At 35.1% G+C, this 144,179-nt stretch overlaps 8 protein-coding genes across 15 annotated transcripts in view; 6 read left to right on the forward strand and 2 right to left on the reverse strand.

The window, feature by feature from the left end:
- Window positions 1–3,455, forward strand: part of LOC125659204 (TLC domain-containing protein 2-like) — a 19,860-nt gene extending 16,405 nt beyond the window's left edge. The window contains exon 5 of the mRNA XM_048890809.2: window positions 1–3,455. This exon is cut by the window's left edge and continues 1,083 nt beyond it. The gene's annotated coding sequence lies outside the window, so the exon portion shown is untranslated.
- A 15,043-nt stretch (window positions 3,456–18,498) lies between these two features.
- LOC125659198 (14-3-3 protein epsilon-like) lies at window positions 18,499–28,244 on the forward strand. Of its 2 annotated transcripts, none has more exons than XM_048890800.2 (5): window positions 18,499–18,825; window positions 21,686–21,885; window positions 23,749–23,855; window positions 25,320–25,663; window positions 26,770–28,244. In XM_048890800.2, exons 1-5 carry the CDS (start codon window positions 18,762–18,764, stop codon window positions 26,823–26,825), a joined length of 771 nt encoding a protein of 256 aa, XP_048746757.1. In that variant the 5' UTR covers window positions 18,499–18,761; the 3' UTR covers window positions 26,826–28,244. The 2 variants fall into 2 exon arrangements, with proteins under 2 accessions (XP_048746757.1, XP_048746760.1); XM_048890803.2 differs by having other exon boundaries at window positions 18,611–18,825; window positions 25,320–25,657.
- Window positions 28,245–30,147: 1,903 nt separating this feature from the next.
- On the reverse strand, window positions 30,148–63,777 carry LOC125659152 (probable RNA-binding protein 19). Of its 2 annotated transcripts, XM_048890742.2 has the most exons (27): window positions 63,626–63,777; window positions 61,986–62,168; window positions 60,130–60,255; window positions 59,987–60,052; window positions 59,248–59,446; window positions 58,722–58,768; window positions 58,462–58,584; window positions 56,825–56,887; window positions 56,530–56,608; window positions 55,992–56,063; window positions 53,442–53,551; window positions 53,171–53,212; window positions 52,306–52,381; window positions 51,332–51,462; window positions 50,434–50,494; window positions 50,111–50,165; window positions 48,702–48,798; window positions 48,471–48,581; window positions 47,489–47,689; window positions 44,964–45,074; window positions 44,591–44,710; window positions 42,122–42,188; window positions 39,709–39,847; window positions 37,719–37,835; window positions 36,428–36,533; window positions 33,324–33,447; window positions 30,148–30,267 (listed from the first exon to the last, which is right to left on the reverse strand). In XM_048890742.2, exons 1-27 carry the CDS (start codon window positions 63,659–63,661, stop codon window positions 30,197–30,199), a joined length of 2,733 nt encoding a protein of 910 aa, XP_048746699.1. In that variant the 5' UTR covers window positions 63,662–63,777; the 3' UTR covers window positions 30,148–30,196. The 2 variants fall into 2 exon arrangements, with proteins under 2 accessions (XP_048746699.1, XP_056002350.1); XM_056146375.1 differs by lacking the exons at window positions 30,148–30,267; window positions 33,324–33,447; window positions 36,428–36,533 and adding an exon at window positions 36,630–36,754.
- LOC125659214 (transmembrane protein 47-like) lies at window positions 63,775–72,409 on the forward strand. Its single transcript, XM_048890819.2, has 4 exons — window positions 63,775–63,905; window positions 64,510–64,666; window positions 65,747–65,896; window positions 68,094–72,409. The coding sequence occupies exons 1-4, from the start codon at window positions 63,870–63,872 to the stop codon at window positions 68,309–68,311; spliced, it is 561 nt and encodes a 186-aa protein (XP_048746776.1). The 5' UTR covers window positions 63,775–63,869; the 3' UTR covers window positions 68,312–72,409.
- Window positions 72,410–86,183: 13,774 nt separating this feature from the next.
- On the forward strand, window positions 86,184–100,342 carry LOC125659179 (uncharacterized). 3 transcript variants are annotated; one of them, XM_056146409.1, is made up of 4 exons: window positions 86,184–86,326; window positions 87,023–87,116; window positions 87,197–94,890; window positions 99,842–100,342. In XM_056146409.1, exons 3-4 carry the CDS (start codon window positions 93,418–93,420, stop codon window positions 99,860–99,862), a joined length of 1,494 nt encoding a protein of 497 aa, XP_056002384.1. In that variant the 5' UTR covers window positions 86,184–86,326; window positions 87,023–87,116; window positions 87,197–93,417; the 3' UTR covers window positions 99,863–100,342. The 3 variants fall into 3 exon arrangements, with proteins under 3 accessions (XP_056002384.1, XP_056002393.1, XP_056002377.1); XM_056146418.1 differs by lacking the exon at window positions 87,023–87,116 and having other exon boundaries at window positions 86,185–86,326; XM_056146402.1 differs by having other exon boundaries at window positions 86,197–86,326; window positions 87,023–94,890.
- Window positions 100,343–101,827: 1,485 nt separating this feature from the next.
- LOC125659161 (uncharacterized) lies at window positions 101,828–109,334 on the forward strand. 4 transcript variants are annotated; one of them, XR_008797678.1, is made up of 3 exons: window positions 101,828–103,900; window positions 103,994–107,183; window positions 107,781–109,334. XR_008797678.1 is itself a non-coding variant. In XM_056146432.1 (3 exons), exons 2-3 carry the CDS (start codon window positions 107,093–107,095, stop codon window positions 109,154–109,156), a joined length of 1,467 nt encoding a protein of 488 aa, XP_056002407.1. In that variant the 5' UTR covers window positions 101,852–103,900; window positions 103,994–107,092; the 3' UTR covers window positions 109,157–109,334. The 4 variants fall into 4 exon arrangements, 3 of the variants coding, with proteins under 3 accessions (XP_056002407.1, XP_048746709.2, XP_056002404.1); XM_056146432.1 differs by having other exon boundaries at window positions 101,852–103,900; XM_048890752.2 differs by having other exon boundaries at window positions 101,852–103,900; window positions 103,994–107,161.
- Window positions 109,335–115,740: 6,406 nt separating this feature from the next.
- LOC125659193 (3 beta-hydroxysteroid dehydrogenase/Delta 5-->4-isomerase type 2-like) lies at window positions 115,741–126,847 on the forward strand. The gene is made up of 5 exons (XM_048890785.2): window positions 115,741–115,814; window positions 118,751–118,933; window positions 119,144–119,308; window positions 121,714–121,929; window positions 123,201–126,847. Exons 2-5 carry the CDS (start codon window positions 118,804–118,806, stop codon window positions 123,755–123,757), a joined length of 1,068 nt encoding a protein of 355 aa, XP_048746742.1. The 5' UTR covers window positions 115,741–115,814; window positions 118,751–118,803; the 3' UTR covers window positions 123,758–126,847.
- Window positions 126,848–129,500: 2,653 nt separating this feature from the next.
- On the reverse strand, window positions 129,501–140,220 carry LOC125659223 (microsomal glutathione S-transferase 3). The gene is made up of 6 exons (XM_048890832.2): window positions 140,041–140,220; window positions 138,799–138,937; window positions 138,412–138,476; window positions 137,539–137,596; window positions 132,687–132,759; window positions 129,501–130,139 (listed from the first exon to the last, which is right to left on the reverse strand). Exons 2-6 carry the CDS (start codon window positions 138,934–138,936, stop codon window positions 130,033–130,035), a joined length of 441 nt encoding a protein of 146 aa, XP_048746789.1. The 5' UTR covers window position 138,937; window positions 140,041–140,220; the 3' UTR covers window positions 129,501–130,032.
- Window positions 140,221–144,179: the final 3,959 nt, after the last annotated feature.

Genomic DNA, 144,179 nt, shown 5'->3' on the forward strand with positions numbered 1-144,179 from the left:
TGTTATTTTTCCTTAAACAAATGATGGTTTTCAATGAAATATCTAGACTAAAAGTTTAAACATAGAAGTGGACTAATTTATGGTAAATATTGCTGTACATCAAAATGTTATTCATTGACAAGTTGTTAATTAAATATATCATTCCAGTATCCATGGTAACAGTCCAGTCTTTGTCCGTATTTTGCATTCCGTCTTCAAGTGATATGATTGCTACTTACTATGTCCGTAAATCAAAGTGTAAAATATCGGGATTCGATGCCAAGGCATGATAAGGATTGTTACCAGCCTCCAAAATTGAACATTTGGAAGATTTATCCAAATTTTTAAGATTTGTATTCCTCTCTATAGCCAGATTTTTCACTAAAATTAGAGCTATTATTCCAGATTTTGATATTAAATGTTTATATCACAAATGATTGTCAGGGCAAAATGATGATTTAAAATGGCACTCACTTGTAGGACAAATTCGCCTTCAAAAAGCATTCAGTGTCTGTATTGCCATCGGCAAGTGTTGTCTGTGAATTGTTCGTCTGATTCCTTCCAATCACCTGTCTGAACTCCATCCAGTCACCTTAAAACCTTAAAAAGGTGGGTCATATGAAACTGGAACATTTTTTTTAATTTTATATAATTATGTTCACAAATGTGGTAAACTATCATAAAATGTGCATCTACCATTTTGAATAAATATGTCCCATCCCATATTCTGTGAGAATGTAAGATGAACCTTGTTTATTTTCCATGATTTAAATGTATTGAAAACTCAGTATATGAACAAATAGCAAAACAAAAACCAAAAAAAAACACCCGGAAAGGATATCTTGGATTCTATTCTCAATTATTTTCCATAATTTAAGTTATTTTAGATACACAGTCTGGACAAAAAAATTTTGCTGTATGAATTTATTATTTGTATGATAGTTTCTCAAGGCCTAGGCAGTGGCGGATTTAGAGGGGGGCGCAGCCGGTGCACGCCCCCCCCCCCCCCCCCCCTAAAATTTTCAAATTTAAGGTAAATCGCGGCATCTTGTTTCGGAAAATGTACTAAACGATAAAAGAAGCAATAATTTCTTCCACGCCCGGAGAAATAAATGACAAAATCTTTTGATTTCTTGAATTACTTTATTGGGAGAACTTAATTTTTTCAAAAAACCCCTTAAAATTTGGGTCATTTTATTAATTTCACCTTATTAAAATGATAGAAAATAGTACAAATGACTAAATAGGAGAAACATTTCAAGCCCCATAAAATCTGTAAAATCCAGGAGTTTCCGGGGGCTTCTCCCCCTGAACCCCCTGGACCCACTGCCTCATAAAGTGGCGCCCCCCGTAACCGCAATTCCTGGATCCGCCCCTGCTAGGTGACCTTGGTTTTAATTGCCATATATTATTAATTTTATATTTAGTTATGTGTGTATTGAATACACAGATTGAACAAAATTTTCTGTTTTGTGAATATGTTTATAGGTTATATTAATTTCTCAGGGGCTGATAACACAAGAATCTTTCCAAAAATGTTGTCTGAAAAACTTGAACAATGCAAATGATTTTTTGGAAATTCGCGATTCGTATGTATACAAGAGAATACAATTAGTTTCACACTTTTCTGTGTGGGGAGATGCTGTAGAGTGATTTATATTATTCAGGAAAATTGTAATGAGAGACTTTGGACTTGAATGTCTTGTGTATCAGATTAGTCGGCTGTTAAAACACTATATGTACAATCATTTATTGCCTAAACTTTTCTTGGTTCATTTGTTCCTCTACATGTTTGTATTTTTGTATATATGTATTGATTATACTGTTGTGAGTTTCATAGAAAAGCCTTTTTTCTAATGAACAGATTGCCTTAATTACATCAAACACAATCAGTCTCACCAAAAGCTGCAAAAGAAGATTTTTATTTTGCTATTGCAACACTTTTTAGAATCGTGTGATTTGCCAAGTCCCATAACCTTTGTTATTATGATATACCTAGGTGCTATTTGTTTCAGCTGTAATTGTAAACACAGCGGTGCTTAAATGGATTAGGTTTTGTAATATGTTTATGGAAGATTTTTTTATGTTGATTTTCAAGTATTGAAGAGGATGAACATAGGGGAAAGAACAGAAAATAGTATTTTCTGTATCTGCTCAAAAAGTACCAAATCCTAATGAAACTAGTATTGGTTCTACTTCCTGTATTGATCTTTACTGAAATGAGTGCATGTGCATTTTGGCTTACAACTTACACAACTATCACAAGCCTAACAGGAGAAGCAGATGGGATATCTGGGTGTGTACATACGATTTATCTGTTAGACGACGGTAATGTCAACTCATGATTGTACCCATTGTGCATCATTTCTGAGGGCACTAAACAAGGAATTATTGATACATATGCGGTACAATTTCCATGTGTAGTTTGTATGTGTAGTTATATGTCTGTGTTATTTGTAATCTCAACTACTATTACTAGAATTGTACCGTAATATGCAATACTGATAACTCTTCCTTGTTTCATCAAACAATCCAATGCTTACAATTGTACATCATTCTCCGACAAATCTCCAGAACAAGTTTCTCTTCAAATATGGGAATACTAAGCTGTCTGGGGCTTGATTATCTATGATTTCGCTATTATAAGTAAACTAGTTTTATGGATTTTCTCATCAAAGCATGAGATGTCCACCCAGAAGGTATATACATTGGCTATTTGTTTTTAAATCAAGCATGGACTATTTTCAAAGCATTTTAATTCATTATTGATACTCAAAGATTACAAAAATTAGTAATATTATACAGTATATATGTAATTAGAACTTAATTCTATGAAAGGGGCATTAGCTGTCAACTAGGACGCAAGAACTTTTTCTTTTTAATTCTGAACCGTACGTGATTCAAATGTCGGAATGCGTCAAAAAGGAAGAAAAATAAATCTGTTAGTGCAAAAAAGACCTCCAATCAAATTTTGTGGAAAATGATGCAAAATTTCTCCATAATGGATTATTTACTTCTGTCCAATAATGCTTCTGCCATTGTTTCCACCTAAACAAAAGGAATTCTTATGTTCAAATAACAACAAGTATCAATTTTAATATGTCAGGGGTGATTGTTATATACTGTACAGCAGTTTTAGTCACCTTGGTAACAAATGCTTCTTCAGATATATTTAAACGACGTATCATTTTCTTTTTCTTGGTAATAATTAAAAATGTATATCACAGTTTTGGGTCTTGTACATTATTTTATGTGATAGAATGAAGATGTGAATATTTAGCTAATTGCAATTATAAATTATTTTTTTGGCGTTGTTATGCTAGTGTTAAACAAGCAAACACTCCCCCAATTTCTAGCGCTATACACGTACATGTATATAAGATTTATTTTGTAATGTATGTAATGATTTTAAATTGTAATTGTTTCATATGTACTATTTTATTTGTTGTATTTTATTAAAATGGTTTATAATACAATGAACTAGTATATTTGCATCTTGACCTACTGTGTCACTCAGGTGACCAATAGCTTTCCTTGCCTGTCTGTTTTGTCTCTTTGACTGATGGGCATTTTTGATGTTTTCTAAGAGGCTGTGAAGACATTTAGCTAATTTTCATTAAATTTTCTGTGAAGCATCTTAAATTGACATCTTCACTAGCCAAGGGTGATGATATACAGTACGTGTTTCTCTTTCACAAGAATCACAATCTATTATCCTTAGCTAGCGAAGATGCTTTTTGGGGTAAGGAAACAGAAATTGAGAATGTCGTGGTTCTTGCCCTTTTGGGGCCTTACAGGTAGGGCCAGAATCTCTTAAAAATAATACAATCTTTTAAATTCTTTGTCCTGGTCAGAATTTGGCACAAGATTTAGGTGCATAGTTATAGGGAACATGAAAGTATGTACTAACATTGGGAAATTCATGCCTTAGGTGTCTAGTTCATGCCCCAGGGTCTGTAGTTTATGCCTAAATGCAGGGTTCTATGGATCATACAGTGAAAATACATTAAAAGCGGGAAGTACTGCAACTGCAGACCTCATTTTCCAATGGTTTATATAGATTTAATAATTGATTTTCCTAAAAGATTTAGGAGAGAGTTCCATACTTCAGCATCATTGTACCTTAAAGATTTCGGACCATATGATTTAGTTCTTGCCTTTGGTAAAACTAATGTTCTTTTGTATCTAATTTCAATTGTTTGATTAAAACAGAATTTCACAAATGTATAGGACAATTTTATGTAGTATTTTGAGACATATATTTGCCATCTTTATGATCTTTCTCAAACAAATCTTTCTCAAACAACTATATTTTGGAATGTGCCCATATTTGTCTTGTAAATTTCATTCATCTACTCATAATTAAGTACCTATTTAGCAATAGTGTTAAACAGCCAGAGCATTTCTTTATGGAGTTTAAGATGGGTGCAAGTGGGTGGATAAGAAAGATAAAAACATTGATGCCACTGGATTGCAACATTTTGGTAACATCTGGCTTTCTGTGGCACACCCCCCCCCCCCCTAACATTGGCATCAAAGTCTTTGACCGGGTGACCTTTGACCAACTTTTAGAAAATTCAAATACATGCCATATTTTTTTAAACCGTAAGACACTGCTTTCATATTTAGCATGTGTATTTCTTGTGAGACCCTTCCAATGGTACCTAATTTGAAATCTTGTGACTTTGTAATTGACCTTTGACCTACTTTGAAAATTATTCACAAGATGGAACAAAAACTAGATGTCCCCCGAATCTTCGATTCCGGGGGCATAATAAAATCGCTCTCAAGAGTTAGAATTCGCCAATTAGTTTTTTAAGTATGTATGCTTGCCATAGGTTGTAAATGAAACACCCGAGTATTTAATTATTTGAAATATTAGAATGTGAAAATGAGAACACAGTCAAAATTGTCAAATTTGACCATTTTTAGCTGCAGAACTGTAGCTCTCCAAAAAAAAATTATGTTGACAGTCCGGTCTGTCAACATAACCCAATGTTTATTAAAGGAGTTATGGCTCTTGGACTTGGTTTTTTCTATTCAAAATACTGTCTTCGCAACTCCTCCTAAACCCTTTGGGGAATTTTAATGAAACTTGGTACAAAGAAAGATCACAATGTGGAGATGTGCTTATTAAAAGGAAAATGCTGCACCACTATTTTTGAAGGAGTTAAGGCCTTGGGCTTGAACTTATTTTATGCATGTACATGTACCTTGTCTTCGCAACTCCTCTTAAACTTTTTGGGTGATTTCAATGAAACTTACTACAAAGGAAGATCACAATGTGTAGATGTACATATTACAAGGGGAATGCTGTCCCACTATTTTTGAAGGAGTTACAACCCTTGGACTTAGATTTGTTTAATGCAAAATACATTGTTATTGCAAACCCGACGAAATCATTTTATGGATAATCCTTTCTTACATAATATATGCGGGCGTATCATGTACCGGTTTAGTGGTGCCCTATTTTCAGAAATGTTTAGTGGGTAATACAGCTGTATATTCTATTTTATTACCGATTTTTTTCTTTTCGGAAATGTTTCGTTAAACAATAAAATTGTCAATTATCAGCTTATCATAAGAAAAAATATGATAGAAAATATGTTCATAGTATGTAATTTAATGAATAGGCATTTTCCTCCATGTTCACCCATCTTCTTTTAGTTTATTGGGTGTATCTTGGATTTCCTGGAATTCCCTACTAAGTTCAGATCGCCTTATTTGGGTAGAAATCGGCTAGTTCTCTGCTTGTAATTTTTCACTCCTGTAATAATTAAAATCACTGCAATTTTGCAGCATTCTCATTCGCTGAATACGCAATCTTCTTGTACATTGCTAGTAAATTATCTGGTATGCTGCACAGTGTCAATATTTCCCATTGGCTCTCACGATGCATCGAGTAAAATGCTTTCTCGGAGTATGGAAAAAGGGAGGTATTAGTCTTCCACTCTGCACTTTATTCAAAGTTATTTCTAAATGTTTGTTCAGTTACAAGTATATCTCTGCATTTCATGAATCCTTCTTATTCTTCTATTCCCGTGGGGATCCGGGTTAGAATAGGTCCTCAGTACCCCTTGCTTGTCGTAAGAGGCTACTAAATGGGGCGGTCCTTCGGGTGAGACCGCAAAAACCGAGGTCCCGTGTCACAGCAGGTGTGGCACGACAAAGATCCCTCCCTGCTCAAAGGCCGTAAGCGCCGAGCACAGGCCTAAATTTTGCAGCTCCTTTCCGGCAATGGTGACGTCTCCATATGAGCGAAACATTCTCGAGAAGGACGTTAAACAATATAAAATCAATCAATCCTATCAAAATTCTTTCTACTCCTAATTTCTATATTCTTTCAATCAATTTCAGGACTCTATTTGGAAACTGTTATCATGAATTGTAGTATCCTCTTTCTCCGTACTTTTATATCCCAGTATTCTCAAACAGTATCTATCCCAGACATGGAAGCAACAACAAAAATGAATTCTCACTATATCCCCGTCTCGTGATGATTTCCCTGTCCCCAGACAGTCTCGGATATCATTTCCATGTTTTGTTTGTGTGTTGTTTTATCTTTTTTCATGTTTTGTTTATTTGTTGTTTTATCTTTTTTCATGTTTTGTTTGTGTGTTGTTTTATCTTTTTTCAGGTTTTGTTTATATGTTGTTTTATCTTTTTTCAGGTTTTGTTTCTTTGGTTGTTGTTTCAGTTTTTCGGGTTTTCTTTGTTTGCCGATTGTTTCACCTTTTCATGTTTTGTTTCTTTGGTTGTTGTTTCAGTTTTTCGGGTTTTCTTTGATTGCTGATTGTTTCACCTTTTCAGGTTATGGTTGGTTGTTGTTTCACTTTTTTCATGCTTTGTTGTTTTTCCCGTTCCAGTTCAGTAACAGATATTTGTAAGTTCGTTCAGTAGTAAACCCATATTTACCCCATACTAAGTGTTTGATAGCGTTGCACCCTTTAACTTACTTATAGTTTGATTTTAATACCGCGACAGGGAACATCAGCATTCAACTCCGACAGTCTATACAAAAGCGGGAGAAACATAAGATTAATGCATGAAAGGTGAAGATAACAAACAGTGATCAATATCATAACTCATAATATATGAGTTATGCATATAATTGTTTCTCTGTCAGATTTACAATTGGTTTCATTACCTCAGGATCACTAGAAAAGCCAATTAGATAATTAAGGCGTTTTCAATTATGACAAAATTACAAATTTTCATGAATGTATTCAGCCAAATACAATTTTCATATATAGTTTGATGTAAGCTAGTTCAGTATATTTGCAATGTTGAAATATAAAAGATTGACTGTAGGTTGTATTTACTTGTAAGTGTAAGTCTGCAAATTTGGAGTGTATACTAGTATGCAATGTTTTCGATTTGCTTCACCAGAAACAACTACCAGAACAAAATGAAACACATCACTACTAAAATATTAATCCCATCCACCCGGATATAGCAGTCTGGTTAATGTAGTTCCGTGATTAGCCAAACCTACGACACATACAACACAATCTGATTAAGGTGACTCCTTGATTAGCCAAACGTACAATACATACACCATAATTAAGATAAATGGCATGTCAACTGACTTTTTCACATGTAATGTTGGGGTAAGACAGGGCGAAAATTTATCCCCATTTCTGTTTGCTTTGTATATTAACGATCTTGAATATTTTTTACAAGAGAAAGGCATTATTGGCCTACAAAGTGTTACTAATTCAATTGAAGAAGAACTTATGTTGTACTTGAAACTTTTAATTCTGCTATATGCAGATGATACAGTTATAATGGCTGAATATGCTGATGATTTACAATGTGCGTTGAATGAATTTTTTATATACTGTACTCAGTGGAAATTGAATGTTAATGTCGATAAAACAAAAATTTTGATATTCTCAAAGGGTCCATTGATGAAAAGGCAATTTTACTATAATGGGGGTGTTATAGAGAATGTAAAAGAATTCAAATATCTCGGTATTATATTTTCTAGATCAGGGTCTTTTTGTAGAGCTAAGAAACATTTATGTGAACAAGCCCAGAAAGCTATGTATGGAATTATAAGGAAAATTAGATTGTTTGATTTACCAATTAGTTGTCAATTTGACCTGTTTGACAAAGTAGTTTTACCAGTTTTAATTTATGGATGTGAAATATGGGGGTATGAAAATTTACAAGTTGTAGAGCACATTCACTTAAAATTTCTGAAACACATTTTTCAGCTGAAAAGCTCTACGCCCTCATTTATGGTATATGGCGAAACAGGTCGTTTCCCAATCTATATTAATGTGTATAGCAGAATGATTTCATACTGGGCTACATTATTGCAAGATTGTGACTTTAAAATTGTTAATGTACTTTATAAATTTTTGCATACACAATATCTTAACGGTACTGTTAAGAACCCCTGGTTTGAATGTATTCATCGAATTTTAAACATGTGTGGTCTTTCAAATATATGGAATCAACAAAAGAACATAAATGGAAAATGGATAACAAATACTGTCAAACAAAGACTTAAGGATCAATTCATTCAATCATGGTCGAGCGATATGTTCAATTCATCTAAAGGTAAAATATACAGAACTTTTAAAATTGACTTTGGACCAGAAAAATATTTAGAAAAATTGTCAAAAAAATCAGAACTATTTTTCTTAAATTTCGCACCACAAATCACCGCCTCCCTATAGAGACTGGTAGATGGATTGGTATTCCATATAATGAAAGATTTTGTGTTTTGTGTAACGAATCGAAAATTGCAGACGAATTCCATTATATATTAGAATGCAATGCTTTGTCAAATATTAGAAAAGAATACCTACACAGTAGGTATTACACAAGACCTAATGTTATTAAATTTCATGAAATTATGTCAACCAGTAAGGTTAAAACACTTAAAAAACTCTGTATGTTTATCTCAAAAATCTATGAGTTAGTCTGTCCTCCTTAATATATTTTGTAAATACTTTTTCAATACATGTATATTGTATATTTGTACATATTCTGACCTTATTCTTACTCAAATGTATGTTTACTTAATGCACCTCATGTACCATGTATAATGTGGTTTGAGTGAATAAAATGAACTTGAACTTGATCAAGGTTGTTCGGTGATGGGCCAAACCTATAATACAATATGATTAAGGTGGTTCCGTGATTAGCCAAACCTACAATACATACAACACAATCTGATTAAGGTGGTTCCGTGATTAGCCAAACCTGCAACACAATATGATTAAGGTGGTTCCGTGATGGGCCAAACGTACAATACATACAACAAAATCTGACTAAGGTGGTTCCGTGATGGGCCAAACCTACACTACATACAACACAATCTGGTTAAGGTAGTTCCGTGATGGGCCAAACCAACAAAATATACAACACGATCTGGTTAAGGTTAATCGATCCTCGTGTGATGTCATAGGTTTTTGCAAAATCTTTATCAAATTAAACTTTGCGCATGGTAGAAATATATCTTTCAGAGGAATTTTATTCACTGCATAAAATAAAAAATTTGGTAAACTATTGATAATGAAAAAGTGTATATTTTCTAGAGATAATGAATTCTTTATAATTAAAAAAATGTTGTCAAGGGCAATAACTCCTATGCTGGTATTTCTTCTACTGCATGTCTATTATGCCTGATTTCCCTAATATTCACAATTAATTTATACATATTTATGAATTAACAGGGTTTTTTTAACTGTTGACATTTAAAATTTGTCATTTCAACAAGTTTTTATCTATTCTAATTACTAGTATTCTGTACAACGAAAATGTGTGATTTTCTGATGTCAACATATGCTTCCGTTTTTTTTTAATGTCTGACATCTTTAAAAATGTGGCAAGATACACATTTTCTTTGTTTATTGATTAAATTTAACTATAATGAATGGAAAGTAATACAGTTTTTGCACTTTTAACCATTATTTTTGATAAGTCACATGAGGATCGATCGACCAATCTGGTTAAATAAGAATTTACGTGGTCAGTGTTGTTGAATTGCCAATTGTTATCATGAATGCTTCAACAACAGACTGACAGTCATTCAAATTTTTACATAGATACTCCAAAAACAAGGGAAACGACGTACGAAAAGAATTCAGCGGCTTGCAAACAGGCAGACGATGGGGATGAAGTTGTGGGAAGGTCTGGTGTTTTCACGAGGGTTAAAATGAAAAGCTGAAAGGTCACTTCAAAAAGAGGGCGAGCAACATTCCATTTTGCAAGTTCAAATGACTAGTAAACATGTATTCGACACACATGACGTTTATACATGCATCAGGAAAGTGTGAATTTTGTAGATAAAGTTTGGAATTAAATTTAGAAAGTGTGTCATTGTGGCACCAACACGCATCTGTAATCAGGCACGTCGCATCGTTTCTTCAAAGTGTGTTTGTGTGGGTGGGGTGGGGTGGTGGAGCCGGAGAAGTCTAAAGCATAAAAAACTAAAGAAAAAAAAGGAAAAAAAAGATGATCTTTTGTCCAAACTTCAAAATCTAAAATCAGGGGGGGGGGGGGGGGGGGGGGGGGGGGGACGGCGCCATTCTTCCTTGGCTACATTTATCAATTCAAGTTTACATTCTTACCATTCAGTATTACTACAAAACGTTAGAGGGACCACTCACCTTTCTTTGCATGTGAAAATTACTCGCTTTGCATGTGAAAACAAAAATGAATGTTGTCAAATAAAGGAGATAGCCTCTCCCCCCTCCCCCTCATGCGTCTATGGTTGTTCATGATGCCTGTATTCATGCAATAAACTCATTCAGACTTGCTACAGGTGCTGCAACTGACCATTATTTTCAGGACAAATCATGTTTTCAGTATGCTAATTCGGAGTAATTCCTACTAAGTATATAGATATATTCTACAGAGATAAAACTTGCCATCTTCCATTCAGTAAGTTGTGAATTACCCGTGATTTTCAGATGAGTGACATTTCTTGGGCCTAATACAAGTCCACAAAATTCATATAGGTACTTAAGGATAGCCCCTTTCGGTTATTCGGTTATTCTCACCAGCAGTAATAGTCGGTTTATTTCTGACTATCTAAAAAATATGTTCATTTTTGAAAATACATGGGTGGGGGGTGGGGGTAGGGGTGGGGATGAACTGCGGCGCTTCTCGCCAGCATTCTATTCATGAAAGCACTAGCGCACTACATGACGTATGCTGGTGTAAAGCGGCATAGCTTCACACCTCATGTGTTCTTAAATCTGAAATTTATTTCTTGTATCTACAGTTTACTTTCATTTCTGTCGGAATACCGTATAGTGGGTTTTTTCTGTGGTTGAAAATTTTTCGCGAATGGAAAATTAAATCCGCAAAAATTACAATAGCAAAATATATCTACATGCTAATAGATACATGTACATATAGGTATAATTCAAGCGCAGGAATTGGAAACGCATCTCTAGTTTGCTTTGCTACCATTTACGAATAAAATCACAAAAATTTCAATATGACCATTTGTAATATTGTATTTGCACCCAGCCGTTAATTAAAACATTACAATGTGACATGTCGTATTGATGATTAATGAAGACAAACCAGTAATTGTCAAATTGAGTGAATATTTATAGTTTATTATTCATATTTTGGTATAATACTGATATTGTCCATTTACTCATGTATACACTTGATTTTCATATATCTGTAGTTAATGTTGTAAACTTTCTTTTTTAAAATTTCCTTCTTTATAAGCTGTCTTGCTGTTATGCCCTCTGGGTCCAAAATTGGAATGAACTTATCTATCGGATATGCTGAGTGGGCGGATCATTGAATTTTTAAAATTAGATCACTAACTAGGCCAACAGACAAGGCACAAACATACGAAGTATGCAGAGAAATGAAATAAATGTCATATTAATCGGTGGATGTACATGAACAAGTATATTACACAGAGCTAGATAATATAGAAGCGTAAACTGGAAATGCAGGGAGATATATATATATATATATATATATATATATATAATTCCAATGTTATTTATTACAAGTGTTTTGATTGGACAAAAATAAAGCTGAACAAGAGTTTATACATCAATAAATCCGAAAACGCGATGTATTCATACACGCCTGAAAACAAATAACATAGTACGGGGAAACTATTCAAATTTTTGCAATTGTTAATGAAGTGAATGAATTGGAATTATAAGAATCAAACATTCTTTTTGAAGAATTTATCGATGTGTAAACTCCGGTCATTTTACTCACAAACTTAACATTAAAGTGCTTCGCACTTTTATTCAGTTTGTGAGTAAAATGTCCGGAGTTTACACATCGATAAATTCTTCAAAAAGAATGTTTAATCCTATATATATATATATATATATATATATATATATATATATATATATATATATATATTATGAAATGAAAAACTTTCCAAAAATGTTAAAAATATGTATTAAACTTTGCATTTGTGAATAACCACAGACAAAATTATCTTTTCAATTCAAGTTTCTGAATCGTGGTATATTTGCTGTGGGTTTTTTTTTAAAGTTATATCAACAGAAAACACATTACATGACCCATATTAGATACCCAGATATCCAATATCACTGTGTAGTATAGAATGGTTGTAACTCGACGTCACTAACCCTGAAAAGGTTCAAGTAAGTGATGCAACAACTGGTTATAGGATCCATCAGTTGTATCATCAATGAAAAATGCATATCAAGTTACAGTAATAGTAACAGTGAAAATGAGTTATACCTAAGTAAATCTAGGCTTTCAATCTTATACCCCCACACAAATATTTCGTACCTGATACCCTCATATGTACACGTGGTCTTATAGGGAAAGGGAAGCGACCTCTCATGATCAATAAATTCAAAATGAATGTTGACCTAAACATTTCCAAATCACTATTTCTCTTTAGGCAAACACACAATAACTATAATTTATACTAAGCAAACGCATAATCAATATGATTCATAAACAAACGCACAATCAATACAATTCATAATTAACAAACCTATAATCAATACAATTCATACTAAACAAACATATAATCAATGTAATGCATACTAAACAAACCTATAATCAATACAATTCATACTAAACAAACGCACAATCAATACAATTCATACTAAACAAACATATAATCAATGTAATTCATACTAAACAAACGCACAATAAATATAATTCATACTAAACAAACGCATAATCAACATAATTCATACTAAACAAACATATAATCAATGTAATTCATATCAAACAAACGCACAATCAATACAATTCATACTAAACAAACCTATAATCAACATAATTCATACTAAACAAACATATAATCAATACAATTCATACTAAACAAACGCACAATCAATATAATTCATACTAAACAAACGCACAATCAATATAATTCATACTAAACAAACGCACAATCAATATAATTCAAACTAAACAAACGCACAATCAATATAATTCATACTAAACAAACGCACAATCAATACAATTCATACTAAACAAACGCACAATCAATATAATTCATACTAAACAAACGCACAATCAATATAATTCATACTAAACAAACGCACAATCAATACAATTCATACTAAACAAACGCACAATCAATATAATTCATACTAAACAAACGCACAATCAATATAATTCATACTAAACAAACGCACAATCAATACAATTCATACTAAACAAACGCACAATCAATATAATTCATACTAAACAAACGCACAATCAATATACAGTGTATTTCATACTAAACAAACGCACAATCAATATAATTCATACTAAACAAACGCACAATCAATATAATTCGTACTAAACAAATGCATAATCAATATACAGTGTAATTCATACTAAACAAACGCACAATCAATATAATTCATACTAAACAAACGCACAATCAATGTAATTCATACTAAACAAACGCACAATCAATATAATTCAATTCATAGTACACGGAGACAGAAACTGTTCATGTGACAAGCAAGAAATTCAGAAATTGACAATAATTTGTCTTTGTTTGCAAAATGTATTCATACATAATTAAGGAATGCTCTTTTCTGAGAAACTTTTTAGACAAGTCGAATCAAACATAAATGACAAAATGAACTTTTTAAAAAAAAAAAACACCTCTTTTTCCCCCCAGCGTTTTCTTTCGATTTAAAAAGTTGAATATAGTATAGAATTTAAGAATAGTCCTCGTTATCATACGAACTTGTAAATGTAAGAACTTCTTTTCATTCTTACTGCATACGTATTGCATTTAATTAAAACAGAATACAGAGAACACATTTTTCAGATTATGCAGTCGAGCAGATCTTTCCATATTGTAAGAGAAAAATACGTGTTTAATTTGCGTTGAACAGAATTAGTGTTCAAAGATTTATTTTATTTTGTACATTCAATCATAATACATGTAGATATTTACCCGTCAATTGTGTGTGAACAATTCTAATTAATGATTGCTTGAGGACATCGAGGGTGTTCATTGTGTACAGAAGAGAGCCGCGTGTTAACCTGACTAGAATGGATGTTTTTGTTACATGTCTGTGCATCATACACTAAACCTTCTTAATTTGTAATTTAAAAAGTCCAGAATGAAACTTACAAATCATTGATATGATAAAAGAGGACCACGCAAGAAATTTACGCTGTCTGGGAGAGCGAGGGGGTAGGGAAGCGAGGGGGAAGGGTCACAGGTGCTTGGGTTCAGGACCCCCCCCCCCCTTTCCGAATAACCTACATGAGTTGGTTTAATTATTTTGTTGTTGAAAATCTCTCTAATGCATGTCAACAAAAATACCCTCACTGGTTATTATAACAGAGCTTACACTCTTACATGTATTCAGGTCTACTACAAACCAGAACATTAGTAAAACCAATATATATGGATCATGCTCACCGAACTGCTTGACTCGCACATGATCAATAAATGTTAAAACATTGAAACGAGAGGGGATTTTTTCATATAAAGCTAGGTATATCTTTTGAGTGACCTTGACCGTTACAAATGACCTTGAGTGACCTTTTTCCGAAAGTCATTCGCACAATGATTAACTGTTGAAATATTGTTTGAAATGGTTTTTTTTTTCATATGTAAGGTATATGGTCTGAGTGACCTTGACCTTTACTAAATGATCTTGAGCGCACCTTTGTCTAGAAGTCATTGCCTATTACTAATATGTGTGATATATAATCCATACCTGTTCAAAAACTGCTAAAATAGGAACTTTAATATGTTCTGAGTGTTCTTATATGACTTTGAGAGACCTTGGTCCAACATTCATTGTCTCAACGGATATTTTTTTTTAATAACGGTCAATTTCTGATGAAAGGTTTAAGAAATATGAGCTCGGACGGGCGGACAGACATCACAGCGACTATATGCTCCCCCGAAAATTTTCGGGGAGCATAAAAATGGGAAGGGGGACAATCATAAAATATAACGTACTTTCCATGTGAATAGCTAGTTAACGCTGCATGTAATAATAAGGAAAATGAATGCTGTCAAAAAAGTAGCCCCCACCCCCGCTCTCTCTCTACCCGGGTGTAGTTAAAAACACGGAACGGAAAACGGAATGGAACGGAAAATTTTATATGCATGTAATAGTATTTATATATATGAAGAAGTCAGCATTTTGTAAAATCAAAAGGTTTATGAACAAGGGAAGCAGAAATTACAAAATAGAACGGGAAGCCATGCTCAGAATCCACTGTTTCATATTCTTCATACAAACACAAACCTATGAAAGGTGAAGATAACGAACATTAATCAATCTCATAACTCCTATATAGCAATACAAAATAGAGAGTTGGGTAAACACGGACCCCTGGATATACCAGAGGTGCCTAAAAGGAGTAAGCATCCTCTGTCTACCGGTCACACCCGCTGTGAGCTCTATATCATCTTAATCATGTAAACGGAGTTATCCGTAGTCAAAATCAGTGTGCCAAGAACGGCCTAACAATCGGTATGAAACACGTCAGACAGTATTTGACCCAATGATAGGTTGTACTGGCAAACTAGATCGTTATAACGACCATAGAATTTGCGAAATGCTGACTTTGAACGAGACTGTTGAAACTCTTGTAACATCAAATGAATTTAATTTCAAAATCATTATAAATTAATTTTCTGACACACACTCTCTCTCCCACCGATTGTGACAGTGTGTTGTAAAAAAACCTGAAATATAGCAAATATACCGAGAAAGACTTGAATCATGATTTAACCTTTCAAATTTTATCCCTTTTTGGCTGTCATCATAAGAAAGGAATTTAGAACCAAACCAATGAATAAGAGGTTTTCACACACACAACCACCTTTTAAGAATATCAGATAATTTTCTCAACAACTTTCCCCAAACATAGCCTTTTTAAATCGACCTTGTGATTAATCGAACATTTTATTTTTATGATAATTCAACATGAATTTGAGTTTAGTTCTACTCCTGGAATGATATACAATTACATACGTATCACGTCAAATTTTAAAGCGAACGAGTCCGTTGTGTATAGGTTTGCCTCATTTGGGATCGATTTATGTAAAGTAAAAGTTCGTACATGTACTGGTATCCTGTGGATATATGTTGAACCGGAAGAGATACAGCCGGGGGTTGAAATCAGAATCAATGTATATACTAAGATAAAGTTTATGACTCGAGCAAGAGGAATTATAACAGATTTATTTCATATATGTGAAAAAGCTAATTAAAAGGTTAACAGAGAATGTATGTTTGAATTAAAAGGTCATCTCATTATTAAACCTAATAATAACATGCATGCAATGCAGTACTTAGATTAGAAATCAACTGTTAGAAGTTTTTGCCTATTTACACGTGAAAATGTAATATATTGGAGCGCTGCGGTCACTCAGTCGGTAAAGCACAAGTTAAAGAATTATCGTTGTTTTATACAATGTACATACCACACTCCCTATATTATGTACCATAACGTCCAAGATTAAATTAAACGCGCGTTAAAGACGTTTTGGAGAGAGAGAGAGAGAGAGAGAGAGAGAGAGAGAGAGAGAGAGAGAGAGAGAGAGAGAGAGAGAGAGAGAGAGAGAGAGCATTGGCGGATATAAGGGGGCGCAGCCCGTGTGCCCCCCTAAAATGTTTAAATTTTAGGTAAATCGTGGTATCTTGTTTAGAAAAATGTACTAAATGATAAAATCATTAATTTTTCCCACTCCTGGTGAAATGAATGACAAAATCTTTTGATTTCTTGAATTACTTTATTGGAAGCATAGTTCAAGCCATATAAGATATGTAAAATCCAGTTTCGCCCCTGGGCCCCCACCAGGGCTTCACCCTGGACCCACTGGGAGCCTCAAGACGGCCCCCATGCAGACCCCTTGCCTCATAAAGTGGCGCCCCCGTAAGCACAATTCCTGGATCCGCCCCTGGAGAGACTGAGAGAGAGAGAGAGAGAGAGAGAGAGAGAGAGAGAGAGAGAGAGAGAGAGAGGGTCAAGGCCATGTGTTATGTCCATTTTCACCCTCTGTTCGAAATTACAAGATTTTTGTAAAATGCGTCATATGAAAACTTTTATACAAAATAATTTAAGATAAAATTGTTTTGAAAATACTACTTGTAAACAAATTCTTAAAATTTTGATTTTAATCAAAATAAAGCAGATTTGCCCCATATTTTATTTTATGTTAGCTATATGTATAATTCTTATTCTTAAATTTCCGTTCCGTTCCGCGTTTTAGCAACACCCAATCTACCTGCCCCCTTTTCCGTTTTGAATTGCCTATATATCAAATCTTTTGATTTGGTAGTGATAGCTCTATACTACATGCTCTTTCAATAAATTATATTTTTCGATGAAGGCGCTGTCAACCATTCAATTTACTTTTATACCCCCCAAAAAACCAAGGTGCGGGTATTACTGCCTAGCATCTAGATATATTACTACACAGGGGCGGATCCAGGAATTGTGGTTACGGGGGCGCCACTTTATGAGGCAGTGGGTTCAGGGGGAGAAGCCCCCGGAATTTACAGATTTTATGGGGCTTGAAATATTTCTCCTATTAAGTCATTTGTACTATTTTCTATCATTTTAATAAGGTGAAATTAATGAAACGACCCAAATTTTAAGGGGGTTTTGGAAAAAATTAAGTTCTCCCAATAAAGTAATTCAAGAAATCAAAAGGATTTTGTCATTTATTTCTTCGGGAGTGGAAGAAATTATTGCTTCTTTTATTGTTTAGTACATTTTCCGAAACAAGATGCCGCGATTTACCTTAAATTTGAAAATTTGCCCCCCCCCCCCCTTCTCTAAATCCGCCACTGCTACATTACTCGATAATAGTTCTAAATAACGAAAAGGGGCCTCTCAGTTTTATTATCATGGGCATGGAGTTGGTGTATTCGAGCCTCTAAGGTTGAGATATTATCAAAAATTGAAGATCCGCCACCATGAACTGTTCAATCGCTACCGAACTATTATAATCTAGTTACATTTCATTAAAAAGGGCGTGGGAAACCGTATTTCGACGAGGAAAAAAGATTCACACGAATCCACAGGTCATTATTATTTCATATTCCCCATATTCTCCAATAAAGAACCTTGATTGCTTCAAATCTCTGCAGACTCGCTTGGTTTTAGTAAGTTCTGGAATAAAAGTAGTGCATTTACATGAATATACAACTTCATGAATGAACATGTCTGCGGTCTGGCGCATGAATATATTGACCTCCGTAATTTTACGTACTACTTTCTTTGGCGCTTTCGGCCATCTTGGAAATATTTTGCGAATAACTCGGTGAAAATCCGTGCCAATCGAAGGTTATTAACAATCATCCAGAATGGCTGACCGGGAAGATAACGTCTATAGAGCCAAGTTAGCTGAACAGGCTGAAAGATATGATGGTAAATTTTGTTAAACATTGTGTATTTCTTTCCTTCCCCTCCCAGATCCCACGTTAATATTGGAATGCGAGTATAGTGACATTTGCATACCGTAATGTGTATAGTAAATGCATTCGTTGTTAGATCTATGTTGTAGTGATGTGGTACGTTCAAACATCAGAGAATTGTGTAGATATTGCTTGGATTTCGTGAATGATTTATGTAATATCTTAAATCGTTAAGAGTTGTGCAGGTGTTATGCGGAACTGTGTCCATGGATATTGAATGTTGGTCGCCATCTTGAATGAGTCAGTTCCATAAAAGGATGGTCTCTATCGTTCAAATACAACTGCATTTGCAAAGATGTATATTTTAAAAAGTGTACATATTCGAAATTGTTCTCTCTCCTTCACGTAAAATGAAATTTTGACACTTGTTCTTGCTGTAAACACAAGCAATCATGATTCATAATCACGAGCTATTTGGATGATTAACAGGAAGTCTTTTGCAGGGTTATCCTGAATATTCTAGATTCCTTAAAAAAATTCTTTGATTTAGCATATGTATAACGTGTACCCTAAACATTTTAGTTTTCACGATCAGCAGAAGCAAAACGGGACATGTCAGAATCTTCAATGCAGACCCTGTAGGATTGTAATAAACCTGAGTTGTATATTTTGCAAAACAAGTCTTTTTGCAAGGGAGTGGAATTTTTCTTTATATAAAGCCAAAATCTTGGTGATAAGGTTTGAGAATGCAAGGTTCAGTCTTACCATTGCAATTAAATATTCTGGACATTATGTACCTGCCACTAGGTTGCTGTGTTTCACTCTTAGTTTTACTGATATTTTTCTGGACTTTTTTAAATTTATCATTTTGGGAGTGAATTATGAGCAACATGCTCGCTTCTCTTCTCGATGATATAGCTTTTGATCCTTTTCATAGGCAGTGGTTGCATGTGACCAAGAGAGTATGGTCTTAAATGTCCGCTTCACACCAATATATCTGAAAACCAGAGTAAAGGTCCCTGTTGAAAATAATTTAGCTTTCATAGGTTATCCTTGTATTTATCATTTAGACTAAACATAGATTTTGTTTACCGAGAGAATCTTCAGATTTGATTATTTATTTTACCCCATTTGAGAATTTTCTGCAAGATACATGTCTTAAGCTTAGTATATGTAAAATGTCACCGATTTTCACGCATGCATGGAGCTGATGGACATAACAGTAAGAGTTCTTAATTGTGCCAATGCCAACAAAAGATGCTGGACCTCTTTAAAGTCTATATTCAAAAGACTTGTAAAATTATCATTTCTAATGGTAGGCCTTTATGAAGGAACAGTTACTATCTTAAGACAATGTTATTTGTGGTCCTGGGAACAGGAATCAAACCTGAGCAAAGTTTGTGCCCTATTTTTTTTTTTTTTTTATTTAGCTTGCCACCAGTACATTAAAGTGTAAGAAATCTGCGCTGTTTTTATGGAATTCAAGTATTCTTGTACAATATGTCGAAAATCAAATGCTATTATTCTCAGTCATTCAGGCTTTTAATTCAATAATGAAACAACTTTCAAGTGATTTGTTTGTGCATAGAAGTGCAAAATGTTGACAGCCACCTGATTTCACTTTAGAAGTTTCACAAAATTCGAAATACTGGTTAGTTCTGAAGGAGTGTTTTTCTATCATGTTTTACCTTTACAATTGGGTCATGATTTTTTAGCTATTGTAGAAGAGAGATTTTGTTGTATGACCCCAACATTATGATAAATAAAAGAACTAACAAACTCTAGAAACACTATTTCATGAAAATTTGTCGCTTAAATAAAGACATATGAAAATGTAGAAAATATCTAATGTCAAGTGTTCGAAAGAAAGATTCATAGTAGTAACAAATGTATTGAGAAATTGTGTTACACATTAAATTAACAATGGAGGTTTATGATTAATTAAAATGGTATCCCAATTTGAAAAAAAAAAATCACTGATTTTTCGTAATTGTAAAGGCTTAGACTTCTAGTGAAAAAAAGGAGAAAAGCCACTGACCATGACAGATCAAACATCTTGGAGCTGTGTTTTGACCAGTCCTCATTGAAGGACCTTGTCTTTCAGTCATGCCTATTTTGATGATGCAGCATGAATTTTATTGGCCAAAATGATGTGGAAAATAATTGTCTGGTAAATTACTGTTATGCAAGGCCAGATTTGTTTAAGACTGTCAGCCCTAGGTTTTTTTAATCATGTTGATTACCAAAATTACAATTGGTCCATGAGAAATGGCAAATTTTTTGTTTTGTTTTGACGGGCACAGTAATGCATGCAATACATTTCGAGCTCTGCAAGGCTACTCTGTATTAATGATAATTGTGTTGGGAGTTCCTTTTTAGGAATATATATATCCTGTAGATGTATTACATTTTACATGGATGATATTTAAGAGATGTTCAGTTTTTGCTTGTTTAACATAGATTTAATACAATACACTGTCAAATTTAATATGCCAAGTGCTTACAGTAGTTTAATTGACACGCTCTTAGTCCTCTAAACATGCTGATCCACCTTGAGGGCCGAGTGGTTAGAGCATTGCGTTCAAAATCACACGGCCTCATCCCTTGTTTGATATATTTGGAAACAATTGTGAATTGAAATCTCAACACGACCAGTATCTGAGTAGTGCCTACCAACAAATTTCACCAGTGTTTTGTGGCCTCAGGCTATTGTTTTTGGTGCACTGTGATGTTCAGTTTATGATTAGTAGTATTGCAATCTACATAATGGCGGAATACTGAAGATACGAACATGAAAAATATGAACAGATAATATTCCCAGGATTTTGGAATTCAGACAAAATAATAATATGAAATTGTTTTTTATTTTAAAGAAATGGTTGACGCCATGAAGAAGGTGGCCATATCAGGTATGGAGCTTTCTGTAGAAGAGAGGAACCTCCTGTCTGTAGCATTTAAGAATGTCATCGGGGCGAGGCGAGCATCTTGGAGAATTATGACAAGCATTGAACAAAAGACCGAGTCAAAGGATGACTCGAATAAACAGAGCCAGGTCAAGAACTACAGAAGTCAGGTACTTGTTGGAGAGTCGTGTACATGAAATTTAAAAGGATTTAAAGTTCTAAACAATGTTTTAAAACAATCTTGAATGTACCAAGTCATCAGGTATACAATCTGTTGTGTAGAGGACAGTATTTTACTTTACCATATGAACTTTTGTTAGTCAAGGCTCAAGTGAGCTTTTCTGATGAAGTTATCTGTTGCCATTGCTAACTGTTTACATTTTCAATTTCTTCTCCAGAACCACTTTGCCCATTTTAACTAAACTTGACACAGACTATCCATAGCTTAAGGGAGAACATTTTTGTTGTGTAAATGAAGGACCATGTTCCTTTCCAAGGTCAAATGACCAGGATATGGGTAGTTGTTTATAACTTCTCAAGAACCAATATAATTGTGGTTTAAAGTTAATAAAGAAATTAGGTCAGCAAAGAGTACTCCAAATAATTGAAAACCATGGGTTGTGTTGTCGGGTTCCGGTTCCATTTTTCCGTATTTCGGTTTGGGTCTGGTTGTAACATGGTTGTCAGGTTAAATAAATCTCAGACTCTGGTAGCGAGTAGCATACGATTCTGGTATGAATCTAGTTATAAAACTCTGGTAGCGAGTGAATTTCAAGTAAATAAGACAAGACAGTATCAGTTTTGATCAAATATTACAATTTCAGTAGCATAGAAGTTATTTATAATGAAAACAATGTGCTATTTTAAGACAAGATGGGGAATTCTGTAGCCCAAAACGGAAATGGCTAAAACGAAAGTGAAAATGAAACTAAAGACGATTTATAAACAAGTCACGATGGATTGGCACATCTTCTTGGGATTGGGGGTAATTTATATGGGGATAGATTACCGACAGCTAAAACACGTCTGTCATCTTCGTCCAAATAATGGCGGTCTTTGTAGATTGGAGTACAGTAAAGGCTAAAGAATTCCATCTCGGCTTATTACATTATAGTAATTGTATACATAAAATATACACAAATCAACAGAGCAATTCCTGAAACAGGACAATATGAATTATTGAAGCTCTAGAAGATGTCTTCCTTTCTATATGGCTCATGAATATTAAATATATCTACAAAGTGAATGGTCACGTGTGTATATACAAATATGGAAAGATGGAACCAAATAAACATGACTTTTGTGAATGAATTATGAATAGATGAAATGGATCTCAAATCATTCACATGTAATTATCGAGTGGCGCAAGTATTAAACACCACACAACTAGTCATGATATATCATACATATATAAAGTCCAACCCCCACCCACGCTATTTGCCTTTACTTACCCAAATTCGGTTTTTATGATAGAATCGTTATAAGAAGTTTGTTTAAACAAAATAGCATCAAAATCCAAAATGTGGCTGTATTTCAATCATTATGGACAAAACATCAACATCGTCAATGACAAAACATTGAAGGCATGGAATTAAGGGAATAGGAACTTGCTAGTATTTTAAATGTTCATAATAAAGTAAAACCTGCTACTGCAGGGTTGTATGCATACCCTTGGGAGAAAAAATATGTCAGTCCAAAAGAAACTCGGGGTCACATTTCCTCGAAAACAGAAGCATCTCTTTTGTTTTTTACTAGAATGTTACAATTAAACATTTTGTTACAATTAATTTACCTTGCTTGCATCCCTATTATACATCATCGGATACTAATGTCTGTATTTCATGGCTCTGGAGTGGGAGTTGGTCCACAATTGGGTCTTGTGATGTGAGCAGGGCAACAAATGAGCATTGTGGCCCATGGGCCTCTTGATGAAAAATACCTTATCAAAGACGGGCATAAATATTTGTATTTGTATGTATATTAACCTCTGAAAGTTTCTGTTTTGGTAATATGATCTTCCTGTTTTGATTTAGATTGAAAATGAATTGAAAGATATCTGCAAAGATGTTTTGGATATCCTCGATAATAATCTAATATCATCTGCAACCACTGGGGAATCAAAAGTATTCTACTTTAAAATGTGAGTTGTTTTTTTTGTATAGAACTGGTTTGCATGTTAAGGGGATTGGCAAGTCAACTTGATTTACGATATCATTTCCTGAAGTCCATACAGATTATCAACTATGTAACATTTAGTTATGTATATTTTTCTGATGAAGGCACTGAAGTAAAACATTCTTTTCATTCAGAGTTGCTCTTCTTGACAAACACCTGTTACTACTTCATTGACCATGTTATTCATGATTGACATTTTGAAATGGATTCTTCACAAATCTGATCAGCAAGGGAAAATTCATTTGATCACTATTGATTTGTAAAGCAATAGCCTAAAGGAGCAGTGAATAACAGTCACAGGAAATCTGAACAATTATTATAAGCGAAAAAGCCCTGTGGTCTTAACTTTCTTTTTCATCCAGGATATCTTGCCTTGCCAATACCCTCAAGTAATATGTATAACACAGTTTGTTATGTAATTTGTGATCTTGTAACAGAACTTTGAAAAATTGACAGTGCTTACTAATTCTCTTCATACATGGATCTTTTGACTGAATATTAGGGAATTGTATACCCCCATCATAATTCATTATGTATTGAACTATTGTGTCACGATTCAATATTTTTAATACCATACATTTTATAGAAGAACAAATAATAATGTTGAAGAAAAGATTTAATTCAGAAGATTCACAGTTACAATATTTCCAAACTGCCAAACAACAAGATACTAGTAAGCTCTGGAGTGTAAACTGTTCATTATTGTTTGCGATAGACTTGGGGCTGACATTACAACAGTCTGAACGTCTTTGGTCACTACTTTTGTCCCTCATCATTAACAAGTCCAGGTAAAACCCACCGGTGTATTTAATCGGACCTGCTTAAAAAAACCCACATATTGAACCATAAATTAGACAATAAATTGAGCATTGTATTGAAGGTTTATATTGAACAGTATCAATATTTTGGTGACTCATTTCAGTCCTTCAGTATACTATGATTTCAATACATACGTGGATGAAAGTATATAGATGCTAGCATTTCAGATAACTTTTTGATCTGAAATCAGAAAGAATGTTTGATATCAATTAAAATTTTACTGCCTACTTCACATCTTCTGGACATGAACACTCTCCCACAAAGGCTGTCAATAGATGTATGATATCTATCATTTAACAATTTTGTGTTTAAGTTTAATTGAAAATAAATAAGTTGTGGACTTTTTGACCTGTAATTTTATGTATTTTTACATTTTAAATATTTTTTTGTTGTAACAAAATGAAGGTGATATTTTTGATGTATTTCTTCCCATTGTTGAAAAAAAATCTATTCCTCTCCTTTTCTCATTTTACCACTGACGGACAGATTTCCACTCTCGTTTCTCTGGTTTCCTTAGGATTACTTCACATCCCATCTACCTATTATCCGCATCCCATCCATACAACACGTCCATAATTTTACAATGTTTTTTTTTCCAAAAATTTTTTAGGAAAGGAGATTACCACCGATATCTTGCTGAATTCGCAACTGGCCAAGACAGGAAAGAAGCTGCAGAAGCTAGTTTAGTTGCTTACAAGGCTGCCAGTGATATAGCAATGGCAGATCTCCCACCCACGCACCCAATTCGACTAGGATTAGCTCTGAACTTTTCTGTGTTCTATTATGAGATCCTAAACTCGCCGGACAGAGCTTGTAGATTGGCCAAGGCTGCTTTCGATGATGCCATTGCTGAACTGGATAGCTTAAGTGAAGAGAGCTATAAAGATTCTACATTGATAATGCAGTTATTAAGAGATAATTTAACTCTATGGACCTCCGATATGCAAGGTGAAGGTAAGACCCACATCATCACCATTATCTTGACCTAGATCACTGACATCGATCATCATACCCACCTTGAACGAAGTTTAGTGTTTTATAATGGAATTGCGTTCGTCTGTACGTTTATAGACATAATTTGTCCATAGTGTATATATTAATGAACTTGGGTACCTTTATTTTGATGGAGATTTTTTAACATTCAAGGAAGTTGTAGATAATATACAATTATGGACTGTTTAGCAGGGAGACATCACAAATTATCAGGTCTGAGTAGGGTTATCACCCGAGGGTGATAACCCTATTCAGACCTGATAATTTGTGATGTCTCCCTGCTAAACAGTCCATAATAGTTTTATTATCCTGAAGAATCTGAACGTTTAAAAAACTATCACACATTTATTGACTTCTACCATGTATCTTTTTTTTTTTTATTTATTTAAAACGTCAACAGATTCGTAAAAACTTTCTCTGCTGAAAATTCTGATAACTTTTCGATAGTTTTCGAGGGGTGAAATCAATGTTACTCTCAACTACATACATTATTTTGTTTTACATTCAATGTCATACATTTATTAGATATATATATGTTAACGAAAGCAAAACATTGAGGTTTGAGACTGTTAAACGAGAGAAAGCTTTCAATTGTGATGTCACAGTAGAATGACGCAAAAACATAATGTGAAACGTAAACATTTCGTAACATATTTCAAGACAAAAACGTAAACATCAAGTGAAATGCAAAATTGCATTAGAATGGAAATATATTTCTACTCAATTGTTATTTGTGACCGTTAATGTTGACGCTGAAGTTTATGATTTACGATCCTGCATATTTTCAATTATTTTTTGATAGAGCTTTCTCGCTTGTGCCATTAGAAATTATCTTCTAGAGGGAGACAATACAGTTGTCACCCTGCGCGTAAGGGAGACATCACGAATTGTCTCCCTCCACGTGATCAGCCCTCGACCAATGAAATTGACTGTATTATTCTAAAGGATAATAATCTCTATTGTCTTAAAAAAAATTTGAAAGCAACTGTATTGTCTTTAGTTTCAACAAATGATAGTAGTTTTTTTGTTTATAATAAATACAATGGTTTTATTTTTTGTCCAAACAGATAGTGAACAAAGAAGTGGTGAGCAATTGCAAGATGTAGAGCAGGAGGAGTCATAATTGGATGTAGTAGTAGCAGTGTTTACAATACAGAACATAGTCTACATGGCCATTGGACACATTTATGTGCTGAGCTGTGAGGACATTGAATCATTCATCACTGATCATGTTCCATTCATGTATTGGACAGACGTCAATTAAAGGAGAAAAAAAAAAACACTTGCATGTTGTTAGGGAATTTACAATATTGTGATATATGATCAGTTACTTCTCGACTTTCTTTCTCTCTATAACCCTGAACTTTGATCCAGAAGTCGAAAGGCTTAACCATCATATCCTTTTTGCTTTAGGAGAAAATTTCTCGGCCACTAACACCTATAGTACGGTCTACACTGTGTTTACTTGATTTGACTGTTACTCAATGTCTGTTCATTTTTATGTAATCTGAGAGGAGCATGATTATTATGTAATGTAACTGTTGATGAAAAATCTTTTGTTGTTTTTTTAATATTTTTTTTTTTGTGTTTGCATGGTAGAAGATGCAAAGATTGGTTTATATTGGTACACAGTAGGGAATTGCAAATCTTATATAATTATACTTAATAAAGGTTTATCAAAAAATTTGAGTGTAATCAAAGATCAGATTTCACACATTACCCGTTATTTAAGAAGTCTTGACATGCACAACATGAATAAATGAGAAGTGTTTCAAAGATGGGCAATCATGATGAAAACCAATATTGTAACAAAAATTTATATCTATGTGATTGGTTGTAACTGAGAAGCATTCAAATGTTCCAGACTTAAACCCTTTATTAAACATTTGAGGAACAGTGGGTAGGCTTGGGGATATTGGAAATTGAAATCTGTCGCTTGGACTTATATTTATTATTATTAAATGTTGCTAACTTTTGATGATCCTTATTAATATTGTTATAGTTTAGAACACTAGTGCACATATATTTTTTTTTTTGTATGAAGAGCTGATTGTAGTAATATTTTATTATTTAAGAATGGAATTGACTTTGTCAGTATTAGTTGTGTTTCATTGTGTAAAAGGCATATTGGATCCCGAAGAATGTGCTTAATTTCTATATTTCTATTGTGAATTTTATACAATTCCAAATTGGTGGTTATTGACTTTGGCAATATAGGATGTTGGGACAGCTGGGAATTCCAAGAAGGGCCTTCCCACGATTGAAGACATTGTCATTGACTATGACATCACCAATTCTGGAACAATAAATCCATCATCTTTAGTATATGAATCTGTGCTCTAGTATATTGTCGATTTCGGCCTTTGCTGTTTTAAAATGTCTTGTCTGGTGTTGTGACATTAAAATCTCACAAGTTTGAAGAAGTCTTAATCACAATAAAAGTGGATAGATTGAAACCTAGTTTATTCTAGATGTTGCCCTACATATAATATACCATTGTAAAGTGTCTTGCTTTTAACAGTAAAACAAGCTGATACAATGAGATGGTTTCGGGCTTTTATTATCAAGCATGTTTGAGCAAGATGAGAAGTTTGCTGTGTAAACAAGAAAGTTTTGAGATCACTTCCACAATTTTTTCATTTTCCATGTATTCAGTTCTTGACCAGATGATCGCTATCGCCCGTCGTGTAAAGCTGAGGTCAAATGTTCCAGAAATTAAGCACAATTGTCATTTTGATTACAAGACATTTCTCCGAGAATTTTTTTCTGGAGTTGTATCCCATTGTTGGCCATGCTTTGGGTCAATATGACTAGTATAATAAGCTTCTATTAAAGATCAGTGATGAATTGCACATGTAAATTCCGGTGGTTGATGTGGGAAATCCAGGTGATGGATATTTATTCACAAAAAGATTGACTAACTGAAGCTTGTGTTATTTATAATAACAGAAGTCTACAAGTTTTAGGTCATTAAAAAAGATAGGTCATCTTTATAGTTTTTAGCTCACTTGAGCTGAAAGCTCCAGTGAGGTTTTCTGATCACCCATTGTCCGTCTGTCTACTCTTCACATTTTCCGACTTATTTTCTGGATCCACTGGGCCAATTTCAATCAATCTTCGCAAAAAGCATCCTTGGGTGCAAGGCTTTCAAGTTAGTTCCAATGAAGGGCCATGTCCCTTTCAAAGGGGAGATAACTGCAAATCTGAAGAACCACTGGGCTAGAAGAGCTGAAGTTTGCATGAAAACTTCCTTGCATAGTGCAGATTCAAGTTTATTTAAACCATGACCCGTGGGGATATAGGTTGGGACCACAATAGGGGATCAAAGTTTTACATGTAAATTATAAGGAAACTTCTCGAGGACCACGGGGCCAGGAAAGTACAAATTTACATGAAAACTTCCTGACATAGTGCAGATTTACAGTTGTTTAAATTCATGGCCCCCGTGGGTATAATGGGGCAACAATTGGGAATCGAAGGAGCAAGAACTTCCGAAAGTTTTCGTCATCCAACATCGATTACACTTTAGTGGAAAAAAACAAGTGGCTGTTATTAAAACCACGTATTACATTTTGATAAACATTTTATAGTTTTATTGTATCCTTTCATTTGTGAATAAAAGGTAGAAAGGTAAAAGGCGTTATTTATACTCGTATGTTACTTGTTAATCGATTTGTTTCGACATAATTTTTAGTTTTAGAGGGATAGGAGGATCTTGTTGAAAACTTGATTTAGTACTTTTTGTCAGACATTGTTCTCACCCCTAATCTCGTTTTGAACGAGTTGCGTGCAGTAGCTGGTTGAATTGCTCTTCATCGACCTCATTTTCCACAGAATTCCAATTTGTAGTGGAAGTACGTCTAGGTTCAGTAAATTCTTTACATAATTAGCAGGGTGTCGAGCCATTTTTGGTCTAAAAAATAGAAGACTACGAATTTTTTTTGCAGTTTATAGGGCAAATATAGGGATTTTTACAGCAGATTTATAGGAATTAATAGGGTTTTAATTAAATTCTTTAAGTTCATTGTTTCTGCATAAAAATCTAGCAAGCATAGAATCGAATAGGAGAAGAAATAATTAAAGACAAAATCCTTTTAGATGTGGACTGTTTTCCATTCAGTAGACAGTTCTTGTACAATCATCATAGCTATTCTTTTCACAACAATCTAATTTAAAAATATCAAATCTAGCATCAGCTCCTGGGTTTTGGGGTTTTCTTTTTTTATCATTTTTGAAAAATAGGACTCATTTTTTTTAATTCTTTTTTTTATATAGGGCTTTATACGGATATTAATAATTTATAGGGAAACTATAGGAACCTTCCAAGTTTATAGGAATAAATAGGGACTTGACACCCTGAATTTATTAGTTGATACAACGGCAACTCTGCAATTGGCCTCAACAATTCCTTTGAATTGCTACATCATGGAGAAGATAACAAAAACTATTTTTAAAGCATTTAATCATGAAATGTACAAGGAACAGTAACTTCCACTACAAGTCGAGACTGGTAGATTGAAGGTTGTCTAAAATGGCTGATTTCTTCAGTTTCTTGGATGGGGTGTCTACAAAGAGAGAATACATTCTTTCAGCAACGATGCAACAGATAGGAGTTTGGTATTTGTTGATTGTTACATAGGCTATTGACTGTGCCATAGTTGATGAAAGTACATGAGGAAGTTCCTAACAAAACAACACATCCTTGTTTCCATTCTCCATATCCAACAAAACCAGGATGTTCTAATCCCACTCACCATTGCATTATCTCCATCAAAGAAAATTATTTCGCCAGAATTTTTAAAATTGCATAGGGCATTTACAATTTTTACTGAACAGCTAGCATTAGCATAGACCAGTGATAGAGTTTCTAAAACTGGCGACTGTCTCGTCCAAAAAGATGTCAACAAAGGATAGTAATAACACCACAAGAAAGACATTGGTGTTTATACTTGCCTAAACAACAGCGATTATATACATAACAAAGATGTAAATAGAAGAATTCTCTGCATAGATTTAGAAAAAGTGTATGTCTTTAGCTCACAAGCTGAAAACTAGTGAGCTTTTCTGACAACATTTTGTCTAGTGACCTTGATTTAAGGTCATGACACACCATCTTGTGATAATAAATAAAAGCATTCATTATACCACGTATCGGCCTCTTAATATTGCTCCATTATAGAGTTATAATCAGGACAAGTATTTTCAAATTTAAGGTAGCTTATTACACCAAAATTTCATTTAATGGTGAAATACTTCACAAGAGGTATACGTGTTTTAACGAGCCATTTAATAAATTTTTTAGTGTAATGAGCAACCTTAAAGCCAGATCCTTTAACCAAGGATAGTGCCATGAAAAAATTATTAAATTATATTGTGATGCTTTTACATCAGTTTGGTTAAAATCAGACCTGCAGTTCTTAAGAAGATATTTCACATTTCCTTAATCATCTCCTGTTAATCAGAACTGTTGCTTTATTTTGTGTCATGTGAAAGCCTTTAGTCCAATGAAACTATGGATCTAAGATTTTTCAAGATATTGGCCCATATTCCAAAAAGTTTACACACACTGCATGCCATCTGATAAGCTCATTATGACTTCAACTCGATGAGAAGATTTCAATATTTTAAAATCTGAAATAATTCAAAAGAGAATTTATCTAAATGTTGATGATATTCCCTTGTAAACTTTAAAAAACCCTACTATGGCCCCAGGAGTAATGCAGTCAAACTTCGTTATCTCAAACTCAGGACCAAGAAAAAACTTATATCTGAGGATTCGGGATATCTAGGGTAAAATACATGAAGAATTAAGTGGTTGTGACTTCCAAATCACTTTGATATATCTATTCAAGATAACGAAGTTCAACTGTAGTTATACCCCCCGCAACAAGTTGTGGGGGGGGGATACTGGAATCGGGTTGTCCATCTGTAGACGCAATGGTTTCTGGGTTCTAAAGCATTATCCTTTCCACCTACCGTCACCATATCATACATATGGACTACCCATGGGATGAAGATGTTCCCTATCGATTTTAAGGTCAAAGGTCAAGCACACTGGACATTGAAGTAGCAATATGGTTTCCGGGCTCTAAAGCGTTATCCTTTCCACCTACCGTCACCATATCATACATATGGACTACCCATGGGATGAAGATGTTCCCTATCGATTTTGGGGGTCAAAGGTCAAGCACACTGGACATTGAAGTAGCAATATGGTTTCCGGGCTCTAAAGCGTTATCCTTTCCACCTACAGTCACCATATCATACATATGGACTACCCATGGGATGAAGATGTTCCCTATCGATTTTGGGAGTCAAAAGGTCAAAGGTCAAGCACACTGGACATTGAAGTAGCAATATGGTTTCCCGGCTCTAAAGCGTTATCCTTTCCACCTACAGTCACCATATCATACATATGGACTACCCATGAAGTAGCAATATGGTTTCCATTTAAATTCTTTAACGGCTTTTTTCATCGCATGGAACACCCTTTGGGAGATTGGGGTAAGCAGGGGGTATTCTTAGTGAGCATTGCTCACAGTACCTCTTGTTTGAACAAAATTGAATCTTCAATACTGGTACATATATATGAAAACTTTCATGCATGCATTATTGCTTCTGAAGTGCTGGTGAGAAGGCTTTATAACATCTCCCTTAGGTTTCACTATTTCTTGATTATCTTCCCTTGGAAACAGCTTGACTAACATGAATCCCCTTTACCAAAGGATACTTTGTGGCAAGATTGAATGGAATTGGCCTAATATTAAATTGAAAAAAAATCAATCTGACAAAATATCTTGAGAGAGAGAGGGGAGTTAATGGTAGAGCCCTGACATCTGAAGGTCAGGAATAACTCCTGTCAAGGTCAGGAAGAAGACATTTCTTACAATTGGCCATTGTGTTATGGCAACTTTTACATTCTTTGACAAAGCCCCTGACACATAAATAGAAGATGACGTCCATTGTTTTGCATAACATTTTGAAGTTTTTGGGCATATGTTTATTCCAATCAAATTATTGAAACTTAATTTTGGTCAGGATATTCATTGAAAGAGAAAATGTGTCTGTAATATGAGCCCTAAATTTTCTTCTAGTTTAACTTAATACTTGTTCACTTGAATGAGAAATTCGCAATGAATGTTTTTCATGATTGTGTGTACAATTTACCACAACATGATAGCATAAAGGTGCATAATAGGTAATTCAGACACACTGGTTAAGTCAGTTTTTTGGTAGAGGAGGAAAATTCACCAAGAAAAAAAAATTCATATAAATAATACACTTGTTAAATGAAATTTTGAAAAGTATAAAAAAAAAAATTGCTACATATTTCTGACACCAAAATTACCCTATATAAAGTAACCACCACAGTGACTCCCTAGGATCCACCACACAAAAATTAAAAAATCCCCATAATCAAGTTTATTTTGAGTCGAGAGCAGATTGCTGCTATCTATTTAGCAGATTAAAGGATCTAATTTTAATTAAATAAGCCAGTTAACTAGATGCACCATAGGCCATGTACCAGCAAATAAAGGACGGCTTAGCAATTATTGAAAAACTTGAGACAGTCAATTATTAGATGCCACTCGCTGGTAATAGCATAAAAAAGATGACTAACCATCATGGAAATGTTTAGCAGTTTTCTTGCGTAGGTGATCCAAATCTTCGATGCTCTCGGCCCACTCCAACACAAGTCGTCTTCCGTATAAATGTGTGCTGTGACAAAGGGCTTCAAAAGCTCTCTGTGAAGAAGAAAAAACCTCCAATCATTTACTGAATATAGGGCAAAGAATTAAAACAGGATATTGATTTACTTTACAACAATCTAGGGAATGAAGGCCAGTTTAATGGATTTTTTAATGAACATGGGAATCTCGGGATTATGCCTTGGAGCAGAATGAAGATTGCTGATAATAAGAGTTCATTTTTACAGACACTGGGCATGTCCCTCACTCCTTACAAAATAACATTCCATCTCTAAGTTTTAAAATTCCTGGGTCTGTTAAAGTTTTATGAAGAATTTTCAATCTCTATGACCATGAACTTTTTTAAAACAATATCTTTAGCAACTTTTTTAATCCTTATCTCCAACTCAATGGGACCAAGATAAAACTTCGAGATATTGAGGTTTTAAAATAAAAAATACATATTAAAAAAAGTAATTGAGGACTTTCATCTCATTTCGACATATCCATGGTATTCGAAATTCAAGATAGCGAAGTTCAACAGTATATGTAATAATACTGACTTTATCCTGCATTATAAAGTAAATGCACTGATAACAATTTTACTGAACTTGAACTTAACAACTTGACTGTGGATCAGACAAATCTGCTGATTATAAAATAATAAACAATAATTTTTTTTATCATTAGTCATCTACAGTCTTATAAATCATCATTGTTGACATGAGCCATCTACAATCTTGTCACCACATATATACAGCCTAGACAGAATTTTACTGCCAGCCTCTCATGACCTTGACCTTTACTATCTAACCTTGATGAGAATAAAGACAAGACACAAGCCTGACTAAATCAACCTCTTGTAAATACATGTATGCTAACATAAAATGGAGAGTATAAACAGCTGGTGGTGACCGACACACACACAGTATCATCAACCACTCCACATACCCCACCCCCACCCCCAACCCCTCAAGAAATGTGCTAGGCTGGATGTTGGGTGGAATAGTAGAATTGTTAGACCTTGGAGTTTAAGCACCTGATTAGTAATGCAAGGGTCCTGGTTTGATTCTCGTTCCATTCAAAGATTTTGTTTATTACAAAAGGTTATTAAAAACACGATTATATACCAAGAGAAGCATGATCAAGACATACTTGAGCACTGGGAAGTGAAAGCTTGGAATTCTCTGGCAAGCATTTCTTTGAAATTTGTGCAATGGCTAGACAAATCTAGAGTGAAATACCCATTAATGAGGAGTCAGTGGAACAGATCAATAAAAATTTTCAGACCTTATTGAGTTATGTAATAAGAAGTGGAAGTTTGTCCTTGGATGGCAGAAGATCATTACAATTATGCAACAAACTTGTCAACCATGATTGATTTTTCCATTCCCTGCATGGTCTGAAAACTAAAAGCTTAAAAAGCTATGGTACATATCCACATATAATACCACAATCCATCATCAGATGATGGCTTTATCTTTTCTTTACTGTGGAGTTATAATAATCCTTTGTAGTACTTCATCCTTTTTTATGTACACCATTGAGCTCTATGTCCATAAATTCTTTCCATGGTGAACAATTCACACTAATTACAAAATTACAGGATTTCAAGTTCCAACAATATGAATAGTAGAAAGACAGAATTTTCCGTTTGTGATGAAAGATAAGTGCGAAGTCAATAAAATTCAAGACCTTTGACCCCTTAGTAATAATGTCAACACAGTCTAAATACGGTTAATTTGCTTTTAATTTAAGATACTTTATTTCCATGATTTTCTCTTGGCAAATTTATCAGTGAGATATAATCATCATGACCAATCTATTTCAGGAACAAGCATTCTGAAAGTATTGCAAAAGCAAAGCATGTCCCCTGCAAATGCCTCCCATTTATTTGAGGGATGTGTCATTATACACAAACCGTGTATTTTTGGACAAGTGGGCGGGTATTATTTTTCTATACCAGGAAATATCAAAATTTTGATCTCTTGTAAATAGATGTAGCAAATCTGACAAACATGATTACAAACTGGTAAACCTTAAATCATAAAGATCTCGCCCAATTAAAACAAGATGTGTTTGTGAAACATTGATAACACCGTATGGCAACAAAGAAAAGTTTTATCACACAAAATACACATGTGAAATATGAAAACCTTAGCATTAACCTTTCAAAAGTTATGGCCAAGGTTGAAGTTTTTCAAAAGTAGGTCAAACTCAAGGTCACATGGTAAAAAATTTTGCTACCAAGAGAAAGGTCTTGTTACAAGGACTGTGCGTTATAACGCAATTAAAACAGCAAGGATTTACTACTGACAAATCACTGGTGATTGTAAATATTTGTTTACACAGGCAAATGTGCCTCACGTGACACGTGAAATTCACATGAATTTCACGTTAAAAATTTCACGTGAATTTCACATAAAAAGAGCATCAAATGTGAATTCACATGAAAAATTTCATGTGAAATTTACATGAATTTCACCTGAAGAGCAATTCACGTGAAATTCACGTGAGGCACATTTGCCTGTGATCACAAACATGTATACAAAATTAGTCATGAGAACCTTATTTCTGAGTCAACACAACCTTTTAAATATACGCAAAAATTATACTATCCTGAATAAAGTGATATTTACAGAAATCTGGGAATGAAATGGGAGAAACAGGATCCACAACAAATTTTGCTCGTTAATTAACTTTTTTTTTCAAACTCTACGAGCATCATCTTCATTCTTAAAAGTATCAACTATCAACTTGAGCTGAAGAAAACCTGGTATCTAACTTGTAAAGTGTTTTGGAACCTGTAGAAATCAATGAATACAGTGAGAAAGCAATCTGTGGTTAAAATGTCAAACATTTGACTGCGTATTAGAGAAATTTCAGGAATTTTCAGGCATTTTGTGATATCTTTCACCTGTAGCAACAATTGTAAACAACCAACGAATAAAAAAATCCATGTATTATCATGTACCGGTATCCCAGATTTATAATCTGCAGTTTGTTTCATTGTAATCAAACTTGACCTTTCGCCTACCTTAGCGTCCTGCCTCGTTAGGAAATCCACAAAACCGAAACCTCGATGTGTTCCAGTCCCTTCCATCTTCTTAGGAAGCCTCACAAACTTCAGCTCTCCAAACACTCTACAAAAAAACAAAACAAAACAATAATCCTCAAATCTTCTATCAGTAGGAAGCCCCACAAGCTTCAGCTCTCCAAACACTCTACAAAAAACAATAATCCTCAAATCTTCTATCAGTAGGAAGCCCCACAAACTTCACCTCTCCAAACACTCTACAAAAAACAATAATCCTCAAATCTTCTATCAGTAGGAAGCCCCACAAACTTCACCTCTCCAAACACTCTACAAAAATCACCAAAAAACAAAAAATAACAATAATCCTCAAACCTTCTATCATTAGTTTTGATATGTTCATCGTTAATAATGTGTTGTCTTTCCATCTCTGTATCATGATATTGATACATACAGTATAACACAGTTATAGTAAACACACTTATAATGAATTACTTGTTATAACGAGGTAAATTTAAATCCTAACTTAGATAAAAATAAGAAATAACTCATAATATATAACTAATTATGCCTATTATGAAGTGTGTTAAGTTGTCCCAGGCATTTTGCTGCTGTGGTTTTCCTGTAGATGTAAAGTTAAGTCTGCATGAAATTAAGTGTTTTAATCAGAGGTATACCATATTGTCTTATCGTTCCATAAATATACACAGTTGAACTTTGGTGTCTCAAACTTCGACATCTAGAATACCATGGATATGTTGAAGTGAATTGGTAGTCCAAACTACATGGTTTCTATGTATTTTAACCTCAATGTCTCAAACTCTGATATCTCAAAGTTTTTTCTCAGCCTCATTGAGTTTGAGATAATGAAGTTTAACTGAATTATAACAGCCATAAATACAAAGCTTTGTGTAGTTGAATGTGATCTTTTGCAGCTGACTAGAATGACTGCAGAAGAATGTCAGCAATAAAAATTTCATGGTTTCTTAAAAATTGAGGAGTAACAATATCTGGGTGAGGAGTTGTTTCCCTTTGTTACAGGTCGCTTTTCCCTGATCCTGGAGGGCTGAAATTCATGGCATATTTGTCTGTACCACAAAAACAACCAAAATTAGATGCCCCAATATTTACTGTATTTTACAGTAGGTGTCAAGAGATTGCATATTTTAACAGTAGTATCATCTGTGACTTTAGAACACCACACATAAACACACTAAAGAATTTCAATCCGATATAAACTTGGTTTAATTTATGTGAATTTTTAGATACAAGGAATAATATGTAATATACATACTTGAAAAGTTCATAAATTTCCTGTTTTTTGGCCTCAAATGGGATGTTCCTCACCAGGATCTTAGTGGTGGTCTGTTTCTTCAATTTCTGTTTCTTCTTTGCATTTGGTTTGGTTTGTCTGCAATGAAAAGAATTTTTGTCATCCATTAAAACAAATAAAGTGTATCAATATGGCATTCACTTTACTAGCTGTCTACTAAACTATACAGTAAAACTCGAATATAGCGAACACGGATATAGCGAAATTACGGCTATAGCGAAGTGAAATAGATTTCCTCGGCAAATTCTTTATATATTCTATATAAAAATCTGCGTCTATAACGAACACGGATATAGCGAATTTACGGATATAACGAAGTAAATTCCTATTCCCCTTGAATTAAAAATGAACGTAAAATCACCTTTTATAACGAATTTATATTTTTTCATTTTTAACTCTTTGTGATTTTTAACAATCGCTTTCCATTGACATAAAGGATTCACACTTCTTACAAAATTTCTGTTTGTAATTTTTCAAAAAAGGTTGTTAATGCATAACAATACTTACACATATGTTTAGAAAATATATTGTCAGTATTGTTTACTATTCTCATTAATTAAATTTGAAGTTTGATTGCATTTATTTTATCGTACACTCCTTTATTTGTGTACATCAACAAGTAAATGACAATTGCAATAGACTGTACATGTATTGCGCAAAATTGTGTTGACATTTCTCTCTCGACATGTTTTTGCATGACTTAATAATCCATCAAGATAAATTATCATATATAAATCAATGTGTATATATCTTGTATAAAAATATTTCTTCTCGAAAATATATAGGCTTCATTTCTCTTAAAGACAATACAAACGCAAGTATATCGATTGCTGCTTTCTTATAGAACTGATATACATATAGAACAAATCAGTTTTATAATGAATTCGTTATATTTGAATTATGAATTCGCTATAAACGTATAGCGAATTACGCTTATAGCGAATTTTTATAGAGGGTCCTGAGAAATTCGCTATATCAGAGTTTTACTGTATTATGTCTTGTGGTAGGCAGTGTCATTAGAGCAGTTCAGTACATCGTTGGGCCTATTTCGATCATCAGTTTTAGTAACTAGAGTTGAACCAAAGTACAATCGAACTGCCTTTGGTCAAAACCGGAAGGGGTGTCATTGTGCATGTCTGGTCTACTACACAGCAACCTATACTTATAGAATGTTCAGCTTTAGTAATCAGACATGTGCACTGGAGGCCCTGAAGTAAGCTAGGCGTGCACAATGAAGTTTCGGAAGTCAACTAGACAACTACTATGGTTGATGATTAAACTAGGCCTTGAGGTCACAGTGACAAGGCTCTCAAACTCAAGCAAATTTGAAAATCACTGAGACAATTTTGTTTTTGTTTTTCGATTTTTATTTCAATTCTTGAATTTCTCAACTAATTCTCCTTTTACTTTGATGAAATCTTCTCATGTCACTGTCCTGCCTATCCTTAATCTGGAATTATTCTGAGTGTGAAATAAGTTTGAAAGCAAGATGCAATATCCTCATCAATAGGAATCCAACATTCTTGATAATGCATTCTAAATAGTTCTCTGTATTTATCATACTATTAAAGTAACAGATCATTAACAACATCCTCACTAAGACACTGTATATTGGATATTGACACCTCAAGTTATTTTTCCCACAAAAATGTTGTAAAAATATTACCTACCATTTTGAATTCACTCAAAGTTCTATGGACATGGGCCCTTAATGGAAGGAATGCAGTATTATTGGGCCCTTAATGGAAGGAATGCAGTATTATTGGGCTCTTAATGGAAGGAATGCAGTATTATTGGGCTCTTAATGGAAGGAATGCAGTATTATTACTCTGGGGTAATGAGCAATGTTACATTCATTCAGTTTTGAATTCAGCCACTCGGGACAAGGGGGGACATGGGAACAAATGAAACGAGGTGAAAATGTCCCCAGTCTACAGCATATAGTACTCACATAAGAGTTGTTCGGTTGGAGATCTTTAATTCGACAGCATGTCCGTCCAGATTGGTGTGTTGGAGCTCCTTTAAGGCTTTCATTGCACTCTCCTTCTGCCGAAATTCAACAAAGCCATAACCCATAGACAGGAACTTCCCTGAAAAAAAAAAATAACACAGAATTCAGAATACTGAGAATTTTCCTGATGACATCACAAGGATTCATACTAAAAAGTCCAAATGATTTTAAAGGACTTGAGTTGTCAAGGCACTGGTTTTGACCTACATATGATTTAAGTCCTTTAAGTTGCAGAAGAGGGCCAATCCAGTACCACGATGAAGTGAAAACTTTATGTACAACTGTCTTTATTACCAACACTAACCTCAAAGGATGCAGAAATTAACACAACATCAAATGTAAACATTTTGTGAGGTGTACATGTATTTCAGAAAAAAATGAAGTAGCCTCATTTTCAGATTAGAGGTTGTTGATACTGGTTTAAAGGTCAAAAACATCATTTTGATTCAGTAAAAACTTCTCTGACATTACAATCTAAAGCTGTTTGCAACTCATGAACACTTATTCCATTGCTTAAAACCTGTGTCATTAGCCAGTCAAATTGCAGATTATAAAACACTTGCATTCAAATGTTAGTTTCTACATCTCCAGACTTTGTGTCTGGATCCAAATAATGACATGCTAAACCTTCTACCATCTCAAAGTTAATCCAGTACCAATTCTTCTATAATCTCAAGGTTAATCCAGTACCAATACTTCTATAATCTCAAAGTTATTCCAGTACCAATCATTCTATAATCTCAAGGTTAATCCAGTACCAATCTTTCTATAATCTCAAGGTTAATCCAGTACCTATTTTTCTATAATCTCAAGGTTAATCCAGTACCAATCTTTCTGTAATCTCAAGGTTAATCCAGTACCAATCCCTCTATAATCTCATGGTTAATTCAGTACTAATCTTTCCATAATCTCAAGGTTAATCCAGTATCAATCTCTCTATAATCTCAAGGTTAATCCAGTATCAATCTCTCTATAATCTCATGGTTAATCCAGTACCAATAATATAATCTCAAAGTTAATCCTCTACAAATCCTCATATAATCTCAAGGTTAATCCAGTACCAATCTCTCTATAATTGCAAGGTTAATCCAATACCAATCTTTCTATAATCTCATGGTTAATCCAGTACCAATCTTTTATATAATCTTAAGGTTAATCCATTACCAATCCTATAATCTCATGGTTAATTCAGTACTAATCTTTCTATAATCTCATGGTTAATCCAGTACTAATCTTTCTATAATCTCATGGTTAATCCAGCATCAATCTCTCTATAATCTCATGGTTAATCCAGTACCAATAATATACTCTCAAAGTTAATCCTTTACAAATCCTCATATAATCTGAAGGTTAATCCAATACCAATCTTTCTATAATCTCATGGTTAATCCAGTACCAATCTTTTCTATAATCTCAAGGTTAATCCATTACCAATCCTATAATCTCATGGTTAATTCAGTACTAATCTTTCTATAATCTCTGGTTAATCCAGTATTAATCTTTCTATAATCTCATGGTTAATCCAGTGCTAATCTTTCTATAATCTCATGGTTAATCCAGTACCAATCGTTCTATAATCTCATGGTTAATCCAGTACCAATCGTTCTATAATCTCATGGTTAATCCAGTATCAATCCCTCTATAACCTCATGGTTAATCCAGTACCAATCGTTCTATAATCTCATGAATAATCCAGTACTAATCTTTCTATAATCTCATGAATAACCCAGTACTAATCTTTCTATAATCTCATGGTTAATCCAGTACCAATCTTTCTATAATCTCATGAATAACCCAGTACTAATCTTTCTATAATCTCATGGTTAATCAGTATCAATCCCTCTATAATCTCAAGGTTAATCCAGTACCAATCATTCTATAATCTCAAGGTTAATCCAGTATCAATCCCTCTATAATCTCAAGGTTAATCCAGTACCAATCTTTCTATAATCTCATGGTTAATCCAGTACCGATCCCTCTATAATCTCATGGTTAATCCAGTACCGATCCCTCTATAATCTCATGGTTAATCCAGTACCAATCATTCTATAATCTCATGGTTAATCCAGTACCGATCCCTCTATAATCTCATGGTTAATCCAGTACCGATCCCTCTATAATCTCATGGTTAATCCAGTACTGATCATTCTATAATCTCATGGTTAATCCAGTACAGATCCCTCTATAATCTCATGGTTAATCCAGTACCAATACTTGGGACTATTTCACCTGTTATACATCATCACCTGTTATACATCATCACCTGTCGTACAACATCACCTGTCGTACATCATCACCTGTCATACATCATCACCTGTCATACATCATCACCTGTTATACATCATTACGTTACCTGGATTTTTCATGTCTTTCTTTTTCGCAACTGAAACTGCTCTGATTTTTCCACATTTCTTGAATTTCTGAAAAAGAAAATCACGTCTTAAACATTTGAATAAAGGTTCCTCTCATGTGAACTCAGTATTCAACAATTAACTGCTTTTTAAGAGAATTCTGAAATACATTGAAAGTGTTAATGAGTTAAAGTCACCAAAATATTTGTCACACAATTTATCTGACATACTGTGTCCAATTTTCATTGATTGCTAAGATTTTACAACTTGTTATGGTTTCTGCATATTGAAACATTATTATACAGATAATGTATTTCACTGTGGTTTGATATTCGAGGGATAGGGGTACCCACAAAATCCGTGAGAATACAGGGTTTTATCCAGCATTTAGATGTTTCTACCCATTTTATATTTAAGGGTAATTTTTGAGAATGCAGTCTGAGGTGGGGGACATCCATGGAATATAAATAGATTGATTATATATTGTAAGTCTGACAATTATAGAAAATGACTTAGAATATATAAAAAGGGATTTTATTGAAAATTCTCACACAATTTTGTAAAGTTTCTGCAAATGAAGGGGATTTTTTATCTGTGGAAGGGGAAATATCCATTTGTTGCCAAAGGGGATAGGCACCTTTTACCGGTAGTAAATATAACCTAGATAAATCCCTGGAATACAGGACTTTTGAGATACGGATCCACTCTGACTTTTATCGCGTGTTGAACATTATTTGTAGGGCATGTCACTTCCGGATTACAATAACAACTACATGTAAGTAAACAAGCATGGAATACTTCAATTGCTATCAAAGTCCTGCATTTAAATGTTATCTTTGAAAGAAAGGAATCACTACAACCATTTTGTAGGAAAATGCATTTGATTAAATTATGTGAGTTGGCGAGGGAAATAAATCTAGGGAGTATCCTGAGGATATCGGTAAAACTTCACGTCTTGCATCCAATGATACGCGTCTAAATGCGCCTTTTCCATTCCATCTAATTTACACTCAGGTACTAAGCACCAATACTGACTTGGATCGTCATCGTAGGGCTGCACCTAGCTCTCTACGGACTGTCTGCTAGCGAAACACCATTTGTACTTATGTCAACTTTGTCCTACAATTGGTTATTATCACGTGACCGTGGTATATAAATGTCAAACATAATCGGTCGTTCCAGCACATCCCGAAACCTCCACAAATTTAATGATTCCACAATAACAGGACATATTCTAAAATATCCTTTAAAAGTTATCTATACAACAATAATTTCCTTACAAATTTACAATTACAACTACATGTAGTTATATATTATTTCTTATCAATAAGACAGATAAAACTCCTCTCTTGATCAAATGAGTTGACCCCACATGTACCTTTCTTAATTAGCCCTACTTTTCTATTGCAGTCCTCCCTCTTTAAAACAGCCCTTATATCCTTATGTCTTGGAGACAGGCCTTACACCTCTAACCCAGTGCCTACATCTCTGTGACAAATCCTATTTCTCTGGGACAGCCCCTACATCTCTGTGACAACCCCTACATCTCTGTGACAACCCCTATCTCTCTGAGACAGCCCCTACATCTCTCTGACAAATCCTATCTCTCTGGGACAGCCCCTACATCTCTGTGACAACCCCTATCTCTCTGAGACAGCCCCTACATCTCTGTGACAACCCATATCTCTCTTGAGACAGCCCCTACATCTCTGGGACAGCCCCTACATCTCTGGGACAGCCCCCTACATCTCTGTGACAACCCCTATCTCTCTGAGACAGCTCCTACATCTCTGTGACAACCCCTATCTCTCTGGGACAGCCCCTGCATCTCTGTGACAAATCCTATCTCTCTGAGACAGCCCCTACATCTCTGTAACAGCCCCTATCTCTCTGGGACAACCCCTACATCTCTGTGACAACCCCTATCTCTCTGAGACAGCTCCTACATCTCTGTGACAGCCCATATCTCTCTGGGACAGCCTCTACATCTCTGTGACAACCCCTATCTCTCTGAGACAGCCTCTGCATCTCTGTGACAACCCCTATCTCTCTGGAACAGCCCCTACACCTCTGTGACAACCCCTATCTCTCTGAGACAGCCTCTGCATCTCTGTGACAACCCCCTACCTCTCTGAGACAGCCCCTACACCTCTGTGACAACCCCTATCTCTCTGAGACAGCCCCTATATCTCTGTGACAACCCCTATCCCTCTGGGAGAGTCCCTACATCTCTGAAACAGCCCCTACATCTCTGTGACAACCCCTACATCTCTGAGACAGCCCCTCATTGAGCCTCTACCTCTCACTGACACCACCTACCTCTCTGAGACAGCCCCTACCTCTCTGAGACAGCCCCTACCTCTCTGAGACAGCCCCTACATCTCTGAGACAGCCCCTACATCTCTGAGACAGCCCCTATATCTCTGAGACAGCCCCTCATTCAGCCTCTACCTCTCACTGACACCACCTACCTCTCTGAGACCTTCTTCCGTTGTTGTGAAGTTGAGGTTTTTCACAAAGAGAGTGGAGTCTGGTTCTGGTGTCTCATCATCTTCCTCATCTGAGGAACTGCCATCTTCATCATTTTCTTTCTGTGACAAAAAATGTTAACTTGTGATTCTCTGGGACTAGTGAGTATCATAAAAACTGTGAGAATTTTAGATGTAAGGCTGGGAAAGAAGTTAGATATCTACATGTAGCAAGAAATAAAAGAAAACATTTTCTGCATTTTCAGAAAGAACATGTTAATCAAACGTTTAAACATGGGTCAAAATTTTAAAAGCTTCACTGCGCGTGTGATTGTTTTTCCTCCTTTATGACAAACCCACTATATTTACAGCATACCTCTGGTAATTCCGAGTCTTTGTGTTTATCGCTGTCATCTGTTTCCTTGACAACCGATGATCTAAACACTTCCATTGGGGCCCACTCCAGATACAGTGGTACATGTTGAAACTGCAGAGAAAAATTACCTACACTCATACACCAAGAAATTACCTACACTCATACACCAAAAAATTACCTACACTCATACACCAAAAAATTACCTCCACTCATACACCAAGAAATTACCTACACTCATACACCAAAAAATTACCTACTCTCATACACCAAGAAATTACCTACACTCATACACCAAGAAATTACCTCCACTCATACACCAAGAAATTACCTACACTCATACACCAAGAAATTACCTACACTCATACACCAAGAAATTACCTACACTCATACACCAAGAAATTACCTCCACTCATACACCAAGAAAAGTTACCGCATAAATTACCTACACTCGTACACCAAAAAATTACCTACACTCATACACCAAAAAATTACCTACACTCATACACCAAGAAATTACCTACACTCATACACCAAAAAATTACCTACACTCATACACCAAAAAATTACCTCCTCTCATACACCAAGAAATTACCTCCACTCATACACCAAAAAATTACCTCCACTCATACACCAAAAAATTACCTCCACTCATACACCAAGAAATTACCTACACTCATACACCAAGAAATTACCTACACTCATACACCAAGAAAAGTCTTATTACCATTTCTTGAAGTAATCTCCTGGTCCCGAATTTTTTCCCTAATATAAAAACGCAAAGTTACTTTTCTTCTCTTGCTCTTTCGAAACTCTTGGCGTAAAATTTAATTGAAGTAAAATATTAAAGACCCACTATATACGAGGCTTTAAAATCTGCTCCTGATACTGCCGAGGGTTCATTGTTTACACGAGCTATCTGTCACTTGCGACCTAATTAGCACCACATGAATCTTAAAGACAGGAAGATAATTGTTAATAGGTAAGAAAACATGATATGACAACTTGGTAAATAGCATGGACATTTCACCAGATATCCCAACCTAGAAATTAATTCATCTGTTTAATAATGGGCCATAACTATCAACTAACCTAATCAAATTATGAATGATAATTATGAGACATAATATTAAGTTTTACATTGCCAAAAAAACCCAACTAAAATATAAATTATTCATGTTTTATAAGATGCATTGTTTACAAATGAAATAGATAACCTAAGAAAATGAAATTATGACCAGCTCACATTATATCTGGTTAGTGTCAAAGTTCAAACCGGTCATTCAAAATGCCAATTCCCAGACTCACGAAAACTCAAACTCTCAAAGTTTTATTGTGGTCCAGTGGACTTGTGAGCTGTATACATGTACACATCTATGGAGTGTGTGATGTTTGTCAGATCCAGGAAACTCTTCAATATTGTGGTTTCGTTTTGTTGAATACCAAATTGTTCTTTACATGCTTGTAACAGATCATGAAATAAGGTGTTCAATGAAGTACTGCTCACAAAGAAAAGAATATAGAGTACCTCTCCATAAAATTATTTATTATATGATTGAATAATTCCTAGTTCTCTAATTGGCTGAGATCCAACAATGTAGAAATCATACTACGTTATGTTTACCTGCACGTGACCTTCCAGGTGAACATAAGGAATTATTTTTTCCACATAGGACCAAAAATAGACCTTCCAGGTGAACATAAGGAATTATTTTTTCCACATAGGACTAAAAATAGGTCGTTGAAACTTACAATTAAAGCAAAGAACAATCTTGAAGGGTTTTTTAATCATTTAATCATATAATAAAACAATTATTGCTGTTTTTGAGGTCAATACGATGATTTAGCCACCTTCGAAGTACAATATTCACCTCGCCCTTCGGGCTCGGTGAATATTGTACTCCTCAGGTGTCTAAATCATCGTATTGACCTCAAAAACAGCAATAATTGTATAGTATCAAACTGTGTTCTCTGACAGATCAATGAAATTTAAAGTCCACAAAAACTGGTGATGTCAAAGAACCTGGGTAAATATTATGCAAGATACACTTATTTCGTTAACAATGTTGAACACATAACATTTGTAGTGTCTGGTCAAATTAGTGAAGAATATACTACCTGACCTTTGTGGTGTAATCTGTAATTCATTCACAGAGAGAGAGAGAGAGAGAGAGAGAGAGAGAGAGAGAGAGAGAGAGAGGAGGGGGGATAAAGCTTTGAAATGCACTTAGTACTTCATAGGTATAATATTTAATAGTGAACTGGGTCCAATCAAGAGTGTAAGGGGATTTGCCCTGCATTGTATTCCATACATTCTGCAGTTGAACGGAGTGTGGAATACATTAAGGTAAATCCCCTTACAACCTTGATTGGATCCAGAAACCAAATTTGTTTCCCATGATGAAATCAAATAAGTAAGGGAGGTGAATATTTTTGCCATATTTGCACACCACGTTTGTAAGAGTTGTCCCACTTTGTAAACATTTTCTAACAAATTACATGGGAAATAATAAACCTTTGAGGTGTACCTTAGTGTAAGCGAGGTTCCTAAACCCTAACTTTGCTTCTGTTGGATCTAGATATTCTACAACAGCTGTAATTCCTGAGGGAGGGAGGATAATCCTCCCGAGTGCCCCATGTTTGCTGAAGACTGCCCTCAGGTCCTCGGGGTCAGTGTTGGCTGGGAGATTTTTCACCAGGATCACTGTCTTACTTCTTGGAGCAGCAGCCTGAGAAAATACATACAAACTGCCATTACTTGTAGCTCACAGAATTTGTTTCTGCATTCAAAGAATTTTGAGCTTGATATCAAAACTGCTCCAAAACTTATCTAATATTTCAATGTCTCGTTTCCATATCATTAAAGTGTTGTGGAATTAGAGTGACAGATTGTAGTTTTCTTAATTTTATGGATACATTTGTAGAGCAGAGGCTTTTTAACCTTTAACGATCTGGATCCTTGGGATGGTTAATTGGATGACAAACTGTAACCATGAAATCATTAAAACTTAACTATTTTCAAAGCGAGTGTGCATATAGACATTGACAATAAACATACATTTTTATTTGTTTCTGACCCTTTTATTACAGAAAATACTCAATCATAAAGAAATCAAAGAATGATTAAATTTCAGGGTTCTTATCATATTTGTTACAAAATCTGCAAAAATGCAGTGTAAGTCAAAGACACTAACTGCAATTGCAGTTGCCAAAACGTTCGTAAAACCTGGATCCAGCTCGTATGAGTCAATAAGCACTCGCTTGATTAGTCCAGTAAATATTTCAATGTAATTTGTATTCATTTTCCATGCAAGTCTGATTTCAATGCAATCTATATCTGTATTCATTTTTTGTATAAATTTGAGAAGATTAACGCGACCACCCTAAACCATGGCGCTCCTACAGTGTATTTACAGGACCTTTTAATCAGTTAACATGCATGAAGTAAGAATCTGAGCTTCATAATAGAATTAGAGGAATGGACATGTTAACCACAGCAAGAAAACACACCTGACTAAAGCTGTCCAAGATGACGCCATTCTCTGTCAGGAAGTCACGGGTTTCTGCTACTATCTGGGTTTCTCCAAGGGCCATTCTGACTCCCAAACTTTGTGGTGCTTCCTTCAAAAACAAAAATTCATATATTTAAAGCAAGATCGACACCTTACAAAAAAGACTGAGCATACTAAGATGATTTGTCTATTAGTGGCAACATAGATGTCAACAATTCACGGAACTTACTGGATCTAGAATGTCACTTTTCTCTGTGTTGTATTTGGCAGCCATGACATCAGCTACAGCATTGATTCCCAAAAACAAAGTGTTCCAGTTATGAGAACTGAAACACAGAAAACACTCATACAAATACTGTCAAGTTAACACACAATTTCAAAACTTTCAAAATTTCTTACAGTATTCATAGACATTATATATACATAGTCATCATGACCTTTTTGGGTCATGACACTTTTCCTCTCAGAATGCATTTGTCTCAGAATGCTGTAATCTGGATGAGATTTCACTACTATATAGATTTATATTTGTAATAGACATCCGTTGAAAGTTTGGTATCTTCTTTGCATAACTAGCACATCCAGACAAGGTAATTTTGTATCATTGATTTCAGATTCGTTTAATTTTAACGTTCCGCTGTTTGTGACATAACGTCGCTATGTTACTAGATGTAAAGCTTCTGAAGATTTGAAATGAAAGCGCTAAAGCTTTACTAAATGTTTTCGTGTATCTTTTTTTTTACCTATACTTTTACCGATCATTGCGAAAAGTAATTATATATATTTATATATATGTATATCACATGCTATAATGCAAAACATTCTATTCGATTTCGTGTTGGAAAATTTTGTGTTTAATAACATGACAAGTAAGTGGTAATGTCATTGTGACATCATTCTTAACATCTTTCAAAATAAAACCGAAGAAATGCAACGTCAGTTTGCATCAACGAAGGTTCTTTCTGCTGCAGTGCTGACACCAACTTCTTTGGGATGTATGGATGGTTAAGATTGACATGGATGACAGCAACGGCAAGATTTATACTGTTGAGGATTGTGAGAACGGCAAAGTACATTTGTTGTCAAACTATTTACTTAACCCAAACATTCTTTAATTCATGATCATTTATTAGTTGTGATGTACACGTAATAAATTCCTGGGGGTGTGCTATAATGCAAAACATTCTATTCGATTTCATGTTGGAAAATTTTGTGTTTAATAACACGACAAGTAAGTGGTAATGAAATAAGTCCTTATCCTTATTTTCTGTGCAGGTATTTTGCACTGATATTTTGGTGAAACAACACACGGTTGGTTCAGTCTGTACCAAAACACTGTGTCATTTACAAACCAACGGACTTCGGTTTGTCACTCCATCACACTTTGGCGCATTAGTATGCACCATTGGACTTTGTAGTGTCGACACCATTGCATTATGGCGCATTCGTTTCACATCGCACTTTGGCGCATGAGTGTGGACCATCACACTTTGGCGTGTCACACTATCGGGATTTGGTGCAGACCATCGCACTTTGAAGTCCTATATATATATATATATATATATATATATATATATATATATATATATATTGTATATTTAGATAGATACTGTAGAGGTTTTATGTAATGGTTGTTACCTCGTTGCCTCAGCTTTCTGTTTCGCGGCTTTCTTTGTCTTGAAAGAGGAGCCTTCTACAAAACACACAGTACATGCATGTACACAAAAGTAGACCCATGCATAATCTTCTCTGAAAAAGAAGTTTTGAGCAGTTCTTTTCAAATAGAATCAAATTGAACAGCAGTGTTTTTCTGCCATCACAACCTCCATTCCAATGATGCAGTGTAAGTTACAGGATAATAAACACAGCCATGCTGAGTGAATGTTGTCTACGGTCACCATTATATGTAGCCTGTAACTTAATCAAACACTTAAACGTGACCTAGTTTGTTTTGCTACTACCTGAATGTTCTTTCTCATCATCCAGTTTCTCTTTTCCAGGAATAATGTGCAACATTCTACCCTGAAATTAAAACACAATTCATTCACAATCACAAAATAGTGACCCCTGTAACAATCACAAAATAGTGACCCCTGTAATAATCACAAAATAGTGAGCCCTGTAATAATCACAAAATAGTGAGCTTTGTAACAATCACAAAATAGTGACCCCCTGTAATGATCACAAAATAGAGACTCCTGTAACAATTACAAAATAGAGACCCCTCTAACAATCACAAAATAGTGACCCCTGTAATAATCACAAAATAGAGACCCCCTGTAATAATCACAAAATAGTGACCCCCTGTAACAATCACAAAATAGTGACCCCTGTAATAATCACAAAATAGTGAGCCCTGTAATGATCACAAAATAGAGACTCCTGTAACAATTACAAAATAGAGACCCCTGTAACAATCACAAAATAGTGACCCCCTGTAATAATCACAAAATAGTGACCCCCTGTAACAATCACAAAATAGTGACCCCTGTAATAATCACAAAATAGTGAGCCCTGTAATAATCACAAAATAGTGACCCCTGTAACAATCACAAAATAGTGACCCCTGTAATAATCACAAAATAGTGAGCCCTGTAATAATCACAAAATAGTGACCCCCTGTAACAATCACAAAATAGTGACCCCTGTAACTTTGCAAACTTACCAACCTTCTAATTCTAATAAATGAAAATTACTCAGTAAAGAAACTTTTCATCTCAGTTCCTAAATTTGACTCTATGATGAATCCTATTTCTTTGGTTTTTGGTTATTTTTAATTGCCCTATGACATAACAAGTTGAAATTATTGAATACAAAAATGATGAACATGTGAAAGATGTTCCAAGTTAAGACTCTGACCATGAACACTGTTCCATCTAGCTGTTCGTACGCCCTGACAGCATGTTCTGGCATCATGAACAAAATAAAGGCGTAACCTCGGGTCTTCTTAGTCACTGTATCAATAGACAGATGAACCTCAGCTAGAGGTCCTACAAAAGAAAGCAGAACAGTTTTTAGATTGAGTGAAACGAGTGCACCTCAGCTAGAAGTCCTACAAAAGAAAGCAGAACAGTTCTTAGATTGAGTGAAACGAGTGCACCTCAGCTAGAAGTCCTACAAAAGAAAGCAGAACAGTTCTTAGATTGAGTGAAACGAGTGCACCTCAGCTAGAAGTCCTACAAAAGAAAGCAGAACAGTTCTTAGATTGAGTGAAACGAGTGCACCTCAGCTAGAAGTCCTACAAAAGAAAGCAGAACAGTTCTTAGATTGAGTGAAACGAGTGTACCTCAGCTAGAAGTCCTACAAAAGAAAGCAGAACAGTTCTTAGATTGAGTAAAACGAGTGCACTTCAGCTAGAAGTCCTACAAAAGAAAGCAGAACAGTTCTTAGATTGAGTGAAACGAGTGCACCTCAGCTAGAGATCCTTCAAAAGAGATAGAAAAGTTTTTAGACAAAGTGGAAAGGCAGAAGCATTAAACAAGTCCTTTTGGATAACATAACATTAAATAACATTATAATATTAAGGTGTACTTGTATGTATAGAAGATTTGTTCACAAAAGGATCAAAGGATAAATGTAAACATTGTCTTTGGGTAAAGGATCCTATACACCATCGAAATTGAAACATCCCTTGCAATCTACAGTCTCTTCCTTATGATCAAGAAATTTATCTTTATCTGTAGTCTCTAATAAATAAGAAAATATGACTGACAGAAAGATGCCATGACTGATACATGAAGAACATTGAACTGCCCCCCCCCTCCCCCCTCCCCTGCCAAAAAACACTTCTTCTTAGGAAGGGGGTGGAGGACTGAAGGATCAAATCTTCTTACCAAACTTTCCAAACAATGCCTCTAAATCCTCTTGTGTACAGTTGTATGGTAGATTTCTGACAAATAGTCTCCCAGTCTGTAAAATAATAAAATATCTTCAAAAATCTTTCACATTTCACATATTTAACCTTCTAATAATCTGACATAAAGATGATTATGGACTAAGCTCTAATTTCATCGATTCAAAAATGGAAATACACTTATTACAGTAAAACACTTATAGCAAAGTGCTGAGGTCAAACAATTTAGATTTGTTATAAACGTAAGTTGTTACATGTACACTCAAGTTCATTATATGTGTTCATACTACAGGGACTGAAAATGAAAATGACTTCACTCTACGTGTGAATTCATTATAAGCATGTTCACTGTAACAGTGTTTTACTGTACTCATTTACAGATCAATATTAAAAGGTTTTCTTCAAAGTCATTTGATTATTTGGCATGTAAATTTCACTCACATCTTAATTTATTACCAACATGTTTCAATCATAAAAATCATATAATTCAAAATTTTTCTATGTGAATGCCTGAACACAGACAAGAAACGTGACACTAAAAAAATGATTGTGCAGTCAAAGAAAGACAACTCTAACATTCAGGAAACCTTGTCTGGGTTTTATAAAACAAATAAAAATTATATGTATATTCTCATCCGATAGTATCAAATAATATAAAAAAGAATTATCAAAATATTCAGGAAATCAACTCTTTTCCTCCTGATGCAACCATGTGGTACATTTGTTGTAACCCCCGGGGATATTTCTTCGCTTTACTTCCGATTTAAACTCAGTACATAAGTGTCAGGTTTTTCTTCAAAGCCTATTTTCTGCTAACACTACTAGCAGATAAATGTTCAGTTTACCTCAGCTATGGTGTCTGTGTGAGCCTCGTGCTCTTGCCACTTCTACAAAACAAACAATGATGTGTGACAACTAGCAGTGAACCAATGAAAAGCATCGAAAACTTACCCACTGATAACTGATCCGCAAGATGGATCTTACTCCTGGGCAATATATAAATAGTAACTTATAACAATATATAAATAGTAACTGATACATTTTTTCTTCCTTCTTATGAGTAGTTAACATTACTAGATGAACTTAAGATTTCTGACCTATAGATACATTTTGTACCTTTGTATCTGCTAACTGTACATCATTCTGTTTTTCAATCTGTTTTTGTCTTTCATCAAGCTGGTCATCCTGAACCATCTCATGTTTCTTCAAATAAACCCTCTTGTTTTCTGAAATGACAATAATTAGTATGAAATTTATGTATTTAATAATGAATAGAGAAACAAGAGGCCCATGGGCCACATCGCTCACCTGAGTCACCTTAGCTCATATTTAAAGATTTTTCCTATATATTCGCATGTAAAACTTTGATCTCTATTGTGGCCCCAACCTACTCCCGGGGCCATGCTTTTTTTCAAAATTTAATCTGGAGTATGTCAGGAAGCTTTCATGTAAATGTAAACTTTTCTGGCCCAGTGATTTTTCATCACAAGATTTTTAATGATTTTCCCTATATATATTTGTATGTAAAACTTTGATCCCCTATTGTTGCCTCATCTTACCCCCGGGGGCCATGATTTTAATAAATTTGAATCTGCACTATGTCAGGAAGCTCTCAGGTAAATTTCAACTTTCCTGGCCCAGTAATTTTTGAGAGGAATTTTTTAAAAAGATTTTCCCTATACAGTGAAACTTCTCCAAACCGGCCCCTCAGAATACCGGTTCTCCCTGAATATCGGCCGATTTTCAAAGTCCCGGCAGAAATCTTAACATTTCCTTACAAAGAAAGTCTTACAAAACCGGCCACCCCTGAAAACCGGACATCGGCCACTTTTTAAAGTACATTTGTTAACAAACATGTGTAATTTACCCTTAACATACTGGCCACTTTTTGAAGACAAGAAAATCTTGGGCAAAGGTTAATTAAGATCCTCAGGTGTGCAAATTGACTGACCAACTGGCCAGGTATGAAATTATCCATCGGAGGTGTGAAAAACACTAGTGGCCTCTTCAATTTCTATTGTTTACCTGTGCTGTCAAGCGTGTTAATTGACACTTAGCTAATCCAAGAGACCCTTCCAAATACTGTACAAAATGTAAAAAACAGTTAGGAAATTATTGATTGAATACCATATCAAACGCCATATTGTTTCAACATACTTTGGTATGGATATAAGCGGTACTTAATAAAGAACAAACCCGTGACTGTTAATGATAATTATTAAAAGATAGATTAATTTTCTTGGTTTCCATAGACTTAAAATTCCAAAGAAATATTCAAATTACAATTTCATATTTACTACTGTACTTTTTAAAAACGTCTAAACAAAATTGTTAATGACATAAGCGATGAATGTAAACAGAGTTTTTATATGTAAGAAGAATTCCAATAATAGGCCTCTTTGTTTTCTTTATGTATCCTGTTATAGATTTTCAGTTTAAAATTAGATGATTTCAGCGAGAATATTTCTTGTAATTCATAATTATCTTTAGGTATAAGCGGACTAATTTGATCTCCACCGATAATTGATCATAGATCACCAGATCAAAGTGAACAGTACCTACTTTGTGAATATTGAGATAAAACGTCTATAATTGCTAAATTCTCGGTATATACCGGCCATCCCTCTAAACCGGCCGTTTTTTCCGGTCCGAGAGCCGGCCGGTTTAGAGAAGTTTCACTGTATATTTATATGTTAAACTTTGATCCTCTATTGTGGCCCCATCCTGCCCCTGGGGACCGTGATTTTTACAAACTTGAATTTGCACTATGTTAGGAAGCTTTCATGTAAATTTCCACTTTCCTGGCCCATTAATTTTTTAGAAGAAGATTTTTAAAGATCTTCCCTATATATTTGTATGCAAAACATTGATCCCCTATTGTGGCCCCATCCTACCCCCAGGGGCTATGATTTTCACAAACTTAAAGCTGCACTATGTCAGGAAGCTCTCATGTAAATATCAGCTTTTCTGGCCCTGTGGTTCTTGAGAAGAAGATTTTTAAAGATTTTTCCTATATATTTGTATGTAAAACTTTGATCCCCTATTGTGGCCCCATCTAACCCCTGGGGGCCATGGTATTAACAAACTTGAATCTGCACTATGTCAGGAGGCTTTTATGTAAATTTCAGCTTTTCTGGCCCAGTGGTTCTTGAGAAGAAGATTTTTAAATGACCCCACCCTATTTTTGCATTTTTGTGATTATCTCCCCTTCATTTGAACAAACTTGAAAGCCTCTTCACCAAAGGATACTTTTGGCCAAGTTTTGTTGAAATTGGCCCAGTGGTTCTGGAGAAGAAGTCGAAAATGTAAAAAGTTTATAGACAGACGACGGACAACAGGCGATCAGAAAAGCTCACTTGAGCTTTCAGCTCAGGTGAGCTAAAAAAAACTTATAACAAAAGTGGTCATATTTGTATCACTTGTGTCTAAATGATCAGCTGATACAACTCCTCACAACAGAAACCCACAAAAGACCATCTTCGCAATCCAACTGCCTAATCATGGTAATTATGGACATGGATTGGAACATTTGGGTTTCGTTAGAGAGTGGACCCATCGTCGGAATCCATGGGTTTTCTCTCTGTAACACTATATTCAACATTGACTGAGTGTAACGGAGAGGAAACCTGTGTGATCTGACAGTGGAGTGGACCAGTATCGACTTACTGATGAAGTTCTTGTTTCTCCTCATGGCATCATTCAAATCTTTTTCGGAGGAAAAGTCCACATAAGCTACACCTGAAAAAGAGACAACTGTTTCCTGAAAATGTGTGCCCCCTGCGTAGTGTACAGTACTTGAACAAATGTATTGTATTTCAAGTGTTTATCAATAAATAATACAATTATTAAACAATAGAGTAACAAACTAGGAGAGGACTTGGTGATAGTAAAGTAGGAGAGGGGGGGGGGGGGCAAAATGAGGGAAAGAAAGGTAAAGGTAGAGGGAAAGAGAGAATGGGAAAGAGAAGGAAAGGAAAGTTGAGAGAGTGTCTCTCTTCTCCAGTTCATCTCCATTATTTGCAGAGGATTAATTTGAATATTTTAATTCATCAATGAATTTTCAATAATTTCTAATTTCATCTTAATGAGCAAGAATTTAAAGATTTTGAAAATGATTTTGTGTTACAACAAATCTCTTCAATCTTCATAATCAGTATGAAATACACAAATCTACAATATCGAATCAGAACCCTTTAATACTCACCGATCGGTCTTTTCTGGTTGTTTTGGGGTATGCGAACATCTTTAGGTTTTATAGGACTGAAAAACTCTTTGATTGCCTTCTGAAAAAAAAATTTTAACACATGGTTTTCTCAAACTTAAGTTAGCAATTTCTAATTTTCAAAACAAGAGAAGTATTTTACAAGCATCTATTGAAAATTAAAAAAAAAACAAACAAACAAAATAATGTGAAAATCAGAGACAAGTTGTTGATTGTTAATGCTTTTCTCATTTTACTCAATTTGTTATAAATAAATTGAGGAAACAAATCAGCTTACCTCACCAGATGACACAGGTAAGTTCCGCATTTTGAGCATGTACTTCTGTTCAGCTTTAAGTGGCTAAATATGACAGAAATTATGAAATTAAATGAAAGTTTAGATAGATAGCAATCATTGTTTTTACATCTCATTTGAATTTCCCACCCACATGTATAGATATTATATCCACTGTAGGTGAAGTGCCACAAATTCAAATAAATGTATGGTGTTCAGGGCTGTAGCAATGAGGGCTCTTTATTAATTGAATACTGTGAAAAAGTGACTTCCTTTATTCAAATCATACCCAAAAGATTGATGATTTTCACTTCTGATACTGGGTGCTTTGTGAAGGAACAATCACTACCTATGTTATACGTCTTACGTTTGATGTAGTGCTGGGATCACAATTCAAACCTGGGGACTTCCCAGCTACAAAGTGTGCACCTTAACCACTATGTCACCGTGACTAGTCACTGCAGTAAAGCATGGAACTTACAGTGGAACCCCGTTATTACGTTCCCCCTTTATTACATTGGAATTTCAAAGCACAAAACCATTTCTTAACAAACCTATATAAAATAGACCTCGTTATTACGTTGTCCTAAAATGCCGAGACTCGGTATTACGTTGTAAAAATTCCGACAAAAACGTAATAAACCCCTAATTATTCAATAGTGATTCTCAAAATAATAAGCCATTCACACCTTGACTGCCTGAGGCAGTCACCACATAAATTTCCTGGTCTGTTTGGGGATTAGAGACGCTTGACTGATCACGCTTCAATAGATCTAGTGACATCAATACAGGTGAATACCCTGTATAGAAGCCAGTGATAAACAATTAAATAATGTTTATTTAGAAATTGTACTCTATGAAATTTACTTCATTTTTCATATTTTGATAATCAAAAAAATAATTTCTCAACCACCTGCGTGTTCAGCATAGTGTGATTACCTTTGCTATTAAAACTCTATTCACGGACAGCTTTGGTACCAAACAAGAAAGACAAGATTTATCGTAGCAATGTTACAACCGCTTGGGTAACTGCTTGGACATAGGTGACTAAAGGTGTTCAATTAAAAAAATTGCTCGTTGTTTGGACATGCAGCTTGGGTGTTCGTAAATCTCGTCCATACATACACCAATCTATCGGCCGATTCGTGCACTGCATTTACCTCAGTGAATATTTTAAAATTCCTTGATGTGCATGTGATTTTAGTGCCATCATTTAGCATTATAAATGAAATCTTCGTGTATCATTATATTTTTTTTAATGTGGATTGCGCTTAAATTGTTCTCCGTGGAAAATGGAAAACATAATAACGGGGTTCCACTGTATATTCATCATAATCCAGACCACTACTGTGTGCTGCAGTAGCCTACTTACACACAGTCTGACAGACAAAGGAAAGATATGACATGTTCTATTCTAATAATGTAGATCCAACTTTAATCAAAATACCTTTTTTTCCCCATCTCAAATCTATCAGATTACGAACATGGACAAATAAAATTCTACAATTAATGTGTTTCTGTATGGCATCTTTCAGACATCAATCAAATAATTCACATGGATAAATCAACGATGTAAATTTTGCGAGAATGAAGTTGCCAAGAAATTAAAGTCTGGATGATCTATAATAATGATGGCATACCTCGCTGCGTTTTTCCTGTGGCTTCATCTTCCTGCTGGATGTTGTGTCTGATTCATCTTCCTCCTCGGATTCTGAGCTGCTGTCTTCCAGCATTGCCTGACTGGATACTTTAGATTTCAGGTACTGAAGAAAAAAAAAATCATTGACCATATACATATCATGTTAATTAATTCCGTCTAGTGGCCAAGTAATCTCATAAAAAATCTCCTACAAATCTGTCATATTCATTTCACATTGTATAACTAAGAATTTGAACTTACATCCAAGTCTGTCACATTCTTCTTTGTTGCTAATTTATCCTTTTCTTCTAGAAACAAAATATATCCATGTGGTATTATGGAATACACAGAATGCAGACACAGACAACATAATTAGATTACAGTATTTGTAAAATACGGAAACCAGTTTCAGTATCCCATCATGCTTTAAGTCAATTCTCTAAGGCAGTTGGAAAGAATTACTTTAAAATCATACTTTTACTCTTGATTTAATTGAATTCAAGAACAAAAGACAAAATACTTTATCTATATTAACTTCAAAAGAAGTACACTTTTCTTAACTGATATCTCTAAAGAATCTAAGAAAGATGCTGAAAATGTAAAAAATAAAAGTTCATCACATGTTTTGTTACTTTTACATTATCAAAGTTACGAACTAATTTATACTTATCCTCCCTACCCCAAATAATCATAGGAAGACAACATTTGATGATTCAGTAATAAACAGCATCTCAATGACGTGTCTCTGGCTCTTCTATTCATGATATTTGCTTTTGATTTTTTGTACCTTTGACTTCCTCTTCCTCTACATGCATATCATCGTCCACCTCATCATCTCCACTCTCCTCGCTCTCTCCGCCCTCTACGTTTTCTGACACCTCTACAGCGCCCCCTTTAGGCAGCACCTCGTCATTTGACCACAGTGACTTGTTTCCACTTCTATGATGGACTTGCACAAATTCTTCAAATTTAGGATCGTCTTTCAACTTTGAAATAATCAGAAGTTTTACTTAAGTGCAGGGAAATGATTGCAGATATTTTACTGATACTTCTGAAATACAAGTCCTAGTACAAAAACTGTTTTTGTCAATTTTCATGGGCACCAAAATTCACAGATTTGTCAAAATAATGCTGTTTTGTTATTTTAAAGTAAATTCATGGAAAGAAATTTTATCTTCTTCCATTATGAGCACACACTGTGCTTTGTTAATAACTGATTTCACAGTCTGACATAACCATGAAAACAATGAAAATTGGTTCTGTGGATTATCAGATTTAGAGGGTTTTTTAAAAAAAACTTTTGTGGATTTTGCATACCCCTATCTCATGAATTTCAAACCACAATGAAATATACAATTCATACAATGTTTCAATGTAAAAAAAAACAACATATTCATAAAATTAAATCCCAACAAAAATGCAAAATCTTGAAAATCCACGAAAATTGGTCTCCATGAATTTAAGTGATTCCACAGTATTTGAAGAAAACTGACCCTCCATTGGGGTCGATCTGTAATTCACCTTACCTCTCCTAACATCTCACCAACCACTTTTTCTCTGGATTTTTTCTTCTTTTCTTTCTTCTCTTTACCCTGTAAGAACACAAGCTATATTAAGTAACAGCTCAAATACACAACATCAACCATGAAACCAATGGCTACCAGTCTACCTTGAGATTGCCGATTTCTTTGTCATCAGTCCCTTTCTGTTTTTTCTGGAATTTAGAGCTGTCACTTGAGTATTTGCTCCAGGCGCGTGGCTTGCTGGGGTCGCTAAAATCCATAGCTTTTTCAACCTGTCATAGATTTACTATGTTAGTTCATCAAGTAAGAATATGAACAATGTGTTAAATTATTTTCATTTGTTACATTTATAATGAAAAAACTTTATGCATGCACAAGTGCATCAAGTGACATCACAATGGTCATGTCATATCCGGTCATCACTGTTCTATAACACAAGCTACAGCTATATAGGGCTGAAACGATTCACCAAAATATCGATACTGTTCAATATAAACGCTCGATTCAATATTCGATTCATTGCCTCAATTTCGGTTCGATACCATTATTACAAATGAGTTCAGTAAAATACATCAGACTCGGCCTGTTCTTATTATTTTTACCTGCATGAGGGACAAAATAGCTTCGAATAACATTCAGACTCGTTTGCCTTGAGTCTAACAAAAATAATAATGAACTTTGTCAGTTTAAACCATAGAGCCAACAGGCATCTTACCGTTTAGCAGTTTGGAAACAATTTGCTTTTAAAATTATGATTGTGAATCTTGGCAATTAAGTTTTTCTTCAATGTTATTATTGGTTTCTTCTGTAAATTGTATTGTATTGAAATTTTGAATCGTGGCATAAGTATTGCAATATATATCGTATCGTGAAGGGAAGGGGCGTATTGTTTCACCCCTAATGCATGATATATAAATATATATATATATATATTATATCTATCTATTTATCTCTATCTATCTATCTATCTATCTGTCTGTATATAAGCAAAACAATCCTAGTGGAATTTCACTTCAGATTTCTCTATTCACTAATACTAAATTTAATTCTATGCAAAATATCACATTATTTGGAATTTTATAGGTTTTCCTTTTTGTTGAAATGTTATTCTTTGGTTTCAAACTAACTCAGGTTCTTATACAATATTGAAATTATAACAATATTGTGAATGATTTTTGTTTTTGTTATTTTCATTTTTCATACAGGTATCTTAATATTCAGTGTGTAATAAATATATAATATATATACATTCATATGGGGTGTAATATTGAAAAGCATTCAGAGCACCTATTTAGCATTCAGAGCACCTGTCTAGCATTTAGAGCACCTGTCTAGCATTCAGAGCAAATGTCTAGCATTCAGAACACCTGTCTGGCATTCACAGCATCTGTCTAGCATTCAGAGCACTGGTTTAGCATTCAGAACACTGGTCTAGCATTCAGAGCACCTGTCTAGCAATAAAAATCACTGGTCTAGTAATCATAGCACCTGTTTAGCATTCAGAGCACCGGTCTAGCATTCAGAGCACCGGTCTAGCAATCAGAGCACCTGTGCAGTATTCATAGCACCTATTTAGACTAGCATTCGTAACACCTGTCTAGCATTCATAGCACCTGTCTAACATTCAGGGCAGAAGTCTAGCATTCAAAGCATCTGTTTGGTATTCAGAGCACCTGTCTAGCATTCAGAACACCTGTCTAGCATCCAGAACACAAGTCTAGCATTCAGAGCACATGTCTAACATTCAGAACATCTGTCTAGCATTCAGAGCACCTGTATAGCATTCATAGCACCTGTCTAGCATTCAAAGTACAAGTCTAGTGTTCAAAGTATCTGTCTAGTATACTGTATTCAGAGCACCTGTCTAGAATTCAGGGGGGGGGGGGGTGTGAATCTCAAGTCTGGTCACATATATTTTTTCTTTTCTTTTACTTATTCTAGTGAAAAGAGACAAGATAAATTGAATGTCAAGCTTCAAATACAATTAAATCTTTGTACAAACCTGAATTCTACTGGCATCGATGAATGTTTTATTAAGCTGTTTGATGGCTTGGTCTGCCTCAGCCTCAGATGAATATCCTATGAATGCAAACTTTCGGAACACACCCTCCTTTGTGTATTTCAATGAGCAATCTGTGAGGGTTCCTACAGCTCCAAACATTGCCCTCAGTCTCTCCTCCTTCATCTGAAATCAACAGGAATCAGTAATCAAATCATTAATCAATGTACTATGATAGGTGCTTCTTGCTTGAAATGTTGATCAGATATATATCAATTATACAGTTACTGTCTTTTTAGGAGAGATATATCACAAGTTGTCAATTAGGGTTATATCTCACGAGTTCATGTCCACAATAATCATTTTGTTAACCTGGAGAATTACATTGCAATATCTTGGCAGCACAACTGATGGGCTGATCATGAGTGTGACAGTGTGCAAAACCAAATGCAGGACTTTCTATTCCAACTTTTCTGAATTTGAGGTACCAGTGCATATTTAATACATTAAATGACATCAAACCTCAAAGGAAAAATGTAGGCTTTGCCTATACTCTGGGGTTCTTGAGTTTAAATCAAACAGGTCCAGTCCAAAGACTAGTTTTACCTACATAGCTATTAATAGCTACCTAGGTATTTAAACCTACTTAAAGTAGCTACTTCTACCTACTTTTACATGGTTTTAAAAATATAAATAAATAATAATTAAGGCACATCTTTTAAACAGGTCATTCATTTTATGTATCATGTTGTGCATGTGCACGGCAAATTTCAGAGTGTAAATTTGAATACTTTACGAGGGTGGAGAATATAGAGGAAATGCATGAAAAATCGCCCCAAAACCTTTAATGTAAAAATGCATGAAGGTAAACTTTAACATTAATACAGATTTATAAGACATTCTAGACTTCTTATCATGTAGCTTTGATCCTAAGCTCCTAGAAAATGGAAGAGGGTGCAGTTATTGATGCAAATTTAAAAGGTTAGAAAGTAATCATTTTTTTGTCCAATATTTTTGTGGTATTCATCGTCAGTGTAAGTGAATCAAGAAATTTCGTACACACCATATTACGCCGTTCCTGCCTTTGGTCATGAAATGCAAGTAAAAGAAAAAGTAGGTAAAAATAGCTACCTGGAGTAGGTTTAAATACCTACGTAGCTATAAGTAGCTATAAGTAGCTACGTACAATGTAGGTAGAAATAGTCTTTGGACTGGACCTGTCAAATACACATGTTCAGGTAGAGTGATCATACTTCTCTTTTACCAGCTATTGTGTACATGACCTTAACCATAAGTTAAGTATTTTATTCACTTATCTATTTTACAAACCATACACACACGTGTAAAACATTAAAGAGATTCATTCCGCAATAAAAATTCAGCGAACTGACATGATGAAATCTATTAGATATTTACCCAATAGACTTATAATATCAATAAATCTATATAACACCACGTGGTATTGAAATAGTACACCTATCAATATCATAAAGACATGTATATATCTATAATACACGTCAGCTGGCAGCTCTGTACTGTAGTAAAGTTGAGTATACACGAGCTCATGTGGTCCTAGTACATGTACAAAACCTACGCTTTGCGTCCTAAATTTTATAATCCAATAAAAAGTTGTGACAAAGTACCTTTTTCGGTAAGTTTTTAACAATCAGCCTCGACATTTTCTCGTTAGATATTGATATTATACATCAAAAGTTCCATGAAGTTGATGAACATAACCACGTGTGGTGTGACTGTTTTCAATGTTGATGTTAAACCGGAAGTACGTCAGAGTGATTCCCCTTTTGTTATCGATTAATGAGAGGGAAAGAAAATCAATGGAAATGTAAAAAGTGAGATTTTGAACCTCTTCGTAATTTTTGTGCAAAGATGACAGAAAATGCAATCGTAATAAGACCCATTAAGGTATGAGTGTTATTGGGAAACAGTTGTCATATTGTATTTATTGCTTTAGATGGCATGTTACACATGCAGCATGCAGTACACTTTACATAATTAACCTAGTACATGCAGTTGAACATCGTATTGAGCAGGGTGTCATTCTGATTAAAATGAGAATATTAATATGTTAGATAACTGCATAACAATTTCAAATCCGGATCAGCATTAGGATCGCGTTTACCTTTAATTTTTTTCCCCAAAAAGTATAAAAAAAAAAAAATAAAAAAAAAAAAAATTTAGGTAAGTTCTTTTCTCTCTCTCTCTGAAAATTATTTCCCCCTTATGATTCTTTAGATTAGAGGAATATATCTATTTTATTGAATACTATACGACTGATCATGATAATATTGAATAATAAAAGAATTAATATGTTTTCATGAATTCTGGACATTGTTCTGTTCATGTTCATGTTCATGTACATTAAAATCACAGGACACTTACAAAACTTAAAATATCACAGCCATGATCATAGCACATGTTATTGACTAATATGAAAGCATTATAACATTTAAAGCAAATAACACATCAGTACTACTTGACAAAGCTGTGCTACTTAATTTACAAACAGATAATTGGCGAGGCCTTCTCTGGAATAGCTGCAGTGTTCCTCATCATTGCAGCTGTGGGAAAGGACTGGGTGGAGGTTCAGTTTTACCGCACCTCTCATGTCATCTCTTGGGGATTATGGGATATATGTGTCGGCGGACTTTGCCTTCCAGACAGTGGTAACTTTTATAAAATTTTGACATTGAAGTTTTTTTTTATTCTCCCCAGAAAATATTTCACTGGAACACAGAGTCTCTGCTTTGTCTGTGTGTTTGTTCAGAGGTAGCTAGATTGCTTCATGTAATAGGGCTACAATATTTGTTTATGATCTAAACAGATCGACAACCTTTGCATGAGGTCATATTTCTGAGGTCAAGGTTATTTGTTTTCCAGATCTGAAACTTATGATTTTGATTAATAAATTGATTATCATAATGTCCTAGTCAATGAAGTTGTAATGGGGGATACTTCAATATGCTTGTCACTGTTGACATAAATTGATCCATCCTGTAAGTCCAATATCTTTTAGCCTAGCTCAGTGATACTTCACAATTTTTTTTTCAAATGGTCATATTTATCTTACGACAACTCATATTTAATTAACTTTGGGGATCAGTAGGTCAAAGGTCAAGACAGAATTGAAGTGACGGTACATGAAAGAATGATAGTTTTCAGACCTGAGGTCTTTGATGTAGGAGGATTATATTTCACATGTACATTGTATAATGGTCATGATTGAGGAATGATCCCTTCATAGTCTAGAGTCAGTAGGTTGAAAGTCAAGGAGTGATACTAGTAAATGACCAAAGATAATAATACATAACATATATGTATTGATCATCAAATAACACACAGAAGAACCACTGTGTTGTGTTAGGGTGAGCAGGGTAAGGGCCAAGGTGAAACTTCTTTGCGCTCCACATTGGTGTTGGTGTTGAGGGGATGTATAATCTGGGTCAGTCATTTTGTGGTGTTGGGGTGGGGGGTATATAATCTCTGGGGTCAGTCATTTTGTGGCGTTGGGGTGGGGGATATGTAATCTCTAGGGTTAGTCATTTTGTGGTGTTGGGGTGGGAGATGTATAATCTGTGGGATCAGTCATTTTGTGGTGTTGGGATGGGGGATATGTAATCTCTAGGGTCAATCTGAATGCATGACTCAACAATGTTACTGCTAGGAATTTCAGATTTAAAGTAAAATCTTGATGAAATTCAGCACATTAAGGAGCATCTATCCTTTGTACTGATTGTATTTTTCAGGCTGGCTGGAGGTCTGTAGGGGCCTGTTTCTGCTGGCCCTCCTCCTTGCACTGGCTGCCTTTGTTTCGGGTTTAGTGGGCCTCTGTATCCACTCTCACTGCAGTAAGCGGCTCTGGTTTGTTTTAGCAGGTGCCCTGATGGCCCTTGTAGGTAAGTCTACAATATGCAGGTGTGTTGATGGTTCTCCTGTTAAAGCAATCAGACAGGTGTGTTAATGTCCCTTGTAAGTAAGTCTACATCAAACAGGTGCCCTGATAGCCTACATTGATAACACTACATCAAACAGGTGCCTTGATGGCTTTCATAGGTAAGACTATATCAACAGGTACCTTGATGGCTCTCACAGATAAGAATATATCAACAGGTACCTTGATGGCTTTCACAGGAAAGAATATATCAATCTGGTGCCTTGATGGCTTATATAGATAACACTACACCAAACAGGTGCCTTGATGATCCTCGTAGCTAAGTCTGAATCAAACAGGTGCCCTGATGAGCCTTGTATTGGTTGGGAAATAAACAGATTGATTGTGTATTGTTTAATGTCCCACTCGAGAATTTTTCACTCATATGGAGACATCACCATTGCCGGTGAAGGGCTGCAAAATTTAGGCCTATGCTTGATGCTTAAGGCCATTGAGCAGGGAGGGATCTTTATTGTGCCACACCTGCTGTGACATGAGGCCTCAGTTTTCTGGTCTCATCTGAAGGACCACCCAAATTAATTGACTCTTATGACAAGCAAGGGGTACTGAGGACCTATTCTAACCTGGATCCCCATGGGATCATAGACCTTGTAGTTGAGACTATGCCAGATAGATGTATAAGTAGGCAGATATATGTTTCCACAGTGAATATTAATCATTTTGAAAGTTACTATTAAGTTATGTGTGCAAATCAAAATATTTAACATATATAATTATGCCATTGCAAAGGAAGTTTTTGGTAGAGGGTATAACTTTCTCCATTTGTCTGTCTATCCATTCATTTTGAATCCTTGCTTCACATCACCTGCTGCTAAATTGTTCATACTTACATCAGTGGCACACATGTACGCAGACATACATGTAGATATCTGGCAAGAACGATCCAGATTGGTTATTAGATGAAAAGGTCAAATTAAGATCAATGGATGCAGCTAAAGGGAAATGATTTTTCATCTTAACTGATTTACATTTTCACTTATGACGTGGGAGAGTATGGCATCTATTAATTAGGATGTGAAAAGGTCAAAGGTCAGGTCAGCATGATACTTCTGAGAGGATCTGATACATCTACTTCAATCAGTGAATGTTTTTGTAGGAATGCCTTGAAAAGGATTGATTGAATATTGTTTAACGTCCCTCTCGAGAATCTTTCACTCATATGGAGACTACACCATTGCTGGTGAAGGGCTGCAAAATTTATGCCTATGCTCGGCACTTACGGCCTTTGAGCAGGGAGGGATCTTTATCGTGCCACATCTGCTGTGACACGGGACCTCGGTTTTTGCCGTCTCATCCAAAGGACCACCCCATTTAGTTGCCTCTTTCGACAAGCAAGGGGTAATGAGGACCTATTCTAACCCGGATCCCCACGGGATTACAGTCAATTAAATTACAGTATAAAGTTGATCATAACAACAGTCAAGAAACTGAATGTTGAAATAATCTTAGATTATAACTCTTTCTCTTAGGATAATAATAATCTCCTTTGTATAGCAGGATTAGTTTTAACTGGTTTGCAGAACAATTTACATGTATGTTGCTAGTCGATTTCAAATTCATATTCATGATATAAGAAATTCAATTAGTTTATTTAAGTGTCACATGCATAATAGTAGCTTAGATAGTCGGAGGAAATTGCACATTCAGAGGAATAAGAATTTGTATCTTGTTGGAATTACATGTATAAGTGGGTTTTTTTTTTTTACATTAATGACAAATAAATATGTTTAACATTGAAAGTATTTATTTTGAATAAGATATACACAGGTAAAATTGCAACATATGTTTAACATATGTTTGGATATTCATGTGTTAAATGTATGTTGCAATTTTACCAGTATACTGGCACTGGCAATTAAAGTATGCTGAATGAACCAAATTTTCAGAGAGAGAGAGAGAGAGAGATTTTCACCAATTTGGCTTGAACAAATATTAGAAAATTAATAGAATGAAAAAAATAAAATAAAAAGTGTAACATGTTTTTCAATGTGTTGATTGTAAAACCGGATATTTGACATATGAATGAATGTCGATTGTAAGGTGAAGAAAATTTTGCCTACTTTGCCATTAAGAGGTACTACGATGTTGAGTGAGTATATTTCACTGATTTAATACAGTCTAATTGCTCCCTTTATTTATAGCCCTTCTGGACCTGCTGACCCTCATTGTGTATCCAGTCATGTTTAATGCGGACATTGTCCATCTACAGACTCACGAACACTGGCTTTACAGGCTGAAAACCTGGTACTTCGATTGGACATACGGATTTGGTTGGGGGGCTTTCATTTTCACGACTGCGGCTGCCGTGTTTTTCATTATTCCACTGGACGACAAGAAGATGTTTTCCAAACCATTTTGACGTCTCCAAATTGTTCTGAGGGAACGTCCCCATTAGGAAGCTAGATGATTACAATCTGTGTGTACAGTAAAACATGGTTATAGCAAACTTCCTTTCTCACTTCATGATAAGTATAAATTGTTATGTCCAGTGAGTTCTTTGTAACTTGATCTATGTGAGAAGGAAAATCACTTCATTATATAAATTTACATTCACTATGTGTATTCTGCTTAATTTCTATTGAAATCCATTGCTTGTAATTTGCACATTCTGTTTCAATCTAGTTAGATCTGGTTTTTTAGTGCTGTCTGTCTGCATGTGATGATGCACATTCCACAAAGTTTGTGACTTAGTATTTCATGGCATTGTTGAAATTGTAGGAAAATGTTTCCTGCTGATTTTTTTTTAATTTTTTTTTACATTTTATTTGAATTTAGAATAATAGAGAAAACATACCTATATTATATGTTTATTTCATGAGTTAAAAGTTTATCCTTCTTAGACTATTTCTTTTTTTAAATGCCATTGTCCAAATATGGAAATCATTACCAAATATGGAGACAAGTCAATTAAGGTAAGGTGATGTTTAAATAACTTACTGGTCCACAATACCTATACTGTTATTTACAGTGTACTTGAATGGATTTATTTATTTTTTTTTCAAAATACAGAAAAATAAAAATGATAAAATATTTTTCTTTGGTTTGTTAAACAGGGATAAAGGTAGCAAACATTGCCAAAAACATTTCACAACCTTTATATCTGATTTAATAACAAATGAAAGACAGACATTTCATTATTTTAGATAACCGGTAATTCATTGTGAAGATGTTCTACTGATTTTACAAATTTTTCTTATCAATATTTACAAATTATCTATTTATTATATAAAGCACCCATTGATCACAAAATTATATTTTGATTTATTACTTCAAGTGTAATGACTAGATTAAACAATTGATTATATATTCCAAGGTAACTGTTTTATGTCAGTGTATGGATAAAGTTCTGTGACTTTTATTATATTGTTGAAATTCAATTTAGCATTCAACTTTCCAGATTATTGGGATTTTTACAGATGTTATGATATATACCAGGGCCGTAAATTACATGGAGGTGGAGGAGGCAGCTGCCTCCTCCAACTTTTGAGCCAAAAAAAATTAAAATTTAAAGTTCATTAGAATTTATGTTGTTTCCAATAACTAAGAACATGATACCTCCCTTAAAAAGCATTCCAAATCTTTCTTTTAGAATGAGTTAGTCAAGTAACATCTTAGAAGGCCCTAGAATCAAGGATTTTGCACGAAACGTGTTCAGTGTGCATAAAATGTGCTCAGCGTCTGGGGGCCTGGGCGCCCAGGCCCCCGCCTAATTTCCTGCCTCCTCCAAATTGAAGGTTAATTTACGGCCCTGTATACATGTGTAAGTGTATGTTGTAATTCTTTTTAGATGACAATCCTTTTATCCTGTGTGATATTTATTAGTTTTGGTCCAGTACACTTTTAGCCCCAGACATTTTGAAATCACATACTGCCAGTAAGATTCTTAAATATATGCAAGGAATTTATTATCTTGTAATTTAGGAAAAAGCATCATTCTCAAATAAAATAACTTGCTTTTATTTTTAAAATTGCTGAAAGACAGGTTAAAACTCAAGCTTGATCAATAGTCCACTCTCAAATTCACGTTCTTGCAATGTAATGTCTTTGAGTTATTTTGCGATATTAAGTATACTCACATAGAATAAGGATAAAATATGCAGTGTATACTTTTATAGAATTTTTTTCATCATTTAAGATGGATAAAAAAATCTTATGTGAAAAGTGCATATGGATTTACTGTATGAATATTGACAAGACATTCTCGATCACCTTTAATTGAGATGTTTAGAAGATAGGGGTTGTGACACGACCCTTACAGATCCATGTGACCTGGGGTATAGGACTTTACTATTTTAAAATTAAAATCATCATTCACTGACATTTCATTAAAAAATAGATAAAAGAAATCTAGAAGTTTGTGCAAATGTGGCCAAAAAAAATTTTTTTTTTGACTGGCTGGTATTTATGATATTGTGATATGTAATTCGCAGTTCATTTCAAATGTTGCCAAAATGGGGTATTAAGAAGGTAAATTATTTCACCAAAATAAATTTACCCAATGTACTTATTTTGCCTAAATGTTAGATAAGCTGATGAATCTTTTTTGGGCGTGAATTTATGACAGTGTCATAATATATTCTTGTTATAATAGGTGATGACTTTGTAATTTTTGAGAACTTGTGTTCAAACTTTTGCATATGTTTTCAAAATGCAATGATATTTTTATTGAATCAAATAAATGTCAGTATTATCTAAAATTGGTCTGTATATATAACTACTGTTTATAAGGAATCAAAGGATATACGTGCAATTAAGTTTTAAAGGAATATGTATGGTTTTAATGTAATTTAGCCCATCAAAAACGTGAAAATTCATTTTTGGTAAATTTTAATTCTCATTTAACATGAATGTTATCATACATACACTGTACATCCTTCATCAAAATAAGGTCAACATTGTTTCTAACAATTTCCAACAATTTCGTCATTACAGGGTTGGAATTTGGTGCAAACTATTATAATAAATAATCTTTTGTTGTGCATAAGCTGTTCTATAGAGCAGTAGTACATGATTTTATTTAGTTAAAATATTTGTTTGTTTGTTTTTTTAAATGAGATCTGAATTCCTGGTCATTATAAGAATAGACTTACTGTACATCAAATTTTCAAATATATCTTTAATCTCTAGAATATAGATATTAAAGTCAATAAAATTTAAGATGAGATTAGATTTTGAATGTAATTCAAAATATCAATAAAGTATTTGTTTGGTTTTTATTTGTTAGGGATATAAGAATTTTTTTTTGCTTAAGTCTATTGAATTCTCAATTTATGGTCATAGAGCTTGAATAAGCAATAAATAATGGTTTTATTTTTAACCGGTGGAGTATTGACTATGATATACATGTATTTATAAATAAAGAATTTTTTCCCCCACATATCATCTTTTTGAATTTTATTGCATTATGGTGCTGCTTTGAGTTTGTAGATTTTTTATTGCTTTGAATTGTGTTTCTTTTCTTTTAAAGGTATTTCTTTTATATTTTGAATCATTCCAATTTCCCATATTTTGAAATCCATATACTGAAGATGCTATTCATATAATGTGTACTTTTTATGCACATATTCTGCATGTTTAACTTTATTTCCTCCCATCATGTTGATGTGTTTTAAATTTTTTAGATAACAATTGATTTTCTTCCTTCATATACCAAAATTGTACTTCATTGATAAAATTTTACTTCACTGATAAAATTGTTATTTCACTGATAGAATTGTTATTTCATTGATAAAATTTTTATTTCATTGATAAAATTGTTATTTCATTGATAAACTTCTACTTCACTGATAAAATTATATTTTATTGATAAAATTGTACTTCATTGAGTACTTGATTTCAAGGTCTGACACAACAACAACAACAAAAACAAAGAAACAAAAGCCAACAAACAAATAAGAATTTGTTTTCAGCAAGAAATGGTAAAACTACAGTCAAAGTAACTCTTTTGAACAACTTGCCATTCAGTGTTATTGTAAACGATTGTTATAGTGGGGCTCAATAGGCACACATATTATGCATTATGTAGATTTCAGGGTTGTTCAATTCTTTTTTTCTGACAATATATGTACATGTTGAACAAATTTACCTCAATGTTTTTTATTAAGTTATTATTTATTGAATTAATTGTTAGATGTCAAATATGACAGTTTTAGAAATATGAAGTGAATTAATTCGCACATTAAACAAAATGTTTAGCTTTGAATCCATAAGTTTTCGAAGGTAGTCAACACAATTTTGAATTAGATTAAATCTATAGAAAACAGAGTGATACTGCAGTCATTGACTGAAAAATGATAATAGTTACCTATACTTTTTAATGTTTTGTTTAGATCGAAGTTTTTCTTGCCATCACTAACTAATCAAAGCACTCATTATGTGGAATTAATTAGTGATATTGTGATGTCATTTGTTGTGTATTGCAGTTCATCAACTGCTTTTAATAAAGACAAGAGCAAAAGTTGTGTAATTCTGACTTTTTCCTCACCAACCCAGGTATCCTATAACACTAATGAAAGGTGAAGATAACGGACAGTGATCAATCTCATAACTCCTATAAGCAATATGAAATAGAGAGTTGGTCAAACATAGACCCCTGGACACACCAGAGATGGGATCAGGTGCCTAGGAGGAGTAAGTATCCCCAGTCAACCTGTCACACCCACTGTGAGCCCTATATCTTGATCAGGAAAACGGAGTTATCTGTATCCAAAATCAATGTGCCAAGAACGGCCTAACAATCAGTATGAAACAAGTCAGACAGCATTTGAACCAATGATAGGTTGTATTGGCAAACTCGATTGTTATAACCACCCTGATTACACGCACAAGTACATGTATTCTGAAGTTGATATAAAAAATATGCTGGAGTTCCTCACTGACCCTAACTTTGTGGTCTGTGGTGATCAGGTCATCCAATAGTCTGTCGGGATTCCCATGGGCACAAATTTTGCTCCTTTCTAACATGTGGCTGACCTGTTTTTATATTCCAATAAAGTAGAATTTATTCAGAAACTTCTACATGAGAAGAAAAAATCTCTTGCTGTGGTCTTCAATTTGAGATATATATCGATGACGTTTTATCTATTAATAATAATAACTTTCATTCATATGTCAATTCGATGTATCCCTGTGAGCTTGAAATAAAAGACGCAACAGAGTCATCCACTTCTGCTTCATACTTGGATTTTTATTGAAAGTAGATATTAACGGCAAACTAACAACTCAACTTTATGACAAATTGGATGATTTCAGCTTCTCCATTTTCAACTTCCCATATTTATGTAACAATATTCCATTATCACCTGCACATGGAGTTTATATCTCTCAACTGATTCGATATGCAAGAGCTTGTTCTGCGTATGGTCAGTTTTTAGATCAAGGCAAGCTACTGACAAACAAGTTGATGGTACAGGGGTTTCAAGAATCTCGTTTAGAGTCAGCATTTCACAAATTCTATGGTCGTTATAACGATCTAGTTTGCCAATACAACCTATCATTGGGTCAAATGCTGTCTGACGTGTTTCATACCGATTGTTAGACCGTTCGTGGCACACTGATTTTGACTACGGATAACTCCGTTTACCTGATTAAGATATAGGGCTCACGGCGGGTGTGACCGGTCAACTTATTCCTCCTGGGCACCTGAACACACCTCTCGTGTGTCCAGGGGTCCATGTTTGCCCAACTCTCTATTTTGTATCACTTATAGGATTATGAGATTGATTTGTGTACGTTATCTTCACCTTTCATTCATCTGTACTACAGATATTTTATAACATTAATTTGTACTACAGGTGTTTTATAACATTAATCTGTACAGTGCAGGTAATATATAACATTAATATGTAGTACAGGTATTTTACAACATTAATCTGTACTACAGGTATTTTATAACATTAATCTGTAGTACAGGTATTTTATAACATTAATCTGTACAGTACAGGCATTATATACATATGTAACATTAATCTGTAGTACAGTGATTGATTGTATCTTGCTTAACGTCTCGCTCGAGAATTTTTCACTCATATGGAAACGTCACCAAGAGACCGCGGTGAAGTGCTTCAAATTTAGGCCTATGCTCGGCGCTTACGGCCATTGAGCAGTGAGGGTTCTTTAGCGTGCCACACCTACTGTGACACAGGACATCCGTTTTTAAGGTCATCTACGAGGACCCGTGACATTAGCACCTGTTGCCGAGCGTTTGACGATGGAACTATCTCTTCCTGTTTTAACGACTTGGGTCTGTCGCGGCAGGGATTCTGTATTGTTTGCCCTGTGTCTTTGCACGGACTCCTTTCAAATAAACGCGTCGCACGTTTCTGCGTAATGATGTTTGGCGAGAATATTTCCCTACATTTGTTCATGACCATTGCTTGTGACCAGATACCAGACGTATATCGGAATGGTTTTAGTGTAGTGTGTGTAAAAAAGCCTTTATCTATTATTTGGGAAAGAGTACCAATTCGTTTTCATAAACCTTAATAAAAACCTTTAACTCTACTTACCGATTTGATATGTTGATTTTACTTATGTAAATGTCAACCAACATTTGAAAGATCATTACAAGCGCTGATAAGAATATATTGGGTCCAACTGTCTTAGAAGGTCATATCTGTGCTTCTTTACAACATACAGCGGTTCTCATTGAATTACAACTGTCATTTCGAATAAATCCCTACCATGACCATTTATTCAGTCAGTTCTAGATTTCTCATTGCGACAATGAATTCAGATTCTCATATTTCTTTGTATTTTACATCATCACATGTTTGACGTTGGCCAATCACGTAACACATAGAAATTAGACAGTTATACCTCTGATCAATGGTGGTTAAACAACCTGCTGGTTAAATACCAGGACTCATTCGTGTGATAGAATCTGTCTAAAAGGCTCGAGCCCCGACAATTATGAAAATGAATAGAAAAAAGAGGCTATGTAGTGTTTCTTATGGAGCTACAATGTGTTAAATCGACCTTTTTGGACTTAAAATCGTCTAGTTTTGTCTGTTGATATCAACACAACATAAAGCAACATAAATCAATCTTCATCAAATAGAAATGGAGCGTTTGAACATACTGGAAGTTTATTCAGTATAATAAATAATGTCTTCAAAATTTATCACAGAACTTTACAAAGTTTGGTTGTAGATACAATTTTTGAATTGTTGGCTAAGAAGCTACGTTTCCTCACAAAATTCCTTGGTAAATTGATATACATGTAAATCGATGTCCTGTTGGGCAAAATACATCAACCTAATTCTGGAATTTAGAACATTTAAATTGGTTCCTAGTCTCTACTACTTCTATCATAAATTAAAAATTGCAATGCACGTCTAGGGGTATAAATAATGACAATATATTAGATCAAATAGAAACTGTAAAATTGTGTAGATTTATAGCTTTTTTGATTCAACAATCCTTCCTCCACAAAATGTAATCCTTTCAAAACTCTTTAAACTTAAAAAGAAAAAATGATTGAAAGTGGTGAGAGATAAGGGCAACCTAACCGTAAAAACTTGACTGAACTCTATGTAATGTAGATAATCAGGGTTTTTTCTAGTTAATTCAGAGATACAAACAGGCCTGACGGATTCTTCGTACAATTCAGAACAACCTCTGGTTCCTTCTCAATCTTATTGGAAAGGCAGTAGCTATACTTTATGTTTTTACTTCTTTCAGTGACGGTGGACTTATTTCTTTTCACAAAAGGATTCAGAAATCGAGGTACTAGTATCCATTCAAAATGTCAAACGTTTGTACTGTTCATGGTTCTGAGGACACTCGTTTTTACTGTAAAGATTGTCGAAAACGAATTTGTGATGCTTGTGTCATCAATGAATGCAAAGGGCACCGTTTAGAACGCGCCAGGAATGAGATCGATATTAAGAGGTGTGCCTTAAAACAAAAATTAGAGATAATGAGCCAATACACGAAAGAAAACATGGAAGGTTACCGAATCAAATTAGATTTTGTCGATGAAAATATCGAGAAAGCTCGAAAGCGCTATGAAGAATTGAAAAATACACTAGACAAGGTTTGTCATAACTCCCTTCAACAACTGATGAAGTGTAAAGACGAAATGGAGAAATATTTCCAAACCATTGAAATCAAACTTCAGGAGAAGAAACATTATGCTGAGGAATCTCTCAGAAAAATTGCCTCCATGAACGAAGATGAAATACAAGAAGTTGAAGAGAGAGTGGCCGATCACTATGGCATCGACTTGTCTTTAATTATATCACCACTACCGACTTTCGTAGAATGTGTTGGGAAAGATGAAGAAGTTGCACTGAAGGCTATATTTGGTTACGTCCAGTACGGACGATACGAGGAGGTAGTGTTGCCTAATGATGATGCTGGGTATTTGAGTATGTATTCACCGGAAGTTCCACCTAAAGTGCCTCCAGAAAAACGGAAGAAATTTACGACAGAAGTAATCCAAACCTACACCCTCGGCATGTCGCTTGAAGACGTTCTTATGAAGAATGATGTATTTTTTGTCTCAAGCAACTCCAAGCTCTTTGAAACCAAGCTTGATAAACACATTCAGCCAAAAGAACTCAAAGACATCAATGAAAACATCAGAAGAATTGCTATGACAACAGAAAACGTCATTCTAATGACATCACATTTGGTGTACAAACTTGAAAAGAAAAATTCAATACCCAAGAAATACAAGGTGTCAAACCTCATTGATCCTCAGGGTTTGCTTTTAGCATGCATTGGAAACACTTTAGATAGAAAGTCATTACTTTTAGGATTAAAAATAACCGGAGAAGAAGAAAGTTTAGAAATTAGAAAGTATGCAATAGGAGAAGGTGATCATTTAGAATATGAGAAGTTGGAACTACCACGTGGCATAGATATTCCTTTGATTTCACACGTGGCTGAAAATACAAATGGAGAAATTTGCGCTGTAGTCAGGGAGGGAGCTGAGTCGTCGTTCTTTGTTTGCTTTGACACCGAGGGGCATCTTCGTCATCGCTATCCAACGGACGAAAAACTGAAGCGGAAATTCCTTGGGATTGGAATCTTAAAAGATGGAATGGTTGCACTTATAGACGGGTGCGTTATCTCTGGGATCCGTTTCCTTGATCAACATGGACGTCAGCTTCATTTTGAAGGGAGGAAGAATGTGCCTAAATGTATCACTACAGACTTTAACGACCACATTTGGGTTGGATTTGATGATGGTAGTGTGGAGAAAATCCAAGTTACAAAGGCTTTGAGTTTGAAATCTTAATACCAGGATGTCTATTCACAATATGTTGGAATGAGAGAGAGAGAGAGAGAGAGAGAGAGAGAGAGAGAGAGAGAGAGAAGTGGGTATTGTAATCTCGTCTCCGTAATATATTCCTCTGTGTATGACTTCTTCTGATGCTTATCATTATCGCAAAATTAGAGATAGTTTTATTAGATTAATGTAGAAGAGTACAGTATGTTTTGACTTTTGCAATGATATGATTGAGTAGCAGTAGTCGAATAGGGTTACACTATCTATTCACGGTTGAATTTGGCTGGTATTACTGTTCTTTGCTTAGGCGTTTTATGTAAAATCTGTACATTTTATCTCTCATGGTGTTAAAAAAAATTGTGCTCTAAACGTTATTTTCGAACAGGAAGCTTTTCAGATTTTGTAAAGGACTTTGGTCCTTTCTGATCGACGAATTATCAACAAAGTGGTAGCGAGATTGCTCATCGCTGATTAGTGAAAAGATGAAATCAGCACGATTTAAGTTTAAATGGTAAACACAATGCAGACACACTCGCAGATTTGTTTTTGATAGGGAATTTGTTATATTTCACATAGTGTCTATATGAAAGGGGTCCATGTTTGCCCTGTTCTCGATTTGCATTCTTTAAATGATTTATGAGATTGATCACTGTTCGTTATCTTCACCCTTTTCGTATACAGACAGAGAAGTCATATTATATCAATAGAAAGTCATGGCAGTATGACACTAAAAAAGAAAGGGGGAACTTCTCATATCAAAAATGAATTCGTGAAGATAACAAACTCTAATCAATCTCGTAAATCTTGCAGAGAATACAGTAAGAGTAGAGCTATCACGGAAACCTAGACATATCAGAGGTAGAATCAGGTGTCTAAGATGGGTAAGCACCCCCTGTTGAACGGTCACAACCTTGTGAGACCTATATCGTGATGAGGTCAACGGAGTAATCCGTAGTTAAAATCAGTTTGTGAAGAAAGACCTAATAATTTGTACGAAACACGTCAGACAACATTCGACCTGATAGCAGGTAGTATTTGCAAATTAAATCATTGTAAGGACCACAGAATTTGTGAAATACTTTAAACGAGTCTGTTGAAACTCTTCCAACAGCAACTTATTTGTTAATAGCCTGTCTCCATTTAAAGACTGATCATACGCAGAACAAGCTCTTGCGTATCGAATCAGTTGAGAGATATTAATACCATATGCAGGTGATAATGGAATATTGTTATATTAATATGGAAAGTTGACGGTGAAGAAGTTGATGTAATCTTGTTTGTCATCAAGTTGAGTTTATCAGGTAGTGAAGATTTTTATCCTTGCATTTCAATGTTTTGCGATTGCCTCTTGTCCTCTGGTTTATATTGTTTACGTCTGCATAAAGAAACCAAGATCTTCCAGACTTCAGGCGAAATTTCTTCCATTTTATTTTTAAACATGAAAAGTGAATAGTTTTCTTTCTTTTATGTTGTAGTGATATGATTAAAACCCACGCTTTTAAAGAGTTTAAAAATACATTCTTGTGAAGACACTATGATAATGAGAAATTGTTTAAGAAGTTATTAAAGCATTTTATTGAGAGTTTTATTGATTAATCTTAATTGAAGGACGAAAATGGGAATGTACTAAGACGTATCGTAGTTTCATCAATAAATATTCCGTGTGATAATGTGGCTTATATAATAAATGAAGTGGTGGGGTTCTGTTTCAACTCAAATCTGGCATATGCCGCAGAAAAGGTGTACGGCTATATAATTAGATGCATTTCATCCGTTAACTAAGGAGATCTTAAGAGAGCGTCCAGGGGAACACCAAAGGATAACTTGGCGTGGGGTGATGGTTGGAAGTTAATTCATGAAAAAGGTTATTCAGTAATTGCAACTTTTACATAAGTATGCCGTTTTGTCTAAAAGAATAGTATCAATTTCTACAGTATAGAAAATGACAAATCTAGAAATTATCTAAAGTTGAGGTAGACCTTCAAATTCCATAGGAAAGGTAAGTGTAAAGTTCAATAAGTAAATAATATTTAATATTAATACGTCATCGTTTGGAAATCTGAATTGCATTAAATGAAACAAATTACCAAGCAATTTATGGTTGATTACATTTATGCATAGCCCGATTAGCAAATACAGCGATCATCGTTTCATGCATGTCAGACCTGTTTGTTCTCCTGCAGGTATCTGGTAAGATAGTCAAAATAAAGATATTGATAGTCGTTTCTTATATTGTGTAAAGGATGCCTAGGCTACCTAACGATAAAGACAACAGTGCAGTGCAATCACTTTTGGTTGGAAACACCTATTTAAAACCCTGTGGCAAAAGGTCTGAATGTCCACGAAAATACAATATATTGTCTCTACAAACTCCTTAGACTGACTGGTACAACTGCCGATCACCCTTGAACTGGCCGACCGAAGGTAACGACGCCTCGTTAGGACCCATATTTATTAAAGTTTGTAGACGTAAACGTAGAGTAAATGTAGACGTAGGAAACGTTTAACTGAGTCAGAATTAAGAAAGATGTAGAAATTGTAAGCTTAAAATTACACAACTACCGTGCCGATAACAGCAGTTCCTTCCGATAAGCACCAAATAAAAAAAAACTCACCCAAACCAAGGAAAACTGCATATGATCTTGGAACTTCTAATATATAAAGAAGAAACCCACACAGGGTTTCGTCTCAGTATAGTGTGAATAAAATAACTGCCTATATCTTAGAGGAAACTTTAAAAGAAATCAGAAATTTAGCAGAGACTCCGGACCTCATTGTATTACACTCTGACAAATGATTTAATAAATAAACTCCCAACGCATGTTTAGAAGAGATGTCAATTTTTGTAACTAACCATTTGCCAGATAATTTTTTTTAATATCTCTTTCCCAACTCCAAGGAATGACTCGGATGACTACATTACCAGAGGTCAGGTAGTCACTGTCCTGGTGAAACATCTATATATATATATATATATATATATAGTGGGATAAATCTCCGATATAATCTTCTAGAGTGCTCGACGTGGCCTCACGGAGCTACATAAATTGATGATCAGATCTGATCATCAATTTATATACATGTATATATATATATATATATATATATATATATATATATATATATATATAGCACTAAATAATCACAACTAGGTACTGAACATTTTCGCCCCAGCCCGGGGTCGAACCAGCGACGTACGGCACCCACCGTCTAGCAAGATTGTCAAACCACTGCGTAAGTCCACTTGGCCACAACGACTTCCCTATATATTGTGATAATTGTAACATGGTATACAAGGGAAGAAGTGATACCAAGATACATTGATATTAATGATGGATCTTTTACATCAAGGCACAGAAGCGCTCACATCCGCAGCTCAATTGATACGGCTTTGAATTTATCTCATCGCTCTACAAAACGCCAAGGAAGAGGCTACCACAGTGATAACAAGGGGAGGTGTCCGTGGACGTGGACATGATTTCCAGTTCTGTAGGTAACTCCGATATACAAAGTATTGAGTACTAGGCTAAACTTTTTATGCTCCCCGAAAAACAATTTCGGAGGAGCATATAGTCATCGACATGTCTGTGTGTCCGTCCGTCCGAATATCTCTTAAACCTTTCATCAGAAATTGATATAAATGATTACAATTGTACCTTGAGACAAGGACCTTTGGGCCAAGGTCTTTCAAGGTGATTTTGGACATATCAAGGACACCCAGAACATATAGAAGTTCCCTATTACAACAGTTTTTTTATATAAAAGTTCCTATCTCCTACATCTTTCATCAGTATTTGATCATAAATGATCACAAATATTCATTGAGAGTGGGACTTTTGGAACGAGGTCGTTTTGGAAAGGTCAATATCACCAAGAACATATACCTTATATAAGTAAAAAGTTCTTTATTTGAACAGTTTATAAACAGGTATTGATCATATATCACACAAATAAGTACTAGGCAAATGGTTTTCAGTAAAAGGTCACACAAGGTCATTTTGCAAAATCGCGGTCACTCAGAACTTACACCTTATAACTGAAAAAAACCCTGAAAACCCCCCACTTCATTTCAACAATATTTCAACAGTTATTGATCTTTTGGACCAAGGTCTCTCAATGTCATTTTGAAAAGGTCAGGGTCACTCAGGACATATACCTTATATAAAGAAAAAGTGCCTTATTTCAACAGTTTTGAACAATATTGATTATATATTACACAAATAAGTAATAGGGAAATGGCTTGCAGACAAAGGTCAGTTAAGGTCAATTTGTAAAGGTTATTATCACTCAACATAACCTATATATGAAAAAGAAACCTTCATTTCAACAGTTGTTGATCATTGTGCGAGTCATTGGCACACTGATTTTGACTACGGATAACTCCGTTTACCTGATCAAGATATAGGGCTCACGGCGGGTGTGACCGGTCGACAGGGGATGCTTACTCCTCCTAGACACCTGATCCCACCTCTGGTGTGTCCAGGCGTCCATGTTTGCCCAACGCCCTGTTTTGTATTGCTTGTAGAAGTTATGAGATTGATCACTGTTCGTTATCTTCACCTTTCATGAAGTAGTTTAATGGTTAGATGCATTTCGGGGAGCATCCATCAGTTTTACTGATATTCTTGTTTTCTACTTTTGCAAACTGTTGCTGTTCAAGTATTGTCTAGTAACTTTCGTGTTTCTCAATTTATTGAATAGCAGTTTGTTTTGTATTCAAGTCTGAAACTGAAAACTAACCACTTCATTTCTATAGTTAACTGTTTCGTTGTGAAATTTTGTACAAAAATCTAATATTTTTCCAACTAATTATCGTGGTCATAAGTGATACAATTTGCACTTGATATTCTAACATTTGTGGTTAATAAGTGTTCCAATAACCTGCAGTGTGCAGTTCACATGAGAGCCAGCGTAAATATCTGTAGTTGGAATGTTGGGGACTGTTATCTGAACATTTGACAAGACCTTGTCTGAAGAGTTTTTGGCAGAATATAATAACTTTGACTTAGTTCTCTTAACAGAAACACATGTGGGCTATGAACGCAAAATCCAATTTGAAGATTTTAACAAATATCCATTCTGCCGTCAAAAGTCAAGGAACAATCGATATTTTGGAGGTCTTGGCATTCTGATACGTAAAGGCGTTAAAAGGGGAATTAAAATCCTCAATGATGGTGCTTCAGAATATCAGTGAATAAATTATGCAAGGATTACTTTAACCTTCAGAGGTGTGTATATCTAGGCATTATATAATATGCTTCAAAAATCAGTACTGACATATATACTGATATATTAGAATTACTGGAAAAGAATATTTTAGAGAAATATAAGAATTTAGGAAATTTTATTTTAACTGGTGATTTTGATGACTATATAACAGGAGACAGTAACCTTCACTTTCCAGTAAACCATAATAACTACAATGTTGATTTAGCAATTGAGCAGAGAGTTAGCCAAGCTAATGTTGTTGATCTAAGAAGCAAAGACATGTTAGAATTTTGCATATGTAACCAGATACGTATTTTAAATGGAAGGTGCTTTGATGCTAGTTCATGTAGTTTTACCTGTCTCAAACCTAATAGTTGTAGTGTCGTGAATTATGTGCTTGTCTCGCAAGATTTATTTCATGATATTCCCTATAATAGCTCTAAAACTTCATTGTTATTTCGGATTTCAAATATTTCGGTTGAGCATCACTGAAGAGACATTATTTGTCGAAATGCGCATCTGGTGCATCAAAATTGGTACCGTATTACCGTATAAGTTTTACATTCTATATATGTGTGTGTCAGATTTTAAAGCAAATATTTCTGATTGCCTCTGTAAATTCTCGTATAAAATGTTAGCATCTATTGATAATAACTGTAGGAACAATGTGTCTTGTTTACATTATTTTTCTTTGAGTTAGGTGTGGAACACAAATAGTGCATTAAATGCATGTGCAAGATATTTTGGCACACCCTGTAATTCAAAAGGAAATGAGACAGTTCTTAGATGAAGAAATCACTTAAGAAATCACTTTAGACAGTTTCAGGATAAACAATGCCACAAAGTTTATATAATTTACCACAAAATTTGTATCGCTTCATTAAAGAAAAACAAAAACGCAATCTAAAATGCAAAACAAATGGTTTGACAAATCAAGACCTAATGAAAATGGGGAAAAAACCTTGTTCTAAACAAAGAATTAACTCTGTCTCATTTCCGCAAAGATCCGATAGTGCGAGGTTCTTTTTTTCAAATTGAACACAAAGAGTCGTCCACTTCAACTTCATACTTGGATATTTTATAGAAAGTAGACATTAACGGCAAACTGACAACTCAACTGTATGACAAACGGGATGATTTCGGCTTCTCCATCGTCAACTTCCCATATTTATGTAGCAATATTCCATTATCACCTGCATATGGTGTTTATATCTCTCAGCTGATTCGATACGGAAGAGCTTGTTCTGTGTATGGTTAGTTTTTAAATCGAGGCAATCTACTGACAAACAAGTTGATGGTACAGGGGTTTCTACAGTCTCGATTAAAGTAAGCATTTTGCAAATTCTATGGTCGTTATAACGATCTAGTTTGCAAATACAACCTATCATTGGGTCAAATGCTGTCTGACGTGTTTCATACCAATTATTAGGTCGTTCTTGCCACACTGATTTTGACTGGATAGATCCGTTTACCTGATCAGGATATAAGGCTCACGACGGGTGTGACCGGTCGACAGGGGATGCCTACTCCTCCTAGGCACCTGATTCATTCAAAAATTGCCTATTTAGACACCACTCTGATTCTAGACATAAGTACTCTGAATTTGAAATAGAAAATACGCTGGAGTTCCTCAATACCAATATCTGTGTGGTCTTTGGTGACCAGGTCTTCCAAGAGTCTGTTGGAATTTCCATGGGCACGAATTACACTCCTTCACTAGCTGACCTGTTTTGATATTCTTACAGGCAGAATGCATTTAAAAGCTTCTACATGAGAAGTTTGGTTAAAAAATTCTTTTTCCCTACTTGGTAGATAAGAGAGAGGATCAGGATATCCACAAGGAGAGGGAAACATGGGATACTAAGATTGACTTCCTGTTGTCAGTCATTGGGTTTGCCACTGGTGGTTATCTTCACCTTTCATTACAAATGTATCAACAGTATCGCTCAAAGTTGGCATTTCCCCCCAAATAAATGGTCCTTATAATGATATTAGATCGAATAATGCCCGACATGTCTTATATCCGTTGTTATACCGTTCTTAAAATATTGAATTTGACTACAGATTACTCCGTTTACCCGATGAAGATACATGTATACGACAAATGTCTGCATAAAATCAGAAGAAGCTACGAATAATAAAATAAAATTCCCATCATAGATTTTCTAGTAAACACTTCGCGTGTAGCAATTTGAATCAAATATTGCATTAATCATTTAATCAATTGTGCATTTGCTATCGTTATAAAACATTCAATAAAGTTGATAAATTGTTTAAACAACAATACGAGAAACAATTATCTCTTCCGTTTTAGAATATTAATCATTTAAGGGAAGATCGACGTCAAATAAGTACGCTTAATTAAATTGTAGGTGACAGATATAAGTCAAGCTCTTCGTAATGTCTTTCGGTATATTTTATGAAATAGCTTGTTAAAGTATTCGTTCAATTAATAACTAGTATGGTAATCACAATATCACTCGATACTGGTCGTTATTCAAGCTACTTTTTTTTTTAATCCTCTCTGAATTCACTGCCTTTGAATCAAATCTAGCATGAAGCGGCTTCATAATGAAGTCTCAGATCGACTTAATGCTCTCAAATTTCTGGCATCCTGTGGGGATCCAAGTTAGAATAGGTCCTCAGTATCCCTTGCTTGTTGTAACAGGCGACTAAATGGGGATGGTCCTTCGGATGAAACCGCAAAACTCGAGGTCCCGTGCCACAGCAGGTGTAGTACGATAAAGATCCATCCATGCTCAATGACCGTAAACGCCGAGAATATGCCTACCTTTTGCAGCCCTTCACCGGCAATGGGGGCGTCTCTATATGAGTGAAAGATTCTCGAGAGGGACTTTAAAAAATATACAATCCATTGAATATTTGGCTGTTAGAAACAAGATGTAAGATGTAAATATGTCACTGAAAGTTTGAACTCGCGATTTGAACAAAAACAGTCTGGTCGCGGAATTAAGTAGTTGCGTAAAATAAGTAATCTAAAGTACTCCTCCTACGCCCTGATTTCACCTCTTGGGTTTCCAGGGGTTCACGTTTCTCCTACTCTCAAGTTTGCATACTCTACGGTATCTATGATATTGATCACTGTTCGTTATCATAACATTTTTTATTCACTCCTTTGGTCATTGCAGACTACGCAAACTCGACCCGATTTACTGTGTGTAGCCCTCGTCCTAGCATACAGTATTTTCTGATAAGTGCGTTTAATTATTGATCGGGCACAGCATGACTATCGTGACACCTATCGTGTCAGCAAAAAGCCTGTATTCATTATTACTATTTAATAAAACCTTTAAACTTAACGTAGTGGATCAGTGGTAAGAGATGTACATAAGATAACAATACTGAACAGATAAAAATTAAACAAATTTTATAGAATTTCCTGGGCTTTCCAGGGGCGTAACTAGCACTTGCTTTGATTTGTAGGCAATTTAGGTTTCACGGGGTGAGAAACACCATAAGAGGGGATAGGTGCTGCAGGGACGGGACGTCCCGTTTTACCGCTGGGTTGGGGTAGCGAACAATTTTAGAAAAATAAGGACAGGTTTACTGTAATTTACGCATCAAATTCATTAAAATAGATATAATCTATCGTGCACTTTCATAGATTTTAGACCGTTTCGTTGGGGAAATTTATTTGAATATGCTTCACAAATCAGGGGAGGATATTTTAAGTAAAATGTTGACCAGTTGAGGCTAGTTACATTAACTGGAATTTGATCACAAGGTTTATATATCAGTAGTGTGATAAGAAATGTTGGTAAATATCAAATATAACTTACATTAATACTTTGGGTTACATGCCCACTAAAACCCCCTTCCCATTGATAATGATTTTGTTACTTTATGGCGATATCAAGATCGTAGAGATCGGTAGGCTCGACATCATGGATGTTTCTTGAATGAATTATGGTATGTAGTGTATATATCTCCTCAATTTCATTTTTGAGTAATTGTTGTTATTTGTATTGTATATTTACTAATTCAATAACTAAAAATAGTTCAAATGATGAACTTTCATTGTCCTATTTCTGATAATTCTGAACCAAATACATTTTGACAACAGTTTAAAAATAACGTTCTACTGCAATTATGTTCATGCACACACATACTATAACCTTGATAGGAACTCAAAGCTGTGACAATGGAACCATTTTGATGTTATAAATTCAACATGGATACTATCCGGAATCTTTCATTGAGACTTCACCTTTAAAATACCAAAATCTGGATAGGTTTTTTTTATTAGGTCTACTCATGACACTGTCGCTGGAGAAATTATGTTTGAATTTTGGCGGAGTATAATCTGAATTCAGATCTATGTGAACGTATCATTACACTGTTCATTTGTCAGTATTACAACAATCGTCAAATTGACATAAAATAGTGATAAAGTACGTGAAGAAATATCAAACGAAACAAATACATGTACTATTTTTCTCCGATTTAAAAAAAAAAATGCAATGAACGTTAGTGAGATATTAAACTTTATTACGTGCATATTTATTTGTAAAAATATATCAAAATTACGTGTTGGCACGTGCCTACTCGAGCCTGACGAAGCTACGCCCCCGCTCTCTATATTCAATGTAATCATTTTCTTCCTAGTTGACTGACAATATATAAGCATGCAGACATAGCGGATAACTCGGTAGAAATTCAGGGCAACCCCTTGCTCGATCCAATTCTTACTGAAACGAAAGTAGGTATTTTTCATGATTTCACTTCCTTTAAAAACAGTGGACTATAAGATGTAGACTGAAAGAATCCTTTGTAATTCAGAAATCGAGGCAACAGTATCCATAGGAGATGTCATACCTTTGTACTGTTCATAGTTCGGAGGATACTCGTTTTTACTGCAAAGAATGTCGAAGACGAATTTGTGACGCTTGTGTCATCAATGAATGCAAAGGGCACCGTTTAGAACGCGCCAAGAGTGAAATTGATGTACTAAGATGTGCCTTAAAACAAAAATTAGAGATGACGAGCCAAAACACGAAAGAAAACATAGAAAGTTTCCGGAAAAAATTAGCCTCCCTCGATGAAAATATCGAGAAAGCTCGAAAGCGCTCTGAAAAATTGAAAAACACATTAGACAAGGTCTGTGATAATTTTATTCAGGAACTGATGAAGTGTAAACAAGAAATGGAAAAATATTTTGAATCTATTGAAATCAAACTTCAGGAAAAGGATTATTATGCTGAGGAGTCTCTCAGGAAAATGACATCCATGAACGAAGATGAAATGCAAGAAGTTGAAGAGAAAGTGACAGATTACAATGGTATCGATGTGTCTTTTTTGAGATCACCACCACCGACTTTCGTAGAATGTGTTGGGAAAGATGAAGAAGCTGCACTGAAGGCTATATTTGGTTACGTCCAATACGGACGATACGAGGAGGTAGTGTTGCCTAATGATGATGCTTTGTATGTGAGTATGAATTCACCCGAGGTTCCACCTAAAGTGCCGATGAGAAACAGACGAGATTTACCAACGAAGTAGTGTGCAAGTTGACAAAGACTTAGCTCAGATATTTTAAACCTAAGTACAAACTGGATAATATTAACTCTAAATTACAGCGAATTACAAAATACAATAAAAAGTTTCATTGCCTGCTGATTTGATCAATAGACTTTACAATTTAGTCAGCTAAGTATCATATTTGGTCTGAAATTAGGTCACAAAGTTACTCGGATATGACTATTATTTTCTAAGTGTGAGTGCACGTGTTTATGAGTAATAGGTTGTTTTAAATTTTCTTCTTTACATTTTCAGAATTCAGATTAATCAGCAATCAAAGCACATAAATTAATTCAAAAAGAATTATTTAAAGCCTTCTATTCTGCATGATAGCAGCATATTACTGTAGTATGCAAACTTATACTTATCAATTTTCAAAATATACTAATAAAGAAAAGAAATGCATCCCGTAGTCGATTGCGAACAATCTGATCTGATATTCTATGAATCCCAGGAATAGCAGATGCAGTAGATGACGCTGTTGAGAATTGTTGACGAAGATGGCAAAATCGGACGAAGCAATCCTGTGCCGCTGACGTGATATCACAGGGTCGACAGGGGATGCTTACTCCTCCTAGGCACCTGATCCCACCTCTGGTGTGTCCAAGGGTCCGTGTTTGCCCAACCCTCTATTTTGTATTGCTTATAGGAGTTATGAGATTGATTAATATTCGTTATCTTCACCTTTCACGTAGTTTACCTGCTCTATGACTATCATTTGTTGAACCATGCTTCTCCAAAGGCAAGATATGGTGGTACCAATTTTGATGCACCAGATGCACATTTCGACAGATAGTTTAACGTCCCTTTCGAGAATTTTTCACTCATATGGAGAGGTCACCAAGACCAGTGAAGGACTTCAGATTTGGGCCTATGCTCGGCACTTACGGCCATTGAGCAGTGAGGGTTCTTTAGCATACCACACCTACTGTGACACGGGACATCCGTTTTTAAGGTAATCTCCGAGGACCCGTGACATTCACACCTGATGCCGAGCGTTTGGCAATTCACTACCTTTTTAACGATTTAGGTCTGTCACGGCCGGGATTCGAACCCCGAACTTCCGCATGCGGGGTGAACGATCTACCTTTAAACCACCGCGGCGGTTTGAAGATTTTGATGTTAATGGAATACCATTACCTTTCATAACCGTAAGATTACTTTCATTCGTTAATCTTGGCTCCTGGTATTGGTCAACAAGAACGACCATCCCGTGAGTGTTTGTTGGAACTCTTTTCTTAAGATACAGGGCTAAATCTCGATTACAAACTTGTATAAATTGATCACGCATAAACAAGTCAAATAGTGCGTCAAATGTCTCTGTAACTTTAGCCATTTTCAACCATCCCTGTAAATAGCTACTCATTTTTACCACTCCTTACGGAAAACTCAACAAAAGTCTCACCTGTCTCTGGTTGTGATGATTTGAATTTCCTCTTTAAACCATCCTCTGTTAGATCAAAGCGCTTAAGAAGAGCAATTTTCAATTTATCACAATCTAGAGCATCTTCTGAAGATATCAATGCATAAACATCTAATGACCTCTCTTTGAGAGGTGCGATAGGGTTAGTAGTCAAACATGTTTTTGTTCATTTCTGTGAATCAGCATACTTCTCAAATCTATGCAAGTAACTGTCCATTTCGTCTTTTCCTTCGTCAAAAACTGGATGTTCGGACTTTTGAAAAAGAGGATTAACACTCACTTCTTCATGACCTTCTGCTTTAAGCTTCCCCTTTTCATGGGGAATCTCCATCTGATATAGGTGAGCCATTTCCTGCATATTCATTTTTCAATCGTACTTTTCCTGCATTCACTGGAGCTCTGTCTCATCCTTTAATCAACGTCTCTTTGCCAGTCTCTCCTCTGTCTTGATATCTTGTTGAGTTCTAACAAACTATCTGAGAGTCTTATCCTTATTGCCCATCATCAATATTTTTCAAAGTACTGAATACACCTTACCACAAACACTGAACTAAAATACTGAGTTGACAATATTTTGGAATTATGTTCAGGATTTCATCAAACATTGATCTCTTGGTCCTAAATGATCTGCAAAAAAAAAAAATGTTCTGCAAAAAATTGCAAAACTTGTGATATACTGATCACTAAAAATTCATTTGGTAGTAATCTCACTGGACGTAGTTTCTGTACCAAAACATTTCATAATTGTACTTCTTCTAACTTCTAACGTTGTCTACGCCATTGAGTGTAACGTGTGTGGCTTAATTTATGTGGTAGAAACCAAGGGTTCACTTAATAAAAGAATATCGGGGCACATATTTCAAATAAATAATGGTGGTAACCAACTTCTTTACAAGCATTTTAATGCGCCGGACCATTCCATCTTGTCCATGAGAGTAAGGATTTTGGAAAAATTTTACCATGACACAAACAATCCAACATTAAGCACCCCTTTTCATAGACAACGAGAAGATCACTGGATCAGGACCCTAGGCACTGCAATTCCATATGGATGCATTGATAATGCATATGATGTGCGAAATTTGACTAGTCCACAAGGAAATAACGTGAATGTGATGGGACTTTTTCCCAATACTCAAAGACGGAAACACAGGCATGGACATCGTTCATATAAAAGACCAAGTATAAATGATGTCACGTTTGATTCACTTTTGCCTTACGTCAACAGACAATTGGGTCCACATCATATCCGTACAAAACTTTACTCTATTCCATTGAGGGTTTTACATACGTTATCTGAAGAAGCTACAGCTAGTCTATACCTGGATTTTTCAACACCTTAATATAGACTGAACTCTATGATTATGGATGTTGCCTATTACAGGCTCTTTAAACCAGCGCTCGTCGTGGACGATATTCCTTCCAAATAATGCCGCCAGTTCCTTAAGCTCAAATTTACAAATAAAGGAATAGATGCCGTCAACATAAGCAACATTCTTCGTCATAAAAGGGTTCAGTCGTGTATTCCAACTTATTTCAAATTTCAGTCTACACCCTGTATTTCCTACAGCTATATTTCTACTATTGCATCCAAACTTTTTAATTATAAGCAAACTTTGCAGTGCCTAAATATAGACCATCTTATACGTAATCCACCAACGTGTTCTTGTTCTTCATCTTCTTTCAACTATAGTCCAGCTGGACATGTCATTACTGGTGATGTTGATATAGTTGAAAATGAGAACACCAAATCACTTATTCTAAACGGTCCTAAATACAGAAAACCTCGGTCTTTTAATTGGCGACAGAACATCATCTCTATTATGATTTCTGTCGAAGATTATTCCAAATGATGGGCTAAATATGAAAATGAAGAACTTGATACATTGTCAGAATGGGTTAAAAGCATAAGAGGAATATTAAATCCTGCATTAGACATATTAAAACAAAAGTACGTACCATCTATCCTTCTGTGTTTAGTAAACCAGAAGTGATAAAAGAATTAGATAGGTTACATGAGGAATATGTTTTGGTTCCAGCTGACAAAGCTAGTAACAACATTGTCATTGCTTGTAAGGTTCATTATTACAACTGTATTTTAAACGCATTAATTCCACTTTTGGTAATATACTCCACCTGCCCTTTCAAAACAGGAAATTCTTCAAAACCATACTTCAGTTTTAGACACATTTAATATCCCAGTCAATAGGTCGAATGAATATGAGTTACCGTACCTATACTGGATTCCTAAACTACATAAAAACCCTTACAAACAAAGATACATTGCTGGATCCAGTAAATGCTCTACCAAGCCCCTATCTTTTCTCCTCACGAAAATATTAACAGCTGTGAAGGAGAAACTTCAAACTTACTGTGCGACTACACATACCAGAAGTGGTGTTAATCAAATGTGGATTCTAAAAAATTATAAAGAACTTTTAGTAAACTTGAAATCGCAAAACTTTTCCCAAATCAATAACATCAAAACCTATGATTTTTCAACACTATACACGACCATTCCTCACCACTAGATTTTTTGACATCATACACAGTTGCTTCTTCAACAAAAATGGAAAAAGGAAATATTCCTATCTAGTGATATGAGGTTCTCATTTTCAACTATATCAACATCACCAGTAATGACATGTCCAGCTGGACTATTGTTGAATGAAGATGAAGATGAAGAACAAGAACACGTTGGTGGATTACGTATAAGATGGTCTATATCTAGGCACTGCAAAGTTTGCTTATAATTAAAAAGTTTGGATGCAATAGTAGAGGTATAGCTGTAGGAAATACAGGGTGTAGACGTGTACTTGAAATAAGTTGGAATACACGACTGAGCCTTTTTATGACGAAGAATGTTGACGTCATCTATTTCTTTGTAGATTTGATCTTGAGGAACTGGCGGCATGATTTGGAAGGAATATCGTCCATGACCGTTCTGGTTTAAAAAGGCTGTGATAAGCAACATCCATAATCATCGAGTTCAGTCTATTATCAAGTGTTGAAAAATCCAAGTATAGATTAGCTGTAGCTTCTTCAGATAACGTATCTAAAACTCTCAATTAAACAAAATAAAGTTTTGTACGAATATGATGTGGACCTACTAATAGTCTGTTGACGTAAGGCAAAGGTGAATCAAACGAGACCTCATTTATACTTGGTGTTTTTTATGATGAGTGAAAGATTCCATGGGATTGTTTATGGATTACTGTTGCATATCTTCACCTTTCATTCTCTCGAGAGACTTTAAACAATATACAATCAACCCATTGAATTTTTGGCTGTTTTGAAACAAGATGGATGACGCAAAATATGTTACCGAAAGTTTGAACTCGCGATTTGAACAAAACCACCCTGGTCGCGGGATTAAGTAGTTGCGTAAATTACTCCTCCTATGCCCTAATTTCTCCTCTGGAGTTTCTAGTAGAGAATATAAAATTGAAAGAAAGATAAACACGGACCCCTGGAAACTCAAGACGTGAAATCAGGGCGTAGAGGGGGTAATTTAAGCAACTACTTAATTACGCGACCAGACTGGGTTTTTTCACTGCAGACTATGCAAAGTCGACCCGCTTTACCGTGCATAGATTGTCCTGGCATATTTCCTCATATTCTGATAAATGTGTTTAGTTATTGATCGGGCACGGCATGGCTATCGTGACAACACTCGCATTGTGCAAGCAAAAATCATGTATTCATTATTACTGTTTTTAAAAAGCCTTTAAACTTAACTTAAAACGTGGTAGATGAGTAGTGAAAGACATCCATAAGATAACAATTTTAACCAAAAGAATTCAACAAAGTTGACAAAATTCCCCTGAGCTCTCTCTATTCCAGTTTTCAAATAATCACTTTCTTCCTGATTGACTGACAATATATAAGCAAATATCGCGGAATATACTCGGCAGAAATTCAGGGCAACACCTTATTCGATGCAGTTCTTACTGAAACGAAAGTAGGTATTTTTCACTTCCTTTAAGAACAATGGGCTATATGATTTAGACTAAAAGAATCCTTTGCAATTCAGAAATCGAGGTAACAGTATCCATAGGAGATGCCATACCTTTGTACTGTTCATAGTTCGGAGGACACTCGTTTTTACTGCAACGAATGTCGAAGACGAATTTGTGATGTTTGTGTCATCAATGAATGCAAAGGGCACCGTTTAGAACGCGCCAAGAGTGAAATTGATATTATGAGGTGTGCCTTAAAACAAAAATTAGAGATGACGAGTCAAACCACGAAAGAAAACATAGTGAGTTTTCGGATAAAATTAGCCTCTGTCGAAGAAAATATCGAGAAAGCTCGACAGCGCTCTGAAGAATTGAAAAACAGATTAGACAAAGTTTGTGATACCTATATTGAGGAACTGATGAGGTGTAAAGGAGAAATGGAGAAACATTTCCAAACCATTGAAATCAAACTTCAGGGGAAGAAAGATTATGCTGAGGAGTCTCTCAGGATAATTAAAACTATGAACGAAGATGAATTGCAAGAAGTTGAAGAGAGAGTGACTGATCACAATGGCATCGACTTGTCTTTTTTTATATCACCACTACCGACTTTCGTAGAATATGTTGGGAAAGATGAAGAATCTGCACTGAAGGCTATATTTGGTTACGTCCAGTACGGACGATACGAGGAGGTATTGTTACCTAATGATGATGCTTTGTATGTGAGTATGTATTCACCTGAAGTTCTACCTAAAGTACCTTCAGATCAACAATTTACGACAGAAGTAGTCCGAACCTACACCCTCGGCATGTCGCTTGAAAACGTTCTTATGAAGAATAATGTATTTTTTGTCTCTAGCAACTCCAAGCTCTTTGAAACCAAGCTTGATAAACACATTCAGTCAAAAGAACTCAAAGACATCAATGAAAACATTAGAGGAATTGCTATGACAGCAGAAAACGTCATTCTAATGACATCACATCTGGTGTACAAACTTGAAAAGAAAAATTCAATACCCAAGAAATACAAGGTGTCAAACCTCATTGATCCTCAAGGATGGCTTATCGCATGCATTGGAAATACTTTGGATAGAAAGTCATTACTTTTAGGATTAAAAATTACCGGAGAAGAAGAAAGTTTAGAAATTAGGAAGTATGAAATAGGAGAAGGTGATCATTTAGAATATGAGAAGTTGGAACTACCACGTGGCATAGATATTCCTTTGATTTCACACGTGACTGAAAATACAAATGGCGAAATTTGCGCTGTAGTCAGGGAGAGACCGGAGTCGTCGTTCTTCGTTTGCTTTGACACCGAGGGGCGTCTTCGTCATCGTTATCCAACGGACGAAAAACTGAAGCGGAAATTCCTTGGGATTGGAATCCTAAAAGATGGAATGGTTGCACTTATAGACGGGTGCGTTATCTCTGGAATCCGTTTCCTTGATCAATATGGACGTCAGCTTCACTTTGAAGGGAGGAAGAATGTGCCTAAATGTATCACTACAGACTTTAACGACCACATTTGGGTTGGATTTGATGATGGTAGAGTGGAGAAAATCCAAGTCACAAAGGTTTAACGTTTAAGTTTGAAATCTTAATACCAGGATGTCAATTCACAAAATATTGGAATCACGACGAGAGAGCCATTTTATCATTAAATTATGGGCACGAATTGTGCTCCTTTGTTAGCTGACCTGTTTCTATATTCATATGAAGCAGAATTTATTCAAAAACTTCTACTCGAGAAGAAAAAGTCTTTTGCTGTGGCCTTCAATTCGACAGTTAGATATATCGATGACTTTTGTTTATTAACAATAATAACTTTCATTCATAATATGTCGATTTGATATATCCCTGTGAGCTCGAAATAAAGGACACCATAGAGTCGTCCACTTCTGCTTAATATTTAGATGTTTTATTGAAGTAGACATTAATGGCAAACTGACAACTGTATGACACACGGGATAATTTCAGCTTCTCCATCGTCAACTTCCCATATTTATATAGCAATATTCCATTATCACCTGCATATGGTGTTTATATATCTCAACTGATTCGATATGCAAGAGTTTGTTCTGCGTATAGTGAGTTTTTAAATCGAGGTAAGCTACAGACGAACAAGTTGATGGTACAAAGGTTTCAACAGTCTCGATTGAAGTCAGCATTTCGCAAATTCCATGGTCGTTATAACGATCTAGTTCGTCAATACAACCTATCATTGGGTCAACTGCTGGCTGATGTGTTTCATACCGATTGTTAAGCCGTTCTTGGCACACTGATTTTGACTGCGGATAACTCCGTTTACCTAATCAGGATATAGGGCTCACGGCGGGTGTGACCGGTCAACAGGGGATGCTTACTCCTCCTAGGCACCTGATCCCACCTCTGGTGTGTTCAGGGTTCCGTGTTTGCCCAACTATCTATTTTGTATTGCTTATATGACTTATGAGATTGATCACTTGTTCGTTATCTTCACCTTACATTACTAAAGCATCATCATACGCATGTTCATTTAATCTATTTAATATCTTCGGGTTTTTTTTATATCACTAGAATATAAAGGTAAGAGAGACAAATAAATCTATTTTAAAAAACTCTTCGCTTCTCATGATGTTGAATTTTTAAAACAATGATACCAAAGAAAATATCTTCGAAGTGTGGAAGATCTTGATTTTCGTATCGAAGAAGCAAATCTTTCATACCCGAGAACATGAGTCATTCGAAAAACATGAAAAAAGTTTTAACATGCATGGATAAAAATCTTTGATACCACATGAATTAACTGATATAAGAAGTTTCCTTTTCTTTTCGAATGTCAGACAGATATTCAGGTGATTTGTATTGACTTTCAGGAATTCCCTGTCTGTATATGACAAAGATGCAGGTAAATATATGATGTATATGCAAGGTGAAGATAACGAACAGTGATCAATCTCATAACTCCTACAAGCAATACAAAATAAATAATTGGGCAAACATATGTTTATTTTCCCCCAGTGATATCGTGTGTATATTCTATGTATATATTTTATATTGTTATCTATTTTTCTATTCTCTCATTTATCTGTCTGTGAATATGTTTTATACAGGACCACAATGTGAACTAATCATTTGTACTAATTGTGCTATCCTGTCTAAATAAAAGAATTTATTATTATTAAGAACAATGATCATTCTCATAAAGCTTTTAAAGAATCGAAAAAGGGGTAAATACATATCCGTTATATCAACACTATAAGATATATAAGAAATTCCTTGTCAAAAACAAAGCTGCAAATGCGTCTGAATTCTGTGTAATCCTTAACCTTAGGTCGTACTGAATTCTCTCACAAAATCAACGGTGATCAATCTCACTACGACTTTATTGTTATGTCGTCGATCAGAAATGATAAGCTCTTGCATATCGAATCAGTTGAGATATATAAACACCATATGCAGGTGATAATGGAATAATAGATTACTTAGGACGCTCCTATTGCACACATTCTTCTTTTAATTGGCGACAGAACTTCATCTCTATTATGAGTTCTGTCGAAGATTATGCCAGACGATGGGCTAAATATGAAAAAGAAGAACTTGATACATTGTCAGAATGGGTTAAAAGCATAAGAGGGATATTAAAATCCCGCATTAGACACATGAAAACAAAAGTACGTACCATCTATCCTTCTGTGTTTAGTAAACCAGAAGTGATAAAAGAATTAGATAGGTTACATGAGGAATATGTTTTGGTTCCAGCTGACAAAGCTAGTAACAACATTGTCTTTGTTTGTAAGGCTCATTATTACAACTGTATTTTAAACGAACTTGGCATTAATTCCACTTTTGGTAATCATACTTATACTCCAACTGCCCTTTCAAAAGACGAAATTCTTCAAAACCATACTTCAGTTTTAGACACATTTAATATTCCAGTCAATGGGTTTAATGAATATGAGTTACCGTACCTATACTGGATTCCAAAACTACACAAAAACCCTTACAAACAAAGATACATTGCTGGATTCAGTAAGTGCTCTACCAAGCCCCTATCTTTTCTCCTCACGAAAATGTTAACAGCTGTGAAGGAGAAACTTCAAACTTACTGTGCGACTACATATGCCAGAAGTGGTGTTAATCAAATGTGGATTCTAAAAAATTCTAAAGAACTTTTAGTAAACTTGAAATCACAGAATTTTTCCCAAATCAATAGCATTAAAACCTATGACTTTTCAACACTATACACGACCATTCCTCACGATAAATTAAAGACTAGACTTTTTGACATCATAGACAGTTGCTTCTTCAACAAAAACGGAAAACGGAAATATTCATATCTAGTGATCAGTTATTCAAAAACTTACTTTGTTAAACACCACTCTGATTCCACGCACAAGTACTCTGAAGTTGAAATAAAAAATATGCTAGAGTTCCTCATTGACAATATCTTCGTGGTCTTTGGTGATCAGGTCTTCCAACAGTCTGTTGGAATTCCCATGGGCACGAATTGTGCTCCTTTGTTAGCTGACCTGTTTTTATATTCATATGAAGCAGAATTTATTCAAAAACTTCTACGTGAGAAGAAAAAATCTCTCGCTGTGACCTTCAATTCGACTTTTAGATATATCGATGACGTTTTGTCTATTAACAATGATAGCTTTCATTCATATGTCGATTTGATATATCCCTGTGAGCTCGAAATAAAGGACACCACAGAGTTGTCCACTTCTGCTTCATACTTAGATATTTTATTGAAAGTAGACATTAACGGCAAACTGACAACTCAACTGTATGACAAACGAGATGATTTCAGCTTCTCCATCGCCAACTTCCCACATTTATGTAGCAATATTCCATTATCACCTGCATATGGTGTTTATATATCTCAACTGATTCGATATGCAAGAGCTTGTTCTGGGTATGGTCAGTTTTTAAATCGAGGTAAGCTACTGACAAACAAGTTGATGGTACAGGGATTTCAACAGTCTCGATTGAAGTCAGCATTTTGCAAATTATATGGTCGTTATAACGATCTAGTTCGTCAATACAACCTCTCATTGGGTCAAATGCTGTCTGACGTGTTTCATACCGATTGTTAAGCCGTTCTTGGCACACTGATTTTGACTGCGGATAACTCCGTTTACCTGATCAGGATATGGGGCTCACGGCGGGTGTGACCGGTCAACAGGGGATGCTTACTCCTCCTAGGCACCTGATCCCACCTCTGGTGTGTCCAGGAATCCGTGTTTGCCCAACTATCTATTTTGTATTGCTTGTAGGAGCTATGAGGTTGATCACTGTTCGTTATCTTCACCTTGCATTAGAAGACTTGTTAATCTTAACTTTAGGTTTGTTTGTTTTACGTATCTTCGAAAAAGGTTCACTCATATTGATACGTCACCAGACGTCGGTGAAATACCACAAATTCAAACGTCGGTGTAATACCACAAATTCAGACCTCGGTGAAATACCACAAATTCAGACCTCGATGAAATACCACAAATTCAGACCTCGGTGAAATACCACAAATTCAGACCTATGTTTAGCGCTCAGAGCCTAGTATCAGGGCTACCTAATGTGCCAACGCCTCTGCAAAACGTAATCTGTCTTCTTAATTCATATCCGAAACAATCTGACTAAAGTACAGACCTATATTATTATATGTAAAGCTCTCTTCACTGGCAAATACGCTTGAAATGGGAGCGATTTTCCAAAACCTGTTGGTAACACGGCGACACAGTCTTTTTTATCAAGCACGCAGTCCAAAATCATCCGCTGTTCATCCTTTAAACACTTAACGCCAAATTTTTTCAAAACTTCTTCCACTACTCGTTCAATATCCGCCATTTTTGTTTATACACCGCGCTTCATTTGAAACGCGTTATCTGATTGGATCAAATTATGATGCAATATGCAAATACAAAGTTCACCAGAACATGACCTCTTATGGGGAGTTATCAGATCCTATATATATAATAATATAGGTCTGTACTTTAGTCAGATTGCATTTTGAGCTGCAACACACCAGCTATCAAAATCTGTGAAAAGCAAATGACAGGTATCCGAGTGAACCTGAAATAATAAAAAAATTCCATATTTGCTTTATATTTGGATATTTCGTATATTAAGTTACATTCAGTTATAGTCCGTTCTATGCAAATCTCTGTGTAGATCTTGTCCTAGCAGTATTTCCCGATATTGTTCAAACGACATGGTTATCGTAACATAACAAGTATCGTGCCAGCAAAAAAGCCTGTACTCATTATTTAGTATGTAAAAAAGACCTTAAACTTAATACGCATGGATAAGTGGTGAAACATATACATGTACACAAGAGAGGAATATTGATTTAAAAAAATTGTACGGAGTTTAGAGAATTCCCTGAGCTTTCTATGTTCCAGTTTCCAAGTAATTGGATTTTTTCTAGTTGACTGACAAATACAAGCAGGCATAGCGGATTAATCGGTACAAATTCAGAATTCTATCAAATTCTTATTGAAACGAAAGTATGCATTTTTTTCATGATTTTACTTCCTTTGACAGCAATGGGCTAAACGGTTTTGACTTATAGAATCCTTTGCAACTCAGAAATCGGGACCACATTATCCATAGGAGATGTCATACCTTTGTACTGTTCATAGTTCGGAGGACTCTCGTTTTTACTGCAAAGAATGTCGAAGACGAATTTGTGACGCTTGTGTCATCAATGACTGCAAAGGGCACCGTTTAGAACGCGCCAAGAGTGAAATTGATATCATGAGGTGTGCCTTAAAACAAAACTTAGAGATGACGAACCAAAACATGAAAGAAAACATAGAGAGGTTCCGTAAGAAATTAGCCTCCGTCGATGAAAATATCAAGAAAGCTTGAAAGCGCTCTGAAGAATTGAAAAACAGATTAGACAAAGTTTGTGATAACTCTATTCAGGAACTGATGAGGTGTAAAGGAGAAATGGAGAAATGTTTGGAATCTTTTGAAATCAAATTTCGAGAGAAGGAAGATTATGCTGAGGAGTCTCTCGGGAAAATTACCTCCATGAACGAAGATGAATTGCAAGAAGTTGAAGAGAGAGTGACTGATCACTATGGCATCGACTTGTCTTTTTTGATATCACCACCACCGACTTTCGTAGAATATGTTGGGAAAGATGAAGAATCTGCACTGAAGGCTATATTTGGTTACGTCCAGTACGGACGATACGAGGAGGTAGTGTTGCCCAATGATGATGCTGGGTACTTAAGTTTTGTTTCACAGGATTTTCCACCTAAAGTAACCATGATAAACAGACGAGATTTACGAATAAAGTAATGGGTTATTTTATTTGAGATTATATATCATAAATATTTTGAATAAAATCGTATTTCAAGTATACATGCATTAATTCATACATCAACCTCATACACTCAGTGGACATGTGGTCACGTTTAAAAGTCTTGTATTTGCTTTTCATTGGTTCTTATGACTGAGATGTATTAAATCGAGGTAAGTTACTGACAAGCAAGTTGCTGTTGCAGGGGTTTCAAAAATCTCGTTTATAGTCAGCATTTTGCAAATTTTATGGTCGTTATAATGATCTAGTTTGCCAATACAACACATCATTGGGTCAAATGCTATTTGAAGTGTTTCATAGCGATTGTGAGGCCGTTCTTGGCGCAAATATTTTGACTATGCATTACGCCGTTTAGCTAATCAAGATATAGGGCTCATGGCGGGTGTGGCTTGTCAACAGGGGATGTCTACTCCTCCTAGGGACCTGATCCCACCTCTATCATGTCCAGGAGTCCTTGTTTGACCTATTAATTTTGTATTCTTTTTAGGATTTATGAAATTGGTCACTGTTCGTTTTCTTTATTTGTTCATGTTATTTTTGTGAAATGATATCATATATATGTTTTATCTATCATAGGGTCAATTAAGTGCAAATATTGTACCTTTCGTACCAGTAAATGAATATGTGAAGCTAAGGCAGGAGTTCAGTGATATACTTAAAATACATTACAACCAATATTATTTCAGAGATCGGAGATACTGATATGACAACAGAAAACGTCATTCTAATGACATCATATATATGTTGTATGAAGTTGAAAAAAGAGTACGACATGCATTACATATAGGATTCAAAATAACCGGAGAAGTCTCGCAGGTGGTTTAGAAATTTGGAGGTAGGCAATGGGATGAAATCATCGTTAAATCAAGATAGACGTTTCTCAGCAGGTGTGACCGGTCAACAGTGGATGTTCATTCCTCCAAGGCACCAGAACCCACCTCTGGGTTTTTTTCCAGGTCCGTGTTAGCCCTCCTTTAAAGTCTGTACTCTTCATGAAAGGTGAAGATAACGAACAGTGATCAATCTCATAACTCTTATATAAGCAATACAAAATAAAGAGTTGTGCAAACACGAACCCCTGTACATACCAGAGGTGGGATCAGGTGCCTAGGAGGAGTAAACCCCTGTCGATCGGTCACATCCACCGTGAGCCTTATATCTTGATCATTCTTATGACTTTTTAATTTAGTTTTTATGCTGATTTACGTCCAATTCGACAGTTGTTCACTCATACATTGTATTACAGGTGTCACAAACAGACCTACGCATTGCGCTTAACTAATAATAGAGTTAAACTTAATTGAGATGGTCAGCTAAAAGCATGAATTGTTATCCGAAATTTTGTGTTTCAATTGTCGGTCCACACGCCGTTCCCTATGTCTTCCTGAAAAAACCCCAGAGATACCGCAAACTAAGATCACAAATTTACGACAAGCAAAAATACTTCAGCTTCTCCGTCGTTAACTTCCCACATTTGTGTAGAAGTTTTATTTTCACTTGCTTATGAAAAGTGAAGATAACGAACAGTGATCAATCTCATAACTCCTACAAGCAATACAAAATAGATAGTTGGGCAAACACGGACCCCTGGACACATCAGAAGTGGGATCAGGTGCCCAGGAGGAGCAAGCATCCCCCGTCGACCGGCCACACCCGCCGTGAGCATATGGTATTTATTTTTCTCAACCAATTCAATACCCGAGAGCATGTTCTAGGTATGATTAAATCAAATCGAGGCAGCTTACTGACAAATAAGTTGATGTTTATGGGGTTTCAACAGTCTTGCTTAAAAAGTTCCCAGGGGAGAAAAATATGTTTGATTTGGGGGGGATCACATGTGGGAACAATTACTTGGATCCAACAATTATAATTTCTGCTAAATATCGTACTCGCCATGCAGTATATCTAAGTCTTAAAATACCATTGAAGTTATTCCGAAAAGAACACATAAATTGAAAAAGATACTATGTAAAAATGATAATGATACATTGATATAGTGACATCATTTGGCCTCGCCTTCTATGGACCTTAACATGATTTTCCGTAAACAGTAACAAATCTGTTTTGTTTTGTCGAGGATCAAAACTTAAGTATGCACATTAAATATAAGAGAGAAATACAATCAATTCAACATCGAAATACGTTCAAGATGTCGCGTTGCCGTCTGAACATTGTGACTTGTCGTCTAAAAACCTTTTTGAAAATATCAGGCGAGACAAAATTTGATCTAATGATAGGTCGTTTAGTTGCATATAAGATCATTAAAACAACCACAGAATTTGCGAAATGATGACTCTAAACAAGACCTTTGAAACCCATATAACATCAACTTATTTCACAGTAGCCTACATTTGCATTTCAATGAATCAAATTCCATAATATCCGTTTTTATACATAAAATCATAAGGTATGAAATTTTATTCATTTTATACGATAAAAGAAGTAAATTGGGACAGTTTACGCTCTTTTATAAACCACTTACTACCACAAATTACTTTACATCGTATGAAATGAATACAAATACTTTCATTCCTTAAATATTTGATATTGCGATGTCAAGTTTTTCAAGTTTTATTTTTTCTCATTCGCTGTTAACACAACATAGAGAACATATTAAACAAGCATTCAAAAACAATATTCACGCATGCACAAGTAATACATATAAATATATATCACAATCTTGATAATAAATAAGTACAATGATAGACTATATATACATTTAACCCAGAGGGTTTAATAACTCTCTCGTTAATTAATTGTATGTATTTACACAATTTTGAAAGTAATTTTTCATTTTTGGTTGCAAATAGATTATGAAATTTTATAACATTAGGTCTAGTATGAAATATTTCTGGTATATAATGTCGCCTAATATCATTTAAAGCAGGACAAATAAGAATACAATACATCTCATCTCCAATATCAGAAGTGCAAATATTACATTTTCTTTGATTTCGATCTATATCTAGGTCACAGTAGTTCTACATTCTTTCTGATCGGATGAACTGCGGCATATACACAAATACATTTCTGCATTTGTACTACATATTGTACTCATATATTCAGTATTATCTTGATTGCACAAAACAAGCGATAAAACACATACATATGTACCTTTAAACTTAACATGGGCAGATAAGTGGTGTGGTATATGGTTGACCTTATCGTATTCAATCAAAAATAGATCCACGTGTTTAAACTTCCCAGTGCTCTGTAGAGTATCTCTTTCTTCCTAGTTGACTGAGCGACACAAAAGGACACAAGACTCTCAGGTAACCATTAAAATATAGGAGTCAGTTGTACGTTTAAGTCGGAGCTTTATGTCTGATTATTTTCAAAATCTGTTTCATTTATATTTTTTTCAGTGGAAGAAGTATGTCCTCATCCACTTCAGAGTGTTCCTGTCATGGCGAAGAAACAAGGTTTTTTTGCCATACATGTGATAGGCGAGTCTGTGATGAATGCATTGTCGATAACTGTAGAAATCACAACATCGCCAAGGCGGAGAGACCCATCGAAGAAAAACGAGCGTCGATGACTCAAAAACTACATCAGTTCCAAAGAGATTATCATCCACGACTCTCAGAAGATTTAGAAAATATGGCAGCATACAGCGAACAGATTCAAGTTGAGATAGACAGTGCAATGAAACGAGCCGACCAACTAAAAGAAACGATCGACAAAGTATGCAGTGAACTAGTGCAGGAATTGATTACTTCAAAAGAAGAAAATGATAACTTCCTAAAAAGAGAAAAGGAGGATGCAGCAGAAATTGAAACATTTATTTCCGAATCTCTATTGTCCATATCTTCAGCGGATGAAACAAGAATTGATGATGTAGAGCGTAGATTACAAGAAATGCAATCACAAACAAGAGGTTCGGGAAAACAGAATGACGCGCCAAGGTTTGTGACATCTACTTCGAAAGATACATTTTCCACATTGAAATCTTTGTTTGGGGAAGTGCGTTATGGTCTTTACGAGAAAATTTCGGATGATGACACATCGAATCAATCTGATGACGACGATTATTTGGTTCCTGTTGCACCTGCTCCGGAAATACCTCTGAAGAATTTTCAGTCTCAGGTCTGCTTAAAACTGAATTTTACACCAAGGTGTTTGGCTGTTGCAAAGGGAGTTCTTTTTCTGTCATCGGAATCCGATATTCATGAAGTGAAAAGCAAGGAAAAAATCGTCCGGTTAAAAACTGATGCAGATTTTCAGATAAAAGGATTTATTGCTTTGTCTACACATGAAATTCTTATTTTTTCCGAGCTAAAACCAGGAATATTCAAACTACATCAAAAACACAGGCACCCTCTTCTTCCGAAAGATAGACATTTACATGCTTCATCGTTCGTTGATCCAACACCGTATCATTCGACGTGCATGAGTTTATGCCAGTCTGAGAAAGACATTTTAGTAGCTTTACAATCAAACTCCTTGCAGGATATGTCTGTCAAGCTACAAAAATATCCCCTGTACCAGGATACAGATTTCAAATTTGAAAACGTCCCTCTCTCTAGCGAATTGAATTTGACCAAAATCACTGGAGTTGCGGAGACACCTAAGGGAGACGTGTGTTTTATCGACGAAACCAGTTTTAACTCTTCTTATGCTGTTTGTGTGGATAGCACCGGGAAATTGCGCTTTCGTTATCCAGCAGACGATAAAATCAAAAGATATTTTGTGGGAATCTGTGTGTTAAAAAGTGGCGTTATCGCTTTGGCAGACTCTTGCATCATGTCTGGTATTCATTTAATAGGAAACGATGGTAAATTGATTTACTTAGAACGAAAACAGATGAAACCAACTTGTCTGGCGACAGAAGAAGATTTCATCTGGGTGGGATACTGTGACAAAACAGTTGAAAAATTAGCCATGTCGAAATAGATAGGGAACTCAAATCAAACCAGCGATCCTCATTCCTCTCTTATATTATTGATTGTGCTAGTAAGAAGGTAATGAATGCTAAGAAACACCATTATATTGATATTCCGCCACAATATCGTTTTATACTATATCGTTTTATTAGCACTGGTGCGATATATATATATATATATATATATATATATATATATATAACGCAGCATAAAAAGTAAACCTTAACTAGTACCGCAGGGAAACCGAGACATCCACCTTATGTCATTTGATATCTTCTTTACTCTCTTCTGAGCTCATACCTTGCACAAAAAGAAAGGAGGCAACTAGGATAACCATTGAGGTCGTTATTTCTGAGGAGAAAAGAAGAAAATATCGTAATTTATTAAATGTCAGCAATCTGCGGTGGCAAGGAAGAACAAATGTATAACATGTGTATGTACCACGTATTGTAGGGGAAGGTTGATGATATACCTCACTCGCTCCCCCCTACACGGTATTTAATTTAAACAATATTTTTTATGTATAAAACATAAATGGATTAGACAACAGGCGTGGCACCCGCATGTATGAACTCCTACAAACTCTTATGACATTTGTGCATTCATTTTCTGTTGTTTCTAGGTACCTTGCATAAGCATGTGGATACAGCCGAATCATTGTGAATGCGCAGCATATTTTGTATTGTTAAGTTTTTAAAATGGATCATATTGTTGAAATTTTAGATGGATCCAGTCTGTCAAAAGCCAGCCCCGACTATATCACTGCGTTGAGTAGGAGCTGGTTTTAGTCAGACTGGTATGCACCCTCACGTCGCTGTTGGCCCTTGATTTATGAATAAACAACTTCTTTTCTATGGAATTTCTACGGAGTAATATCTTGAATTTTGTCATGCAAGTCGTATATTAAACAAAGAATGTTGAAATGCAAGTTGCATAGTTTTAGATAGTGTTGAATTCTTATCAAAAAAAATAAGAAAATAAAGTTTTATAAAACATGAACATTGGAATTATGAGAAAAGGTTAGCAAACCAACGTGTACATGTACATGCACGTGAAGATTACAAGTTAGTATCACTGGTACGTGTTTACAATACATTTATTTGCACAATCGTTTTCAAATCCATGGCTTACGGACAATTTACCTGGAGTGACTTGATTTTACAGAATTCTATATTTATCGACACGTCTATCAAAATCCCCTAACTATCTGTAACAAAAGAAATACCTCTCAGAATAAACTTGAAATCATGTCATGTAAACTTTGCAGTTCTATTTCACAATACACAAGAGATTGTAATGAGATAATGAATCGTATGAGACAATGAATCACCACGCATTTCAAAAGTAGATGAAAACATTCCTTATTTAAATTAATGTGCAATATCTATTTTTATGAAACTGTGACGATAGGTCGTTTTCTCTGACGACGAACGCTGGAAATGGCTGGCTCCTTTGAGGAACTGTTGAAAGAGATGCAAGCAATCCACGTAAAGCTAAACAGACAAGAAGAAGTTTTAAGCGTTATATCAGGAAAACTAGACCAACCAGTAAAAATTGATAACAACATTCGCTACTGTCGTCATGGTTACGAGGCCAGTGACGAGACGTCAACTGATTCGTTGTCATGTTGTTCGAATACCGAAAGCACAGGTATGTACCAAGGTATACACAGGTATGTACCAAGGTATAATGTTTAGCTGCTTGCATATCGTTAGTCAACCTCCCGGCACTAACTCCATTTCCAGAGGGTTTTTGGCACTGTCATTGCGACGTAAAGCGGAAGTAAATTTCATTAAGCAAATATCTTAAGAATGTGAGGCTAAATATGACATTAAGAAATTTAAATCATTACTTTTATTAGTTTCTTGATTGTTGTAGTCTTATATTTTTTTTTATATCATCAATGTACATGTTATATTATTGATAAACAATTTGAACTTTTCAATGTGTAATTCTCAAATGATAAGGCCCTATTCGCCTACCAAAATCGACATTCCTGCTTTTTCAAAAGTAAATGTATTTTGTTGTGTCGCAGAATGACACGAGCCGGAAGTATTACGTCACATGTACAAACACTTGCATGTTTCTCACAATAGTAGCAAATCTTTACAAAAAAATCTTTGACTAAAAGTGAACATGGATATACGTTTCATCCTCGGCATTTCAGTAATGGCTCCTGGGGATTAATCATGGATTAAAGAAAACGTAGCTAATGTAGTCCAATAGTTTGTGCTATTTCAAGCTTGTTGAATTTGAGTTTTTGTTTTAGAATCGACATATGATACGTTTTTGAAGTCGGAACACATGAAATTTGTGGAGCGTTTACATATCAACTCCGTATTGGACAACCTGTTGGAAGATCATGTTCTATCGCCATCAGATCACGAGAACATCCGACAGCTGAACCACAACCGAAAAGATCAGGTTCGCTTTCTTCTAATGCGTCTTCGTCGGTATGGTCCATATGTATTTCAGCGCTTCAAGAAAACCCTCGATAAGACAGACATTGAATGCAAAAATTCCATTTCTGATGATCAGCTGCACAGGAAATGTACAAATTTAGAATGTGTCTTTTGCCTCATAGCAAAACGTGTTGACGTCAGAGATTCCATAGATCTGCTCTACAGCAAGGGCTTGGTACATCAGGGAACAATGGAAGCCATGTTGTGCTGCCTCCTACCGTCGGAAACTATCTGGAAAATGGCTTTCATGAATATTCGTGAACATGGAGACCTACAAAAACATATCGAAACAATACAAGAAGCTATACCTAAACAGTACTCAGACATTAAAGAAAACCTGCATCACGTGCATGAATTACACATGTGCAATTCGTGTCAAGGTGTGAAACTTTTTTCAACATTCAAAAACAACCAGAACACTAGCAAGTTTGACACCTTGCCCACGGTGTGTAAAGAAGAAGCGTCAGTGTCGATTAAATTTTCAAATCAAGCTAGTACTATGGGAAAAGATAAAAGATTCGGAGGACGGTCGGAAAGTGACGAATGTGAGGATGGCTTTAAAAACATAACATCAGAAGAACAAGACAGAGAAAATGAAGATATAGTGGAGCTCAGATCGAAGAAATCTGACCATAGAAGATTTGGATTTGCTCCGGAGTCTATGAGCAGCACCGGTACACAAACTCTAGACGATTTGTTGCGTTTCCACGAAGATTGGCTTGATTCAGGTGACTCTACAGTTACTAGTACTTCAAAGAGAGACCTGCGCCGCACGCAATCAGACGGAGGAGATACAAATCATATTCTTTCTTCCATTCGTATCCGTCGAAGTCAGTCTGACCGAAAGAAGAAAGAAACCACACACAAATCACAACAATTAGGAAGATCTCTATTTCAAAACCGGGAAAAAGTACTTTCTCCGTCAAACACCAGGAAAAAACTTAATTTGTGTCCATCAGGAAAACAATCTCAACCAGAAACAAGTCCTTTGCATTACAGAAGAAATAATGTCCATGATCCTCCCATTCCTCCGTCAAATATTGAGAAAGAACCGTATCCATTTAGGACGACGGTTCAGCGATCATATAGCGACAGAAGAGAGATCCGCAGATCCCCTGAAAGGAGGAGGAGACATACGCTGTCCGGAGCGCATTACACCGTGAACATTGATCAACAGTTTTAGTGATTATAACCTTCATGCCATATAGTTAGTCTCTTCTTTACTATCGGAAGTAAATGTCCAAAACATGAATGGTTGTGGGGTGATAAAATTACTGAATAAAACAATTCCTTTACTGTCCATTATCACCCTTGCTTTATATTAATTCATTCGAATAATAAATTCATGGCATATAATACAAGTTGCACGAGTACAGGTTCATGCATGTATACTTATTTGCCAAGTGACCTACAGAATTGATAGAGGGTGGTTAAGAACCAGAGAGAGAGCGAGAGAGATCGAGATCGAGAGAGAGAGAGAGAGAGAGATCAAAGGATCTATACCATGGAGAGGTGATATCATAATGTGAAGATGAAGCAGAATCCCTAGTGTCCGTAAAGAAAGCTCACATCTAGTCCAATTTAAAAGGAGCTCGAGAGAAAACACAAGCCATCAACCATAGCTAGGCATTTATTAATCTCGGTTGAGATTCGGCTCGGCTGAATATTTGGACTGACGCCTTCACCGAATCTCGGAGCAGTCCTTCATAATTCATGTCTGGAAAGTTACTATCAGTTTCGACTGGTTCTAGTAATTAATGTGCACTTAAGTGGCACTGCTGTTTGCTTCAAATTAGTTAGTTGACTATCAAACTAATCTGTATCACTATTAATGCTGTACGTATTACTTACCGTCTAAATATGTAAATTCCATAAAATAAACCATCACTTATTTTTCCGTTCAAATGAAGACTTCTTTGGCGCAATATTTTATCTCCCAAAATTGATGAGTTCCTATAGTTTTTTTTTTTAATTAGCGAAATGCAAGTAGGTATGAAGAGATACAATGTATCAGTAACTATATAAAGCAGACTATAGGAGCTCTTCAATTCCAGGAGATAAAATATTGCGCCATAGAAATCTTCATTTGAACGGAAAAATAAGTGATGGTTTATGAATTATGAAGGACTGCTCCCAGATTCGGTGAAGGCGTCAGTCCAAATATTCAGCCGAGCCGAATCTCAACCACGATTAGGCATTTATAACCCACAGCTCATTTGTGTGTAGCTCAAAGAAATGTTTCAACCCATTAGCGTTGAATAAGGTTATACACCTGTACTTTCGGAATAAAAACAACAATGAATGTCGATTCTGATCCTGTGAGACAAAGCTGGTCTCGTGCATTAATGTCTGGGGGCTGGTAATTGTAAGCATGTTAGCAAGATACTTAATTGATATGATATATTAAATGATTTCTCCAATGCTTTCATTGACAATAAGTTGGCAATTCGACCAAATCTTCACCATTAGCATGGTCTATATAAGACTCTAATCAATACAACGGTTATTTTATGGCCATATGCGTTTGCAGAAAGTTAACTTAGGAAAATACATGTATAAATTTAAATTACGGGGGGGGGGGGGGGGTCATCTTCAGTTCATGTGAAATTTTGTGCCACCGAAATGCATTGACGCAAACCGCGGTCAATATGGACCGTGGCTTGAGATAATGCCGAAGTGAAAAGTTTTAGCTGGTGTTATAACTGATTTTGGCCGTGTAAGATCAGTGCCGATCTTGACTTCTCGTTTAAAGCATCGATCTATACCTTCAAAATGTTTCGTGGCTACAGTATGTTGATGATAGGAAAATGCGCTTGTGTATTGGCATCAGTTCAATAGAGGATGAGGACGTATTATTCAAGAAATCCTTAGCTAAAGTCATGGTACAGTGGGGGGATTTTTGCCTTATACATATGACCTACAGGGATATGTCGGACACTCAAGGTCATCTTCAGGGAGATATCTGGTAAACTCAATGCCATCTGTAGGGAAATGCCAGGTATTCAATGTTATATAAGAGAAATATCAATGTCATCTAAAGGGAAATGTCAGGTTCTCAATGTCATCTATAGGAAGATGCCAGATACTCAATGTTATCTACTGGGAAATGACAGGTTCTTAAGGTCATCTAAAGGCAGATGTCTGGCACTCGAGGTCATCTACTAGGAAATGTCGGGTACTCAATGTTATCAGAAAACTGGGTACATAGTAAACACTGAACATCACATCCACGATGTTGATCGGCTAGAGGATAGGACGTTCGCTTCACAACAGGGAAGTTCGGGTCCGATCAGGGCGTCACGTCAAACTTAGGAACTCTTCATAATACAGGTATGTGACTGTTCCATCACCACTATTCGTATATAGGAAGTGGAAGTCACGGCTCTTTCGGATATGACCTTAAAAACGGAGGTCACGGTGGATCGGCTGTACACGCCGTGCTTTAGGTTAAAATTGGTGCACGTGACCTAAAACTTGGTGACGCTTGGACTACCCCACAGGTGCTTGGGTTCAGGACCCCTCCCCCCGAAAAACCTACATGAATTCATAGACCCATACTATTATTGTTACAGACAAAATGACCAATTCCTGTGTTTCTCCGTGTTTCTACATACGCTCCAAGGCGTTTTTTGTTTTTTTTTAAGTATATGCCCCACACTACAATTTAAACAACTATTATGTTTTGTTGGAGATTTTAAAAACGTTTGTTGTTTCAATGTAAAAACTTATATAGATACAGCATGCGCGAATCTAGAGGGGGTCGGGGGGGGGGGGGTCCAAGGAATTTGCAAAGATAAAAAAAATTACAATATAACGAGTTATAAGAAAAATGATTTGATTGTTATTATATTATAAATATTTCTGAATTAACTTTCTTAGTATTGTAATGTCATTATGAGGTTAGAATCAAATCACAAATGTTATTCGAGTTTCTAAACGAATCTAAACAGGAACGATTTGTTTAATATCCTATTACGAGTGATTGACGTCATAATCTTGTCATTATGCTACTGCATCGTCATAAAGTCATCGGCTTTAGTATATCTCTGCTTCAGACTCAATGTGACAGACTAGTATTCGTTTATCGTTCTAAGTAAATATTAATAGAATTCTCTCACAGTAATCCGATTATCATTTCCTTCCAATTTTAACACTTGCTTAGTAATAGATGCAAAAGATATCATGGGTAAAAGGGATTTTGATCTTTTACATGTCTCTTTACTGAAATCAGCAGCAAAAGGTTGGCAATCCTTGTAGCTCAATGTATCTTTAAGATACGCAAATTGCAAGAAAGACTACACCTATGATCTGAGTGTTATGAGGTCCGATATATTGCCCACAGATGATAATCTGGACAAAATTGCCGAGGCGCTTATCCAGAAGATGGCCTAGTAGATATTTGTCCTGTGAAAGTGTACGGGGATGGCAATTACTTCTATAGGACCCTCTCTAAAACCATTTTTGGTCATGAAGAGAGACATGTCGAACTTCGTGTCATGACCGTATAAAAACTTGTAAAAAATTCGAGAAAGTATGCGTCACAGGCAACTTACGACAAGATGTGTTCTCATCCCACAAGTGTACAATATGTTGTGGAGACGTCAGTATCGGACATATCATTTGTACCGGGGAATTTTCTCAAGTCGATTCAGAATGAAACTCTAAATTCAATCAAATCAGGGGAATATCAAATTGTTCTTTGATTCATTTTTTCGCAGCGGCAAATGCCCTGAATCATCCAATATATAGCATTTATCCAACAATACAAAATGTTGCTGTAAACAGACATTTTCTTCATCAAGAAATAAAGCCATTTTCAGATGAAAAGGTACGTCAGGGTTCCCCCATCTACATCATGTGGTCACACACTGAAAATAGCAAACCAAACAATTGGTCAACAAATCATTTTGTGGTTTGTTTCCCAGTTTTACCTACTGAATCCAATGAAATGAAGGAGCCTGCCCATAAAAAGTCAAAACGTTGTATTGATTCAGATGATACCCCGGAAATCACCATGGACTCACAAAATGAAAAGACGGATATTAAATCTGATGACAATGAATTTATTAAGACAACAGAACATGATAAAGATAAAACATCTTTTGACGATTCGGATATTTCTGATCTTGGTAAAATTGTAACAGGTGCAATAAAGTTGAACACAATATCCTCAGCTGAAAAGATAAGTTATATTCAGAATCAGCCCTTGCCAGACGATGTCGCCAAGTTAAAAACAGGCCGTGCTCAAACAACGAATACGGGTGAACTCAAAAAGACTTTATCATTTCAATCTTCTTGGATGAATCAGTTTTCATGGCTGACCTTCAGGAAACTGTTAATTGGCGGTCTGTGTAAGTTTTGTGTCATGTTCCCTCAGTCAGATGTTCAACATCAAAATACATTTGTTACGCAACCTTTACTGCGTATAAGAAAGCCCTTGGAAAAACATCTGCCCTTTTAAAGCATTAAAATTCAGAACACCACAAGAGTGCCAAATCTGTTTATCACACAACCAAGATGACATCCGAAGTGCCATCTTCGTCTCTTCCGTATAAACTCAACCAGGCACAGTATCAGCACAACATAAAGTTGCTTGAGAAAATAGTAGATGCGATCATTCTTTGTGGGAAACAAATATTCCTCTCCGAGGATACAGAAAGTGATTCCTCAAATAAAGGTGATTTCCTGGCAATATTACAGCTGTTGGCAAAGCATGATGAGCAGCTCTGGTCTCATCTACAAAAAGCAAAAAAGAATGCCTTATATACCAGCAAAATCATTCAGAATGAGGTTATCCAACTCATCGAAAATCACATCACAGGTAAAATTTTGAAGGTTTACAAGGGAGGGGTTTTTATTCCATCATAACCGATGAGGTAACTGACAAGTACGCTAACAAAGAAGTTTTAGTCTCGTGTCTCAGATTTCTAGATACTAGAGAACACCCTGCAATCATTTAGGAGGAATTTCTTGACTTTGCAATTATAGGCAGAACTACTGGGCAAGCAATTGCTGATAAACTTTTTGAAATCCTCCGCTTGCTTGCAATTCCGATTGAGAACATGCGAGGGCAAGCATACGATGGTGCAGCAGCAATGGCATCGGAAAAACGGGGGTGTCAGGGACGAATCAAGTCTCTAAACCAATTAGCCTTGTACACACATTGTCAGAGTCATGTATTGAATCTGAGCATCGCTTCAGCCTGCAAATTACCCCTTGTGAGGAATATGATAGATGTCCTTAATTCAGTGTTTATTTTCTTCGACAGTTCCCCTAAACGACAAGGGTTTCTGGAGACTATTATAGAAAATGATGGGTCTGTAGATTTTTCCAGAAAGAAACTAGTTGGACTTTGTAAGACTAGGTGAGTTGAGCGTCATATCTGCTTTGATGTGTTCTACACTATGTACAAGTTCGTCATCAAATGTCTGCAGCACATTCTCAATCAAAACCTTGATGAAAGTACCAGTGAAGACTGGTCTTGGGATAAACAAACTAAAGTGACCGCACAGGGGCTTTTGGCTTCGATAACGCCCTTCTCTGTGTTGATAACATTTGTGTTTGTAAGGTATGTCCTAGATACAATAAAGCCTTTGACTCTCAAACTTCAGAAAAGAGATATTGACATTTTCACTGCAAGTAAGTTAATTGAGGAACACGTGGATAGGATCAAAGAAATTCGTAGAGCGGTAGATACCGAATTGGAGTCTTGCTTTGAAGATGCAAAACAAATTGCAGACGACCTTGATATAGTGATTAAAACCCCAAGGGTTTTCCCCAAGGAGCAACACAGAGAAAATGTCTCCACAAGTAATCCAAGAGATTATTATAGATCTGTCGTGGCCATTCCATTTCTGGACTTTTTAACTCAGTGAATTAAATTCGAGGTTTCAGAAAGAAGATCTGGCGGCATATTCGATATGCTCTTTGTTGCCTGTCAGTGTGACAAATATTTCACACGAGGAATTGTCCGAACTTGCCTCAGAACTAATATTTTGGGGGAGCGACCTGCCTTGTCTTTCTGTAAAGGACTTGGAGAAAGAACTCATGAGAGATTGGAGACGTTATTGTGTTAACATAAGCAAAGAAACTTAATTCAGACAAGCTCTGCAATCTGCTCAATCTTTTCAACTTTGTACAACTTTCCCGAACGTGAAAATTCTTCTTCACATTGGATATGTGTTTTACCTATACAACATGTGAGGCCGAAAGATCCTTTTCTGGATTAAGAAGCATCAAGAGTTACATGTACATGCGCAGTACTATACAAGAGGACAGATTGACTGGGCTTGCACTAATGCATCTTCACCATTCATTAGAAATTGACCAAAAGGAAATTGTACAATCATTTATCAGGCAAGGAAAACGAAGATTATTTCAGCTTAAAGACACTTCCTACCAGAAAACATCAATACACGACAAAAAGGTCGTCCGCGTGGTGCAGTGGTTATATAGAGCGTTTCCTTCGAGAGTTGGAAATTAAAGGGTTGAACATTATATCACGGGTTCGATTTTGTGAAAAGGTTCGATCCCCCCCCCCTTGGAAAAAATTTCTGGATCCGCGCCTGGATACATCGTATATATACACATGTAGGTATAATGAATAAATGTTAAGGTTGATTGAATATACGTCTCGTTACGATTAAGTTTGTTTAGTTTTTTATGCACATCAATAATTCTACACATTAAAATATGCAGAGATCTTTGAACACTTTTCTATGTGTTGTGGAAGACACCCTGTGTCAGAGGGAATCAGTTGTGGTACAAATTGCTGAATAACATTTCATCACCAGGAACCCGGAAGTGAAGGTGCTCGTAGGAATTATAAATCTTAAGATTTGGTAAACATCACCAGAATGCATGCATTTTATTTATTTCAATATCTCTTTGACAATTCATTATTTTTACTCATCAATCATAATTCATTCCTGCACTGAAAATATTTGCATAACCGTTCGCAATGCCTAATACAAGGACTCTGACTCTCTCAGTCTCTCTCTCTCTCTCTCTCTCTCTCTCTCTCTCTGTCTCTCTCTCTCTCTCTCTCAGCTGATTCCTCGAGGCTGGATATCCATCCTCCACAAATCTCGCAGAGACTCTCTCTCTCTCTCTCTCTCTCTCTCTCTCTCTCTCTCTCTCTCTCGATTTACAACCAAACAAAATTTTTCATCATGTCTACTCTCATTGTGATGTATAATTGTCAACTGAACACCATACAGACCTGTCACCATTATTTCCCGCAATTGGTATGTTTGTATACAAACAAAATCATTGCTGAATACTAGATACAGCTGCTGAAAAGTCTCCAAACATCTGTAGTATATAGGAGAGGAGAAAATCTTTGGTGAGATCTGGAATGGAACCCGGGACCCAGACCCCTGCATTACTAGTCAGGTGCTCTAAACCACTGAGCTACCCAGGCCGATATCCACTGTCCATATAGCCCTAACCACTACATTCCTCCCTCCTTAATTTTATCTTTGCCCTCGAAGACACACAACCCAGATTCTGTTTTCACCCATGTCAGGACAACATGTAGTGCAGGAATGCACATGGTCAATGGCACCAACTAGTCAGGTGCTCTAAACCACAGCTATCCAGCCCACTATTCACGGTCTGTAGCTGGTCTATAGCTCTAACTACTACACATCTAATATTTTCACTCTCTGTTCTTTTAGAAAAGATGAGACACACTTTAAATACAGCTTGTTTAAGCCCGTGTTTCTTTTCAATATTTTACCAAAATGCAGCGTTTTGTCTTGTCAGATAAAATTGAATATTGAATAAAGCTATTGAAAATGAATTGATGAAGTTAAATAGCTTTATGAAGTTACATAATTGTGCCAGACCTACATGCATATTATATTGAAAGTAGTAATGAAACTATTAATAATATGTAACAGGAGTGGAGAAACCGGATTCCTACCTAGGCTCCTTGAACCTCCAGTCAGGTGCTCTATTAACTGAGCTATTTTGGCCACTGCCACCACATTCCTCCCTCTTTAAATGTCTTCACATCTTAAAGACATCAACCCTGGATCTTTATCCCCTGGCATGGATTTTCACCTGTCAGTTCCAGGGCCTGGTCTTTAGCACCAATGTAATAGGAAGGGAGAAAATATAATATCAACAAAATGGCTTCGGCACTAGAGCATACACCAAATTGAGACAGTATTATTGTAGAAGCAAATTTCCCTACTCAATATCGCTGTTGCTACACATAAGTTCATAATTCATTGAATGAATAATGATTCAATTATATTCCAAGTGTATTAATCAACAAAATGCAAACACTGGCATCATTTACTTAGAATAATGATGGAACAAAAACCATACACTGGATTTCCACAACAATAACAGTGATATTTGTTTAATGTTACCTTACGTTATGGAAGAATTACTAATTTAGTAATAACATTTTGAGAACATGCTTTTGGGCTAAATTGATTTAGTATACATTTGATATTCTTTGTCTGTGTGACATCATCTTGTGACGTTATGTAATGCACATAAATCATTTGGTATCTGTTTTAACCCTGTTTCATATTGTATGAATTACTGATTTTAAGATAAAAATTATGATTTTTGGTTTTGTAATTTTTAGATTGTCATTTGTGCAGAAATGCCTGTACCTGATTTGAATTTACATTTTAGATTTTTAAAAAGTATGATTATCAAAAAACACTTAAAAATTATACTGATATACAAAAAGTCTAAACAATTTGTAAACCATATCATTAAAGTTAGAGAAAACATACAAAATTTATAGCAGTTTCACAGATACTCTCATTCAATGCTTCGTTCTACATAATGATATAGACTTAATGATGACCCATTTACAGCTGAGTAATAAATGAGCATTGTTATTAAACATTGAATGCATATATGTATAGGAAGGCTCTATGAAAATAGGCATCTCCATACAAATGAGATAAACAAATTCATGATTTACCTCAGACTTCAACTTATATGCTATCAGTAATTTTAATTTGTCTTCAACCAGTTCCTTGCTTCCAGTTATAACCAACAAGCAATTATGAATTTTTTATACCCCCCGCAACAAGTTGTGGGGGGGTATATTGGAATCGGGTTGTCCGTCTGTCCGTCCATCCGTCCGTCTGTAGACGCAATGGTTTCCGGGCTCTAAAGCATTATCCTTTCCACCTACCGTCACCATATCATATATATGGACTACCCATGGGATGAAGATGTTCCCTATCGATTTTGGGGTCCAAAGGTCAAGTGCACTGGACATCGAAGTAGCAATATGGTTTCCAGGCTCTAAAGCGTTATCCTTTCCACCTACATTCACCATATCATACATATGGACTACCCAAGGGATGAAGATGTTCCCTATCGATTTTGGGGTCAAAAGGTCAAAGGTCACGTGCACTGGACATCGAAGTAGCAATATGGTTTCCGGGCTCTAAAGCGTTATCCTTTCCACCTACAGTCACCATATCATACATATGGACTACCCATGGGATGAAGATGTTCCCTATCGATTTTGGGGTCAAAAGGTCAAAGGTCACGTGCACTGGACATCGAAGTAGCAATATGGTTCGGTTTGTCATGCCATTTGTTTTTTACACTCAGAAAAGAGGTAGTTTATACCTATTACCAACACCCTTTGGGAGATTGGGGTAAACGGGGGGTATTCTTAGTGAGCATTGCTCAAAGTACCTCTTGTTTCTTCAATTTTTCATTACTGGAAGTGCACTGTAGCTACAATGGAAAACAAGGAGTTTTGTTGTATTTCTGACATGTCTTGTTACAGGGGAAAATGGGGAGAATCCAGTAAACAGAGCAGAATCCAGCCTATCTGGAAGGATGTGTTCAGTGGCTGTAACAGGTGGCTCCGGGTTCCTGGGCCAACACATTGTCAAACACCTTCAGCTGAATGCCCCGTGGGTGACAGAAATTAGGGTGTTTGACCTTGTTCCATTCGTCAATTCGCTCGGTAATTACTACTTCTAATAACTACTAAGAAATAATTGCCACAGGTATAATTGTAACTCAACATTAATCATCAAGATGAAAAGCCTATTTAGTAAATTAAGCTTTACTTACCTTTCTCTTTGAACCAAAAATACTGTATCCACTTGTATTTTATGATGGGTGTGAAAATTGTTTTGTAAGATCGGAATTTGATGTACTTTGATTATTGTAGATTACACAGCGAGACTAACTGTGAAGAGTTTTACCGGGGGCTTAGGGGACGTCCCAGCTCTTCAAGAGGCTTTCCACAATGTTAATGCTGTTTTTCATGTGGCTTCCATGATAGACACAAGATTTCTGCCCGATGAAAAACTTCTTCGGGAAGTGAATGTTCAAGGTACCAGTCCATTCATAAATATTGTGATGAAAAGGGAGAAAACTCTTATGAAATCAACCTTACAGGATTACCCAGCATGCTTCATTTATTAATTAGGAATGAAATTGTGATATTAAAAGAGAAGATACAGGGGAATATGATTGTGTTGCTTTAAGGTAGGTCACAGGAATTCCCAACCCTGCATTAGACCTTCAGTATATTATCAGCTGCTTGTCATAGTTGCCAACTAACCCAATTTTGTCGGGTTACACCCGATTTTTCGACCAATAACCCGATTATTTATTACGACCCGGTGGGTCATATTTTTCACCCGATTTTTGGATTGGGTTTTGTAAATTAGTTCGTGCGCGTAATTTCCAGTTTGCAACACAAGCTTGGATCAACGTAAACAATGCTGATGGTCATGTACATTATAGATAAGAAATCAAAGCCGTTGTTAACAATTATCTGCGAGTTGTTTTGACAAATCGGGGATTAAAGTCATTATCTTAAATGGCTTCCACCAAGAGGAGATCCTTATCAGGGTCAGCAGACACGTCAACAAAAATAAAACGATACTTATGTACCCACCAACAAATCTGGGAAAACTACTTTTCATGGATAAAAAAGTTATTGATTGAGGACAGCATGAAGCTTATTGTCCATTGTGTAACTATCTCGCACTTGTCTATCAGGTCTGGATCTAAATATGATCAGACTACACATGCCAAAACGCAAAATCATGTAAAAAATACTTAACACAAAAGTCATCTAATTACTGTCGTAATTCTTGCCATCATCTTCAAATTGTTAATATTGTAAAGAAAATACACACTGAATTTGGATCTGAACTATACAATGAAATGCCCTCTTATCATGTAAATTGAATAAATTTATGTCCTATGGAGCGCTAAATTAACATGAACTCAAATAATTGAAGATATCTTCAATTATTTAAAGATATCATCAATTCAATTATTGCTCTCTTTAATTGAATTAATGTGCGCATTAAATCAATTATTGCTCTCATCAAATGAATTAATGTGCACTTCAAGTCAATTATTGCTCTCATCGATTGAATTAATGCGCACATCAATTGAATTAATGAGAGCAATAATTGATTTAATGCGCCCATTAATTCAATTATTGCTCTCTTCAATTCAATTGATGAGAGCATCAATTTCGTTGAAATATTGCTCGCAATAATTAATTTAGAGCTCGGTATAAATAATTTAATGATCTCTTTAATTCAGTTGAATATATCTTTAATTATTTACAAAGCTTTTGTATAAGGAATTAATGCGTGCATCAATTCTTTTAAAGAGAGCAACAATTCAATTAAAGAGATCATTAATTCAATTGTGAATATGTTGAATTGAAGATATCTTTAAATATATAGTTGCTCTCTCTAAAAGAATTATTGCTCTCTTCAAATGAATTAAAGATATCATTAATTCAATTGAAGAGAGCAATAATTGAATTAATACATGCATTAAATCAATTGTTGCTCTCATCAAATGAATTAATGTGCGCATCAATTCAATTATTGCTCTCATCAATTGATATAATGCGTGCATTATATCAATTATTGCTCTCTTCAATTGAATTGTAGCGCGCATCAATTCAATTGTTGATATCATTAATTCATTTGAAGAGATCATTAATTCAATTAAAGCGTGCATCAATTCAGCTGAAGAATTAATGATATCATCAATTCAATTAATGCGCGCAATAATTCAGAATTGAAGATGTCATTAATTATTTGAAGAGATCTTTAATTAAATTGTTGCGCGCATCAAATGAATTGATGATATCTTCAAATAATTGAAGATATCTTCAATTATTTGAGTTTATGTTAATTTGCGCTCCATAATGTCCCGCTTTGTATGTATCAGTCTTGAAAAAATTTTGTTGCAAATAATTTTGAAACATAAACATTTATAGCACACATAATCCTAATAAATATGTTGTGAATGCTGTTACATAATATGACCAGATTTTTTGCCTTCCAAAGAGGGTCATGAAAGAGAGTCATTACCCTCTTTTTGCAAGTTGGAGGTTGGCAACTATGCTGCTTGTATATGGAGCTTTGATAAAGTCTGAAGGTGACATAGTTGTTAACAGACTCGCTTTTCATCTCTGCAACTGGAGTACCGAGCCATTCAACAGTGGTTGTATGTGAGAGGGTATGATAGTCACCCACTCACACTGACAGGTTTCCTGCGAGTACTCCAGTTTCTTCCCATGCCAATGACCTCTTCTCACCAAACAAGAAACATTAATATAAGTTGTAAAACTTTTTATTTTAAATTGTCATAAAACAATTGAAGTGTGAATTCAAGTAGACTTTTAATTGTGGCTTTCTCCCAGGTTCTGTTGTTAGTTTGAATTAAGGAATTCTGTTGTAGTGCAGAGTTTGATTTTAGGCACAGTGAATGTAATAACTGCCTGTGAGGAGGCATGTGTGGCTAGCCTGGTCTACTGCTCCTCCATCAGCACGGTGCAGGGTTATTTTAGCTGTCTGGGAGGAACGGAAACAGAACTTTATGATGTCAGTCCGTTGATGTTCAGAGATTATGGAGGGACCAAAAAAGAAGCAGAGCAACTGGTGCTGAAAGCTAATGGTACATCCTTATCAAATGGTAACTTTCATATTTGAATCAACAAACTAACATGAAAATCCACAAAACTAATTGCTAGATTTTATGAAGTATGACATGTGAAATCATCACCATTTGTCTGTATTCAACTTTTGGACAAACATTTTTCAAGCCTTAATCTTTGCTTGCTTTTTCAGTTAAATTCACTCACCAGAAAATACCATGTAATGAAATGTCACAGGCAGTATCATTATAATCACACTGGTTAATCATTTGTATGCAGTATTGTATGCAGGACATTATAAACTGAAGTAGTGAGAGATTAATTTCAAAGTCAATCTATAGCCAGAACAAAACATCCTTGCAAAATCTATTGCTATTAAAGATATTTGTTTCATAATTGGCCCAACAAAGTTTTCTTTAAAGGGACTGGGTTCACAGTTTTTGAAGAAATTTTTTTAAAATTTTTTATGTTAAGAATTGAAAATATAGCTCATTTAATGTTGACAACCAAACTTTTGACCTGAATGCAAGGATAAGAGCAATATTTTAGCGTAAAGTATGTGTAACGTAAACAAATACTCGAGTTTTTTTATGTTTACAAACAAACCAGTGAAATATTAATTTTGTAATTTAAAGGATTTTAATTTTGTACAGTTACAGATTTGACTTTTAAAATGACACATTTGACCTAAATTATACTTGAAATGTGATATGTATAATAAACTGGGATCGATATCAATTGATTTTGAAAACTTTGTAAACTATAACACACCTCAATCTTTGCTTTCAAAACAAATGATAAACTCTCTATGATGAGCCTCTATCATAATTATATAACCTCAAGTTTTTTGTGAAACCTTTTAAACATATAAGACTGTAGATTTTGATCATTTAAAGTAAAAAAACAAAATTTTGGGGAAAATCATAAATCAGTCCCTGAACAGGAAAGCTAGGAATCATAAACCCTAGAACTACATTAAAAAGCATTAACAGAGAAAATGATTCACTGCATCGATTTAGAAAAAAACTTTCTTCTAGAGAGCTCTTGGTGAAAAGGTGCATAAAACAATTATTGATCATAATCTATAAAGAAAACTGAAGGTCAGAAGGCAAAATTTGATTTTTCATATTATTTTTTAGCAAAGGGAGATAACTATCTAAAACATTAATGTACTAATAGATAGTGATTATTTGGATCACGTTGAATAATGGTAACTATAATTATTGATTTAGCAGTGTATCATGGATCTAAAATATGAAAAACTGTACTATTACATGTCAGATAGTTTTAATGTAGCCTTTATTTTAAGGAAAGACGCTGAGTACAGTGTCTTTAATACCACCCACCATGTATGGAGAGGGAGACAAACTTATTCCAAAGATACTGCAGTTCGCACAGAACAACAACGGCAAGTTCATCCGAATGGGCAGCGGACAGAACCTAGAGGCCTACGCATATGTTGGCAATGTCGCCTGGGGGTTTGTGTGTTGTCTTAAAACGATGCGCGACGATCCTAATTTTGGAAATGAGAGAATGTTCATTATGGATGACACTCCTCCACAATCTATCCAATCGCTGAGTCAACCATATCTTAAGAGCAGGGGGTTCATATTGACTTCATTTTATATCCCAGTGTGGTTGCTTCTTGTTGTCTGCTTTGTTGTGGAATCGTTTTGTCTTTTAATTTCACCATTGAAGAGAATCTCATTTGATTTTAGTTTATCGGGGATTCTTTTCACCAGAATGAAATTTTATGTTAGATATGAGAAGGCCAGTACTTTGATAAATTACTCCCCACTCTATTCAATGGAGCAGGCAGTGGAGAAGTCTATGATTTATTACAATAATCTGAAATTAAAAACCTGATTTCATATTTACCTTGTCACAGTGGCAGATCCAGAAAATTTTCAAAGGGGAGGTTACAACATTTTACGACCAAATGTGTGTGTTTTGCAGACCCAGCAAATGTAAGATTTTGTTTAAAATTAACAGACACCCCTAGATTCGCCACTGTGTCATATAGGTACTGTTACAGGTAGGGATACATTTCAAAACAAATTTCGGCTTTATTTTTGTTTTACATCTCCCTGGCCTCAGTGGTTTGCTGTACGTTTCACTTGAGATTTATGAGTTTACAGATGTACGTGATTTTTTCCCCAGTTTTTAAAGTGCTACATGTATTTTTGTAAGTGTGGCTTAACATTTGTTGGTGCAATTTATTGTGAAACATGTACAAAGTACATGTGAGGATCGTGTCCATTAACACTGCTCATATTTTACCTGCATTTAAATGTAGACAGAGCCATATACATACAATAAAATAGACATTGATTTTATTTATTTAATAATGTATATCAGGTAATTTTGGTGCAATGAAAATGTTGACTTTTTTTGCGTATGAGGAAAATTTGCTAGAAATAAAAGCACCCAAGATTTCTTTACATTTAAAAGGGCATGGACGAAAAATTTTTAAATTTTATTTTTTCATTTTTATTGTTTGCAATGTTTAACTAAAGTATTTTTAATGGTCAACCGGAATTTGAGTATCAGTTATTGAGTTATAACTGAGATACAACGTACATTGCTCACAATTTCTTGTTATGTAAACAAGGTTCGTGACATGTTTTTGTTTACATATAGATCGCTTTTGAAATAGGAAATACCAGGTATAAAAGAAAATGAGATGTGCCAAACACTAGAAACTATTTAATTCTGTTCAGAATTAACTTGTAAATTGAAAAAATCATCTGCTTTAAATGAAACTTTTACTAGCATATTTAGCCTATATGTAAACAAAAACATGACACAAGCCCTGTCTACATAACAAAGAATTGTGAGCTTTGTATGTTCCATGGACCTTGACAACTGACATTCAAATTTTTGCTGACCGTTAGAAATACTTTAGCTAAGCATTCTAAAGATTAAAAATGTAAATATAAAGTTTGAAAATGTTCAGCTCAAATCGTGTCCATGCCCCTTTAAGTGCTACACTTCATGTTTAATGTGACTGTGTTAATAAAAAGTGTCAAGATTTCAAACTTCATGTACTTTTTTTTGGAGAAATTCCCCTGATACCAAAATTACCTGATATAATGTATCATATACATGTAGTAAAGAAAAATAATTATTATATTAAACCAGTACATATAATTAGGCCATATTTTCTATGCAACATTTTTTAATAGTGAAGCATTTAAAATGTAAATCAATGCATGAAACACATGATAATTAACATGTACCTGTATTAAGAGTATATGCATATTATATAGATATATGTTTATATAGATATATACATGTATATATGAATACATTAATTTTTCTTTGAATTTGTAATCCTTGCATGGATGTGATTTTATAATTTGTTGTTGAACACCAATATTTCTTTTTTTTCTGGGGGTTTTTTTTTTGTGGTTGTGCAAGAATGCCAAACAATATGTTCAATGAAGTACAATTTTTGCTGATAAAATTAGAACATTTCGGGTTTCATTTCTAGGAAAATATATGTACATATTGATGAAACGGAATCCTTTGGCAAATCAATAAAATTTTATGTCTACAAAGATTAGTAAACCACAGGTATATTGAAATTTAAATATATAGGTGGTATTAAATTGAGATCACATGACTAATAAATGCATAATATCCAACAAAGATTGACCAATCATTAGATACCTGTTGTTTTATGCACAGAATCTCAAATTAAGTTGTAAATTTATTGAAGTTTGAAATGTGCACAATTTTTGCAAGATCTGGTTTTAATGAATGAAAATGTCTGTACTTTTTGTCTTTTTCATGCCTCATAAGACTCCATTGAGAATACTCACACTATATACTCACACCCTGTGTTTGAATGTTTCACTTTTTAGGTGTACATTATTTCATAGATAGCTGTACAAATTGATTTGTCACTCAGGTCTTGTATAATCTGATTTCATCTTTTTTAATGTTAAGGACGACAAACAAAATTCCTTCAATTTTAATCTTTTTCAGTTTACTGTAGAATGTAATGGACAATGCCCATGTTGATATTGGACTCAAACTTTTCAGATATTTTTAATGACAATTTCAATCACATTTTAGTATAACATTAAGCAATGAATACTCTTTGAAACTGATGGGAAAATTAAAAGTGTTGTACCTATTGGTTCTATATGATTCAATCTAAACATAAAACCACCTGAGAATCAGTTTGCATGTTTTATATTCGTTATTTGATAACTACACATATATTTTATGATTGTGTTTTCTTATGATCAAAACCAAAATTCATGATGCGAACAATTTTATATATATGTTGATAAGTTGCCACAAGAATCCCATTTTGCAGACATGCGAAGGTCACAGTGCAAAGTCTCAGCTTTTTTTGGTACAGGGATTGGGTTCCCTTCAACTGGGAAAATTATCAGTCATATTTTGCTAAACATTTACAAAATTGAGTTGACTGTCTTTTCCATCCAAAAAAGTTTGAAAACATAAAAAATAAACATAAGAATAACAACCACATTTTCATTTATATTTATTCACTTCTTGACTGTATTTCTTTGCTCTTTTCTACCTACCAGTTTACACTGTACAATGTATTTTCAATTTATAAATGCATCTAGGAAATTTTGCTCATAGATTGGGAAAATGGGTGACTTTTTGTCACCGGGAATGGGTCTGATATTCGGTCTAACTTTGAGGGGAGCGGCAGCCCTGAAAGTGCAGAATCTGTTACATTATGTTGTCCTTAATAAAAAATGATTCTCAGTTTTGTTCAAGTCTCAGGATTTTTATGTCTGAATGTTATCAATTTCTTAAACAGTTGAAGTGATTTTACTCTGCCATGGGTCTTTTAATATTAGCTCATGCAGGATTTTTTTTTATCATAGAATTCTATATTTTATATCAACTTTTGCATAATGTACAGTGTATTAATATACTCATATCATGCATAATAAATACATTGATAATTGAGCATGTTATCCTCATCTCTCATTACCAATCAGGTACAAATCTGAGTTTGTATGACTATGTGGACACAGATCCCCTATCAGTAGAACTGATTGACACAGATCCCCTATCAGTAGAACTGATTGCCACAGATCCCCTATCAGTAGAACTGATTGACACATATCCCCTATCAGTAGAACTGATTGACACAGATCCCCTATCAGTAGAACTGATTGACACAGATCCCCTATCAGTATAACTGATTGACACAGATCCCCTATCAGTAGAACTGATTGACACAGATCCCCTATCAGTAGAACTGATTGCCATAGATCCCCTATCAGTAGAACTGATTGACACAGATCCCCTATCAGTAGAACTGATTGACACAGATCCCCTATCAGTAGAACTGATTGACACATATCCCCTATCAGTAGAACTGATTGACACAGATCCCCTATCAGTAGAACTGATTGATACAGATCCCCTATCAGTAGAACTGATTGATACAGATCCCCTATCAGTAGAACTGATTGACACAGATCCCCTATCAGTATAAATGATTGATACAGATCCCCTATCAGTAGAACTGATTGACACATATCCCCTATCAGTAGAACTGATTGACACATATCCCCTATCAGTAGAACTGATTGACACATATCCCCTATCAGTAGAACTGATTGACACCCCCACTCCCTATAACTTCAGTTCAGTAATCCATTGAAATTGGGACTTCCTGTCATTAACAAGGGGAGGTCATTCATCCACTGATAATGGACTTCCTGTTATCAAGAAATGGAAGTCATGATCATTAATCCACTGATGTTAGGCTTCTAATGTAAAGAAATGGAGGTCATTTTATCCACTGATAATGGACTTCCTGTTATCAAGAAATGGAAGTCATGATCATTAATCCACTGATATTAGGCTTCTAATGTAAAGAAATGGAGGTCATTTTATCCACTGATAATGGACTTACTGTTATCAAGAAATGGAAGTCATGATCATTAATCCACTGATATTAGGCTTCTAATGTAAAGAAATGGAGGTCATTTTATCCACTGATAATGGACTTCCTGTTATCAAGAAATGGAAGTCATGATCATTAATCCACTGATATTAGGTTTCTAATGTAAAGAAATGGAGGTCATTTTATCCACTGATAATGGACTTCCTGTTATCAAGAAATGGAAGTCATGATCATTAATCCACTGATATTAGGCTTCTAATGTAAAGAAATGGAGGTCATTTTATCCACTGATAATGGACTTCCTGTTATCAAGAAATGGAAGTCATGATCATTAATCCACCGATATTAGGCTTCTAATGTAAAGAAATGGAGGTCATTTTATCCACTGATAATGGACTTTCTGTTATCAAGAAATGGAAGTCATGGTCATTAATTTACCGATATTAGGCTTCTAATGTAAAGAAATGGAGGACTTCCTGTAATGAAGGAGGAATATTTCACCAGAGAATTTTTATATATGGATAAAAAGTGGAGGATATTAGTATGTGCAACTACATTTTGAAACTGAACACTTTCAAATTTCCCTTTATATAGTACAAAAAATGCAGTTTTAGTAGAAAGTAATCTGGCCTGGAGGTTATAAAACTTTTCCTGTACTCATACTCAAACATGTTTGTTTTCAGTACAACTCCGAGCAAACTACCAGCATGCTCGAAACATTTTGAGCATGTACTCCATTTGAGTATGAGAATAATTTTATAAAAGTATTATAACTACAATTTAGAGCACAGAGTAGGAGTCTGAGTATGAAAACGTGCTCAGAAGTTTTATAATAATACCATATTTATATAGCACCCTTTTCATACACTTATGTACGCTCAAAGGTGCTTAAACCTCCAGGCCTGGAAAAAATTAAGAAATGGAGGTCATTCATCCTCTGATTTCAGACTTTCTTGAATATTGATTGTTTTGCTGTTTTCCGCCACACTCAAAAAAATTTTCAGTTGTCTGGAGGCGCCCAGTTTTTATTGGTGGAAGAGAGAACTGAGATACAATATACCTGGGAAAAGACCACCGACATTCTGCAAGTAAACCGGAAAACTTTCACACTTACGCGCCGACCAGAGGCGAGAGGCCATGTGCTATTGAGCGCATTGCTCCAACCACTCAACCACGGAGGCCCCCTTTCTGGAATAGGATATCATCATAACCATATGGCATGCGTCTTTTAATTGTAAATATAACCAACAAATCCAGAATGACCTAGGTCACGCATGCGTGAACTTGATTTTAGGTCGTCATCATTGTACAATGTACATTTAGTTTAAAGTTATCGCAGTTAAAAATTCAGAACAATCACAACAATGTCGGTATGACCTTGAGGCATTGTACACTGTACCTACGCCCAAGGTTGAACTCAAATGTCATAAATAAAGACAAGACCTTGACCTTTGAAATATAACCTTGAGTGAGGACAGCCTTCAAATTCAGGTCAAAAGGAAGCATCATGTGAACTATGATCAGTATTAATGCAATGGTAAAGTTGATCCGACATTGAGAGAACAGGTAATACACAGTGCACAAAGCAGTGATGTTGTGAACTGGACATTTTTCACTGCTATGCATCGCATGTTCATACCTCTTAACATGCACTAAACATGTGTCTCAACCAAAAACGTAACAAAGACAGAAAAAAAAAAGAAATCCATTTAAATGTCAATTTATTCAGGATAGTGTGTGCATTAGATTACAGTATCCTAACAATTGGCATTAATACAATACATAAAGCAAATTCCAAAATTCTTAGAATACATAATCTATGGTGCTGACTAGTGTGCAAAGGCCATCATAAGTGCCCGGCTACACAATGAATACAAAGAAAAAATTATAAAAACACAGTCATGCATGTCTCCAGTCACCATGAAATCTTACAGATTATTCTCAATTCTAAGTACTCTAAGTTTATTTTTCCAATACTTACTGTTGGTTATAAGAAATATTATCAACTAGTGAACACTGGTAACACTGTTCGCTCTTTCATTCAGTAAATTATATCAACCTATAGATAATATGCAAATTTTTACAGCATATCTCAAAAGTAATCAACAAATGTAAATACTGGTACATTACTGAAAGAAAAATGGCACCAAATATTCTCAATGTCAAACAACACATGCTAAATGATTCAATTATGCACAGCACAACATAAAATGTCAGATGTCTATCACTTGGACGGTTACTTTGGGAAGACCTTGAGCTGTCTGAGGGCGACACCCACCGTGCAGCCCAGCATTGTCAGCAGGCCAATGTATCCGAATGATCCCCACCGACGCTTCTCAGGTTCTTTAATAAAATAATACATTTTGTAAAATGCAGTGGCTTTTCAGATTACTTTTTAAAAAAGCTAAGCAGAATTGTGTTTGTGTTTGTGTGTGTGTGTAATTTTGTCTGAGTCTGTATCTGATCCATGATTTATATTTCTGACTTTTCCAGAGTAGTTGCAGGCCACGTTACCCTACTGGACACATTATATTTCTCCAGTAAAGACTGCCTTTAATGCTAAGATAACCTGACAGACAGACTGGTATCTACTTCTTGTCTATAAAGACAGACAGACAGACTGGTTTACACAGACAGACTGATACATACCTCCTGTATACACAGACAGACAGATAGACTGGTTTACACAGACAGACTGGTACATACCTCCTGTATACACAGACAGACAGACTGGTATCTACTTCTTGTCTATAAAGACAGACAGACAGACTGGTTTACACAGACAGACTGATACATACCTCCTGTATAAACAGACAGACAGGTACATACCTCTGTATATACAGACAGACAGACTGGTTTACACAGACTGGTACATACCTCCTGTATACACAGACAGACAGATAGACTGGTTTACACAGACAGACTGGTACATACCTCCTGTATACACAGACAGACAGACTGGTTTACACAGACAGACTGGTACATACCTCCTGTATACACAGACAGACAGACTGGTTTACACAGACGGACTGGTACATACTTCCTGTATACACAGACAGGCTGGTTTACACAGACAGACAGGTCAGTGATTTTTTTGGGGCCAAAATGCCACCGATATTCGGCTGTTTCCCTTCACTAAAATTAGCTATTTTTTCCCAATTATATGTATGTTTTTCCCAATTTCAAATCTAGGGAAATAAAGCCATTTAAAAAAAAGGTTACCGTGTAAATACGTTTTTTTCTTCAGTTTTATTCTCCAAACCACCCGCACATGTAAAAGGTTTTGTAAAGAATATGTAAAACAATAGAGACATTCATATAAGCAGATATGCAGCGAAGTATATAATTTCCAGATACACATTAAGCCATATTGTTTACAATTTACAAATTGTTTGACCGCCATTACATATGTAGGGTCAGGCTAATAACAGGAAGTAGCCAACAGTATAGAGTTTTACTAAAATCCAAAAAATACAAACAGGAGAGACATTCTAGAAACTTGATAATTAATATACATGTAATATTTACAAGATTATGGGTACAAATGCTGGTGAATTAATAATTTATTATTTTCTTTATGAAATTAGACAATAAGTATTTCTTAGAAAAAGTGAATAATATCTATACAAGATGTGACTTCCAATACATATTAAGGTTGATTGATCCTCATGTGATGTCATAGGTTTTTGCAAAAATTTTAATAATTCAAACTTTGTGCCTGATAGAAATATATCTTTCTGAGGAATTTTATTCACTGGATATAATAAAAATTCTGGTAAACTATTGATACTGAAAAAGTTTATATTTTCCATAGATAATCAATTATTTATGATTTAAAAAATGTTGACAAGGGCAATAACTCCTATGCTGGAATTTCCTCTACTGGATGTCTATTATACATTGGTTTCCCTAATATCCACAATTAATCTATACATATTTATGAATTAGCAGTTTTTTGAAACTGTTGATATTTAAATTTTGTCATTTCAACAACTTTTTATCTATTTTTATTATTTTGTTTAATGAAAATGTGTGATTTTCTGATGTATACTTCTGTTTTTGTATGTCTGACACCTTTAAAAAGATGGAACAAATACATTTTCTTTGGTTATTAATTAAATTAAACTATATTGAGTGGAAATTAATAAAGTTTTTCCACTTTTAACCATTAATATTGATAAGTCACATGAGGATGGAGCAACCTTAAATGATAAATAATGATTTATTTTATGTTTAAATCATATCTGAAATAAACCTCAAACAAAAAAATTGTTATTTGATTATTTTATGCATCTTTGCCATTTTGATTTACTATGAATGATTTTTCCCAATTTAAGGAAAATGTCGCCAACTTTTCCCAATTCAAAAGGAGGGGTGGTAGTTTGAAAAACAAACAAAAAAATCACTGCTGGTAAATACCTCCTGTATACACAGACAGACAGACTGGTTTACACAGACAGACAGACTGGTACATACTTCCTGTATACACAGACAGACAGACTGGTTTACACAGACTGGTACATACCTCCTGTATACACAGACAGACAGACAGACTGGTTTACAAAGACAGACTGGTACATACCTCCTGTATACACAGACTGGTTTACACAGACAGACTGGTACATACCTCCTGTATACACAGACGGACAGACAGACTGGTTTACAAAGACAGACTGGTACATACCTCCTGTATACACAGACAGACTGGTTTACACAGACAGACTGGTACATACCTCCTGTATACACAGACTGGTTTACAGACAGACTGGTTTACACAGACAGACTGGTACATACCTCCTGTATACACAGACTGGTTTACACAGACAGACTTGTACATACCTCCTGTATACACAGACAGACAGACTGGTTTACAGACAGACTGGTACATACCTCCTGTATAGTAGCCCTTGGCAAAGAAGATCCTACTGATGTAATAAAGTGTCCCTGCACATGCTGAGGTTCCCTGTAATATCACGAAAACATTGTATCAGTATCTGTCTATGGTACTATTTTATCTAACATTGTATCAGTATCTGTCTATGGTACTATTTTATCTAACACTGTATCAGTATCTGTCTATGGTACTATTATATCTAACATTGTATCAGTATCTGTCTATGGTACTATTATATCTAACATTGTATCAGTATCTGTCTATGGTACTATTATATCTAACATTGTATCAGTATCTGTCTGTGGTACTATTATATCTAACATTGTATCAGTATCTGTCTGTGGTACTATTATATCTAACATTGTATCAGTATCTGTCTGTGGTACTATTATATCTAACATTGTATCAGTATCTGTCTGTGGTACTATTATATCTAACATTGTATCAGTATCTGTCTGTGGTACTATTATATCTAACATTGTATCAGTATCTGTCTATGGTACTATTATATCTAACATTGTATCAGTATCTGTCTATGGTACTATTATATCTAACATTGTATCAGTATCTGTCTGTGGTACTATTATATCTAACATTGTATCAGTATCTGTCTATGGTACTATTTTATCTAACATTGTATCAGTATCTGTCTATGGTACTATTATATCTAACATTGTATCAGTATCTGTCTGTGGTACTATTTTATCTAACATTGTATCAGTATCTGTCTATGGTACTATTTTATCTAACATTGTATCAGTATCTGTCTATGGTACTATTTTATCTAACATTGTATCAGTATCTGTCTATGGTACTATTTTATCTAACATTGTATCAGTATCTGTCTGTGGTACTATTATATCTAACATTGTATCAGTATCTGTCTATGGTACTATTTTATCTAACACTGTATCAGTATCTGTCTATGGTACTATTATATCTAACATTGTATCAGTATCTGTCTGTGGTACTATTATATCTAACATTGTATCAGTATCTGTCTATGGTACTATTTTATCTAACATTGTATCAGTATCTGTCTATGGTACTATTTTATCTAACATTGTATCAGTATCTGTCTATGGTACTATTTTATCTAACACTGTATCAGTATCTGTCTATGGTACTATTATATCTAACATTGTATCAGTATCTGTCTGTGGTACTATTATATCTAACACTGTATCAGTATCTGTCTATGGTACTATTTTATCTAACACTGTATCAGTATCTGTCTATGGTACTATTTTATCTAACATTGTATCAGTATCTGTCTGTGGTACTATTTTATCTAACATTGTATCTGTCTGTGTGTCTATGGTACTATTATATCTAACATTGTATCAGTATCTGTCTGTGGTACTATTATATCTAACACTGTATCAGTATCTGTCTATGGTACTATTTTATCTAACATTGTATCTGTCTATGGTACTATTTTATCTAACACTGTATCAGTATCTGTCTATGGTACTATTTTATCTAACACTGTATCAGTATCTGTCTGTGGTACTATTTTATCTAACATTGTATCAGTATCTGTCTATGGTACTATTTTATCTAACATTGTATCAGTATCTGTCTATGTGTCTATGGTACTATTTTATCTAACATTGTATCAGTATCTGTCTATGGTACTATTTTATCTAACATTGTATCAGTATCTGTCTATGTGTCTATGGTACTATTTTATCTAACATTGTATCAGTATCTGTCTATGGTACTATTTTATCTAACATTGTATCAGTATCTGTCTGTGGTACTATTTTATCTAACATTGTATCAGTATCTGTCTATGGTACTATTTTATCTAACATTGTATCAGTATCTGTCTATGGTACTATTTTATCTAACATTGTATCAGTATCTGTCTATGGTACTATTTTATCTAACATTGTATCAGTATCTGTCTATGGTACTATTTTATCTAACATTGTATCAGTATCTGTCTATGGTACTATTTTATCTAACATTGTATCTGTATCTGTCTGTGGTACTATTATATCTAACATTGTATCAGTATCTGTCTATGGTACTATTTTATCTAACACTGTATCAGTATCTGTCTATGGTACTATTATATCTAACATTGTATCAGTATCTGTCTGTGGTACTATTATATCTAACATTGTATCAGTATCTGTCTATGGTACTATTTTATCTAACATTGTATCAGTATCTGTCTATGGTACTATTTTATCTAACATTGTATCAGTATCTGTCTATGGTACTATTTTATCTAACACTGTATCAGTATCTGTCTATGGTACTATTATATCTAACATTGTATCAGTATCTGTCTGTGGTACTATTATATCTAACACTGTATCAGTATCTGTCTATGGTACTATTTTATCTAACATTGTATCTGTCTATGGTACTATTATATCTAACATTGTATCAGTATCTGTCTATGGTACTATTTTATCTAACACTGTATCAGTATCTGTCTATGGTACTATTTTATCTAACATTGTATCAGTATCTGTCTGTGGTACTATTTTATCTAACATTGTATCTGTCTGTGTGTCTATGGTACTATTATATCTAACATTGTATCAGTATCTGTCTGTGGTACTATTATATCTAACACTGTATCAGTATCTGTCTATGGTACTATTTTATCTAACATTGTATCTGTCTATGGTACTATTTTATCTAACACTGTATCAGTATCTGTCTATGGTACTATTTTATCTAACACTGTATCAGTATCTGTCTGTGGTACTATTTTATCTAACATTGTATCAGTATCTGTCTATGGTACTATTTTATCTAACATTGTATCAGTATCTGTCTATGTGTCTATGGTACTATTTTATCTAACATTGTATCAGTATCTGTCTATGTGTCTATGGTACTATTTTATCTAACATTGTATCAGTATCTGTCTATGGTACTATTTTATCTAACATTGTATCAGTATCTGTCTGTGGTACTATTTTATCTAACATTGTATCAGTATCTGTCTATGGTACTATTTTATCTAACATTGTATCAGTATCTGTCTATGGTACTATTTTATCTAACATTGTATCAGTATCTGTCTATGGTACTATCATATCTAACATTGTATCAGTATCTGTCTGTGGTACTATTTTATCTAACATTGTATCAGTATCTGTCTATGGTACTATTTTATCTAACATTGTATCAGTATCTGTCTATGGTACTATTTTATCTAACATTGTATCAGTATCTGTCTATGGTACTATTTTATCTAACACTGTATCAGTATCTGTCTATGGTACTATTATATCTAACATTGTATCAGTATCTGTCTATGGTACTATTTTATCTAACACTGTATCAGTATCTGTCTATGGTACTATTTTATCTAACATTGTATCAGTATCTGTCTGTGGTACTATTTTATCTAACATTGTATCAGTATCTGTCTATGGTACTATTTTATCTAACATTGTATCAGTATCTGTCTATGGTACTATTTTATCTAACACTGTATCAGTATCTGTCTATGGTACTATTATATCTAACATTGTATCAGTATCTGTCTATGGTACTATTTTATCTAACACTGTATCAGTATCTGTCTATGGTACTATTTTATCTAACATTGTATCAGTATCTGTCTGTGGTACTATTTTATCTAACATTGTATCAGTATCTTTCTGTGGTACTATTTTATCTAACACTGTATCAGTATCTGTCTATGTGTCTATGGTACTATTTTATCTAACATTGTATCAGTATCTGTCTATGGTACTATTTTATCTAACATTGTATCAGTATCTGTCTATGGTACTATTTTATCTAACATTGTATCAGTATCTGTCTGTGGTACTATTATATCTAACATTGTATCAGTATCTGTCTATGGTACTATTTTATCTAACATTGTATCAGTATCTGTCTATGGTACTATTATATCTAACACTGTATCAGTATCTGTCTATGGTACTATTATATCTAACATTGTATCAGTATCTGTCTATGGTACTATTTTATCTAACATTGTATCAGTATCTGTCTATGGTACTATTTTATCTAACATTGTATCAGTATCTGTCTATGGTACTATTTTATCTAACATTGTATCAGTATCTGTCTGTGGTACTATTATATCTAACATTGTATCAGTATCTGTCTATGGTACTATTTTATCTAACATTGTATCAGTATCTGTCTGTGGTACTATTATATCTAACACTGTATCAGTATCCCTCTACGACAAACTTATATCGACAGTAAAGGCAGATCTTTTTGTTGGGAATTTAATTTCACTGATTTTGTGGATGAGAATCATCATGAATAAATAATATTTATAAATGCAATAAAATCATATAAAGCTTGACAAAAATAAAACCTCAAAATTTAAAATGTTTTCTACACATAAACTTTGCGATTACTTGAATTGTATAAATTGTAACAATCAACTACACTAAACAAGTGCTCAACACAACGAGAAATCAACATTTCTATGAGATCTTATTTTTCAATCATTCATTTTTCTAATTTTAACGACTTTCACTAATTATAAACTTAATGTACAAGACAACATATTAAACTACTGATGTACGCAGCAGCACTGCAGTTTTCATTTTAAATATACAGTGTTCTTACCGGTACTAATGATGATGCAGTAGGTTAGGGTTTCTATAATTCTTAAATTCCGACATTAATGTTTGGAGTTTTAATTCCTTTTATCAATATTTCACTTAACTTGTAAATTTCTGTGTTTTTACAAATCTACCATGTTTAAATTGCTTGAACACCATTATCTCTACAATATATCAATCTGCCAATTTCATAACTTGTTAATTGGCAGCAATATGACAACTTAAAATGTTTTTTGATAATCAAATCACAAATTAGAATCCCACTCACTGGGTACTGCAGTCCTCCGATAAACAGCAGCATCAGGAACTGAGGGTAATTCTCCAGTCTGAAACACAGAAATAAATCATCAAGCCGCCTTTAAAAATACCAACATTAAAAAAAGGCTGGTACGTTTAGCTGTCTCTTTTTCTCCAAGAACTTACAGATTACATATTTAGAACTGTTACTCCAAAAGGGATGTAAATTGATAATTTGACAAAAAATTGTGATAACAAAGTGCAAAAAAGTCTTTATGGAGGGGTATTTATAATCCCATTGAACAAGATGACATCTTACACTCAAGAGTGTTCCCCTTTTTTAAATTGCATTGATACCAAATCTGATTATTTTCACTAAAGATAACATATACAAGAGGCAGAATATTAAAACAAGTTAATACTGTGGTTTCACCAATTTTGTGAATTGTAATTAGATGAAGGTATGTTGATATGGAATTCTGTGGAGATACAACTGTACGTTCTTTCTGATTCCGTGCTCTACTATGACAAAGATTGATTGTATCTTTCTTAACGTTTCTCTCTCGAGAATTTTTCACTCATATGGAGACCTCACCAAGACCAGTGAAGGGCTTCAAATTTAGGCCTTTGCTCGGCACTTACAGCCATTGAGTAGTGAGGGTTCTTTAGCGTGCCACACCTACTGTGACACGGGACATCCGTTTTTAACCATTCACACCTGATGCCGAGCGTTTGGCGGTGGAACTGTCACTACCTGTTTTAACGACTTAGGTCTGTCGCGGCTGGGATTCGAAACCCGGCCTTCCACATGCAGGGCAAACACTCTAACCTCTAGGCAAAGAAAACAACAGGAATTGGTAAAATTATAAAACTACAGTATAAAAGTTCTCATACATATTCTTACGTGTTCTGATGGGCTCGCTGAATGCAGTTAAACATTTTGCTGTCAGGACTGTACATAATTGGATACTGAAGAGTCACAAAAAGACAAGTATTCATTCATTCTTTAGTTAAGTTTGTAATAAATATTTTATTTTTAACTTTCACATATATGCATATATATATATTAGATCGTTATATCAAAAGTCATAGCAGAATATCAAATACTTCAATACTTTAAAACACCGTCATACATGTAATCTAATCAAAGACACATGAAGTACAGTATAATTCTACTGGATTTAATTTGCATGCATCTAATTCATTTTTTGATGAAATGGAAAAATGCAAAAAGAAATGTACTGTGTTGTGTATTGCTACAAAACAATACAGATTTGTTGTGTGTACTTACTGGCACTTCATACTGCTTGCGGGCCTTGGCAACATTTACACCCATCCACATGTTAACAAATGTGCTAGCCAGACCAGTGAAGACGACACACCCATAGTGATCTGGGAGGGCATCAACAATTTTCGACAAATTTCCCATACTGCAAAGAAATATTGGAGGAATATGTCATTATTCCAGCTCTTAACTACATATCTCAATACTCAACTGCAACTTAGTATTTACGATAATATGTTGATGGAGCTACCATTACAGTGAGCACAGCCACATATATGTGAGTGGATCCAGAATTTTTCCACATGGAAGTATGCATCTTTTAAGGGTCCAACTGAAACTGTGGACTAAGGACTAAGATGTAGTATTTTACAACAGAAAGTGCATACAAATAAGCAAAAACATTTATTTTCTACCTAGCCCATGGATGGTGGCTTTAAACCCTCCATTCCTCCAAATATACATGTCTGACATAGAATCCACCAACGAATTTAAGATATATCTGATTTTTAAAAAAAATAAGGAAAATTTGTATGAGTACTGAAAATAACACAATTGGATAATAAAATCCTCAAAAATCTTTTTATTAAAATGGCGGTGATTTAATCTCGGGTGAAATTCAACTCCTCTTGATATTTGGACTGATGCCTTCACTGAATCTTGGAGCAGTCCTTTAATTTTATGATTCATATCTGGAATTTACATTCTGTTTTGGCTGATTCTAGCAATTAATGTGCACTTAAACTAACTCTCTATCACTATCAATTTTGCATGGCTTACCGTTTAGGTTTGAATATCCCCATATCCCTTTAATGCATGTAGCTCTGCAACTCGCAGAAGTCAAAATTGACGGTACCTTCACTACCTTGCATTGTCTATTACAGTACCTTGCACATACAAACAACGTACAGACAGGTGGACAGAATGGTGACCTACTATAGTGGTGGGTAGGGGGTAATTGAAAATTTTACAGTGACCCCACATTAAGGGCATTTGTCGAACACAGAAAAAAGTGTCACCGTCTCCGTGCTTGACATGTCAGTTGGGGAAAATTGGGTAAAATGGATGGGGAACGACGGGAGTTGGAGGATGGGAAGAGGAGAGATGGAGGGAGAGGTGGGTCATATATATTCCCCCCTAAGTCAGAATCATTACACAAAGGGGCGTGACGCAATATCCACAAAGTGTCAATGACACATGAAGTTAGATATCAGTCTAGCCTACTTCTGCTTTCGATATTTCATGCAATACCTCTAAAATACTTGGTTGTGTAACGCCAGTCACCGATTTCTATTCCAAATATTTTCAAGGACACTGCTGCAGTCCGTAGTCGCGTTGGTTTGCACGTTTATATAAGATACCGGAAGTGGCTTAAGATAACCCGCACCAAGATAATTCGCTCGCTCTAACTCCAGGACAATCTCTCACCAGAGGGCGTATTATGCTGCGCTACAACACCTCTGTCAACGTCTAAATGTCAAGATTTTTGGCAAAACTTATTTCTACCTATTGCATTATAAAGTATGATTTTACAAATTCTAGTGTTAAGCTTAAAATTTTACAGTAAGTTCACAAAAACAACGAATTCCATGATTATTCTAGTATTATTGGAGGAATGAATATTTATATAAAACCTTTTAATTTGCTCAGGTGTCTCATATTTACCAGCTTCTGTGTTTATAAAATTCAGACAAGCGTTTGATTTGCTTAGATATGATCATTACAGATTGATACGCTAAGTTAGTTTTAGTACGTTTTGATATGAATTTTAGACGTTGACGGAGGTATTAGTTGAGAGTAGCGGGAAAGATAACTCTGGGTAGAGATTGACTCCAGGAGAAAGTATTTTAATCTTACTAAAGTACAAACCTATATTATATATTTTTTTTTTAAATGATATAGGTCTGTAATTTAGTCAGATTGGGAGTATTATTATTTCAGAGCGCTGGGAGGAAAGAGAAACGTATGGGATAATCCCCAGATTCGCATTTAAACTAATCAACAGGGCCCACCTGAGCCTTTGATAGCCCCACCCTCATGAGACTTATCAAAATTATAAATGGTTCAAAGTAGAAAAGTTGTATTGATTTCCACTTGATATAGGTTAATTTAATCAATAACCGAAAAATATATATGTTGCCAGATTTTTAAAGATGTCAGACATACAAAAACAAAAGCATGATAAAAATACATTAAGAAATTAATAAAATAACAAAATTCTAATTTCAACAGTTTCAAAAAAAAAAAAAAAAAAAAAAAAAATGCTGCTTTACAAATATTATGAACATAGCACTATAATATGCAACATAGATTTATTACCAGACTTTCCCATTCAAGTCATTGTGAGTTCATATAATTAAGGTTTTACCAAAGGTTGTTTAAACCTTAAAGATCTGATTTGTGAATGGAAAGTAGAAGATATATACAATAACAATCTGATTAAAATCAGATCCTCGATCCGCTCCTCTTTTTCTTTTCTTTTTTTTTTTTTCTTTCTTTTTTGTTCTTTTTTTTTTTTTTTTCCCTTGTCGCTATACGATCCTCGTGTAGCGACAAGAAAAAAGAAGAAGAGAGGAGCGGATCGAGGATCTGATTTTAATCAGATTGTATACAATAATATTTTGAAAATGGAAACTTTCAAATTTACCTTATTTAGTTTTTTAAAATGCAGTTTTAGTAGAAAGTAATCTCCCTGCTGGACTCGAACTCGCGGCGACCTACTGATTAGCAGTCGATACGAATATGCAAGTATTGTTGATATTTATATTTTCATCCATGTTTCTATTAAAGGTACTCAGTCTGTGACGATGTATTATACCAAGGGAGGGAACTTGTTAATAACAGCAAGAGAGGACACGTGTTAATAAAAACAAGGGAAGTAACTTGTTAATAAAAACAAGGAGGGGAAGTTGTTAAAAACAATGGAAGTAACCTGTTAATACCAGCAAGGAAGGTAACTTGTTAATAGAAATTAAAAAGTAACTTGTTAATAAAAACAAGGGACGGAACTTATCAATAAAAACAAGGGACGGGACTTGTTACTAAAAACAAGGAAGGAATCTTGCCAATAAAATGGAGGTAAGTAGCCTGTTAATACAAGCAAGGGAGGGAATTTGTTAATAAAAATAAGGGAGGGAAGTTGTTAATAAAAACAGGGGAGATAACTTGTTAATAAAATAGAGAAATAACTTGTTAATAAAACAAAGGAGGAAACTTGTTAATAAAAGAAAGAGAGGGAACTTCTTAATAAAAACAGGGGGGGGGGGGGGGACTTGCCAATAAAATCGAGGAAAGTAACTTGTTAATACAAGCAAGGGAGTTAACTTGTTAATTCAACCAAGGGAGGAAATTGTTAATAAAAGCAAGGGGGAACTTGCCAATAAAAGTAACTTGTTAATAAAAGCAAGAGAGGGAATTTATTAATAAAAACAAGGGAAAGAATTTGTTAATAAAAACAAGGGAGGAACTTGTTCATAAAAACATGGGAGGGAACTTGTTTATAAAAACAAGGGAGGGAACTGTTATTAAAAGCAAGGGAGGGAACTTGTTACTAAAACAAGAGAAGCAACTTGTTGATGAAAACAAAAGAGGGAGCATGTTAATAAAAACAAAAGAAGTAACTTGTTAATACAAGCAAGAGAGGGAACTTGTTAATACACGCAAGGGAGAAAATTTGTTAATAAAAGCAAGGGAGGGAACTTGCCAATAAAATTGAGGAAAGTAACTTGTTAATAAAAGCAAGAGAGGGAATTTGTTCATAAAAACAAGGGAGGGAATTTGTTCATAAAAACAAGGGAGGAAACTTGTTCATAAAAACAAGGGAGGGAACTTGTTCATAAAAACAAGGGAGGGAACTTGTTCATAAAAGCAAGGGAGGGAACTTGTTATAAAAGCAAGGGAGGGAATTTGTTGATACAAGCAAGGGGGACTTCGAGCATTCCCACCAGGGATCTTGTCTTTTGACTTTTAATCAAAATACCAACATGATCCGCATTTGTCTCTTTCTCCGTTACAAAGATCCGCCACTGCCCCTTTCTTCGTGACTTATATCCGAAACTTCTACCTTTTCAGTTACCTTTACTTAGACCCGCCACTTTCCCTTTCTTCGTTACCTAGATCCACCACTACCGTTTTTCCGTTACTTGCAATAATATTCCACAGACAAGGTTGTTAAACTGCATGCTTGATGTTGCAGCCATTTTGAGAAGTCCATTGCACGATGTTGTTCTGGTGAACAGCATTCACCATCTGATAAGCCGGTTCAAGAGTGGAATTTAGAAATTATCATGTCACTTTTGCCTCTTTTTGAGGCTTCTTGTCTCTGTTAAAATGCTTCTCTGGCGTATTGATCTGGTCATCGTTTGAATTTTGGTCTCTTCCTGTCAGCTACACGTCAGTGGTAACCCGACACATGCTCGTTATAGGACAGCTCTACCGTACGTAACAATTAACAAATCCGCCATCCGTACTTCTCTAATATTCCCAATCAAACCTTCTGTAACATTATAGAACCATGCAAAGAAATACAGCGAGCCCGACATAAACTCCTGGCAGGGAAGGTAAAAACGCATAGACGTGCATCACAAGATATCCCAGTGACCTTGCCTCGACACCGTAAATATAATACCAACAGTCCCTACTACGGGGCGCCAAATGACGCTCTTGTGATCCAGTTTTGTGTGGACAAAAGTAAGTTTTGTTCAACTAAAACGAGTTCAGATCAGAGACATGTATGTACATGCCTCTGTTCAGATTAACAAATTTTATAACAAATCACAAAAATAAATTTTGTTACACAAAATTATCTTTCGGTGGACAAATGTCACTATTGTCATGACAAAATATTTTTGTAGACAAACTTCAATTTTGTATCAAAAGTTAATTTTGTATTCAAACTACATGTAGTTTAATTTGGATTTTGTAAACTATTTTGCAAACAAAACTGAGAAATATTCTAACAAAAATCAATTCTGTGATGTTTTTATGATAACTTCAATTCCGTAATGACAAAAAAATTGTTCTACAAAATTATCTATCAGTGGACAAAGATCATTATTGTCATGACAAAATTCATTTTTGTAGACATTTTGAAGTAATTTTGTCATGACAGAATTCATTTTAAGTCCATGTTTGACCTTTACTTGTAAGCTGCTCACCGATTGGTTGAAACGCTTACATTTAGCTCATTCTTTGGTAAAGGTTAATGGACTTGGAAGGTATGGTAGTAAACGAATATATGTTGAATATACACGTAAATATTACGCTTATGATGATCCATGTGTCCTTGAAAGAATATGTCTTCGCCAGGCATGCTACATGTACGTGTTTAAGGCCATCATGGCGTATAGTACTTTTCCTTTGTACTGCAATGAGACGCCATCTTACAAAAT

The sequence above is a fragment of the Ostrea edulis genome, chromosome 1 (genome assembly GCF_947568905.1).
Source record: "Ostrea edulis chromosome 1, xbOstEdul1.1, whole genome shotgun sequence".
In the NCBI taxonomy this organism is placed as follows: domain Eukaryota; kingdom Metazoa; phylum Mollusca; class Bivalvia; order Ostreida; family Ostreidae; genus Ostrea; species Ostrea edulis.

What these genes read in the sequence shown, in the direction of transcription:
- LOC125659198 (XM_048890800.2), top strand. Translation starts at nt 18,762, where the DNA reads ATGGCTGACCGGGAAGATAACGTCTATAGAGCCAAGTTAGCTGAACAG. An exon ending in ACAGGCTGAAAGATATGATG is followed by an intron (nt 18,826 to 21,685) that starts GTAAATTTTGTT and finishes TTTATTTTAAAG; the next exon opens with AAATGGTTGACGCCATGAAG. An exon ending in AAAGTATTCTACTTTAAAAT is followed by an intron (nt 23,856 to 25,319) that starts GTGAGTTGTTTT and finishes AAAATTTTTTAG; the next exon opens with GAAAGGAGATTACCACCGAT.
- LOC125659152 (XM_048890742.2), bottom strand. Translation starts at nt 63,661, where the DNA reads ATGTCGAGGCTGATTGTTAAAAACTTACCGAAAAAG. An exon ending in CACAGGAAAAACGCAGCGAG is followed by an intron (nt 56,888 to 58,461) that starts GTATGCCATCAT and finishes TGTCATATTTAG; the next exon opens with CCACTTAAAGCTGAACAGAA. An exon ending in GAAAGACATGAAAAATCCAG is followed by an intron (nt 39,848 to 42,121) that starts GTAACGTAATGA and finishes TTTTTTTTTCAG; the next exon opens with GGAAGTTCCTGTCTATGGGT.
- LOC125659214 (XM_048890819.2), top strand. Translation starts at nt 63,870, where the DNA reads ATGACAGAAAATGCAATCGTAATAAGACCCATTAAG. An exon ending in ACTTTGCCTTCCAGACAGTG is followed by an intron (nt 64,667 to 65,746) that starts GTAACTTTTATA and finishes TGTATTTTTCAG; the next exon opens with GCTGGCTGGAGGTCTGTAGG. An exon ending in TGCCCTGATGGCCCTTGTAG is followed by an intron (nt 65,897 to 68,093) that starts GTAAGTCTACAA and finishes CTTTATTTATAG; the next exon opens with CCCTTCTGGACCTGCTGACC.
- LOC125659179 (XM_056146409.1), top strand. Translation starts at nt 93,418, where the DNA reads ATGCCATACCTTTGTACTGTTCATAGTTCGGAGGACACTCGTTTTTAC. An exon ending in AGAAAATCCAAGTCACAAAG is followed by an intron (nt 94,891 to 99,841) that starts GTTTAACGTTTA and finishes TTCCTTTGACAG; the next exon opens with CAATGGGCTAAACGGTTTTG.
- LOC125659161 (XM_048890752.2), top strand. Translation starts at nt 106,951, where the DNA reads ATGGCTGGCTCCTTTGAGGAACTGTTGAAAGAGATGCAAGCAATCCAC. An exon ending in TTCGAATACCGAAAGCACAG is followed by an intron (nt 107,162 to 107,780) that starts GTATGTACCAAG and finishes TTTTTGTTTTAG; the next exon opens with AATCGACATATGATACGTTT.
- LOC125659193 (XM_048890785.2), top strand. Translation starts at nt 118,804, where the DNA reads ATGTGTTCAGTGGCTGTAACAGGTGGCTCCGGGTTCCTGGGCCAACAC. An exon ending in TCCATTCGTCAATTCGCTCG is followed by an intron (nt 118,934 to 119,143) that starts GTAATTACTACT and finishes TGATTATTGTAG; the next exon opens with ATTACACAGCGAGACTAACT. An exon ending in TGGTACATCCTTATCAAATG is followed by an intron (nt 121,930 to 123,200) that starts GTAACTTTCATA and finishes CTTTATTTTAAG; the next exon opens with GAAAGACGCTGAGTACAGTG.
- LOC125659223 (XM_048890832.2), bottom strand. Translation starts at nt 138,936, where the DNA reads ATGGGAAATTTGTCGAAAATTGTTGATGCCCTCCCAGATCACTATGGG. An exon ending in CAGCGAGCCCATCAGAACAC is followed by an intron (nt 137,597 to 138,411) that starts GTAAGAATATGT and finishes TCTGTGTTTCAG; the next exon opens with ACTGGAGAATTACCCTCAGT. An exon ending in TCGGAGGACTGCAGTACCCA is followed by an intron (nt 132,760 to 137,538) that starts GTGAGTGGGATT and finishes GTGATATTACAG; the next exon opens with GGAACCTCAGCATGTGCAGG.